This window comes from Vipera berus, assembly GCF_964194415.1.
Source record: "Vipera berus genome assembly, chromosome: 1".
Taxonomy (NCBI): Eukaryota; Metazoa; Chordata; class Lepidosauria; order Squamata; family Viperidae; genus Vipera; species Vipera berus.
This window is the reverse complement of record NC_138202.1, coordinates 229,763,620-229,885,515: the sequence shown is the minus strand read 5'-3', so window position 1 is coordinate 229,885,515 and position 121,896 is coordinate 229,763,620. Positions and strand designations below refer to the sequence as shown.

Below are 121,896 nucleotides of genomic sequence, written 5' to 3'. Positions count from 1 at the left end.
GGGGCGATCTGGAGGGAGGCTGGGTTTCTTTTTTAACACCCCCCCTCGCTCCCCCAGCTGTAGCTTTTGAGCTGCCAAGGGAGATTCGCGTGCCAGTTGTTGGGGAATCTGGAAGAGAACGCTAACCGTGCTCTGCTAACGCTAACACAGTCTGCCCGTTTGAGGTCGTTGGGGCTTATTATTATTATTATTATTTTTTCCCCCCGTGGTCTTTTTTTGCCCATCATCTAGCAGTTTCACAGAGCGTGGATCTAAGAGCAGAGCAAAGTCAATCTGAAGCAGCATTAAGCGGTTTCTTTTGGGGGGCAAACTGCAACAGGTAGGAGACCCACTGAAACTCGCATTTGCAGGATGCAAAATTAAGTGTAATCATCTCTCTCTCTCTCTCTCCACTCTGGCTCTCGCTCTCATTCTCTCTCTCTCACACACACACACTTTTCTTTCCTGTGATTGAGGAGTTGCTAGGTAAGCAGGTGAGTGGGTGAAGAAGAGGAGCAAAGCTGATGGGTTTTGTCTGTATTTTTTTTTCTTGGAATCTTCTTCTTCTTCTTTTTTCTGAGGAAGCACCTGTGTGAGAGATTTGGGGCTGTCGTCCTGTCCATTGAGCCGGGATGTTGATCCAAAGTATCTAATTGTGTTCCTGTTGCCTGAACTGCAAATCTCCTTGAGACTGGCAAGGTTTATTCCAAAGAACCAGGAATATAACGCTTGTTGAATTCGTATTTATTGGCTTTTTTGGAGGTTTTGTATATGGTATGTTAACAATAATGAATTTTCTTTTTTTTTTTTAGTTCAGCATGTTGCTCTTAAGGCTAATGTGAACCAGGAGGGTGATAACAGCATTGGTGGTTCAGCTAGAAAGATTAAAAGCAAAAAGCAACAAGAAAAACAAACAAAAAAACCCTCACCCTGAAATCCGTGCAACTTTGGTGAATTTGGGGGTGGGTGGGTCCTTAATATTTTCTGCTGTGCCTTTATAGTCATTGTGCATCCAGAACCGAAGCTATTGAAAGTAAGGGGATGTTGCATTAAACACAATTTTTATTTTAACTCCTGGAATGTAAAAGGATTCTCCGATGCTTATGGTCACAGACAGGACTTGTGGACAGGCCACTACTGCTTTTATTAAAACTTAATTCAAGCAGGACAGAAGTACCTCTGCTTAATGAAAAGGCAATCCAAGGAGCAAAGGTTCCAGCTTTCTTAAACACTCAGATCCATAGCTTGAATGTACTTCTGGATTCAGCCCTGAAACTGAATGACCAGATTTTGGCAGTGACTATAAGAGCTTTGTCTTAACTAAGGTTAGTTTGGCAGCATTGCCAGCTCTTAGAGATTTCATATTGGGGCTGTAACACCAAATGCCTTTGCTCTATCATTTGGGTTGTTTTAACACACTCCACATGGAAACTTTCTTGGAAAAATCTTCAGAGGCTTCAGCCGGTTCAGCACTCTGACAGTTGGCTGGCTTCAGAGAACAGGCAAATCCATTTCTCCAACATTTGGGAGCTTTCTGTTTCTGCTTGCAAGTTAAGGTGTGGGTTGTGACTGTACAACCTCATGCAACCGTATTGTCCCAACACTGAATGTTCAGGACCTAGACTATACTCTTGTCCTCCAGGAAGAAAGTAGTGGTGGTGTAAGTTGTGTAAAACTCTGCGCATGAAGGCATGACATCTGGGTAGTATAACATCTGTAACTCTGTCCTCTGAAATTTCAAGGGAGAACAAATTATATATACCAGCACCATTCTGACAGGTCCTTGAGAGAAGTTCTTCCCCCAATACATAATTGGTTGGACATATTAAAATAAACTTGGATTTAAATAAATGATGTATCTATTCCTAGTTTCTGGCGCTCTCTTCTAAGTCAAGCCAGATTAGTTCCATCTCTGTTGGCCTTCTGTTAGTAGGGTATTCTGTGTTCATTCAGGCTCACTTTGGGGATTTAATATGCTGTGGTAAAGTAGGAGTAATCTAGTGCTGCTTTATTTCCTAACTAGATTTTAAACTCTGTTTTAATGTTTTATTTATAATATTTGATTGCTTTATTGACATCAGCTTTGGAAATTTCTTTTTCATGAATAATCTGAGATGAATTATTTTCCAGAACCTGCTTCTGAATCAAAAGGAAACATTTGTTCATCTTGCAAGTAAAGAATGCTTTAATATTGTTTATGAATTTGCCTTATACTTCTTGAAATCATCTCACATTTACACCTAATGTTAAATCTTGCAGAGAATTCCATAGCTGGGCCATTACTCTGTGGAGAAATATTATATTTGATCTGTCTTGATAAATAAGTTTCATTGGATTACTTTAGGTTATAGATACATTTGTGCACTGACACACCTATACATCATGCTGTGTATAGCATGTTTTCCTACACCTTATGTAGTATTATAAACAGAGATCCCCTGTCTTATCTTTTCTAAAAGAAAAAAAAATACAAATGCTGTAACCCTGGTCATATGAAATTGTTTTAGGCTCTTAAAACAGTTTGATTGTCCTTTTTTGCATCCTTCTAACTCAGGGGTGTCAAACTCAATTTCATTGAGGGCCGCATCAGCATTGCGGTTGCCCTCAGGGGGCCGGGTGGGTGTGGCCAGGGTGGGCATGGCCTACTGGGTGGGCGTGGCCAGCTCTACATCGTTCACATCAAGGGTCCCTATGGGGGCCTGGGCAGGAGTGGGACAGATCTGAGGGTCTCTGGCAGGAGGAGGGTCTCTGGGCCAGGGCCAAGGCAGTGGGGGCCGTTCCCTCACTGTTTCCAGGATGGCTTCACGGGCCGCATGAAACCACTTCATGGGCCGGATCCGGCCCCCGGGCCTTGTGTTTGACATGTCTGTTCTAACTAAATGGTGACTTCCCAAACAGTCTCTTTTTTCATTATTTATAGGTCCTAAACTACTCAAACCTATATTTGGCTACTCTGTTGGTCTTGAGTGGGTCATCTTGTTCACTGATAATTACAAGAGTGATGCTTATTATAGAACTCAGATAACTCATCAAGCTTAAGTATGTACTTATATAATATCATTGGCATGTGGGCAACCCATACCTAAGAAAAGACTGGCATATTGGACGAATGCATTGGTCACAAATGCATCTTTGTTAACTCAAAGGAGCACAGCCCTGAATTTAACATGATCTCCAATTCTAAAGGATTGGGAAAAAACCCCAGTTTAAACTAAACCAACTGTGGTCTGCTCAGTTTTCATATTTTGCCAACTAAGATAGCTAATTCTAACTAAAATCGATCCTGTAACTTACCCCAATGAAACATATGTGTATATGTGACACACTTTTTATTGTATTTATTTGTACTGTATGTATTAATATTGCAAACCCTTGCCATGGTATATGTGTATGGAGATGATCATCCAAGTCATGGTTGTCCGAAAGGTGCTTTTTTTCCCTCAAAAGGCAACTGGACTTTGCTTTTTCTTTGAAAATGTTTGACTTCTCATCCAAGAAGCTTCTTCAGTTCCTCAGAACTAGGATGAGAAGCAAAATGTTTTCAAAGAAAAACAGCAACAACAAGAAAGTCCAGTTGCCTTTTGAGGGGAAAAAAAAACCCACACACCTTTGGGACACCTTGTCATGGTAGTGATGCTGGGTAGCACACAGAGAATTAAAGCCAACAATTTATTTATTTATTTATTTGGATTTATATACCGCCCCTCTCCCAAGGGACTCGGGGCGGTGTACAGGGCAATTAAAACACTATGAACAACACATAATATACAAAAATTAAAATGAAATTAAACCAAATCACCCTAAACAATAAAACACATTCTAAAATTTACAATTTTTTAAATTTAAGATCTAAAATCCCAGTCCCTCAGTCCAGGCCGGCAAGTTCAAATAGCCAAGTCTTCAGGTCACGGCGAAAAGAGCAAAGGTCGGGAGCCATCCAGAGCTCAACAGGGAGCTGATTCCAGAGGGCAGGCGCGCCCACAGAGAATGCTCTCCCCCTGGGGGCCACCAGTCGACATTCCCTGACCGACGGCACCCTGAGGAGGCCCTCTCTGTGGGAGCGCACAGGACGATGGGAAGTTAACGCCGGCAAAAGGTACTCCCGTAAATACCCGTAAATTATAACAATAGAATCTAAGAAACGATAATACGAAACATATTTGTGAGCCTAAAATTCCACTGTTAATACATACAGACCAACAACGCACCACCAACATGACTGGTTTAACCGACAGGCTCTAATAATAGATGTAGGGACATCTAGGTCTTCAGTGCCTTATGAAAGTCTAGAAGGATTGGGCCCCTGCTGACATCTCAGGATTGCTGTGCCATAGAGCATGTGGATGTCAAAGGATCAGGTTAAAAAAAGTTATATTAGTTGAATGAATTACTAATCCAAGCTCTTTGCCTATAAAGTAAGGCTTCCATTTATAAAATTAAATGAGTCCCCGGTGTGCATATACCTACCATTCATATTTTTTTGTCCCAGATACTTTTTCCTCTTTCCTTCCTCTTTTCACCAGGATGAAGCTGTGGGATAAGGAGATGAGATGGCTGCTGATAAGAGACAGGGAGGAACAAAACCAGTGATGGTGATGAGACTGTTTAAGGAGAAGTAACTGGACAGGGAAGGAGAGATGAGAGAGATGCCCAGCTTAGACAGTACAAAAAGGATTAAAATTCAGCAAGCAGATAGTGCCTTCCAGCCAATGGCTAATCCTCAAAGGGTTTCTGCGCTTTTAAGCAGCATACCTATAGGTATCTATACCAGCATTTTCCACCTGAGCTTGGTTTCAGCAGAATCTTTTATTCTTTGCAAATGTAGAATGAGCCCTTTCCCAATGCTTAAGAAATGATGGTGGGAAGGAGGGAATTCATGCGTTATTTATCTGCGTCGCTTCATGTATTTGTACTAGCCACACTCACTCTTCAGCAACTGGTAATGTTCCTGACTCTTGCTTGGGCGCACCGGTGCTGATATTGGCTACTGAGCTGCTATGAGCTGTTAATTAAAGCTTTCCTCAGTGTCCTGGAATGTCTGATACAGCGTTCTTCCAGTGCAGCATAGGACATTTTTGTTTGAAAGTTTATCTTTGTTCACTCTTGGGGCCAGCTAAAAACCTGCAGCCTGAAGGGGTTGGGAAGAACAAATTTTGGCCCATATAAAAACTCTACTGACCTTTGGTCCTACACCAGAAGCTAATGTGTAATTGTAAAATGCTTCAGTTTGTAGGACTTAAGTTTAGATCTTTGGTAAGTTACTTTGTGTTGGAGTTATGAACTGTTTCACTCCTTGTACTAGCATATGATTGAACTGTGGTTTGTTACATCACAATTGTGTAAATTCATATACCACAGTGTGCTAAAAGGTTCGTGACACTTTCCCGACATCCTCTGGGAACTCTGGGTCCCCCACCTCACTCCATCATCAAAAAGTAATGGCTTTTTAAAATGGGCTGCTACAGAAAACAATTTATAATCCGCCTTGGAGGCTAGTTCAATTATCACTTTAAGGCTAGATTCGTAGATTATTCTGAATCAATCTTATCAAACATGCCGTGATGGACTGGGCTTCCTAACACTTTAAGTCTTAATTTATAGTTTACAATTCATAAAGGATGGCTTTACGCAATATGCTTGGTTAAAACCAGATAAATGCTAGTGTGTGGCATGGCAAAAATGTTTTTGCCAGTAAATTAGCAAAGAGGTGGAACTGGGGGTGAGGAATAACTATATGTATTTTCTACCAATGTTTTTTTTCTTATAAAGTATAACGGTTAGCTGGAAGTAGGAACTGTAGATTCTTGATCAAGATGATCTTCCTAATATTATTACAATAGTATGTTGATTATGATGCTTTGTCTCTTATGGCATTAGAATTGACCTTGTGGCTTTAGCTCTTGGATATTTTAATCTGATATCTAAAGGTTTTAACCACAGCTGTAAAAATATCTTAAATACACAAGACTGGAATAAACTGGAGAGTTAAGTTGGCCCAATAAAATAGTTGTGCAGAATTTGTGCAAACTTAGTTGAGGAGGGGCCCTGCCTACCTATAATATAAGTAAGAAAGCATGAGGAATCCTAGCAAATATATATATATAGTCTCCTAACAACTGAAATAGGACTGAGCAGGATACTTATTGCTATAACACTGAGAGAAAAGTTATTTTGGCACAGTCAGAGGTAAACAATTACTTTTGAAATTATTCCTAGATCTTGGAGTGCCAGATAGTTAAAAGTGGAAAAAAGCAGTCTTAAAGCAATGCTGATTAATGAAAACCTCAGCACTTTATATAATATTAAAATATTATCTACTTTATATTTACTACAGCTAAAGTTTTTACTTTGCAGTAATTTCCAATACCTTTTTCAATCTAGTTGCTGTTGTGATGTGACAATAGAATTGAAATTAATAGCATAAGTTCAGGATAATTACATTTAATTGTTTCCTATTTTTAAATTGAAACCCTATTTTTAAAGCTGTGTTTCGAAGAGCAGTTGCACAACATGCAACCTCACACTTGGGCTGCTCAACTTTCAAATGTCATCTCTCAATATGGCTTCTCCATCCAATTCCCAGTCTAATCAGATCCAAAAGCCAAGGATGCTTTCAAACAAGAAGTTATTGATGCAGCTGCCCGAGGTGATATTGCAGCACTTAAATATGTCAAGTGTTTGAAGTGGCCAGCTCAATACAAATGAACCTCCCAGTTAGAAAAATAGACAACTTACTTACTTACTTACTTACTTACTTACTTACTTATTTATTTATTTATTTATTTATTTATTTATTTATTTATTTATTTATTTATTTATTTATTTGGATTTATATACCGCCCTTCTCCCAAAGGACTCGGGGTGGTGTACAGGGCAGTTAAAACACAATATACAAAGTTAAAAATAAATTAAATTAAATTAGCCCCAACAATTAAATATGCCTCAACATCCCAGAAAAGCTTTTCTGAAAGCTCGATTTGAATAACTGGACTCCATGGTAAGATATGGGAAGTTTCAAGGAGCCAGTTTGGCCTAGTGGTTGAGGTACCACGCTAGAAACTGGGAGATGGTGAGTTCTAGTCTCCCCCCCCCACTTAGCCATAAAAGCCAGATGGGTTTCTCTCTCAGCCCAACCCACTTCAGGGCTGTTGTGAGGAAAATAGGGGGAGAAAGGTGTGTTAGATATGTTCACCACTTTGAATTATTTGTAAAAACAATAAAGGCAGGATATAAATAAATAAAATAATATATTTTTTGTAGGCATCGTTCAATTATAGACTGGAGGTTTGTTGATATTTGGACTTGGTTGAAACATCATGTTTTGTGGTGCTGACCCCAGTGCTTCCAATGGAACTGATATTTATGAAAATAAATTTGGGTTATGATTTTCTCAGTACAAACTTGGCAACTTTAAGATGTGTAGATTTCAACTCCTGTCTGTGGAATTCTGGGAATTGAAGTACACACATCTTAAAGTTGCCAAATTTGAAAAAAGTGGTCTAAGAGATTGCTAACCTGAGGTACTTTTCTCCCCAAGTAGACACTACCCAGCATGTGCTCTTTCATTCTCTTTCTGATAGGCTGAGCTGTCCCTAAATTGTATTTCCTGTAAATAAATCTACTTCATTAGTGTTATCAAACCGGCTCCCCCTAATCATTGCTCAGATCAGATTCCCAGTCTTAGGAACACACAAATGCGGAACACTTCTAGTTCCTGTATTTCCCTTACTGCTAGTTTCTGACAAATGATCATCCTTGGGGTCAGGGTAAATATTTATTGAGATAAGATGTTTAGTGTTGGTTTTGGTTTGAGACAGGGTAGGAGAGAGTGCTTGGCTCCTCTCCATGAAGCCTTTGATAATGATGTTCCGTTGGCAACTTCTGCTCTCCCTTGTTCTTACAGCTTAATTAATATAGAAACCTAGTTAATGCATAAATAAATATTGATGTCACCCTCCCTGTTGCTACACTGATCATCTGCTTCATATTGACACCTTCACAGGAATTCTTGTGAGGTCTTTGTGTACATTCAAATTGGGTGCTAGGGTAGAGAAGATGTTAGGGTCTCTCTACATCCTCCTTGCTATAATACATTCATATGGCTTCATTTTCATTATTTTTATTCTTGCTGTATTTTCATTATTTTCATTTCGTTGTTTTAGGTATTGTTTTACATTTTTTTAGAATTTTACACTCTACTATTGTAAGCCCTCCAGAGTAGCCCCATGGCAAGATGGGCAGCAAATAAATTTAATAATAAATAAATTCTATCCATCTCAACCTTTGGGAGAATTGCAAGTGGCATGATGGGATTCCCTGGCATTCATGTAAATAATATCATGATTATGTGTATTAGAAACAATCTACTGAATATAAAAATGGAACTACGTATTGTGCGGTTCTATTTTGAAGGTGAGTAGAAATTACCTTATTAGTGAATAATTTCATATTGCACAATGCTACAAGTTCTGGCTGCAAAAAAAGAGTTTTCTGTTTCTTCTTGCCATTTAGTGCTTGTCTGGATATTATACATAAGCTCTGGTGTCAGTGTAGATGGTGAGAATGGGGGCAGCATAATTGCAAATGTAACAGTTCTACATCCATTTTCTGTCAAGATTTAGGTTGGATTACTATGGCACGGAAGACAAAGCCAATCAGAATGAGAATATCTGTAGTGGTAAGCAGAATACCAAATTATGCTACTTTTGGACTGTAGGACCAACAAATTCATGAAATGAGTTATTTGGTAGGGGTGGGGAGACAAGCAGAAGAAACATTCCAGATTGATTCATGAATATTATAGAAACAAATCATTATTTTTATCGAGTAAATGATGCATTAGAATAGATTATCATCTGATTGGGCAGGAAGAACCTCTTTGGCAATTGAGGTTAAGTTATAATTTCCCACCTTTAGCAGTTGAATTGGGGCTTTTGGCATATGTATTGTTTTGGCAACAGTTAAAACACCAAGAAAATTTCCCCATGGCCTCTGTATAAAAGCTCTCATAGGACAAACATTGCATTCATTATGATTCTTATTTTGGGGTGTCTAAACACATTACATTTGAATTTAGCTTTAATATTCTAAAGGGCAATTCCCATGTAGATGTTTATTACAAGTGGATCATGAATGACTCACAAATACTTTTAAATACAGGTGGTCCTCAACTTACGACCACAATTGAGCCCAAAATTTCTATTGTTAACTGAGACAGTTGTTAAATGAGTTTTGCCCCATTTTATGACTTTTCTTGCCACAATTGTTAAGTGAATCATTGTAGTTGTTAAAGTAATAACATGGTTGTTAAGTGAATCCAGCTTTCCCATTGACTTTGCTTGTCAGACAGGTGATCACATGACTCAGGGACACTGCAACTATCATAAATATGAGGCAGTTGCCAAGCGTCCAAATTTTGGTCACACGACCATGGGGAGGCTGCAATGGTCATAAGTGTGAAAAACTGCCATATCACTTTTTACAGTGCCCTTGTAACTTTGAAAAGTCATTAAACGAATGGTTGTAAGTCAATGACTACCTTTTGTTGTTAGTTGCGAAGTCGTGTCCAACCCATCGCGACCCCATGGACAATGTTCCTCCAGGCCTTCCTGTCCTCTACCATCTTATGGAGTCCCTTTAAGCTCACGCCTACTGCTTCAGTGACTCCATCAAGCCACCTCATTCTCTGTTGTCCCCTTCTTCTCTTGCTCTCTTGTCTTTCCCAGCATTAGTCCTTCCTTCTCATTCAGTAGTATTTGAGTTTCAACTTCAGGATCTGGCCTTCTAAAGAGCAGCCAGGGTTGATCTCCTCTAGGACTGACCGGTTTGAATGCCTTGCAGTCCAAGGGACTCGCAGGAGTCTTCTCCAGCACCATAGTTCAAAGGTGCTCAGCCTTTCTTATGGTCCAACTTTCACAGCCATACATTGCAACTGGGAAAACCGTGGCCTTGACTATACACACTTTTGTTGGCAGGGTGACGTCTCTGCTTTTTAGTATGCTGTCTAGATTTGCCATAGCTTTCCTCCCCAGGAGCAAGCGTCTTTTAATTTCTTGGCTGCAGTCTCCATCTGCAGTGATCTTGGAGCCCAGGAAAATAATATCTGTCACTACCTCCATTTCTTCCCTATCTATTTGCTAGGAATTGAGTGGGCCGGATGCCAGATGCCATGATCTTGGTCAAGGACTACCTAAAAATATCAATTTTTGTGAGATGGGATGGATCTAAAGGCAAAGGTCTACTGACACAATGAGACTGTTTAGCTCAGTGAAAATATTTTGAGCCATATATATGTCACACACACACACACACACACACACACACACACACACACACACACACACACAGACAACTTCTGTCAGCATGCAGTGTTAGGTCTCTTGGAAGAGCTAAATGCCCTCTTTCCCCTTTATTGATGAGCTTGGCCTGATGGGGGATATGTTGGGGTTTTAATGGGGATTTTTATATTGTTATTGATTGTTTTAGCTGGGCTACTATTTAATTCTTTTTAATTTTTGTATCCTGTATTTTTTATATGTGCCCTGTTCACCGCCCTGAGTCCTTCGGGAGAAGGGCGGTATACAAATATAATAAAATCAAAATCAAATCAAATATGTCTTTCATTTCAGGAAAGTCCTGTAGAATTTCTTAGCATTGGATTAAAAAAAACTTTTTTCATAGATGGTGTAAAATCCTGATTTCCACAAGCCACTGATTTAGCTAGTTCTTATGCTCAGCATTTTAAATGAGCCATTCTGGCATACCCCACAATCCATTTACCCTATCTCCCACATGGTTTCCCACAAATCACGCATATCAAGTCAGAAGTGTTCTGGGCTGTGGTCAAAGCTTCTCCTCACTTGCTTCTTAATGGTTTATTCTTCATGTTATCTGGCATAGCGTAATCTTAAAGTGGGTCAAATTCAGAGTCAGTACAGCTTGCCAGAACAAATTGCATTTAGCGGCACAGTCCTTCTGCCTTGCATCAAATCCTGGAGCACACAACAGGAACTTCCTCCGTTGTAGACAAGGAGTCTATGGGTTCAAGGGCCTCGGTTGAGTCATGACATAATTTGAAATTGAGTCTTTCCCAGCTTTTAAAAAAGTTTATTGTGGTTCTTTTGGCTCCACTAGAGATGTCAGAGAACTTCATTCAGGCTCTATTTTTATGTAAACGATCCTAATTTACACTTTCCAGACTACTGTGTACATTGGAGCATAGCTTTCGTCTGGATTTTGCACTTTGCCAAATTTTGTGATGCAGTTTTCGGCACAACATTTGCAGACCAAATGGAATATATTAGGAAAGTTACAGGGACATGTAAATGTTAAGGAAAACCATCTATGCGAGCAAATATGAAATGTTTTTTTTTTAAAAAAGAAATCACAGAATCACGTAGACATTTGATGAAACAGATGTACGATGGAGTTCATATAAAACTGAAATGAACTGAGTTTCGATGGATCTGTACATTCCTAAGTTCCATCCTTGACAGAATGTTTTCAGTGTTTAATAACTTTATGTGTTTTTCAGTCTGACATGTTATTAGTCATCTATTCTCTTTTTCTTAAAATAATAGAATTTAGCTCTTACATATCCAAAGCAATACATTTGACTTTTTTTGTATTCCTAGAATAAACTTGAAAGTACCCATGAAAATTATTGACAAGGCGCTCTTAGGCTCAGTTCAGATAGTCCATTTTCAAATAGTTTGATTTCAGCAAAGTACAGCAAAGCAAAATTTAGAATCTAGTCAAAAGTTGTGAAAAATATTCGCAAATGCAGGATAGTCAAGATGTAATGAAATACGACAACAATTGAGCCCAAGAGTTGAGTCCAACAATTGAGGCCAACATTTCTGTTGCTAAGCAAGACAGTTTTTACAGTGAGTGCCCCATTTTATGACTTTTCTTGTCATGGTTGTTAAGTGAATCACTGCACTTGTTAGTAACACAGTTGTTAAGTGAATCTGGCTTCCCCATTGACTTTGCTTTTCAGATGGCTGCAAAAGGTGATCACGTGAACCTTGGACACTGCGACCGTCATAAATACATGCCAGTTGCCAAGTGTCTGAATGTTGATCACGTGGCCACGGAGATGCTGAAACAGTTGTAAAGTGTGAAAAATGGACATAAGTTAGTTTTTGAGAATTACTGAAACTTTGAAATGTTACTAAATGAATGGCTGTAAGTTGAGGACTACCTGTATAATTCATACAAAACTAAAATAGCATTCCTGAAATAAACACCAATTAAATTTTCAAGACCCTCCCTGCATATTTTTTTTCAAGTCATTGCTTCTAATCTTGATAAAAGCAAATAAAAAGGAAGCAATCTATATTTTTAAAGCCATGCCATTGAGAAGAATCATTTTAAACAGACTTATTTTTCACAATATGAGACTGGTATACTTGTTCCCTTTCAGGTGTTCACATACAGTGTGATTTATTTTTTATATTTGTCATCTTAAACACATCATGAACCTTCCTTCTTTCCTTTCTACTTCTGGAGTTTTGAATTAAAATTTGGTAAGATTTTATATATAGTGACTTTATAGTAAAAAAAAAAAGTCTGCTCTGGAATTTGAGATTTAACCTCTTCTGGATGGAAATTCAGTTCCTCTGAAATAGCAAGTTTATAGCTTAGGAATGGTCTTTGACCTTCCTTTGGATTTAGGGGTGAGCAGTAGTATCAAAGAGTAAGTTTGCACAGCTATTTCTGCACAGCTATTTCTGTCTTACTTATGCCTCGACTACTTTAGCTCCACTACTGGAGCAGCAGCTGGATTGCTAAGAGGTACATCATACTGGGTGACTATGGTTGCCAGTGGCTGTATGAGAACAATTTAATTTGTTGGCTTGGATCTTCAAAACTTTAAAGTAGGGGTCCCCAACCCCCGGTCTGTGGACTGGTACTGGGCTGTGGCATGCCAACAACCAGTCCACACAAACAAGCAAAGCCCCATCTGTGGGATGCAGGTAGCACACAAAACCATGCCCCCTCTGGTCTGTGGAAAAACCTCTCTCCACGGAACCGGTCCCTGGTGCCCAAAAGGTTGGGGACCTCTGCCTTAAAGGCTTGAACCTAATACATACCTATCTCCATAGGAAGCTTCCTGATTAATTAAGTTCAGGGAAGGAGTACTCTCTTAAAATGCCTTCATCTTCTGGGATCCACTGGACAGACACCTTGTCTTGTGCTGCTCTGGATCTATGAAATGCCTTCTTCCAGAAATTTCACAGTCCTACATTTAGGAAAGGAGTCAAGTCCTTTATTTCTGCTATTTTCCTAGTTTGGCTATGTTGAAGGGTGATTTTAAACATTTTTTATTAGAGGTTAACTGCTTATTTATCTTACTTTTACCCGCCTTCGGTATTCTCTGGTAAAAATGGTTGGTTAACGTGCCAGCCTAGAAAACCAGGAGATTGTGAGATCTAGTCCGCTCTTAGGCATGAAAGCCAGGTGGGTGATCTTGGGCCAGTCATTCTCTCTCAGCCCAACCCATCTTACAGGGTTGCTGTAGTGGGAAAAAGTAGAAAGAAAGAGTGCTTTTCTGCAGGCAATTAGCGTACATCCCTTCATTCTGTGCAAAGAAATAAATGAAGTATTATTGCAAGCTGGTTCTCTAGATCTTTTATGCCTTTTTGATCAACTATCTCAGCGATTTTTTAAAATAGGTTCCCATAAGTCTGCCAAGTGGAATGTAATGGCTCAGTTTTGAAAGCTCTCCACATCACAGTGCAATGTGAGAGAAGTGTTAATGTTCTCTTGGGACGCAGGCTGCTCTGGATGACCTTTAGCTTATTTTCTGGAAGACTGAAAAAAAAGGCTGAAATCATACGGCTTTAATTTTAAAACTAAGAAAGCAGGCTAGCAAAAGGACAGTAAGAATCTCAAACTCAGTACCGTTTTGAGGTTTGCTGATCCACTAAATGCAAATCTTGGGCTGGAAAGCGAGAATTAGCTGGAAAGAGGAAGCTAAGAAGAAAGTGCCATTTGCTACCTGGAGGATTGGCTGTGGGCTGTTTGATTTTGCACTATTTATAATTGAGAAGAATGCTTTGCTTTTGGTTTTGGAGTTATTTGTGGTTTAGGGCATCCATACGAATGACCCTAGAAGTGTCTTCTAAGCTGCAAATAAAGGTGTTGGGCTTTGGGACGAGAGCTGCTTCCAGATCCTTTACATAAATATCCTTTAAGAGTCTTTTCCCATTGACTGAAGCTCTTGCCAGAACGACTTAATGTCACAATCTTGTTGAAATGTGCAATTGAAAGAAATTTGCCATTTCTCTCCTCACTATATGTTCAGTGAGATTTGGCACACGTGCACTTTGTATTCAGGAAACCAACTGACTTCTAGATATATAAGGAGAAAGCCCCATAAGATTAATTGAAGAAATTTCACTGATTACTGCGAACCATACAACCAGATGAACAACTTGTACAGTGAGTATCTGGGCTTGTTTGTCCTCATTATATGTGAAAATATCTTTGGTTCCTGGAGAAAGTTGCCCTCTTGTTGGTTGGAATGGGGGGCGGGGGGGGGAATTGAATTTAATAACTCAATGATTCCCAGGTGACACATGTCATTGACACTGCCTCTTCTGGGCTCCTCAATTTATTTTGACAAAATTAATAAATAGCAAGTGGAGGATTCAGAATTTCTTAACTGCGGTTGACAAATAAGTGTCCTCTGTGGCAAAGGCTTTTGGACTTTATCTAGAATTTTTATGGTGAAGTGGGCTGGGTCCATGGAACTGATTGAATTTCAGAATTTCAGCATTTAAGGTCTTATCCGCTGTTGATAATAATTATTTTTTGTATATGAATTTTGTATATGGGGGGGGGTTTGATTCCTTCATGCTGGGGCTTTAATTATATTCAAGCTAACATTATCTGGGAATAAAGTAGAAAGGCATGTTGCTGAAATAACAGGAAAGCAAAGGGCAGATTTCTTTCGTAATTCATTCTTACTTTCCTCAAGTTGATATAAGAATTAGGGTTTAAATCCTCCCAGATGCCTAAGGATCTACCTGTATGCGAAACTTGCTCAATACTATTTTGATGCCAAATGTTTGCTAGGTTCTGCTGCAGTAGCCCTTAACAGTTCCTATAACCATAACAAGTTTGTTTGCAAGGTTTGATAGACTGCTTTATTAGATTGTCTAAAACTGAACTGGCATGAGTTTTGATTGGGACACTGGCTTATGGGAAAGTTGATGACTGAGTCTTTCTTCTATAAGCATCGCTTAACTAATTCTAGCACTTCATTCTAAATGGTTATCTAAATAGTAAAATAGTACATTGTTCCCTCCCTCCACTCTAGTGTCAATACAAACAAATGATAAAAATAATATTTTCAGTATTGTATATTATTATTAATCAGAAAAACAGCAAGCAAACAGAGCCTGAATATCACCCCTATTATCATTTGCTCGGAGTAAAAAACAGAGGTTCCAGCAGGGACCCAGATTGTTGGGGGCAATTAAGCTGACTTTGTAATAATGCCGCTTGGTGTGTGTGTGTGAAAGCCCTAACAAGCAGGCATATACATAGAATTTAGGCTACTGCTAAGCTTGTAAGCCGCCCTGAGTCTTCGGAGAAGGGCGGGATATAAATGGAATTAAAATAAAAAAAATACTCTAAATAAGAAGAAAAATGTGATAGGTCTTAATGTATGGATCTCCAGTTGGGGGCGGGCAGGGATCATAATAAGGGCAAAAACCTGTCACCCTACAGGAATCTCTGCTCCTTCATCATGTGTATTATGGTCCTTTATTTTAACTTCTGCCTAAAAATTAGTGGCAATGTTTTGTTTGATATCAGAAACTGATGTTCCATTTACACATATAGACCTTAGGTCTGTACTTCCTTATCTTGTAGCAAAGCTTAAAGGTAAAGGTAAAGGTTCCCCCGCACATGCGTGCTAGTCGTTTCCGACTCTAGGGGCCGGTGCTCATTTCCGTTTCAAAGCCGAAGAGCCAGTGCTTGTCTGAGGACGTCTCCGTGGTCATGCATGGCTATTCTATTGTCATCACATGTAGTATGAAACACTGTGCTGCCTAAGTTGTCATCACAGGTGACAGAGGTAAAATCAGATACCTGGATGATGTTAAGAGGCTTCTCCTTCACTTCACAGTGGTGAGGACATTGTCTGAAGAGAGATGCACACCCATTGCTTAAAACGTTAGTCTTAAAGTTAGTCTTGGTTGGACTTTGGGGGGTGTCCACCATTCACTGTTCAGGCCAGGCCTGGAATAGATCACTGTCGGACGGGGCTTGGGCGGGTTGCCTCTGGGCCCCCGGAGCGGGGTGTGGGAATACCTATTCCCACAACATTAGGGAATGGCAGCAGATGCTTGAACAGAGGGCCGTATCAGTACCCAGGAGTGTGTCCACACTGTCTTCAAGCGGTGATGCGCTCCGACCCTCTGGTTTCGTCCCGTGGTCCCGGGAACATGGATGAGCAGCCACCCGAGCTCAGGCTTGTGTATTTCAATGCCAGGTCCGTAGTTAACAAGGCCCCGCTCATCCGTGATCTGGTTGAGGAGGAGCGTGCGGACCTGGCTTGCATCACGGAAACCTGGTTGGGCCCAGAGGGTGGTGTCCCCCTGGTTGATATTTGCCCACCGGGTTTCCGGTGCTGCACCGGCCTCGGGCTCAGGGTAGGGGCGGGGGTGTGGTGGTAGTCGTGAGGGAGACCTTATGTCCGCGGGAGGCCACCATTGTCCAAATAGCCAGGTGTGAGTCTCTCCTCATGAGATGTGGCCCTAGGGCTCAGTTGGGCTTGCTGCTTGTGTACCTTTCGCCTAGTCGCATAGCAGCAGCCCTGCCTGAGCTTCTCAATATCCTCTCAGGGTTGTTGATTGAGTTCCCCAGATTTATAATCTTGGGTGACTTCAATCTGCCATCCCTGGGGGGATCATCTGAGTTAGCTCGGGGGTTCATGGCTTCCATGATGACCATGGACCTGACGCAAGTAATTCAGGGCCCGACTCATGGGGGGGTCACACGCTCGATTTGATTTTTCTATCTGGCCGGTGGTTGGATGATCTGGGTGGGGGCTCTCCAATTGTTATGCCCCTGTCATGGACCGATCATCATCTCCTGCAGCTGGTCTTCCATTTTGCCAACCCCCGTCGTGGGGCTGTTGAACCAACTAGATGGTTCCGCCCCAGGCGCCTAATGGACCCTGAGCGGTTCCAGGCGGCCCTCGGGTCCCCACCTGCCGCCTTAGTTCACAGCTCGGCCGAGGCCCTAGTGGAAGCCTGGGAAAAGGCAGCCACTGAGGCACTCGACCAAGTTGTACCCATGCGGCCCCTGACCCGGTGCAGATCCCAGTGGGCTCCATGGTTCTCCGCGGAGCTCCGGGAGATGAAGCATCGGAGACGGGGCCTAGAGAGCTGTTGGAGGTCTAGCCGGTCTGAATCTGACCGATTGCGACTAAGGTCCTTTACAAGGTCTTACCTCACGGCGATGAGGACAGCAAGGTCAAACTACTTTGCTGCCCTCATCGCGTCCGCAGATAATCGCCCGGCTGCCCTGTTTAGGGTGACTCGCTCCCTCCTGAATCAGGAGGTGAGGGAGGAGCCCTTGCAGGGTTGTGCCGAGGAGTTTAGCCAGCATCTGTCAGACAAAATCGCTCGGATCTGGACCGGTCTGGCCTCCGACTGGGCAGAGTCTGACGGTGAGAACATGGGTGATCTTGTCGATGTCATCTGGGAGGAGTTTGACCCTGTGACTCCGGAAGAGGTGGACAGGATTATGAGGAAGCTGAGCTCCACCACCTGTTTATTGGACCCGTGCCCCTCCTGGCTGGTTTATTCGGCTCGGGAGGGGACACGAGGCTGGCTCCAGGCAGTGATAACTGCTTCTTTGAATGAGGGTAGTTTTCCCGCCGCCTTGAAGGAGGCGGTGGTGAGACCCCTCCTCAAGAAGCCTGCCCTGGACCCAGCTGTTTTAAACAACTTTCGACCAGTCTCCAACCTTCACTTTCTTGCAAAGGTTGTTGAGAGTGTGGTGGCGCAGCAGCTCACTCTGTTCCTGGAGAAAGCTGATTATCTAGACCCGTACCAATCGGGCTTCATTCCCGGGTACAGCACGGAGACGGCATTGGTCGCGCTGGTGAATGATCTCTGGTGGGCTCGGGACAGGGGTTGTTCCTCTGTCCTAGTCCTATTAGACCTCTCAGCGGCTTTTGATACCATCGACCATGGTATCTTACTGCGGTGTCTTCAGGGGTTGGGAGTGGGAGGCACCGTTTTACGGTGCTTCTCCTCCTACCTCCTGGGACGTTCGCAGTCGGTGTTGGCAGGAGGGCAGAGGTCGGCCTCGAGGCCTCTTGTTTGTGGAGTGCCTCAGGGGTCGGTCCTCTCACCTCTCCAGTTCAACATCTATATGAAGCCGCTGGGTGAGATCATTCGTGGTTTTGGGGTTGGGTATCATCAATATGCTGATGATACCCAGCTTTTTATCTCCACCCCAAACCACCCCAGTGATGCCCTCGATGTGATGTCCCGTTGCCTGGAGGCGGTCCGGGTCTGGATGGGGAGGAACAGGCTTCGACTCAACCCTGACAAGACTGAGTGGCTGTGTGTGCCGGCGTCTCGGGAAATTCAGAATATTCCATCGCTAATTATGGGGGGTGAGATATTACCCCCCATAGATAGGGCTCGTAACTTGGGTGTCCTCCTAGATTCACAGCTCTCCTTGGATGATCATATAGGAGCTGTGACTAGGGGGGCCTTCGCTCAGGTTCGCCTGGTGCGTCAGTTGCGGCCCTATCTAGACCGGGATGCCTTGCGCACAGTCACTCATGCACCCGTGACCTCCCGTTTGGACTACTGCAATGCTCTCTACATGGGGCTACCCTTGAGGACTACTCGGAGGCTCCAGCTGGTGCAGAATGCAGCTGCTCGAGTGGTGGTGGGGGCTTCCCGATACTCCCATGTAACACCTCTACTCCGTGAGCTGCATTGGCTTCCGGTTGTCCTCCGGGTAAGATTCAAGGTGCTGGTTACGACCTATAAAGCCCTAAATGGCATGGGTCCGGGTTACTTACGGGAGCATCTGCTGCCGGCATCAACTTCCCTTCGTCCAGTGCGCTCGCACAGAGAGGGCCTCCTTAGGGTGCCGTTGGTCAAAGAGTGTCGACTGGCGGCCCCCAGGGGGAGGGCGTTCTCTGTGGGCGTGCCAGACCTTTGGAACCGTTCACCGGTGGAGCTCCAGATAGCTCCCGACCTTCGCTCCTTCCGACGTGACCTAAAAACATATTTATTTGAACAAGCCGGCCTGGTCTGATGGGTTTAGGGGTATTTTAACATTTTGTATTAATTTATTTAATTGGGCTACTGTATTTAATATTTCTTTTAATTTTTTATATATTGCATTTTATTGTATTGCCCTGTACACCGCCCTGAGTCCTTCGGGAGAAGGGTGGTATAAAAATTAAATTATTATTATTATTATTATTATTATTATTATTATTATTATTATTATTATTATTATTATTATTATTATTATTATTATTATTATTATTATTATTATTATTATTATTGGAGTTGATTTCAGACGGTGTGCATCCTATTTAATATACATCTCCCACTATTACCCAGCCTAGGTCAGGTCTTTGTGCATATGAGGCATCGTCAGGTCCTTCACACTGATGGCATATTCTATAAACTCTGAGAATGTCCCTTCCCAGCAAGACTAAGATGTCAGCATTCATGTCCATTGGTGGAATCTCAGTAGCCAGGTGCCTTAAGTGGGGATGGTGATACACAGTTTCTGGGGTGGGAATCTCTTCTCTGTTGTCTGGTATTTGGTCACACTCAACCAATGATGGCAATAGTATGCCCTTAATTCAGGTCTAAAACGACCAAATCTTTATCAATAGAGAATTTTAAAAATGGGTAACAGTGCTTGGCCATTGGATTGTGATCAGTCAGCATACACTCACTCAATCAATCAATCATTATTATGGTTTTTGGGACAATCCAAGATACAGCATTTCACTGACTTGTGATCATAAACTATAGACATTACAGTATTTTAGTGTAAATATGCAAGTGAAAGACAACAGTGATCATGCCCCCTTGATGCTTAAGATGAAACATATTCCAGCTAAAATTTTGCATATAGCTGGGTTGTTTAAACTCATCAACTGTAGCACATTACAGCTGTTACAGGTAGTCTTTGATTTACAACCACAATTGGGATTGAGATTACCATTGTAAGTCAGTATGGTCATAAAGCAAATCCTCACATGAGCAGATCTGATTTTACCGCTATTTTTTTACCACAGTCATGAAGCAACTCACAGTGGTCATTAAACTGATCATGTGGCTGTTAAGTGAATCCAGCTTCGTGAATTTACTTTGTCAGAAGCCAACTGGGGAGGTCACAAATTGTGATCGCGTGACCACACAATGCTGCAATTGTTGTAAATGCAAGCCGGTTGATGTGACCATGGGGGTACTGACAAGGTTTAGAACCTTCAAGGGCAGGTTATAAAGAACTTTTTCTGAGACCGTTGTAATTTTGAACCTTTGTTAAACAAATGACTGTAAGTCAAGGACTACTTGTATTAAGTATATCTTAATACTTCTTCCATCACTCTCTTTCCTCAATCTTATCCACTCATTATCAAATTCTGAATACTTGGATTGCTGTTTGTGAAATCAAAAGCTTGTGAAAAGTGGCTTTTTTGTTGTGTTATAATCTTTGTTAATATAACATGCACACTCTGCTAGATGATGATATATAACGGCTGATTGCTCTTATCCTTTGTGTTCCCTTGGCTGCTCTTTGTAAAAGAAAGGAAATGACTATTTAGTTACATAGAACTACATCCCTCAGGAAATTTATGTATGCTAGATTAAAATTTGGCATAATGTAAAGTAGGTCTGCACATTTTTATAGTGCTTGAGAAGTTTCGTAACAGGTCATTGGCAGAGTTATTGGTACCAGGTCCTGGATAAATAGTGATACCTTTCCAGAAATATCTTGTGTTACATTTCTGTTTTGTAGATTTGGATAAATGTTTATTTTCTGTATTTAAGTCAAATGCCACAAATATTGAAGAATATTTTGTTGAGCTATTGTTGAACTTGGCACTTTACAGATGGCTATGGGCTTTCATAATATTGATGATGACGAAAGGAAAAAAAATAAGCTTATACAGCTATATTTATTTAGTTAATCTGTCATTGTATAACTATTTTTTAAAATTATATTTTATTAAAATTCTACAAAAAAGGAAAAAACAAAATGATGAAAAAATATAGGAAAGAGAGAAGTGCAAGGGAAAAGGGAAAAAGAAAATTAAAAAAGCGTAATTTTTGATGTTTTTTTAAACAGTTGCAAATACAAAATACATTAACCTTTTGATCTGAATCAAAATTCAGTAATAGACAGTATTTCTGTAATCGTATATAGTGATTTTTTTAGTAGATTCATATAACATGATTCACAAAACTGCAGTTTAGAAGTTGGACCAAGTATAGACTTAAAGGCCCATACACTGCCATTTCAATTGAGCCCTGTGAGGTCTGTGGTGCTCTCTGAGCTTGGCTGTTTGCTTACAGACATTTCATTACTCAACTAAGCAACATCATCAGTGTTGGAAGGGAATGGGGTAACTCTCTGTTGATATACAAGTGGCTTGCCCTATGGTCTTGGTGGTTGTTTGATTGGACTATTGCTTATTGTTTGATTGTTTGTCTGAGTGGTGGTTCCTTAACTGGAGTATTGGTTACTGGTTGATTGTTGACTTAGTATTAATCTTGGTATTAATTTATGCTTATTTGTTGCTGGGGAGGAGGTGTTTTGTTCCTTTTGTTTCCTTTTTGGCATTTTGATTATTGGTTTTGAATGATATCTAGATGTTGTTTATCTCTATGTGCCTGTTGATGGTCAATTTGTCTGAGTGCCAGGCTTGGCTAAATTGAGATCTTTGGCCCTTATGAGAAAATGAGCAGATTAAAGAGTGATATGCCACATGAAGCTGAAGTAGCATCAGTGGTTTTGGAATATCTTTCTAGTATACTAGCATGAGCAATTCACTTAGAGCAGACATGTCAAACACAAGGCCCGGGGGCCAGATCCGGCCCGCGAAGTGGTTTCATGCAGCCCGTGAAGCCATCCTGGAAACAGTGAGGGAACGGCCCCCACTGCCTTGGCCCTGGCCCAGAGACCCTCCTTCTGCCAGAGACCCTCAGATCTGTCTCACTCCTGCCCAGGCCCCCATAGGCACCCTTGATGCGAACGATGTAGAGCTGGCCACGCCCACCCAGTAGACCATACACACTCTAGCCACGCCCACCCAGTAGGCCACACCCACCCAGACCACACCCACCTGGCCCCCTGAGGACAACCACAATGCTCATGCGGCCCTCAATGAAATTGAATTTGACACCCCTGACTTAGAGTATCTTACCCTAGCTCTTGCAGAATCCTGAAGTTAGCACTGATTGGCAAAATAACTAATTCTTTGTAATCTGCTCATGCCCTAAACATAAATTTTAAATTGGCTTAGCATATAGAGCGGGAAAAATGTTTCACAATAGTTGCTGTAGGACAGACATGTCAAACACAAGGCCCGGGGGCCGGATCCGGCCCGCAAAGTGGTTTCATGTGGCGCGCGAAACCATCCTGGAAACAATGGGGGAACGGCCCCCACTGCCTTGGCCCTGGCCCAGAGACCCTCCTTCTGCCAGAGACCCTCAGATCTGTCCCACTCTTGCCGGGGCCCCCATAGGCACCCTTGATGCGAACGATGTAGAGCTGGCCACGTCCACCCAGTAGGCCATACGCACTCTAGCCACACCCACCCAGTAGGCCATACGCACTCTAGCCATGCCCACCCAGTAGGCCACACCCACCCTGGCCATACCCACCCGGCCCCCTGAGGGCAACCGCAATGCTGATGCGGCCCTCAATGAAATTGAGTTTGACACCCCTGCTGTAGGAGAACAGCAGGTAGAGGTGGAGGGTGGAGTAAAATGCATTATCAGTTTTGACTCTTTGCATTGCTATAAGAGATCCAAGTCCAGCACACACATACCCAAATTCTTTTGATCCTTATTTAGCGCCAATTTAGTGCTGACTGTTGGTTGATCTGATTCTTGGGTAGAGGCTTTAATAGTTGTTTATACTGCAGTCTATGCGGATGATCCTGCTTCTTTGCACCTGGCAGCCAGGTATAAATGGAGATATACAAAATGTTTTGAATTCAAAACACTAGTTTCAAATCAGAAATATTTCAAGCTCAAACCATATCATCTTTGAGCATGAAAAGAGCTTTTGAATGGAAAGCAGTTCTAGAACAGTCACAAAAACAATTTCTGATTTCAAAGAATTATTCCTAACTTGAAATGTTTTGCACCCTTCTAGCTGTAAATTGGATTTATAAAGCAGTGTGATTTGCCCTGAAATGTACTATAATTATTTGAACAGATTTATATAATTTTTTGAACTAAGACTGGTTCTAGTGAATTGCAGAAGGCCGTTTTGTATTTTTCACATTCTTTTTGGGACTTTGTTGGATTAGCCTTCCTTACTTATCCCACACTTACATAACAGAACAAAGTTTCTAGAAGGTACCAATTTTTTGAAAGAGTGTCTTAGAGCTCAACCTGTACAGGATTCTTCATATGATTTTATCTCGTATACAAATTTTACTACACAGTAGAATAAAATGTGCACATATTTCTGTATACCCGAGGCAATTTTTGTATTCTGATCTATTTAAAGTTTTGGAATGCAGGCCTTTGTGATACTGATTTCTAATAATAAGTATTCACCACAGGAACAATGTGCGAGAGTTCCTCAACTCCTTGTATATAACCAGGCTTGTATTGCATGCAGTTGGTTGTGTAGTTGATAAATGTCTGATATACCTAGGAATTTTGACAGATAAGGCTCAATCCAAGACACTGATAGAATATCTCAGTATATTATAGATGGAGGTTTTACTGTGTTGAAGTTTTGACTGTTATGACACTTAGTGGTAGAGGACCCTATTAAGACTAGTTTCTTATGATTAAGGCTCTTCAGATTAAAAAAATAGTATTTTAGGGTCTATCTTCAATCCTAACTCACTAAAGATAATTTAGTTATATAATACAACTAGCTGAACCAATCCGTTACACTGATTAGTCTTACAGGAAGCCATAACCATTTATGTACATTGCTTTCACATTTTCTTATATCATTGTTTTAATGTTGTAATATTTTGTATTTTCCCCAGTCTATTTTAGGATTTGAAGGACACAAAATACTGTATACATGGCAAAGAACATAACATTTCTTCAGACAGTTTTAATGTTCTTACTACACGGTTGCATATTGGCTGAAGGCGGTGATACAAGAGCAAGTAAGATTTTTGCTAACGAGAGCTACTTAATAAAATATAGAAACTTTCCTTAGACAGGTCTCCATTCTCTGTTCTGCTTGATATGACCTCTACTTGATATTGTTAACATCACGTTGTACTTTCACATTGCAGTTTTTGCAGTTGTCTGATTGCAATGTTTAAGACAGTCCTAAGTGGAACAGAAACCTCTAGAATTTTATATTTCTGTATGATCTCATCGGTATTTAGATCAAAACTAGAAAACTTTCAAGAGTCTGTTGTGTCTATTTTTCTTTGTTTGACTCACTATGAATATCAGATCTCTTGTTGAAAAAAATATGATTAGGTGAGCTGCAGGAACATACCATATTACTTATCTCTAAGCCAATAGTCTTCCATGTACAGTAAGTTATTCCGTTTGGTTACATAATGTTAAGCTGTAGATGAGTGATATATGTGAATTAAAGCTATAATAAAATATTGCAGTTTGGAAGAAAGCCTAGATTTCATTCCATTTCTATCTTCAGATATATTTCTCTCTCTCAACAATCTATGCCCATTAAGCATTTACAGGCCTCCATGGGCTTGTTTAAGCATTATTATTTAAGCCCCTACCTTTTCCAATAATTTTTCTAAGGAAAGCTTTATGTTTTCAGACCGGGATTTTTCCACAGATGCTGATAGCATCTCCTCATGTATACCGTACATGATTCCATTTTGGCTGCACAATCAGTAGCATTCAGAATTCTTAGATGATGCATATTTATAGCACAGTCAAATGCAAAAATTACTGTACTGGGTTTAGTTGAGGATTCTTTGAATCTTAACCCTAAGCCTAACTCTAACTTGATCGCAAATCTAAATCTCTTGTGTTTTACAGTACGTTATTGAAATACCCCAATAGTCAATTTTTAGCCTCTTCAGCGAAAATTATACAGAATGATGCCTAGGAGAAACAACATGTCAACAACTTGCAATATCTTGAAACTAAACCATACTTTGTTTTATACGTACATTGTAATTGGTTAAACCCAACAATAAAAACTGTCAAATTCTGAGTCGTCTATAAATTATTTTTTGTAGGGCATTCTATATATGCCTGAAGTGACAGTAGATGTTCATTGAAAATATCACAATATTTCTAGAGTAGCTTTGAAGTTAAAGTTATAAAATGCTTTCAAATACAATGAGTAAGGTAATTGAAATGTCAGCAAAACCCATTGTAAACCAGTGCAGGTGTTAACAAGGGGTGCAGTGGCTCAGTGGTTAAAAACATTGAGTTTGTCAATTGGAAAGCTGACAATCTGAGTTCGAGACCTGAGTGCTGTGCAATGGGGTGAGCTCCCGTTCCTTCCCCCAGCTCCTGCCCACCTGGCAGTTTGAAAGCATGCAAATGCGAGTAGATAAATAGGTATCACTTCAATGGGAAGGTTACAGCTTTCTGTGCACCTTGGCATATAGTCATGCTGGTCACATGACCACGGAAATGTTTTCGGATAATGCTGGCTCCCTTGGCTAAGAAACGGAGATGAGCACTGCCCCCTAGGGTTGGAAAAGGGGAAACCTTTACCTTTTTCCTCTACAGATGTTAAAAGCCTGGACACTTTTAAAAAAGTCTTTATCTAGTACTTGGGGAAAATACAAACAAGGTTGCATGGTTGAAAAGGTCCTTTCAACCATGACTTCCTCAAAATTTTCCTATCAAATATTTCAGTCCTAAATATAAAGTTACAGTAAATGTGATTTAAAATTTAAAAGTTATTATGCTATTTGTAATGTCTCAAGGAAACCCTTTTGACTTGGGCATTAAGTTACAGTGGCCCTATGCTCTTTAGATTCCTTTATTTTTTCAAAAGCTCACTCTTGTAATTTGTTTTGGTCATTTAATTTTTAAATTTTATTTTATTTATTTATTTGATTTTTAATCCCATCTTTATAAGTAAATCAAGATGTTGAACATACATAATACTCCTTCCTCTTCCTATTTGCCCCACAATGGCAACCCTGTCACTCACCAGTTTTCATATCGAAGGAGGGACTAGAACTCACAGTCTCCTGATTTCTAGGCCAGCATCTTAACCACTGCACCAAACATGTACCAAGTTTTTAATCATACAAACGATACCACTTAATGCATAGGTTTTCATGTTCATGTGAAAAGTATGGAAATTAATTAGTCTTTTAAAAATAAATTTATATATACTGTTCGATTTGAGATATTTTGTTTGAACGTGTTTTTGACCAGTTTTTCTTGGTTTTGCCCTTGAATTTTCCTTTGAAAGCAAAGTCGTAAACGTAAACATTTTTTAAAATCCTTATGAACCTCTTTCAGAGGTGTCCTTTTTTCAGATTGATCCTTTATTTTTTTTCCATGAAAAAACTTTTCATTCTCAGCCATGTGAATGTGCCTTGTTATACAATTTGGGGAAAAAACGCTCAGGAGAACAAAACCTTTCTCACATGTTGCTTCTTTTATTCAGTCCCATACTCCATTCCTGAAAAGCTTTTAGGTTTCTTTGTGATGTAGATTTGGGCTCCCTTTCAACTTTTGGGTCATTTGGCCCAAAGATCTCCTTGTGAAGTGAGGTGTTTAGACCTCCATCTTAGTCTTTTCTTGTTGTAAGATTGGGAAAAAGAGTAGTTTTGCATTGCAAGATTATTTTCAATGAATATGGGGAATTTGGAAACCTGCACACTTGAATATCATTTGGGAGAAGAATATAACATTTACAATAAATATATGGAGAATCCTGAATTACTGGAAAAGTTTGCTACATAATTCATTTTAAGAGCATCAAATGTGGAGAACCAAGAATTGATATAAGGCTATGAAGGGAATTTCTGGATGTATTGCTCTGGAAAATGTTCTCAGAGGATTAGGTGGGAGTGTTTTACTAAGTGCTTTCTCCCTAATGAAGTATAGATAGTCCTCTACTTACGACCAGTTGTTTAATGGCAAACCATGCCCATTTGGGAGATTGTATGCAGACGTATGACCGCAAGATATGCTTAAAAACTGACATTAAAAATGGTCCAAAAAGTGGGTCGTGTGGTGCCTTGTCTTACAATCGCAATGACTTAACGACTGAAATTCAGGTCACACTTGTGGCAGTAAGTTGAGGACTACCTGTAATAAACCCACAAACTGCTCAGTAGGATTTTAACAGTATTTAGTCATATTGTGCGTAGTGTGTAAAAGTGATGTGTATTGCTATATTTCCATTAGTCAGATGATTAACTAATCTGTTTGAAAGATTTGATATCTGAAGACAAAGCATGATTCTACTAGTTTAGTTAATTAATAAATCTAGGAAAAATACCCATTTTTTTTCCTAAGAGAAAATAAAATATACTTGTGACTGGGCATGTGGCATAGAATATAGCCATAGCTACAGAATCTACCAGTATTGAGCTTTTCCCAAAAAAACTGAACTCATAAACATCCTTTTAAACTGTACTCTTGTATATGAAGTACAAAAATAATGAATTATGAGTGCTTTTCTATTTTTTTTACTGATGTGGAGTTATTGTTCTAATCACATATTTACTGTAAGTTTGTTTAAAAGTTGATTCAATGTACTAAGGCCATTCTGGAATTCTAGCCCTCCAAAACTGAGAATAAAGTACAAGTTTCTGCCATTTTTAATCACATTTTAAGGCTACCTGAATTCCACAATATGGATTGAAATGACTAAGTCTTAAAAGTCAGTTGTGATTAACTAACTTGTTTTTACAGTAGGTTGTAGCTTATCTTGTCTAGACATGAAATTCAGGAAAAAACCCCCAATATATTTTTATCTAGAAATAAGTACAGTTACATTTGATGAGGTTTCCATCCTAGTTTACAGTCTAAAGGATGCTAACTATCTTGGATTATGGTGATAAAGATACAACTAAAATACTTTTCTCTCTGTTTGTTTTAGGTTGCCGAACAGCCCCAGCAGATTTAGTTTTCATCTTGGATGGCTCCTACAGCGTTGGCCCAGAAAACTTTGAAATAATCAAAAGATGGCTGTTCAATATTACAAGTAACTTTAACATAGGACCAAAATTTATTCAGGTTGGAGTAGTACAGTACAGTGATTATCCTGTACTTGAAATTCCTCTGGGTTTTTATGATTCCAATGAAAATCTAATCAGAGAAATGACATATGTACAGTATTTGGGTGGAAATACAAGAACAGGCAAAGCCATTCAATTTGCAATGGACCATCTATTTGGTAAATCAGAAAGATTCCTTACAAGAATTGCAATTGTTCTAACTGATGGTAAGTCCCAAGATGAAGTCAAAGAGATTGCTGCTGAAGCCAGGAGAAATAGGATCACATTGTTTGCCATTGGTGTTGGTTCTGAAACCGAAGAGGATGAACTGAAAGCAATTGCCAATAAACCCGCTTCCACATATGTGTTCCATGTTGCAGATTATATGGCAATATCCAGAATAAGGGAAGTAATAAAGCAGAAACTCTGTGAAGGTAAATATTAATCATTCTTTGTAGAGCACTTCTGTTTTAAATGTATGAGGTGCTGTTGTGTACTAATATAACGTTTTAAGTATTATGCTTAGGTGGGGTGACAGGAGATACCTAATAGGGACTGTTCTCTTAGTTATACTAAAACAACCTGTATTTCAGTGTCATAAATGTTGACTTCCTTGACTTATGACCACAATTGAGCCCACAATTCTGAGATAGTTGTTAAGGGAGTTTTGCCCCATTTTATGACCTTTCTTGTCATAGTTGTTAGGTGAATCACTGTAGTTGTTAAGCTAGTAACACTGTTGTTAAGTGAATCTGGCTTTCCCATTGACTTTGCTTGTCAGAAGGTCACAACAGGTGATCACATGATCCCGGGACACTGCAGCCGTCATAAATATGAGTCAGTTGCCAAGTTGCATTTGAATTTTGATCATGTGACCATGGAGATGCTGCAATTGTCTTAAGAGTGAAAAATAGTCATGTCACTTTTTTCAGTGTCATTTTAACTTCAAATGGTCACTAAACAAACGTTGTAAGTTGAGGATTACTTGTAATCAAAGCTTTGGGTCAACATTTGTCTAACTGTTTAGGCAGCAGCCAAGACTGTTGCCATGTTGAGAGTTGTTGATGTCTTTGATTTGCCAGTGTAAGTATGTGTAAAATTCATCAGATGTTGGCCTGCTCACTGAAGGACTGGGGATGTCACAATAAAAGGAAGAGGGCAAAAGGATATGATTCCCTTTTGATTCTTCCAAAGGAAGGATCCTTACTCCTGAAGGGGAATATAGTGATATCTTCTCTGGAGGACCAATGCTGTGGCATCTCAGTGATATAAGCCGAAGTGATTGTATTCAGTTATCATTTGACAATTATTTTGCTTCTTTAGTAGCTTTGGAAAGAGATGTCAAGGGATTAAACCCAATGGAAGGTAATCGAATTACTTGGCTTGTGATTTTTGCAAAAAATAAATCGCAATTCCCAAATTACATTGTTTGTGTTTTTAAAAATCTAGTTATACAGTCATTTGTATGTCTGCTCTATTGATTACAGGTAGCTTATACCAGGGCTTTTCAACCTTTTCACCCATTGTACCACTTTTAGGATAAGGCAATATCCAAGTACCACCAGTCACCCAGCAAGGTGTCAAAAACTTGACCAAAAAGAAAAAGAAAAAAATGATAAAATACAAGTAGTCCGCGACTTACAACAATTCGCTTAGTGACTGTTTGAAGTTACAATGGCACTGAAAAGTGAATTATGACCATTTTTCACACTTATGACTGTTGCAGCATCCCCAGGGTCATGTGATTTACATTTGGATGCTTGGCAACTGATTCATACTTATAACATTCAGTGTCCCAGGGTCATGTGATCAATGGCCAGGTCATCACTCAGATTGTGGGGTGCCTGTGGGGGGGGATCCGTGGGTCTCTGGTGGAGGGGAGTGGGACTGGGATGGGTGCCTTCCCTCTCTCCCATTGTCCCTTCCTTCCTTCCTTCCTTCCTTCCTTCCTTCCTTCCTTCCTTCCTTCCTTCCTTCCTCCCTCCCTTCCTTCCTTCCCTCCCTCCCTCCCTCCCTCCCTCCCTCCCATTGTCCTGTGCTACGCCGCCCAGATCCCAGCCTGGTTTTGGCAGGTAGCAGCGTATTCTCATCCACACAGAGTGGCCGGGCAAAGTAAAACCACTGATATCACGGCCCTGCCTGTGCACACACAAAGGCAGAGGAGAGTGCATGTGCCTCAGCCTCTGCGCGCACACACAGGCAGGGTGGGGATGTCACTGGTTCACCTTCTGTTTTCAGGCATGTACATTACAAACCGGCTACTTCTCCCAGTCATTTTTCCCCTACCAGAGCCCAGCGTTTGAGCCAGGTTCCCCAATCCTTTCCATGTACATCGTTCTTCCCATAGCTCTCCCCAGCACTGTCAAGAGATACCCATTTCTGGCCGCATTGTTACCGTTCTTAAGTTACATTTGCACCCGCCCGAAGGAAGAGAGCGACGTTGTTATCCCTCCTCCAAAGGAAACAAACCCACATTGCCACCAAGTCACCCTTCCTTTGGGCAAAGTAATCTCTGGACCCAACTTTGAGACTGTTTTAGCCTGAAGCAGAGATTCGGAGAGCTGTGTCACTCTCACCGTTTGGATTCTACTTTTACGCCCTGGGAGCAGCTTGCCTTTCAAACCTCCGATATATAACAGAAGAGGAAACCCGCTGCAAAGGTGCATCTCGCAGAGTCTTTCCCAAGCGACGCCTGTGCTCCACCACTGCAGAAAAAGAAGCGCCACGTTTCCCACCAGTGCAGGCAGCCCGGGTCCTGTGAGAGGCTGAGTGGGAACGAAGCAGCCCTAGGGTTTGTGCTGCGGAAAAGCCGCAAGTGCCGGTGTCGCCTGGGCTCCTGCCCAGCTCACTTGCTTGCGGAAAAGAGGCTGCTTGCTAAATGAGCTGGGCAGCAGCCCGGGATCAGCATTTCTGAGCATGACTTCTGAGTGCGACTCAGCTGATCTTGGGCTCCTGCCCAGCTCACTTAGCAAGCAGCTTATTTTCCGCAAGCGAGCCAGGCAGGAGCCCGGGATTAGCGTATCTAAGCCCGATTTCTGAGCGCGACTCAGCTGTTCCCGGGCTCCTGCCCGGCTCGCTTGTGGAAAAGAGGCTGCTTGCTAAGTGAGCTGAGCAGGAGCCCAGGATCAGCTGAGTCACGCTCAGAAATCGTGCTCAGAAACACTGATCCTGGGCTCCTGCCTGGCTGAGACACCAGATTTGAGCTGCTGACCAGAGGAGAACACCGCTGATCAGCTGGAAGGCTGGGATGCCGCCGGCCAGCTGGAAATCCCAGTGGGCGGCCCTGACGCCACTGAACAGCCGGGAGCATTGGGAACCTTCTCTCGTGGCCGCCAGTCAGCTGGGAGTGCTGGTGCTTTTGAGCAGGAGCGGCTGTCAAGCCCTGGGCTCCCAGCTGACTGGCAGCCCCGAGAGAAAGTTGCCCACGCTCCTGGCTATTCGGCAGCGTCAGGGCCGCCCACCGGGTCTTCCAGCTGGCCGACAGTGTCTGATCCGGAGTCCCAGTCTCCCTGCTTATAAGTTGTGTTCTCCTCTGGTCGGCGGCTCAAATCCGGAGTCTCAGCCTCCCAGCTGATTGGTGGAGCAATGAGCGCCTGGCAGGCCAGGTAGCCAGGTTGCTGCACGGATTCCCCCCCCTCAGTTGATTGTCGAGCCCGGGGCTTGACAGTCGCTCCTGCTCAAAAGGCAGGGTTCGGCGGCCGGCAAGGCGCTCGCACGGGGCTCTCCCGGGGGTGGCGGGCTGAACAGGGACTGGCTTTGCCCTCTCAGCACTAGAGTGGCACCCGTGGAGGTGGCCAAGGGCAAGTACGGCAAGGCTGCTCCTGCTCGAAAGGCAGAGTTTGGCGGCCAGTGAGACACTCGTGTGGGGCTCTCCTGGGGCTGGCAGACAATGGGGGAGGAGCAGGCTGATCGCCTTACAGGTACCTGGGACTCTGATGCGCCTTCCCGGGCATGTGTGCCCCAAAGAAGTGCCGATCAGAAGTCAATCTGGTTGCTGCACAACAAGTCCCTGGGGAGGGTGGGGCCTTGCTCTGTGCCTGCGCACGCCCTCTGTAGGGTTTCTGCAGGCCGCTGCCAAGCAGCATGCTTTCCGGCAGCAATTGAGCTGGGAAAGAGCGGAGCGGGGGGGGAGGAGGAGGCAGGGGGAGGCGGGGGGGGGAGGAAGGCGACACTACGTACCACCAGCCAGGTGCTTGCATACCACCAGTGGTACGCGTACTACTGGTTGAAAAGCCTTGGCTTATACCCCTACAAGAATAAAATTATGCATGAAACCACAGTGATAAGCTGTGGCTAAACAACATCACATTGGGTACACTACTGTAGTCTCAATTAGCTGTTGTCAGCCTTGTGTAACCTCTTTCCAAAGGATCTGCAGAAAAGAATGATCCTAAATGCTATGTTGAATGCCAACAAAAAATGAGTTATCCTAACCTGAGAAGGTGACTGGGAAGGGTTGTGATCTCAGATGATCTTCTGGAGCTGAAAAAATTCTCATAATCTTTCATGCTATACCTCTTGTTTGTTCTTTCTGCTGTAGAGTCCAACCGATGTAAGCATGCTGGCCTCTGGGTTAGAGATATGCAAAATACGATTCACTCTGGGCTCTGTATCCATTCCTGGTGCTGCAGAGACTAATCTCAGTGAATTAAATGATATAGCAATTGTTCTGGATCATTGTGAAATTAAACCTAATTCCTAGCATTCAAAATGTATTCTTTCTTATTTTTTCAAAAACAATACATGCTGGGTGGGACCCAGAGATTCCATTCTGTTGACGAAAGGAACCTGTTTCTGAATTGTAGACGGTATATAAGAAGTCTTTAAAGATTCCCTTGGAAATGTGGCATCTTTTAAAATGATTCTGGAGCAGTGCTATTGGCAAAAAATAATCTCAAATGTACAGAAACAAATGGAAGATATAAAATTCAACCTGGAGGGTGCTCAGTATTTGCAGCTTGTACATTTTTTTAAAAAAAAACATAAATGGAACCATATGACCAGTTTAGATCTTGGTCAAAGCAAGTTCGTTTTTCTCTTATATTATTCCTTAAGACAGGGGTGTCAAACTCAATTTCATTGAGGGCCGCATCAGTATTGCGGTTGCCCTCAGGGGGCTGGGTGGGTATGGCCAGGGTGGGTGTGGCCTACTGGGTGGGCATGGCTAGAGTGCATGGCCTACTGGGTGGGCGTGGCCAGCCCTACATCGTTTGCATCCAGGGTGCCTATGGGGGCCCGGGCAGGAGTGGGACAGATCTTGGGGTCTCTGGCAGGAGGAGGGTCTCTGGGCCAGGGCCAAGGCAGTGGGGGCCGTTCCCTCACTGTTTCCAGAATGGCTTCGCGGGCCACATGAAACCACTTTGCGGGCCGCATCCCTGGTGATAAGTTTTAAGTACGATGTTCTATACTACTAATACAACTGTATCCTTCTTGCCAATACATTTATACTTTTAAGAAACCACAGAGGATGAACCTCTAATTTCTTGGTGGGCTGTAATAATACCTGTTTCGGGCAACTTTTTTTCCTCCAACTCTTTTGTTATGGCTTACATTCCTTTGAAAAGTGATATGGATATAGATGGTATTTAATTATTATTGTTATGGTTTTTCTTGAGAGACAGTCCATATAATAATAACATTTGCCAGTCCTATTCTGTTTGTGTGTAGAAACTGTTTTGAGTTTCCTCCTTAAAAAAAATAAACTTAGCAAAAACAAAATCCTCTTGCTTATTCTATTGTTTTAAAATATGTATATGAACAAAGTCTAATAAAAAAATATTTATATAACAATGAGGCAACATCCTTCACCTTGTCGACATTTGTTATAAAAACAAAGTTTTGATTCTGAGGTTAAAAATCTTTGTATCATACAAGTAACACTGGCATTTGGTTTGTAAGATGTCTTAATATTATAATAAGGCTTTGCACTCACATTTAAGTTTCAGCTAGTATTGGTTTACACATTACAGTATAAGTGATGTTTATGTTTCTTTTAGTTTCAAATTTCCCCCCCTCTTTGCTCTGGATCAGTCTCCAGAAATACCGAGAAAGTTGCCAAATGTGTGCAGTTGTAATTGTTACAAGAAAGAATGAGGTTTGTTAATGAAAATGTTTATTGTTTGATTAATTCCTATCCGGATACCGTTCATTTTTATTTTATTATGTGGTTGTTTCTGTGTTAATTTTTTTTGTTTCATGTGATTGTATTCTATGAGTTTTGATTTTTAATCATAAATAACTGGTAACCGTTATTAGATAGAGAACTCATTTTCCAAGCTAGTTCCAGAAAGTTCATAAAACATAAAACCATAAATGGTAAGGGTTGGAAAGGGCTTTGGTCCACCTCTCTTTCCAGTGTCAGCCTCCACTGGAGATGACCATCCAGATTCTATTTAAACAGCTGCTAGTAAGGAGAGGACACCACCAGCCAAAGCAATTGGCTTTTTTGTTGAATATTTTTTACAGTTAGGGAATTCTTGCTCTTCAATAATATTTCCTATCTTGCAACTGTAAATTCACTGTTTCTTGTTTTCTGGAAGAACACTAAGCAAATCTATTCTGTCATCTACAGCACTTGAGCTTTCTGAAGACATCTATCATGTCTTGCAGTCTTTTCTTCTCCAGATGACATATATCCAGGGTTTCTTACTCATTTTTCTTTCAATCTCCTTGTCTTGGTTCCTTTCCTTGGAATTAGTACTGCTTTGTAAAGCCTTAGTAAAATCACAGTTGGAATACTGCATCCAGTTTTGGTCACCACATTACAAAAAAGATGTTGAGACTTTGGAAAAAGTATAAAGAGAAGCAACTAAGATGATTAAAGGCCTGGACACTAAAACATAAGAAGAATAGTTGCAGGATTTAGGTTTGGCTAATCTAGAGAACAGAAGGACTAGGGGTGACATCATAGCAATATTCCAGTATTTGAGAGGTTGCCACAAAGAGGAGAGGTCAACTTATTTACCAAAACACCTTGTAGGCAGGTCAAGAAACAATGGATGGAAACTAATCAAGGAGAGAAGCAACCTGGAACTAAGGAGAAACAGGACAATTAACCAGTGGAACAGCTTGTTGTCAGAAGTTGTAGGTGCTACATCACTGGAGGTTTTTAAGAAGAAACTGGACAATCACTTGTCTAAAATGGTATAGGGTCTCCTGCTTGAGCAGGGGGTTGGACTAGAAGACCTCTGAGATCCCTTCCAGCCCTATTCTGATTGATTGATTGATTGAATAAACTCCTTTTTGTTAGCCTTTCCAAAGCAATAGTGCCAAAATTAGACACTATATTATAAGTCAATGGCTCTTAAACTGGGGATAATTTGGGCATATCTTGGGGATAATGAAGCTATTTTAATTGCTTGTATGTGAGTCAGGGATCCAGTTGGGATTGCTATTGATGAGGCCTTCAACAGAGACAATTTGTTTTGTGTGGGTGAGTGCGGGGTTAATAACATTATTTGAGTCTGGGAAAATGGGTAATTGGGTTAAACAATTTAAGAGTTCTAGATATTTTAGGGGTACTGCATGTTTTCTGAACAATACAGAAGAGATATAATGTCTTCTTTTTATCTTGATTCTCTTGATATAGACTTGTTCTGCATTTGCTTTTTCTTGTAGCTGCACAACTCTCTTGACTTATATTCATATTGTGTTCCACCAAGACATATAGATTCTTTTTGCCTGTACTGTTGCTGGGATGACCATCCCAATCCTATAGTCAGACCTTTGATTTTTTTGAATCAAATGAAGGACTTTGCATTTGTCCATGCTGAAACTCATGTAAATGGTTTCTGGCTTATAAAATCCTTCTGAGTCATGATATTGTCTTCATTTATCTATGAGCCTTCTACAAATCTAATAAGTGTTTTTGCAAATCTGTATAAATTAGTGCAAATCTGAAAAATATTTTCTAAAACCTCATCCAAATCATTTTCAATTGAACAGCCTTTTGCCTAGAATAGAGCACTGCAGTAAGCCATATGGCACTTTCACCTTGTTGAAAAACACTTGATGTACCATTGTTAGTTGCAATTACTCAAGCAGTTCTTTATCCATCCAATAGTAGCAGAGTCCAGACCATATTTTCCTTTCTTCTTTTTGAAAGCCTTAAAGTCACAGTGTATTTGTCCATCATATTCATACAGTTAACTATATTGATCATGCTGTCAAAAAAAGAACAGGTTGGTTTGAATGACTTATTCTAGATAAACTAATGCTGGTTACTGCTAAGCAATACCTTCCCTTTATTTACAAATGGCTTAATAATCTAATATTGATAACAGGCATTTCCACTTATTTATTACATATATTTTGTTGTTATCCAGGCTGTGCACCGCCCAGAGTCATGTTTTGTGAGATGGGCAACTATATAAATTTGATTGATAAATTTAATTAATAAATACTTTTTATACTACCTAGTCCATACAACCCCTGGTTGCTTACAGTGTAATATTTTTGAAAATTGGAACAACCTTTGCCATTTTATAGCCTTCTACCACTACTCTTGTCCTCCATGATGACTCAAAGAAAGGACCTCTGTGATGATGTTCCTAAGTTCCTTCAAGGTTGTTGGATGTTATTGAACTGGTTCTTAATACTGAAACTCATCTATGGTAGCCCAGAGCTTCTTGACTATTTCCTTACTTGCTTTGAATTGCCATTCCCTCTTTTAAATTATTCTGATTTAACTGTCATTGCCACGATTAGAGGATTTGGATGATGGTTGATACTACAGGATAATTTTTTAAAATTGCTCTTAGGTATGACATACATTACTAAAATTCATTGCATCACAAATAGTGAATGTGCGCTTCTGGCTCTAAGTGATTGCTTCCACTCATTGTGTTTCCACTTGTTGGAGGTCTATATGAATAATGGCAATTGGAACTGACTGCAGAAATTGTCCTTTAATCAGTTCATGTTAGGAAGACATCATAAGAGTTGGTTGATCTGATTTTGCATTCTACTGAATATAATCTCTTGTGTGAATGGTGAAAGTTTATATTCTGTTAAGAAGAGCTGCATAAATTCTGTATCCTATTATATGCATAGATCTGCACAACTAAGAAATTATTGTGCAGCTTTTCCTGTGGAACATCTTTCAGTTTTGATTTGTTTTTTTTAAAAAAGGATCTTTTGAAAACTTAATATTCTGCTGCTGTGTCATCAGGGAGAAATGGTCTCATAATATCCCCCAAATGAGATTTTTCTAAGCTCTACCCTTTGCTTCTCCTATTGAAACAAATTCCTTTCCCCTTCTCTAAGCTAAATGAGCATTTGTTATATATTCATACCAGTAAAACTAAATATGGGCACATTATTTTTTAAAAAACTCTTTAATATTCTGCTTCCATGCCCATTATTGTGCTTTTTTATTATTTTAGTTTTTTGAACAATAGTCTGCCAACTTTGAATATTTTCACAAACACATCATGCTTTTCCAGAATGAAAGTAGTTTCAGGCCCAAAGCACACTCAGGACATACAAAGACGTCAATATCACAGTTCATGTAACGCAGGTGGACTTACTTGCTGGTATTGTAATTTCCTTGTCTTTAAATTTATTGAAGGTCTACATCAGGGGTCTTCAAACCTGGCCCTTTTATGATTTGTGGATTTCAACTCCCAGAATTCCTCAACCAGCGTGGAAGGGACATTTGCAGTTAGAATGGTTTGTTAAGGTTGAAGGAAGACAAGATGATAGTCTGGCTGATAGTTTCTCCTTTCTTTGCATAGGAATACCTCCAGAGAAGGAATGTGCAAACCATGGTAGTATTCAGATGTAAAGATAATCAATGCTTAATTCCTCAGTGATAACTCCAGGCTCATGTCTTCAGCTCTGCTCTCTTTCTATGCAAAGGAAGATCGGAAAACTTCATCTCCTAGTTTTTAACAAACTGTAGCTGATGCCAGTCCTATTTGTCCACTTATGTGAACAAAATAATGGTTTCAGACCAATCAGGACACAGCAGATGGAAAAGAGCACAGAGAAGTTTCATAGTTTCCCTTTTTTGTGTGAATTACAAGATGAAAACAAAGATGCACACAAGCCTAAAACAACAGTTTGGTCATGCAGTTTTTGTGAGGTTTTAGCATCCTGATTACAGTAATCCCACTGCACTTGTAGAGTACGCCTTTCATTGCATAAAAATTAGGCTGATAGCTTGCAGGTTTTGATCTGTATATTAACAACAGGAATGGATTATTCTATTTAGTGCTTTCACTCTTCCAATACAGAAAAATATGGAAGTTGCACCTGATATAATACTTTGTGCAACTTCCTCATACTTTAAGTTAATCTTATGCTTAACACCACTAATGCAAGTAAAATCCAGTGTGCGGAGCTGCTGGGCTAGATTGAAAAATATTTCACATCAAATGGCTGACTTACACACACACACACACACACACACACACACACACGTATACACACACTATGCCCACTTCATTCTACAGTAATTGTGGAACATGTGTCTGCCACTTATATGAAAATTAGATATATTTTGATATATCCTAAAGTGTTGACAGAGCAGAATAGTATCAAGAATTCAAGAAAATTTACCACTAGGAAAAAAAAATGAGAACATGATGATCATTAGTGAACTTTACACAACATGTTTAAAAAGATGTTTCAGGTGCTTTCTCAGCTGTCCAGTCCAAAAAATGCAATTATTTATCCTGATGCAAAGATTTCCTATTTTGTGTTTAATGTTATATACTACTTTATTACTTCATTTGCAAGTGATTTATTCTATGCATTCTTTATAGAATCAGTTTGCCCAACAAGAATTCCTGTGGCATCTCGGGACGAAAAAGGATTTGATATACTTTTAGGCTTAGATGTGAAAAAAAAGGTGAAGAAAAGAATTCAGATTCCAAGTACTAATGTAAAAGCTTATGAAATCACTTCCCGGATTGATTTGTCAGAATTGACAAGGTACTTCTTTTTCCTGAGCTGAAAGTTCTTACGAAAGTTTGCCAGTTTTTTATTAGATAGTATACGTTTTAGAATGTTTGTAATTCTAAAATTATTTTATGTTTTTATTTTTGAAAAAAAAAATGTTTTCCAGAAATGTATTTCCAGAAGGCCTTCCTCCTTCATATGTATTTGTATCTACGCAGCGATTTAAAGTAAAAAAAACATGGGATTTGTGGAGGATCCTAAGCCAAGATGGAACACCACAAATAGCTGTTACTGTAATCGGGGAAAAGAAAACATTATCCTTTACTACAACAAACCTAGTCAATGGCAATCAGGTTGTTACTTTTACTGCACCCCGTGTAAAGGTAAAGAGCATATCATGTGTCAATTGAAAAAATCTACAACTATACGATGTGTTTACGTAAATGCAAGGAGATCCAATATTTCAGATCAAATTCAACCTAGATTTAGGACCAAGTTTGCAATTACATTCTGGAAAGTATTGTGCAATCTAATGGGATCAGATAAAGCATAAGGATATTCTCCGGGAGGCAATATTTTTATTAAAGGCACAGGTGACCTCAGTGACTACCTAACACTTCTCACTGACTGAGAAGAATACTGATGCTGAGGAGATCATTGACACTGCTAAACTCTGCTGAAGATGTTACCTAGCCTGATAACGAAATGTGGGAAACTAAGCTAAGAGAATGAACCTTCATCCTCACTTTTCATTGATTTTGGATTGCTGTTGGCTTATTCAACCTATCTGAAGAGTGCTAGGCTGGTATTCTCGCACTAGTTAAATATGGACTGGTTTTATATTAAAGACTATTCTGAAGGGAAGAGTCTACCTAGAACAGAATGGGACTGACTACAGAAGTGGCAATTTATTATGAATATGTCCCATTTTTTTCAATAGATTTTAAATAGCTCTTTGATATGGTCAGATGGCTAATTCGTAACATCTGTTGTATTGACTGCACTGTTGATTCTCATCTGGAATGTATACAATGTATTGTACGCACCAGCTATTTTCAAAGGGGAATTGGAAATTTTACTTTGTCCAAACTTTACTTTTAGTTTGTCCAAATGTACATTTCTAGACCCAAATCATAACTATTGGTACTGATGTAAAAGCATTGACGGTTCGGGGCTAATGTATATAAATGAATGCTGCCTCCATTTTAGAAGCACACTGTCCATTTTTAGAATGTCTTTATTTATTGGCTAAAATAAAGATAGGTCAGCACCACTTGGGGCATGTTTGACGTGACATAGGTGTCTTCATTCCAAACTTATGTAGCAGTCTTTACCCAGGCATTTTAGTAACATAGTTTAACTTTGGTTTAACTTATTGGACTAGGACCTAGATTCATTTTTCTGTGGGGTAGGTTATAAAAAGGTGGTGTCTTATACAGCTTTCATGCTGCTCAGCTTGAGTTTCCTGTTTGTTTTGGGAAGATGACCTCTGAACGGCCATAGACAGCATGCTCCAGATAGTGCTGGGTCACATTTCCTAGCACGTCTCACTATTGCCTGTCCTGACTTGGAATACTGGGAGGGCTAGTATTGCAACATCTGGAGGGTATCACCCTTATTGCTATTGTAAACTACCCAGGGTAGCCCCATGATGTGATGGATAGCAAATATATTTAATAATAATACATAAATAAACATTCTATGGTTCCCTGAAGGCCTCTAGCAAAGAATGGCAGGCTACTCTTTCAAAACTGAGATACAAACGTTTTCTAAAGAAGATGGATATGTTCTGCTCTGCCTATTCTGCTTTCCACATAGGCACTACTTGACAATATTAAGAATGTATTTTTAGAAAAAAAGATTTTTGAGTCCCTCTGATTGGTTTTTAGCATGAGTAGTGGGCTATATTAAGTTGTTGCAATTAACGATGCTTCAAGGTTATATGAATGACAGTGTAAGTCTCAAAAGCATGTAAATCAGTTGAGTAGGAAAATGACTATTCTCTCCCATTGTTTTTCTAGACGTTGTTTGATCAAGGCTGGCATCAAATTCGTCTCTTAGTAACTGAAGCTGATGTAACATTGTACATAGATGATCAAGAAACTGAAACAAAGCCATTGCAACCTGTTGCAGGAATCTATATTAGTGGAGTGACTCAAATAGGAAAATATACAGGAAAAGAAGAGACTGTGCAGGTATAAACTTATTCAGATTGCAGTGTTTTATGAAACAGAAATAAATCTATGCACATTAGTATAATAACCTGATCTCATAGCTTAAACTTAGGCCAGTTAAATTTAATGGACTTTGCAATGAATGAGCTACATTCATTGGTGGCTTTGATTTAGTGAAGGGCACTTTTATTTAGATTAATAACAGTACATATTAGCTGTGGGGTTTTTTTTACCCATTTAAGACCCTGCTATCTGTGAAAGCTCTTCCTGAGGGCTGGTAGGTCTTCTGATCCAGAATGGGGAGTTGCTGTGCCTAGAGGGACTTACTGGTAACCAGGTGCTTTGGCTAAAGAAATTAGGAGTGACATCTGTGAGCGGAGGGAAACACAGCTCAAGGCCTGTGGGCTCTGTGACTGACCCTCAGTCCCATTTATGGCCTTCTAGCATCCTGGGATCAGACATACAAAATTCAGCAGCAAAAGTCTGGAAGCACCTTTTTAAAATCCTCTTAGAAGAACATTAACTAAATTGCTTCTGCAAAGAATTGGGGGGAAATGGTAGAGGTAGTGGAATGTAGAGATCTACAGAATGGGCCTCTTCAGTAGTTCTCAGGCTGGACACTGTTAATCGGGTTCAGTCAATAGGCTGCTTGTCTCATCAGGTCAACCTCTTTTCAAAGGCATCTTTTAATTTACTGTTAAATGGCATCTTCCACTAAGCATTATTTGGCCAAAACAAATATTGCAACCCTATTGTTTCTAAAAAGGTATGGATGTCTTAGGTTTATTTTCCTCTTCTGTTCAATCATGTGTGATTCTCAGAGACTGCCTGGATAAGTCCCTGCAGTTTTCTTGGCAAAGGTTTTTCAAAAGCGGTTCCCTCCTTCCAAGGGCCGAGAGAGTGGGACAGGTCCAAGGTCATTCAGCTGGCTTAGTGCCTAGGGTGGGACTAGAACTCCCAGTCTCCCAGTTTTTAGTCTGGTGCCTTAATTATTATACCAAACAGACTTCGCTGTAGGACTTTTTTATTTGTTCCCTCCTCTTCCCCTTTATCCAGATTACCTTGTTGGATAGCACTTGGCAAGTGATCACCAGGAATGGGATCACATCACCTCTGTTCATGTCCACATGTCCATATAGCCCACTGAAACCCCAGGAGTGTATTCTGTCACTGTCATGGACCATGGGGGAGGACCAGATAATGGTGACCTTTTTGGCTATATAAAGGCCTGTTATGATGTCATAAAAAAATACTTGTCCAAAGAATGCATAATTTCTGCTTTACAGTTTGATGTCCAAAAGCTAAGGATTTATTGCAGCCCAGAACAAAACAGCCGTGAAACAGCCTGTGAGATACCTGGCGTTGTGAGTATTATAGAAGATTACTAAGAACTGTTGGATATTTCTCAATAAAAAGCTGGGGAAATTGGGAAAAAGAGCTGAGAAAAGAGATTCTGAGAATGGGTTTGTCTTTGGAAGAAAAAAAAGGAGCTTGTGCTAAAATTATGTTAACATAAATAATATTCTAGGAATTTAGGCTGCTCTCCATCAGATAACTTGTCTAAAATTCCACAGGGATGATTTTTTTCCCCTTCCAAAATGTGCTTGATTGCTCCTGACTGAGACGAGTATTTACAGATCTGTTTGCTGAGAGACAATGGTCAGAAATTAGTTTTCTGGTTTTTGGCAGTTTCAAAGGATGAAAAGAAAGGCTTGCTTGTGTGTGCATGTTTTTAAAAAAGTTTTAATTCCGTTATTTTTCCCCCTTTTCATTTCAGAATGGAGAGGTAGGCCAAACAATGTATAATATTCGTACAAATGTAAGGTAACATTTGCTTTTTTACATTTCTAATAAACTTTACTATTAATCAGGTGAGACAGGAATGTATTGTGTATTTGGAATATGGGATAGAAGGAAATGTGGAATTTTATTGTTTGCAAAACATTTTTTTACCTCCATGCTGAGGGATTCTTCTTTAAGTAAATAATTCAGTTGAAAATTTGTTTCAATTTTTATGTTATCTTGAACTAAATTTGGCCTACAGACTATCTTCCATTACTCATTACTAAACTATTTTTATATTACTAGGAGCATTCAATGCTCACATTGATGAAATATGTCTATGTATGTAAAATATACACATGCATACTTAATTCATATTTATATTCTTTGCAACTACATAGATATAAATACATATACAATATGGAAAATGGATATATTCTGTTTTTAAGGCAAATAAGGTGCTAGAAAGTATTCAATTTTTTTGCAGTTATGAGTTAATTCTTGGTGATTTATTTCAGTTATACATCAAAAGAGAAAATATCTAGAATTTGGAACATATAAGGGATGATTCAGTGGAAATTTCTCTAATTACAGGCCAAGGAGAAAATCCTTGATGGATAATCCTTACATTTAAAAAAAGTGTGAACTTGTTACTTTGTTCTTTGCAATAAACAGATAATGCTCGAGCACTTCTATGTGAAACATTCTGAAAGCAGGGCTACTTCCCCCCCCCCAATATAGATGTTACTGTGGGGACTAAAAAGACTTATTTTTATAGACAGTGCAAGCAAGAATTGTTTGTCTCAGAGAAGACCATCCCTTAGCAGTCTGTATGATTTAGTGTTCTTGATACTTTTTTTGTTCCAATCTTAGCAGAATTCTTTGCCAGGTGAACCCAGACTGTTTCTCCATTTGACCCAGGAGTGGGCTGAGAGGGCTACTGTGTAGGTGGGGATGTATTGCACAGGTGGGAAGGATTATGTTTGGGGAGGGTTTTCATTTTAATTGTGATATGCCTGTTTAGTACTTATAGTACAGGAATCAATTACCCCCTTCCACAAGATAAGAAGAAACTACGTCTTCAGATTTCAGCCGTTATGATCCAAGAGGCTTCCACACAGGGTGCACCTAATGCATCCTTGTTCCTGTCAATAGAATCTATGCTGAAGTGCAGCTAATTTTTCTATATCTGATTCATGGATCCTTCAGAATTATCCATCTCCTCCAGAGGGGAGAAGAGTGGCTTACAGCATTCTGTGAACGGCACCTAGGATTTTAAATTATATTTTTTTCCATAGAAAATCTGTAGGAATAATTAAGTTATATCCTAGGAAACAGAAGCTGCCCTCCAATTTCTTCAGCAAATTTTCTGTTGCGATTATGAAATTGCTATTATATCATCAAAGCTGGTTTGATTATCTTTGGGGATTTTAGTGGAACAAGTGTGAAAATTATATTGGAGTTGGTATTTGAAAATATTTGTTTTCTTGAATAGTGCAAGAATGGACCCAGCGATGTAGGATCGACACCACCTCCTTGTATTTGTCCTCCAGGAAAACAAGGACCCCCAGGCCCCAAAGTGAGTGGACTTTAGATCTAATATAGGTGGTATTTTACATATACAGTTGAGATAATAGAAGTATTTGTGGATTAGTGCATCACTGGCTAATCAAGTTGTCAAGAACTGAACTTTTTCAGTACTAGAAACTTTATTCAAAAACCACGTTCCGACTATTTTGCCCTTCATATTGTCCATTCTCCTCAATTTTTTAATATCCATGTCTTCATGGAAGTCTTAATGGCCACTAAGTAGGACTTGAGTTTACAATAGAATTAATCACTCTAGAGATAGTTGAAATAATAGATAGATGCATTGCAGATTTAAGCTTAAATAGTCATTTCAGAATTTAGCAGTCCTCCTTTAGAAGACTAAATTGCACAAAAAATCAGTGAAATGTCAAGATTATGATTTCCCGTGTGAAAAGCTTTGCTGTACTAAAAAAAAAGGAATTATTAATTTTGTGATATATAGTAGGAGGAAAGAATGGAGAAAAGTAAAATAAACAAAACTGTGTTTTATTTTCTCCTCCCTGTCAGTGCCTGCCAACTTAACAGTTCAAAAACATGCAAATGCAAGTAGATAAATAGGTACCACTTCAGTGGGAAGGTAACAATGCTCCGTGACATCATGCTGGCCACATGACCACAGAGAGGACTGGCTAAATGGGCTTGAAATGGAGATGAGCACCACTCCCCCCCAATAGTCAGCTATGACTAGCGGAGTAAAATCCGCAGGGACTTCTTTACATTTACTTTTACTTCACTATTAGACTGAAATTGTAAATGAGCTTTTTAGTGAACTGGTCTGTTGCTATATTATTTGCTAGAACTATAGCAAAGTCCCACAATTTTAATGTTTATTTAGCATGTTTAAGTTTCACTATAGCTTTCCCAGGGCTTGGTTCATATTACTGTTGGTTAAGACATGGAAGCTAAAAAAAATTCTACCATCTTTGATTTGGTGCTGAATGTTCTTCGATAATGTTCTTACAGTCTCATATATATATATATATCAGCATATAAAAAATAATAATCTGGCCAACTCTCTGGGGCCTCAGCCAACTATTATGCCCTTTTAATATAATACAAAAGTTTTTATTTAATTATACATGTTAGGAAAGTTTGTAACAGCTGAAATATCAAGCATAGTATCACCACCTCTTGTGAAAGTAAGAGCAATTGATGAAAATGTTTCCCACAGCAAAATTAAGGGCTGGATTGTAAAGACAAGTCCAGCATAAAATGTCTTTGGTTTACTTCCAAGGTTTTACAGTTTTGAGAATATGTTAGAATGAGGAGAGCTGTTCATTCACAGTCCTCTTATCATATGAGACCCATTCTGATGGTCACTAACTACATCTGAAGCACAACTTCAAGCCAAATGTTGCTTATGTGCATATAATTAATATATTTTTAAAAATGTAAATATAGATAGTGCACGACTTACAACCATTTGTTTAATGACCTTTCGAAGTTACAACAGCACTGAAAAAAGTGACTTAAGGTCATTTTTCACACTTATGACCATTGCAGCATCCCCATGCTCACGTGATCAAAATTTGGTTGCTTGGCAACTGGGATGTATTTATGACTGTTGCCCTATTCTGGCATCATGTGGTCACCAGCTGGCTTCTGATGAGCAAAGTCAACGGGGGAAGCCACATTTACTTAATGACTGCATGATTCACTTAACAACTGCAGTGATTCTCTTAACAGCTGTGGCAAAAAAATGTTGTAAAATGAGGCACAACTCATTTAACAACTGCCTCACTTAGCAATGGAAATTTTGGGCTCAGTTGTGGTCATAAGTCAAAGGCTACTTGTATAACAAGGCCCACATAATGGTAGACCAAGAGTATATAGAAAATGGGAGTTTGATTTTTCTTCCTTACTGTGGTCTTTATAAAATTTACTCTTCCCAAGCTGCCATTGACAGAAAATCCTCTGTTGATTCCAGTGCAAGATATTTTAATTAGGATTATAACAGAATAGAAAGCATTATATATAAAAAATTCCCTGTACAGTTTAGTCCCAAGATTCCTTGGACTTCTCTGAAGCTGCTATTTGAATTTCTTAAAATGTGCATGTTGACTGCATTTATAAAATGAATATTGTATAAATATGGATGTGAGGGAAGAATAATAGTTCATTAAACTTGTATGCCATCTAACTTTCAATGACTTTGGGTGGCGTCAAAGTATCACAACTTTTACATCCTTAAATTAAATTTATTTATTTATTTATTTATTTATTTATTTATTTATTTATTAAATTTTTATACCGCCCTTCTCCCGAAGGACTCAGGGCGGTGTACAGGGCAATAAATATCAAAATATAAATACAAAAGTTAAAAGAAGTTAAAAGAATTAAATAATCGTGCCCAATATAATACAATGCTTAAAACTATGTTAAAATTAGATCCAACCCTAAACCCATCAAACCAGGCCAGATTGTTCAAATAAATAAGTTTTTAAATCGCGCCGGAAGGAGCGAAGGTCGGGGGCCATCCGGAGCTCAACCGGCAAGCGGTTCCATAGGTCTGGCGTGCCCACAGAGAACGCCCTCCCCCTGTCATGCTATAGTGGGATAATTCTGTGAAGACATCCTTGTGTACAAGACAGGTGTGCAACGTCTGAGTACGTAATCTCCTAGCTTTTTTGGTACACAGAGTATATCACAATAACTTCAGTTGGTACAGAAAGGAAGGAGTGAGTGAGATACAGGGCATGGAGTGAAAAAAAAGGACCATCTTCCTTATATTATATTCAAGAGTGACAGATTAAGGAAAAGAGAAAAGAATTCCTTCTCACTTTTTCAGAACTCCCTGCTCAGTATTTAACAAGATAAAGCAATAATAGATAACTGAATTATTTTCATGCTGCTTGAAAAGATATCAGAAAAGGAAAAAAAACCATTTTTCTTGTGTTTTTCTTAAATTTTTCTTAAATTTCTTATTTTTTTTCTTAAATGAGCCCACTCCATATAATAGAGAAACAAAACAGTTTCCTAAATACCTCCAGTGTCAACCATTTTAATAGGATGAGGAGCGAATGTTTTAGGATGAGAGGAAGACACCCCCTCCAAACTCCCCCTCCCCCCAAATTGAACCTTTCCTTTATCCTGTAAGCACTGCAGGATAGTTGCAATTTCAGCTGGCAATGAAGGATCCCTTTTAGAGGCTGGATAAGTGTTTTGTGAGTCCCACCTTATTCTGCACTTTCTCTTATTTCTAGGGTGATTCGGGACAACCTGGGAATCATGGCTTCCCTGGAGAACCTGGTCCAGATGGTAAGCCTGTGAGTACTAAAAACTTAGTCATCTTCAGTAGTTTTTAAGGCAAAACTGATAATAAAATGGATCAGGATGTTATTGTGAATAAACAAATAATTCAGCCTAGAAATACTCCTTAATACAAAGAATTAAGATTCCTACTTTAAAAGGTTTGGTATGCCAAAAAGTAAGTATTAATATTTCCCTTACAATTTAGTTCAGCTTTTTGTATCATTTCCCAAAGTTAATTCTATCTTTTGTAGCCCTTTAATTATACTGCTAGTTATTTTATTTTTATTTTTATTTTAATTCCATTTATATCCCGCCCTTCTCCAAAGACTCAGGGCAGCTTACAAGCTTAGCAGTAGCCTTCATTCTATGTATATGCCTGCTTATTAGGGCTTTCACACCCCCCCCAAGTGGCATTATTACAAAGTCAGCTTAATTGCCCCCAACAATCTGGGTCCTCATTTTACCTACCTCGGAAGGATGGAAGGCTGAGTCAACCTTGAGCCTGGTGGGACTTGAACCTGCACTAATTGCAGGCAGCTGGTGTTACTTAAGGAGGCATTAGCCCACTGCTCCACCAAGGCTCTTAAAGATACTTGCATGTAGCCCACCCCCCGTAAAATGAATTTTGCTCAGCTTGGTGCCCTCGAACTATCTTGGGCATTTTTAAATTATAAAATAAAAAAATATCTCAAAAACATCAAATTACCAAAGGCAGGTATAGAAGCCTTTCACAATGTGAAATTATTTTATATTTGTAAATGGTCAACTTTGCTGCTATAAAAATGTTCTTACAGTTGCAGTGAAAATATTTTGGATGCTATGTTGAATTAATTTAGAAATGCTAGCTTCATAATAGTAGCATTATAAGATAAATTGCAGAACCTTCTACAGGCCAATCCACTTAGCGTGCTTTTGATTAAAGCATATTACAAAAGATATCTAAAAAATTAGGTTAGTTTAAACTCTTTCCTAACAATTAAAGTAAAGGCAAATGAAATACTGAAATGGAATATCTTCAAAGTTCTGATCTTTCTCCAGAATATTCAGTTCTTTTAAATATATTCAATGAAATCAGTCTTAATTAAGTTTCTAGATATTTTTTTTAAAAATTAACAAATAAAACAGCCTGGTCTTTATTATTTTTAATGCTGCTTTGGGTGCACTTTTCTTGCTCACAATATGTTTTCCCCTGAATTAATAATACTTCTATATTTCTACAAGGCTGTTGTCTTTTTTTGGTGGCCAGAGAATGTTTGATTTCTGTATCAGTCCTACATGGAAAATCTGAGATAAATGCTTGTTGGAAACTATATAAATTTTAGGGATATTGCCAATTGCTTGAGGAGCTCCATGTTATAAGTTGTCCAAATTTTCTTATTTTGGTTCCTTAGTTACATTTTGGCCATGCTCATAGGTAGAACAGATGGTTGAAATTATTATGGTGGTTCCCTTTGGATGCTAACACTGTACTGTTATGAATAGCAGTACCAAAAATACACATTTCCATGTATTGAAGATTGTAACGGGAGAGAGTCCAAGAATAAATAAATCCTAGTATAATGTTCAGAGAGGACCAACAGCTAGCAGAATCAAGATCTTTTAAAAAATGGTTGCTTTTTTATGGGGGAGGATTTACTCGAATAGTTCAGTTAATTATAAATCTATGAGTTTGCTCAAATGCTGAACTCTGCAACAAAAAAAGGAAAAGTACTTCATATAAATTGAAAGATATACCGTTTTATTTAGCTCTCGTTCTCTGGAAAGCAACAAGAGGGCACAGGCTGGTGAAGCTTACTGTAAGGAACTGTAGTAGATTACATGACATCATCCCATAATTCATCTTCCCCAGAGTAACCCTTTTGTCAATACTCTCAATAAGCTCTGTGATTAATTAGCAACCTGAGCCTAGATTTTCTCAGACCAATATTCTTCACAATACAGACAGTATACAGGTAGTCCTCAACTTACAACCACAATTTGAGCCCAAAATTACTGTTGCTAAGCAAGACAGATGTTAAATGGGTTTTGCCCAAATTTATGACCTTTCTTGCCACGTTTCTTCAGTAAATCATCGCTGTTGTTATGTTAATAATACGATTGTTAAGTGAATCTGGCTTCCCCATTGAGTTTGCTTGTCAGAAAGCTGCAAAAGGTACAACTGCAACCATCATAAATTCATGCCTGTTTTGATCACATGACCATGGGGGATGCTGCAATGATTGTGAGTGTGAAAAACAGTCACTGTTTTCACTGCCACTGTAACTTTGAATGGTCACTAAACAAATGGTTGTAAGTTGAGGACCACCTGTATTTTGAATAGTTCTGGATAATACTGCAGACAGAGATTGATGCAGAAAAATGAGGGGAACTAAAGACCAGAAATTCTGCATGCACTTTCCCTGAACCTATGATTGGGGCTTTACAACACTGCTATATCTCTCTCTGGCATGTCTGCATATATTGATGAACATGGGAAAGAGCCTTGTAGGGGCATAATGTTTAACAACATGCAATGTGGTCCGTGTTCAGAGTCTTCCTTGTTATCAGGGGAATTCTACCTACATCAGGGGTGTCAAACTCAATTTCATTGAGGGCCGCATCAGCATTGCGGTTGCCCTCAGGGGGCCGGGTGGGTATGGCCTGGGTGGGCATGGCCTACTGGGTGGGCGTGGCTAGAGTGCATATGGCCTACTGGGTGGGGGTGGCCAGCTCTACATCGTTCGCATCAAGGGTGCCTATGGGGGCCTGGGCAGGAGTGGGACAGATCTGAGGGTGAAGGCAGTGGGAGCCATTCCCTCATTGTTTCCAGGATGGCTTCGCGGGCCACATGAAACCACTTTGCGGGCCGGATCCGGCCCCCAGGCCTTGTGTTTGACATGTCTGACCTACATGATATTGTTCCGTGAGTATAGCTGTATGTGGTTAGCAGACATTAGCTGGTTATTTCCAGAAGGGCATCTTGAAAAATTAAACAGTGGCAGTTCATGTTTCCAATCCATGAAATCAAAATAAATTCTATAGCAGTAATGTATTTCCTGTGTTTTTGCATCATAGATCTCCATATGAGTCTCCTCTGCCTAGCAAGCAATCATAGCTGGGATGGACAAATTTTTGTCCATTTGGGGCATGAATTTAATGATGCAGGAGTGTTAGGGCAGCTTTTCCGGTTCCTATCCTTGTCAGGAAGAAAATGTATTTTCCTCGTGCAACACAATAAGGATATGTTTTATTTAGTGGAGATATAATCCACTAAATAAATAATAATGCCTTGGTAAGTCTACACTTGGAATACTGCATGCAGTTTTGATTGCTACAATATAAATAAGATGTTGAGATTCTAGAAAGAATGCAGAGAAGAGCAACAAAGATGATTAAGGGGATAGAGGATAAAACATATGAAGAATGGTTGTAGGAATTGGGTATGGCTAGTCTGATGAAAAGGACTGCAGTGTTCTAATATTTGAGGGGTTACCATAAATAAAAGGGGCGTCAACCTACTCCAAGGCATCTGAAGGCAGGAGAAGAAGCAATGGGTAGAAACTAATCAAGGAGAGAAATAAGGGATAATTTTCTGACAGTGAAAACAATTAATCAGTGGAACATCTTGCTTTGAGAAGTTGTGGGTGCTCCATCACTAGAGGTTTTAAAGAAGAGATTGGACAGCCATTTGTCTGAAAAGATATAGGATCTCCTGTCTGAACAAGCATTTGGACTAAAAGACCTCCAAGATCCCTTCCAACTCTTGTTATTCTGTTATATCCTGAGAGTAGACTTTTTATAACTTTTAGAAGAATCAAATTCATGCCTGAGGAAATAGATGCCATGTACACTTTACTCATAAGAAACACAGAAACTTAATACAAATAATCATAATTTCATGTAAAAGTAGATACCGTATATACTTGAGTATAAGCCGACTCGAGTATAAGCCGAGACCCCCAATTTCACCCCCAAAAACTGGAAAAAGTTGTTGACTCGAGTATAAGCCGATCCGCCGTTCTGCAAGCCTCTGCCGCCAGCAGAGGCTCGATCCGCCATTTTGCAAGCCTGAATACACAGGAATACCCTGTGTGGCCGCGGCTCTCGGGGAAGCCCTGGCTGTCAGCTTCCTCGCTCCACGCTGCCATTCGGGGCCCGCGCGTTCCCCGGGCAAATCGCGGCGCCCAGCAGGCGAGGAAACACGCCCGCTCCTTCCCTCAGGAGACGCGAAGCAAGTGACCGCCCGGAGCTTACCGAGGACTTGCTTCGGTGCTTCCAGGATCGCGCGCACCTCTCCCAAGCCGCCGCCGTCCGGAGACCTGCCGAAGTTTGGGGAGGTTTGGGGAGGTGCGCACGCACCTCCCCAAACCTCCCCAAATGTCGGCAGGTCTCCGGACCTCTGCGCCCTGCCTGCCTGCTTCTTTCCGCAGCGGAAAGAAGCAGGCAGGCAGGGCGCGGAGGAACGGAGACCCGGCGACGTTTGGGGAGGTTTGGGCTGAAAAATTCGGCTTATACTCAAGTATATACGGTACCTTGCTGCTCATAAAGTCTCCATAATGTAGTATAGCCTCGATTAATGATAAAAAGACTTTTTGCTACCAATGGTAAGTGGGAAGTTACACTGCTAGTATTTTTAGAAGTTGAGAGCCACATCCTTGTTGTAGCTTTTATTCTAGCTGTGGACAAAGGTTCTTAGTAATGACATAAATAACATTATAATGAACCATGCAGGAAAAAAACAACAACCATTCTTGTAGATTTATAATCTGGCAGTTCTGCATGTTTTCCTCAGATGAGTCAGTTTTTCAAGTTGAACATTTCTCACAGTATGGAAATTTTTTAAAAAGTTATTTTAGGAATTGAATTAAGAAGGAACATTAAAATCATAATGCTACTCTTGGTCTGCCTAAGTGGCAGTCCTATACAATACTCTCATTGGAACTTATTCCTAATTATTTTTGTTGTCTTTCAGTTAGTAATTGAGCTGTAAATGAAACAGTCTTTGACTATTCCTTAGCCATAATTGGAATTAGTGTAAAATAAAATGTTCTGTAAAGTAATAATACAAAACCTTGCATCCCAAAGTCATATTCTTCTTTTAATGAGAATTTGCTCTGTGGGCAGGTTTATTAAGACACAGAGGCCGTGTCTAATAAAGCTCTAAATATCATGGAATATTTATTTGAGTTAGAGCCATATTCCTTCCATGCATACAAACTCAACTTTCCACAGGCATTCATGATCCTTGTGACACATGAACTGCTAGATGAGTGTAGTCAGCAGTAATTCTGAGACTGTTTATACAGAAAAGATGGGGAATGTTTGCTTGATTTTGAAATAAACCATAATTGGATACGTTTATATACTATTTTTCTAACGAATATTGAATTCTGATATAAGTAGCAGATGGAACATCAGAATGTGTGGTTATTGGCTATCTTATCTATTTATTTATATTCCACTTTTTATTATTTTTGTGAATAAATCAAGGTGGTGAATATACACATTGCTTGTTCTTCCTTCTATTTCTGCACAATAAAACCCTGTGAGGTGGGCTGGGGTGTGAGAGGTCACCAGCTGGCTTTCCTGCCTAAGGTGGGGCTAAAACAGTCTTCTCGTTTCTAGCCTGATGCCTTCACTAATAGACCTAACTGACTCTCAATATCTTGATTTTTGAAAACTCCCTTTTAAAAAGATAAATATTGCCATAGAATGAGGGAACTTTCCTAATCCAAATTTCCATTGAAGTTCTCCTTGGTCCTCTGGGGAAAATGAACAAATATGAAATGTAGCCAAAAAAATGAAACTGAAGAATGTTGATTTAGGATAAAGAATGCCTTAGAATGCCTACTGAAGATTGCTTGGAATGTATTGATAGCTAATAGCCTGAACCACATTGCTTTATTCACAATAAATAGAATTGAAATAGAAAAATACTTTGCTGGAGTAATTGCTATAACATTTAAGCTGCCCAAGTGGGGGAAAGCATTCAGAACAAGGTGTGTGATAGTAAAACCAAGAACCCTGACCTAAAAAACCCCCAATGATATGTGTCAAATGATTCCAATTTAGCCTCCAAATGTATGCAATAAAGATAATAGGTAGATTTCCATGTAGAAGTAGTCTTCGAGTTACAACTACCCATTCAAGCAATCATTCAAAGTTACAATTGTGCTGAATGAAGGAGATTTACAACCAGTCCTTAGAGTTTTGGCTGTCCCCATGTCCCCATGTTCACGTGTTAGCAATCTGGGTACTTCGTGCCTGGCTCACAATTACTACGTCGCAGCAAGTGGCGGGCTCATGATTGCATTTTTTTACTGTTACGAACTTTTTACTATTCCCTGACCGATTCCCACAAGCAAAATCAATGAGGAAGCCAGCAGGAAGTCTGAAGTTATTCTGGCTCCCTCGCTTTTTTGCCCACTCACACTCCATAGTGCCTGCCCATAAAATCTCCTACCTTCCTGCGGCACCCACACACTTGCCTCTGCTCTGGAGCACCTTTCAACAGTATTCCCCACCCTCACGGCATATATATCCTGCACATCCAGCAGCCTGCTGGCCAGGGACTCCCAGCTCTTCCTGCTTACTAACCTGCACAATCCTGGAATTATGATGTGGTTTATAACCACACCACTTAGTAGTGGAAATTGCTGTTGTAACCTGTGGGCCACCTGTAAAGATGAATGGTAGTAGAGGTAGTAGCTTCCTCTATAGCCATATCCACATAGCTGCTTTGCTGAGTATCCTTGCTGACCAAATAACTAGTAGGAAAGCATGCCATCCCAAATCTTGGTCTCCTCACAGCAAATCTTCACTGTGTACCCAAAACGGGTCTGCCTGGGCTACTGTCAATGCAGCTTTAAAGTGCAATATATCAAGGACTGTGATTGGTAGTTTCTTTGGCAGAAATTCCAGCCCTGCAAAGTGCAAAAATTGTTCACCAATTAGCATGACCACAGTCTTGTAATTTTGCACACTGCATTTTTAAAAATCTTTTTCTTTCTCATTATACCACTGGCTAATTGAACTTTCTTCCTCCCCCCCCATTCCTTATAACTGGGTTATCAATTGACCACTAAGTTGAGCCGTGGTGGTGCAGTGGTTAGAATACAGTACTGCAAGCTACTTCTGCTGACTGCCGGCTGCCACCAGTTCGGCAGTTTGATTCTCACCAGCTAAAGGTTGACTGAGCCTTCCTTCCTTCTGAGGTTGGTAAAATGAGGAGCCAGATCGTTGGGGGTAATATGCTGACCCTGTAAGCCACTTAGAGAGGGCTGTAGAGCACTGTCAAGCGGTATATACTGTAAGCCTAAGTGCTATTGCTATTGCTACTGCTATTGCCTTTGCAAGAAAGCTATTTTCTTTTAATCTCTTGGCTGCCATCAAGTTGTCATCCAATATGGGCAGTGGACTGGGATACAGTAACAGTCAAATATTGAAGAGTTGGAGTTTGGGAAGAGGGTATTTTGAAACCAGGAGAGTGTGAGTTCTAGGCCTGCCCTAGTCATGAAAGCTGGTTGGATGTCTTTGGACCACAACTCAGCCATCAAATTTTTACATTCCCTGAATGCCATGCACTTATAGGGATTTTTTTTCCTGGCAGCTCATCTCTTTTCCTGACCTTTTAGTTTTTCTGGCAAAATGCGATTAACTACTATTTGTTATTTATTGCCAACAACTTTTAAATTTGAATTAATTTTTGTGGAATATATTTTATGACTCCATGTGAAAATGAACTTTTTGTCATTCATAATAGTCGGTTTTGTTAATGAAGACAAAGCGGACATTCAACCCATTTCCTCTAGTGAGATACAGAGCCGATTTAAATAGCAACTTAATCATTGTGGACCTTTTTAAATCCGATTTGCATATGTAAGCTGGTATATTCTATGATGTGTCATGTTGTTATTCTATATCTGAGTGTAAAGTAGGATTTAGGCTTGCAGAAGTAACACAGAAAGCCCTACATCTGTTTAGGAACCAGATTTCTGCTCCTCTTATGTCAATCATCCATGGAAAATGTACCAATAAGTGTACATTACGAATGTGTGTGGGAATTCCCCATAGGAGGTTACTTTCTATGTAGTTCTGATTTAAAATGGGGGTAAACTGTGTAAAGTTAAGTCTCTTTATAATCTGAAATTAATGGATGGATACACTTAATTCAATTTATTTGGAAGATAATGAAATTATCCTTAATGACTACTTTACTGTTCTGCTGAAAAGCTGGATATGTGTGTGTGTGTGTGTGTGTGTGTGTGTGTGTGTGTGTGTGTGTGTTTGTGTCTGTGTCTGTGTCTCTGTGTGTGTCTATTGGCACAGCGTTATTCCCAGTTCTGTGCACCTGACAGAAACTCAAGGCTGAGCCATGAAAATGTTATTGTAAATCATTTAAAGCAAAGCGCTCAAACACACAATACTATTACGTTTGGGTTTTTCTTCCTAGGGTTATCAAGGAGTAGCAGGTACTCCAGGATCACCAGGGATTCAAGTAAGCTCACTATGTCTTTTTTTTTTTACACTAGAAAATGCTTCTTTAAGTGCCTACATGTTTTGGGGGGAATTTGCAAAATTTTTAACTGGCATGGCCAAAACTGAGAAAAGCTGTTCTAAGAACCTCTGTGAAGCAACATTTTATATAATGGTTATTGTAATTATAAATAAAATCCATAAAATTCAACAAGGTTACTAATCTTTTTTTTTACAAGGGTCCACGTGGCCTTCCAGGTGTGAAAGGCGAACCTGGGACAGATGGGGCAAAGGTAAGGCTAATTTAATACCTATAATTCATTTTAATCAATAAATGCTGCATCACATACCTAATACTCAAAATATTCAAAAGATAGTTACTAATATATATACATTATCTGTTCAAAATATACTTGACTGGCTGTACAGAGGCATCTTTGTATAGGTAAATCTCTAGTTTATTTACATTAATTTTAAATTGCTTCTGAATACTTCTTGGTTTAGAGACATTTTCTGCCATGGTTTGGTTTTTATTTGCTGTTTTTTCTCCTGCATTTGAAATTTCCCCAATAAGTCTGGATGTCCAACCAATGACACATATAAAAGATGGGTTCATTTCTGTGCATCTGTGCAATTTTGATAGTGCTTAAGTACAATGTATTTGGAAGTTAGACTTCATATATGTTTATAACCCTACTGTATAAGACACTGGGATTTTTGTAAAGTTCACATTAACATGACCTTATATGTGATTGTTTAATAGATTTCAAGTCTTTTTTTGGGAAATCATTCTGCACATTTGTAAAAATACAAGCATTTAGAATTGTATTCAATGTTTTTTATGGGATATAGCATACTTATACTGTATATATCATAGCTTCTTTATAGCCCTCACTCTTATATAATTATGCTGATAATGCATCTTGACCAAATTACTTTGTATTCTGTATAGTATTCAGAAAGCTCTCAGTGAGCAATGATTTTCCATTCTTTATAATATCAGTGTCAGCTGTGATCAAGAATGAATTTGGCAATGACTCCAAGAGTAATAATGAATGATGTGGCTCTTTAATGAGTGTTAATTCTCTAAGGTATGCAAGAAGCATTTGAGCCAGATGTTTAATATGTTCATTTCTTATAAGATTAGTTGTGGTTGTTTATTTTGGTTGTGGATCACCATAAAATTAATAATATAGCAATCACTCTAAAGTAGAAGTAAAAATACAACTTACTAATCTAAAATTGCAAGAGAATCAAAACCTTGATTCCCTATAAAAGACCTGTAAAAATTACAGTTGGAATGCTATATATAATTAATTTAGATAACAGTAGATAAAGACGCGGTGGCTCAGTGGGTTAGGACACTGAGCTTGTCGATCAGAAGGTCGGCAGTTTGGCAGGTCAAATCCCGAGTACCCCGTAACAGAGTGAGCGCCTGTTACTCGTCCCAGCTTCTGCCAACCTAGCAGTTTGAAAGCACATAAAAATGCAAGTAGAAAAATAGGGACCACTACGGTGGGAAGGTAACAGCGTTCCGTGCGCCTTTGTCGTCTAGTCATGCCGGCCACATGACCACGGAGACGTCCTTGGACAAGCGCTGGCTCTTTGGCTTTAAAATGGAGATGAGCACTGGCCCCTAGAGTTGGAAACGACTAGCACGCATATGCGGGGAACCTTTACCTTTACCTTAGACATAAGAAGTGTTAGGATTTATAAAACACTGTGAAAATGTAAAGCTATGCTAACCTCTATTAAACCTAAAACTTGAGGAATACTTACTAGGGATTGTTGAAATTAAGGCAGTTATGATCCAACCCAATTGCAACATGGACATAGCAACACATAACAAAAAAATATAATGCTTGATTTGATTATTGGTTTTATTCCGTTTTATTGTTTTTGTATTGATTTTTTTTTATCTTTGTAAGCCACCTGGAGTCACTGAGTGAGTTGGGCGGCCATATAGATTTTTTGTAAATAAATAAATGGAAAATCGGGTGGGGGAGGAAAGTACAGTAGAAAAGGAGGAAAAGATTATAGAATATACTGAGTTAGAAAACTGGATTAGATGCCATTGTAATTTAGCTCAAAGCTACCTCAAAATGTATATCTGAACTGAAATCTGAGTTAAAGTCCCTTGAGTTCAAGCTGTTTGGGCTTGTCTTTACACAAACTAATGGTTTTGTAAAATGTCAGTTTCAGACATTTAAGAACATTTTCCTACTTCTTCAAAACAAAATTGGCTATTGCTCATCTTCAGTTGTGTGTGGGTAGAGATTATTTTAAAATGTTTCAGAAGTTGTGAATAACCAGGACTTTAATTTATTGTCCAGATGCTGATTTATATGTCCTGGTACAGATGTACTGTTCCACATAGTGGCAATATACTGTTCAGTTGTCTTATTGGAATAGGTTAAGATGAGCTTTCAAATAAATCATTGGTAGTTAAAAATAAAACAGGGAGGAAAACATAACATCTGGCAGGGAAGGAGAACAGTGAAGAATCAAGCCATAAATCAAGTTACCTGCTAAACTAACTTCATGAATAAAGCCATACACATACATATTTACTGAATTCTCTGAAATAATCAAATGTTTTTATTAACCATAATTCTACATAGGAAATATGTTTTTAATGTTTCTATGTGGCGTATCTGCTGTGACAAGATATTTCCCAACAAATATTTTGGTGGGGGTTGGTTCTAGGAAGAACATCATAGATTGTTTGCTTCTATGTTTTGTGCGTTCCAGATAGTTCATTTCTTAATTATTTCAAAATGCAGATGCTTGGAGCTTCTGGCTGATGGCAAATTATTCTCTAGGTTGCTTTTCCTAGCCAAAGCAGTGCCCTTTGCATTTGTTTTTGTACATCATTTCCTCATGTCCTAAGAAAACAGTGGTAAAATTCTCATTTAGAAAGCACAAGCCCAGAGGAATAAATATCTTTGTCTCATTTACAAAGTGATGCCTTTTGATACTTATTTGTTTAGTTACGGTGCTTCACAGAGATTTACTTTTTTTTTTCCTCCTAGGGTGAACGTGGAGTTCCAGGTTTCCCTGGATTACATGGAATGCCAGCATCTAAGGTTCAAACCAAATGCTTCTTGTAACAATGAGTAGGATGTTAAAAAAAATAATCATGGGATTTTCAAAATAATAAAAACTCTGTGCTTTTTATCTCACTCAGAGTAAAAAACAACATAGGACTTATTATTCCATGCTTTCTTTTCTGTCTTTAGGAACACAACTTTTAGTTGGGAAGATTGTCAGATAGGTAGGAGTAGACAACCATATTTCTGGGAGTGATGATATCACGTAGGCTGACTTGTTTATCCAATTTTAAGTAGTTATCCCTTATCTAATAAGGTTGTGATACTAGGGGAACTATTTTTCAATATTATCACCTCCTCTTTTCTGATCATTGAAAGTAGCCTGCTCTGAAGGTCTGGAATGTTTAGTCTGTTTATCACCTTAACATCAGTGCAAAGCTTGTCTTACGTGAAATATTGCTCATCCTTCCATTGATGCTACCTCCAAGTAGATGGATTTGTTTTTGAATTTTTAATTCATTATTTGACAATAGACCTCCTAAAAATATTGAAAATTGAAACTATAATACAGGTAAATTAGAGTTATTACTGTTTCGCATTAAGTTGTTTTTATATGTGTTTATATGTCATTATGTTATTATTATGTTTTCTAGCGCTGTGTAGGTGAAGGAGTGGCAGAGCCTGGGGGTGGAGTCAAAGAGGAATCAGCCTAGTATCTCTTTGTTCCCACAAGCAATCTAAGTCCAACCCATCTTGAAGTCCAACTCTTATCTAGTGCCAAATTGGTGCTAACTATTAGTTGACTAGGGACGCGGTGGCTCAGTGGGTTAGGACGCTGAGCTTGTCGATCAGATGGTCGGCAGTTTGGCGGGTCAAATCCCTTGTGCCGCATAACAGAGTGAGCGCCTGTTACTCGTCCCAGCTTCTGCCAACCTAGCAGTTCGAAAGCACGTAAAAATGCAAGTAGAAAAATAGGAACCACTACGGTAGGAAGGTAACAGCGTTCCGTGCACCTTTGGCATCTAGACATGCCTGCCACGTGACCACGGAGACATCCTCGGACAAGGCTTTGAAATGGAGATGAGCACTGGCCCCTAGAGTTGGAAATGACTAGCACGCATGTGCGGGGGAACCTTTACCTTTACCTATTAGTTGTCTAGATTCCTGTGCATAGACATAAACAATAAATCAGTTTGGTCTGTTGCATCTGCTATACTGGCTGTAAAAACTCATGATAGGTAGGTGGTCTGAATGCACAGTTATGAAGATATTTTATTTCTGGTGTATATATAAGTATTAATTTTAAACCACATGTGGACTATGTTAAAAGGTATGGCCACTATCACCATAGATATTGTGAGCTATGTTTTCATGCTTTATTCTGCACTATTTAATTTGCCTCTTTGCATAAAAAAATAAAGTTTTCTATTTTATTAAGGGGGACAGAGGACCTAAAGGCGATCAAGGCATACCAGGAATTTATGGAAAAAAGGCAAGTTTAAGCTTAATATAAGAACAAATGATTTAGTTCAATAAAAAACATTGTCAGGTGGGCCATTCTTAGAGTAAAGACTGAATATAAATCTAGGCTGTGCCTGAAAACACATTGTGTACTATTTTATAGGCAAGAAATACAAGTTAACGCAAATGGTTAGCTTATCATAATGTACTAGATTTTTCTCAAAGGGATTGTAAAAGAAAATCAAGGGAAGATTTGTCAACAAAAGGATATAGTTGTCAATAATTTTCTTATACACAAATCTCAAAAAGGTTTATAATGGATAAAAGATTTTATGATTTTGAACAATACAAGACTGAGTTTGAAACAAAATTATATACAAACTATGGACATGTTATTGCTAAAATATATAAACTTTTGCTGAAATATTAGAGAGAAGAAGTGAAGGAATGTTTGATAAAATGGGCTAAAATGTTTGGCTACAACATACAAATGGTTCAGTGGGAAAATATGTGGTTGAAAGAATTTAAATTTATATTATTTTCTGTACCTAAAGAAAATTTTTATAAAATGATATGTCTTTGATATTTGTCACCAAAGAAATTGTATAGAATGTATACAGGTACTACAAATTTATGCTGGAAATGTGAATAACATGGATACTTTCTCATGTTATTGTAGATCTGTGAAAAAGCAAAAAAAGGAGGGTGTACAAATAAGTACACTAATTCAGAAGATTTTAAAGACTAATATACTATTGAAACCAGAGACTTTCTTTTGGGACTAATAGATAAGCAACTGAATTACTATATACTGAAAAATAAAAAACACCACCCACTGCAGAGGAAAGTGCTGAAGATTATGGAATTATAGAGATGGTCAAATTGATTTCCTTGATTACAGAAAAGACAATATCTACATTTATGGCCTTTGGAAACCCCGTATAGATTTTTTTTTTTGCACGAAACAGAAAAAAATGCATTTATGAGGTGGTTTTGATGATTAGGGGAAAAATAAATAATAGAAAAAAGTGAGCTTTCTTTTGTAACCATAGAATGAGAGTTAGTTTTATATTCATCCTTATATTTGCTGCAGGGGAAATTGGATGCTTCTTCTTTTTATTTCTTCTTATCTTTTCTCTGTTTTTCTTTCTTTTCACTCAATACTAGTTTATAGAATATAAAAGAATATATAGCAAAACTATTTGTTGTAGTTTTTATGTTCCTTTTTAAAACTTTAATAATAAAATTTATTTAGAGATTTAAAAAAAATCCAATGGGAAGAGTTCCCACAGGTAGCCTTCCTTTGCAATTTTAGTTCAATCCTGGAAAACCTAGGTCAGGGGTAGGCAACCTTGGCTCTTTTATGACTTGTGGACTTCAACTCCCAGAATTCCTGAGCCAGCCATGCTGAGGGGAAAGGGAGAGGTTTCCAAGCTGAGCCGTGAGGGCTCAGGAATTCTGGGAGTTGAAGTCCACGAGTCATAAAAGAGCCAAGGTTGCCTACCCCTGACCTAGGTGGTTGTAAACTGCTGGAGAAATTATTGTAGAAAAATTTCCACAAATCTATTGTCCAACTTGTATCTTAAAACAAGAGCAAGGACGCTACATTTCACCCATAAGAATGTTATCACCTTGAATAAGTACTAAAAGAAAAAAATAATGGAGAATTTTTCTTCACAGTGCTAAGTCCAGGTTTTTCCACAACTGGTCAAATCTATTTAGCACTTTATGAGAAGGACTAATGAGCCAGCTTCAACTCCCCAGGTGTTCTGTCAGCCTTTAGAGGGTGCTGACAGTTTGATTTACTGCTGCTCTTATTTATCTTTCTCCTATTCTTTTACTAGGGCGCAACAGGAGAAAAAGGTTCTGCAGGATTTCCTGGAATACCTGGACGGGTTGTAAGTTTCAGGCAGATTTGGGGAAGTTCTATTTGTTTTTCCTTTTTCCTGCACTATTACAACTGGTGAGTAACTCTAGCTCTCTTTATAAAAACAGGGAGAACCTGGGAGGAATGGAAATGATGGCGTACCTGGAATTCCAGGTTTTAAGGTACCCAATTTATTGATTTTGTGCAAATATTGTATTCTTAACTGGAATTGAAATTAACTTCATGTATATACATGACGTATACAAGTAGTTCTCGACTTAACAACCATTCGTTCAAAGTTGTAGTGGCCCTGAAAAAAACGACTGACGGCCATTTTTCACACTTACAACTGCAGTGATTCACCTAACAACTGTAACAAGCAAGGTTATAAGACGGGGCAAAAGTCACTTAACAGCTGTCTCCCTCGGCAACATAAACTCTGGGCTCAACTGCGGTCGTAAGTCGAGGACCACCTGTATGCATATGCTTCTTTTTACTTTATTAATGGATTTTTATTTTATTAATCTTATTCTTGTATGTTTATATTTCTTTTAAACAAATGTGCTGCTTAAGTGCAGCTACAAATAATTAAATGAGACCCAATGGACTCAATGGACTGGGAATCCATCTGGCAGGGGGAGCAAGGAAACAATTCATTATATAAAAAGGAGGATCAGACAACCGCCTTCCACTTACACTACTCATCTTCTTGACCTTCTAAATAAGATCCTGCAAGGGTTCCAGACATGTGTATGTGCTCTTAAATTTGTTCCGTGGAAGGGAGGACTAACCTAATTAAGACTATTCAGTACATCAAAGCTGATCCATGCTTATTGGCATGCAGATATAGTATAAGAATTGAGACTCTTACAGTCATCAGCTGATGATTTGGCTCTCTTCCTTATGTCATTATTGCATATGGAATTCTTAGGAAGTTTTTGCTAGGACTTTTTCCATCCCTTCCCTTGCAACATACCTTGGAAATTCCCTAATCAATTTAAATTGCTCTTTCTGGCATGTAGCGTTGTCACTCTGGCAGCAATAAACAGGGAGCATAGGAAATTTGAAGAGCAATGCAAGTGCATCGTCTGGATTTCCTTCTTGCTATCTGTTTTTTTTAAATCTAATTTTTAATACATGCTTTTGTTTAAATACGTTGTGTTCTTTCAATCATTCCTTTTTCTTTCTACAGAGCAGAAAGAAGAAGTATAGCATTTATTTCTGAATAGTTTGAAATTATAAAAGCAATGACTACTTGTTTCTGCTAGATTAAAATGCTGCCATTTTGCCTTTTAACATCTGCTGTCTATAAAACATCATTCCACTTGGTTTTTTTGTAATCAAAGTCAGAATATTTTAACAAGAAAAGCATCTTTGAAACTTTCTTCTGGAATCTTCTTCAGTTTCTTCCCAAAAATTCAGAAATAATGTCCCCGCCCCCATGGAAACAGTAAATACTCTGCTACACATCAAAATCATGTGCTCCATAAGTTGGAATCTGTAGACCCATACGTTTGCAAACACTCTGCTATGGAATAATCAAGGTCCCACCCTTCTTTGTGGAAGAGTTTTCTTTGTCTTTGGGACCTCTTTCCGTTGGATGGGAAAACAAATATTTATCAATTTTCCCACTGTTCATAACCCCACTCTTTAAGAAACTCAGAGCATGAGTATTTCAGAGTTAGACTTTCTTCAAAATGTAGGGAATGGAGATTATATAGTTATCATATGCACAGGTTACACTAGCTTTTAAATTCCCAGCCAGAATGGGTCGTAAGAATAAAAGTAGTCCTCAACTTACAACCACAATTGTGCCCAAAATTTCTGTTGCTAAGCAAAATATTTGTTAAGTGAGTTTTGTCCCATTTTACGACTTTTCTTGCCATAGTTGTTAAGTGAATGCAGTTGCTAAGCTAGTAACACAGTTGTTAAGTGAATCTGGGTTCCCCGTTTGACTTCGTTTGTCAGAAAGTATCAGGTGGTGATTACATGACCCCAGGACACTGCAACCGTCATAATATGAAGCAGTAGCCAAACTTCTGAATTTTGCTCATGTGACCGTGGGGATGCTATAATGGTTGTAAGTTTGAAAAATGGTCATAAGTCACTTTTTTCAGTGCCATTGTAACTTTGAACAGTCACCGAACAAACTGTTGTAAGTCAATGACTACTGGTTGACTTACAACCTTTTTGTTTAGTGACTGTTTGAAGTTACAACAGAACTGAAAAAAGTGAGTTACAACTGGTCCTTGCACGTATGACAATTGCAGCATCCCCAGGGTCACATTTTCAAAATTTGGGCTTTGGCAACCAGCACGTACTTACAATGGTTGCTGCATCCTGTGGTCATGTGTTGTGATCTTTCCAGGCAGCTTCCGATAAACAAAGTCAATGGGGGAATCCAGATTTATGTAACAATTGCATGATTCGCTTAACAGTTTCAGTGATTTGCTTAACTCTGGCAAAAAAAGGTTGTAAAATTGAGCGTGCCTCACTTAACAACCACCTTGCTTAGCAATGGAAATTCTGGTCTGAATTGTGATCGTAGGTTGAGGACTTGTGCTGCTGCTGCTGGTGACAGTAGTAGAGAAGTGGTTTGGTATGCTTTTATTTATTCATTTATTGAGTGGCCAACTCCTATACAATTGTGCACAGCTTATAACCAGGAACCTAAACCTGCACGCACACACACACACACACACACACACACACACACACACAAATCATGTAAAAGATAAAACAGACTGGAAGAGTGAAGTAATCAAACTAAAACAAAATTAATTGAAGCTAGGAGAAAAACCAATGCAAAGCAAAACAAAATGAAAAGGGAGCTCCACACGCAATCCCTGAGGCCTGAGAGAACAACTAAGTCTACAGTAATTCGTGGATTACATTGAGACAGTGGTTTCATGTGGATGTTAAATAGACAGGGAGGGAGTGTGGAGCAATTTGACATCCATATGTAAGGGACTGCGAGTGAAACCTCTCCCCATCTGTCAACACTGGTTAAAACTAGCCACAAAGAAAAAGAGAAGATCCACTGATAAATTGTTTTTTTTTTTAAATTGAATTTCTATACCGCCCTTCTCCTGAAGGACTCAGGGCGGTGTACAGGGCAGTAAAAGCTTAACATACAAAAGTTAAAATGAAATTAAATTAATTAAGCCCTAATAATAAATAATTAAAAATACCCCAAACCCTTAAACCAGGCCGGCCTGTTCAAATAAATAGGTTTTCAGATCCCGGCGGAAAGAGCGAAGGTCGGGAGCCATCCGGAGGTCGACCGGTAATTGACGGGTAATTGTGCCTCCCATCCCCAATTCAAAAGCTACAGGCAGATCAAGGAGCACAAAGATGGATATATTACCCATCTCCTGACTCCACCACAGATCATGAATAAGCATGACCAATGCCGTCTCCATACTAAATCTTACATAGCTTACATTTATGGGATTTCTTGTTCATCTCCCATTGAAGTCCAAATTATGAGCTTTGGAAGGGTGAGATCAGTCATGGTTGTTAGCTGCTGCTAGCTATTTTAGGGCAATAATGGCTTGAATCTCTATTTTGAGTGTGCCCAGACATGGATTCTCAGTCTAGAGATGGGAAGGTCTGAAAAAAAACACACAGAAAAATTGGGGGAAAAACAGGGTCCCCCCCCTTCCCCCCAAAAAATGGCTTTGGAGGGAAAAAAAGGAAAATAAACTGTCTTTCCCAATTTTTCTGGGTTTTTTTTCCAGGCCTCCACATGTCTAAATTTTTCACATACACATATCTGGAATGCAAGCAGCATTGAGCAACTCAGAATGATAGCATTGGGAAATTAATATGCTTGGATCCTCTTCTAAAAGTTGTCATTTCAAAATTTCAAACACAGCGACCATTTTTGTACAATTGTGAATTCTGAATTCTCTGATAAAATAGCCAGGCACTTTTTTATATATATTTTCCTGACTAATCCCATGTATGAATCCAGCATGAATCAATACTTGTTCCAGTTGCTGTTAATTTTATTTATTTATTTATTTATTTTATTGGATTTATATACCGCCCTTTCCTGAAGGACTCAGGGCGGTTTACAGGGTATTAAAACAAAGATCGATACAAAAGTTAAAAACAATTAAAAAAGATTAAATCAGTCCCTGAAAAAATAAAAAACCCAATTAAAATTAAAATTCTCAGCCTGGGCCAGAGAGCTCGAAGAGCCAGGTCTTCAGGTCCCGGCGAAATGAACGGAGATCGGGGGCAGTCCTAAGCTCCACGGGCAGCTGGTTCCAGAGGGCAGGCACACCCACTGAGAAGGCCCTCCCCCTGGGTGTTATCTGCCGGCAATCTTTTACCGGCGGCACCCTGAGAAGACCCTCCCTGTGGGAGCGCACTGGACGAAGGGAACTTGATGCTGGCAGCAGGTGTTCCCTCAGATATCCCGGACCCAAGCCATTTAGGGCTTTATAGGTCATCACCAGCACCTGGAAGGCAACCGGGAGCCAATGCAGCTCACGGAGTAGAGGTGTTACATGGGAGTATCGGGAAATCCCCATCACAACTCACGCGGCCGCATTCTGCACCAGCTGAAGCCTCCGAGTGGTCCTCAAGGGCAGCCCCATGTAGAGAGCGTTGCAGTAGTCTAAACGGGAGTGACTGTGCGTAAGGCATCTCGGTCCAGGTAGGGTCGCAACTGTCGCACCAGGCGAACCTAGGCAAAAGCCTCCCTGGTCACAGCTCCTATATGGTCTTCAAAATTGAGCTGTGAATCCAGGAGGACGCCCAAGTTGCGAGCCCTATCAATGCAGATAATAGAGCCATCAATCAGCAAGGTCTACATCACTGGGTCATTGTTAGCTGACAAATGCAGCCAAATCAACTACACCCCTGAATCTTTTGGAAAGGTATCCATATTTTGTTAGCCATGCCCTCTGGAGGCAGAAACCAACAGAGCCGCACACATCAGCACAGTTTTCATGTTCTGCTAAATATAGATGATGGACTCTTGGTCTTTTCCAGAGATTTATTTCACAGGAAACAGGCCTGAATATAGATTTTGCATCATTGGCAAGAGCTGTAACTAAATACAAGTGGAAGAATTAAAAAAAAACACGGCTTAAAGATATAGCTTTGTGTATTTTACTGGCAGATTTTAGATATTTCCCATATATTGGTTGAGTTAAGTTTATGCTGTTACAGTTTCCAGTGTGCTACTGGAAATTTAATAGTTTCATGATTATTTCTTAACATTAAGGGAGAAGTTGGACAACAGGGCTCTCCAGGACCAGAAGGAAGACGGGGGAATCCAGTAGGTTTTTCAATGACTTTTATGTCAAGTTCTTTATCTTTTGAGGTTGTTTTACTGACATTCACTTGTCCTTGTTAAAATCTATTTTTAAAAGTTGAGCATCCAAACAGAACACAACCACATGCCAAATCCTGGCAGCTGATCTTTTAATGTTTCTTTAAGAGATTAGGGAGGATTTTTGTCTTTGTGTCACTACTGTATTTTTCTTTTTGATGAGCAATTACTGACATTCATCAACATGACTATTTCTTCCTTTCCACCTTAGAAAAGTAGTGCTTTCATAGGGAGCCTGTTGACATAATGTTGTATATTGTTTGTTTATTTAAAACAACTTTCTACTGCTTCCATTAAAAGAAGACTCAAAGTGGTTCATGATTAATACTTGGGGGCATTCTGAAGTCAGAATTCTGAGAAATGGAAGCTGGGATTGGTGTCTGCAGGACAACCCCCCCCCCACACTTTACAGATTAAAGTGATGAAAAGAGTTGTCATGCCATCATAATGCAAGTTACAACTCTTTCATACATGCCTATGACATCTTAGCACACATATTGAAGGAGCAGAGCTTGGGTTCCACCCAACCTCACCCTGGGGAGTATCAGTAACTAGCAGTAAGATCTGCATCTCAATCTATCCCCAAAGGTGAGTGGTGAGAGATGGATAGATAAACAGACAGACAGACAGACAGGTAGAACAATAAAGCAATGTCTGTCAGGAACTAAAGAATTTTGATCCAAACATCCTTGTGAGGTACATATTTTTTTACCATAGTTCCAAGTTCTTCAAAATTCTAACTTGCCAGTATTCTTCCTCCTAAACTCTGCCTGCTGAGCCCATGTTACAGAGTTTCCTGGACCCTTCCGTTTTTCTGTTCCACATCTCCATTTTTTTCCTTCTTGGAGGTACTGTCAACATTTTATCAATTACTTTAGTCTCTTGTGATTCTTCTATACCTTTTTAGTCCTCAACCTATAACTGGCTGTTACCATTTGAGAGCATGGTAGACCCCCCAAAATCTACTTACTACCTGGTTTCAGAGTGCCAGTGTTGCCTCCACCATGGTCACATGACCACATTTTGGATGCTCAGCAACTTACCTGCATTGATGGCCATTTGCAGTTGCATGACCTCAATTTACTATGATTTTGCAAGAAACGGGCATTTACTTCCCATTTCTGGCAAAAAAAACGCCCCATAGTGAACAATGGGTTCATTTAATGATTGCAGCATTAGCTTAATGCAGACATGTCAAACTTGTAACGTCACGTGATGTCGCGCAACATATCGGGAGAGTTTTGCCATTGGCAGCAATGGAGTGGGCGTGGCTTCTGGATGATGCATCCGGCCTGCGGGCTGGCAGTTTGACACCCCTGGCTTAATGACTGTAGTGTTTGCTTAATGACTACTGCAAAAAAGGTCATAACGTTGGGTTTAGTGACCCAGTTTGCAACTATCACAACTTATGGTCATATTTGCCAGGCTCAATTACAGTCATAGCCCAGGAAGTACTTGTAGACCTACCCTACACTGCTTTGATTATCGTTTTACCATATAGCAGAAAGCATGTTTTACAGGAAAAAAAATTTCTAGAGCAGGAGAGAGAATTGGATTGCAAATTAAAATTCTTCACTCATATGCCAATGGAGGATATACCCTGTTAATTCCACAAAGGACTTCCCCTACGACTGCCTTTCCTAAAGCCAATGATTCATGAAATGCTCCATACAACTTTTATAACACTCCCAGAGAGTGGCATTTTTCCCATTTGTAAAGCATCCAAACACTCTGTTTCCCTCAGTTATTTAACCATTGTATGGATAATCTGCTTTGAGTTAGTGTTTGATCAGAGACAGACATTTTTTATCGTTTCAGTTAATGTAGTGCTCACAAAAGCTAAACGTTACATGGTACAGATTAAATTGAATAAAGCCAGCAGTTTTAATTGTTTAGAAACATTAAATTGAAACTTATACTTCATGTTTAATTGCCTATCTGTATTTATTGTGCAATTGTTTAATCTATCTTTAATCTATTTTTGGGTTTGACATGTGTCTTCCTTAATTCCTCCACCATTCAGTCAGAGCTGAAGAAGCTTCTTGGATGAGAAGCAAAACATTGTCAAGGAAAAGCAAAGTCCTTCTGGACTTTTGGGACAACCATGACGCAGATGACTGAGAATCTCCATAGACATCTGGGTGGTATATCACAAAGCAGATATACCTTTCCATTCCACAAATTCCTTGAATCTGCTTTAGAACAGTGGAAAAGTTCACTCGAGTTGCAAAATACATTGTTAATTCATTCAGATTAAAAGTTAATTAACTTTTGAAATTAAACAACAGTTTCATAACTATGCTGGAGTATTTTGTTTGCCAGTATTTGACCAAATATCCAGCCTTTGCCAGATGGTTTTAGACAGATTAGAGGAAGAAAATACTACCTACTTTAGAATGATCTTTCTTCCTAGAACTCTATGCCTTTTTTTCTATGTGACTTGCAGAGGATTCTTTGTTTAAAATTTCCTTCTATAATTTTTGCCAAATGCTCTGTGCTCTGGCTGTTCTCCTGGCAGCTTTCTGTGTATCAAGGAATAAATGTTATGTAACAAAGAAATTTAATTTTGAACAGAAAATAAAAGGGTTTGCCTGTTAATAAGATCCACCCAGATGTGGAGTGATTCTTCCCTCTTTAATTTTTGCTCATAAAAATGTAGGTGTCAGCCACAGTGAACTCTCGTGTGGAGATACCATAAGAAGAATCAAAGTGAAGGCTACTTTTGAGCATAGTTTTGGGGAATATATATTATTTTTAAGCTGAAACTGAACATGATTGCTACTAATTTTTCAGCTATTCTGAGGCAGGCTTAAAGAATAGCAGCAACAAGAATTAACTGCCAACTTGAAGTCTAACAAAAACCTATTAGAAATAGAAATAGAATTCTTTATTGGCCAAGTGTGACACACAAAAAGAATTTGTCTCTGGTGCATAAGCTCTCATAGTACATACAAGCAACAAGTGACAATCATAATGATAATCATAAGAATACAATAATAAATCATAGATACAACACTCAATGATAGTCATAGGATACTAAAGCAATCAGCATAAATCATAATAGGATACTAAAAAAAAGCAATCAACATAAATCATGAGATACAACAAGTTATAGTCATAAGAATCTAAGGATATGGTAATAGGACAGATGAGAAGGCTAATAAGTAATACAGCCCTATTAGGTGGTTTGACATCCCAGGGCCTAGACAGTATTGTGGGAATTAGTTGTTTAACTATATATATATGTATATATATATATGTATGTATGCATGTATGCATGCATGCATAACATATATATGTATATGTGTATGTGTGTATATGTATATGTATGTGTGTGTGTATAATTATTAGCAAGGTGCATTCAAAAAGCCTTGACAAATTCTTAACACATATTTCCCTTGCCTTCTAGCTAATAAAAGAGAGAAAGAACCTGTGGCTCAGGAAGTTAAAACAACTGCCTAATATATAATCAGCCCAGGTTCGAATCTCAGATAAAGGGTATGACTGACTGATGAGAACATAAAGAGTTCGAAATGATCATCTCAGCCTCCCAAAATTCTTTATTAGCAATTTGAATAATTTGCACAAATAATGAGCTGTCATAAGTTGACTATATCCTGTGGATAAGCCTTGAGTCAGGCCAAAACAGGAATGAAAGAGTTAATTAGCAAGGTGCATTCAAAAAGCCTTGACAAATACTTAACACACATTTGCCTTGCCTTCTAGCTAATAAAAGAGAGAAAGAACCTGTGGCTCAGGAAGTTAAAACAACTGCCTAATATATAATCAGCCCAGGTTCGAATCTCAGATAAAGGGTATGACTGACTGATGAGAACATAAAGAGTTCGAAATGATCATCTCAGCCTCCCAAAATTCTTTATTAGCAATTTGAATAATTTGCATATATATATATATATATATATATATATATATATATATATATATATATATTATTAATATTTCTATACCGCCCTTCTCCCGAAGGACTCAGGGCGGTGAACAGGGCAAGAATAAAATGCAAAGTTACAAATCTTAAAAGAAAATTAAATAGTTGCCCATTAAAAAACAATTAATACAATACGTTTATAAAAACCCCAAAAATACAGCAATAAAAACCCCAGCAATCCCCCATCAGGCCAGGCCGGCTTGTTCGAATAAAAATGTTTTCAGATTGCGGCGAAAGGAGCGAAGATCGGGCGCCATCCGGAGCTCCACCGGTAACTGATTCCATAGTTCCGGAGCGCCCACAGAGAAGGATCTCCCCCTGGGGGCCACCAATCGACATTCTCTGATCGGTGGCACCCTGAGGAGTCCCTCTCTGTGGGAACGCACAGGGTGCAGGGAAGTTGATGCCGGCAGTAGGTGTTCCCTGAGGTACTCCGGACCCCTGCCATGTAGGGCTTTAAACACCATTACTAGTACCTTGAATCTCACCCGGAAGACAACTGGTAACCAATGCAGCTCACGGAGCAGAGGTGTAACGTGGGAGTATCGGGAGACTCCCAACACAACTCTCGCGGCTGCATTCTGTACCAGTTGTAGCCTCCGGGTGGTCCTCAAGGGCAGCCCCATGTAGAGAATATATATGTTTTCTGAGGTTTTCGCGGGTGTTTGTATGTGGATCTTCGGGTTTTTTCCCGCGTAGAATTGAAGGTATAGGAGCAACGTTTCGACGGAATCCCATCCGTCATCCTCAGGCTGGTGGCTTCAGCTTCAGGAAGCTGAAGCCACCAGCCTGAGGATGACGGATGGGATTCCGTCGAAACGTTGCTCCTACACCTTCAATTCTACGCGGGAAAAAACCCGAATGACCAAAGATCCATATATATATATATATATGTGTATATATATATACTGTATATCAGTCATTAACAGAAAAAATATTACAGGAAATAAACCTAATAGTTTTTCATAAAACTCAGAATGAAAAAAAATCTAAAAGTGCCTTCATGAAAAACAATATTCAGTAGACTGCATGTTTCAGGCTCTGCATAGCTTTTCCTTGTTGTAGTGATAGGTTAGCCAGAAAGTATTTTTTAGATAAACATGATTGCCAGATTACTATCTTGATAGGACTTTTGATTGATGGATTGATTGATCAAGTCTATTTCAATTCTTACAGGCCACATAAATAGATCTTCTAGATAGGATGGGCCATTCAATTCTAATAGTGATCAATTTACATTAGTTTTCTATTCATTTATGTATAAATCAGTCCATTTCGATAAATAAAGAGAAGCCCTCTAGATGTCTTAGGCTTCTACTCATATCACCCCAAGCAAAATGGTTGGAGAAGTCTTGGGACCCCAATATATGAAAAAATGCCCATCAGTCACATTCTTCCCATCTGCGATTTCTGTTACAAATCTAGTTGTTTTCAATGCAGCGCTAATCTCTCCAACAGCAGTCTCATAAGATATCAATATATTTAGCAGTACAGCATTTGAAATCTATGTGCATAAGCAAAAATTACACTAGCTAGTAGGGATATACTATATGGTCTTTGTTCCTGAATGCAATTGCAAATGTAGAAAGTAGGAAATGCCACTTTTAGTATATCCAAGTATACTACACATTTTAATTAAAATAATAAATTCTGTTCTTTTAAAAATATTGCCTTAAGAATTTAATTACTATGTGTTAGACCTTTGGAGGCAAAGTGTGCTTGTAAACTCTGCACACAAATGTATTTCCTCTGCTTCTTATGATCAGCATAATGTGATAGGTGAGGTCTAGGTTGAAAATCCCCTTGTAAAATTCAGCATGTGGCTGTTCTTGGCTCCCTGCAAGTAAATCATATGATATGCTCACCCCTGGCAAGAACTGTTGGGTTTGTTTCATGTGGCTTCCAGTAGCAAAGAAAACTAGCAGCTTCTGTTTGTGGTATGCACGTTGTGTGACAAAGTAACTTCTGCTAAGGTTAAATGATTGTGGGTGCCATGAGCCTTGGTAGTCATTAAATGAGTCACAGCCACTGTGAATGTGGAGAGTTCTGTAGACTCAAACCAGCCCAAGCCAAAAAGCACAACTGCATTTAGATTGTCAGGGTTTTCCAACAGAGACACCAAGTACTTTTCTGAATGTTTTCTTGCCAATGCTTTTTATGGCGTAGGAGGAAAGGGTCATAACCCAAACCTTGCTACAATGAGGATGGAAATTAGATTTTCTTTTTTTTTAATAAAGACCTCATTGTTTTTTGTTAGTTTCCCAGAAAATAACTCTGTCCAAAAATAAAAGCTGTTTTTGAGATGAAACATTTTTTTCTTAATATTTTACAATATCCCTAAAATAAAACAGAAAAAAGGGAAAGCAGAGAAAGTTTCATGCAAAAACTTTCTCTTGAAAGAAAGATTAGTATCTTGCAGACACAAGGAACATTAATCAATTCAAAAATACTTTTGAAGATACGTTATGCATAGGGATTCCATAGGTTTTTTTTAATGAGCTTGAAGCCTAGGATAGAAACAGCTATGTAAGTTTAATGCTCCATAAGAATAATGATGTATGTGGTTAAAGATCCAGATCAAGAATTTTCAGATGCCTCCCTCTGTGCATTGTTGAGTCATGCTCAAGAATCAGTCAAGAATTCTAATTTCCTCTGTTGATTGACAGCTCAAAGGTTATATACCATGCAAAGTGGTATATACAAATATAATAGGTGATACTGCCAACATGCAGCTATTTGTAAGCAATGTTCATGATTGTGTTTCCTCATAATGGATAGTCATTCGCACATAAATATGCACTTACAACTTCTGTTTCAAGTCTGATATCACAGTGGGATATGAATGCGTAATTATTTCCAAGGATAATTAAAGAAGGAATAAAAAGCCTCAAATGAGAAACATAGTGGTGCTTCTGTTTAATATGCTTTAATTTATTTTCCCCAAGGGAATTCCTGGGATCCCTGGAATTCAAGGAATAAAAGGAGATAAGGTATTTATCAGAATGTAGACTTTATATAGAGATATTTCCTGGTTTGTTTGTTTTTTGGCTACTGCTACAGTGTATTCTATAATAAATTAAATAATGTTTTATTTTGTTTTTTAAATTTATCATAGGGTGAAAGTGGGCTGCCAGGACAAGAAGGAACAAAAGGATCGCCAGGGTTACCTGTATGTTTTTGATATTCCATATTTTTTAAGTGGGTATGGCAAAATGCCAAATTTATAGGAATCATGGACCTGAAGAAAATCAGGCTACCCAGTTCTGCATTATACTTTCACAGCAACTGTAAAATCCTGAAGTCAATATGTCTGAATGAAATGAATTGAACACAATGATGAAATGAAGACAAAAATGCTAGTTTTAAAATAGAGAAGAAAAACAGTATAACTTCATTAAAACAAACTAATTATGCTACAGATGCACTGTCTTGAATTAATGCATACTGAATACGACATGGAAATTGAAATTAAATGCTTTTTTGAAAGGGGGAGACTATTCATTGCCTTAAGGATCCTTTCAAATGTTCTGTCATTCACTTATTAGGGAAGTTGAAAATTATTATTCTTTCCATCACATTGAACAGTTTTATAACAAGGAGGCGCCTCTGTTCTGACCTGTTAATAGCTTCCACAAAATGATTCTCTTTCCAGAATGGATGGTACGTTAATTTTGAACAGATGGTGGCTGTCACCAATGTAAATTCAAAGTGATGGGTATTCTTTATGTAGACATAGCTCCATTTTAATAAAGAAGTATTTTGGAAGAGGCTTCATCTTTCAACTGTAGATTTAATCTCAGAAAGTACTATAATAGTTGGGGAATTCAGTCAATGAAGGAGAAAAAGTGCTATTACTAGAGAATGACATGAGGCATACAATAGTTTCACATGGACCCTTTTCCTTTTGCAAAATACTCTTATTACCCCTCTTCTTGATATTTGTGCTGGTATAAGATTATATATACACAGGTCAGGCTTTCTGTTTTATGGTGACCACCATAAAGATAGATTGGTCATCTATTTTAAGATTGCCACTTAAGTTTTTTCTCTGCCATTTCAATAGCAGTTTCCACTTATTCTCTGAACAAAGACTTCTTACTGCAATCCCCATCTTTTCCTGCCTGTTTGAATTTGTATTCTGATCGCTGTGATAGGTTTACCAAATAAGCAATTTTTGCCTTTTGTTAAAAAGGTTCATGAACTCAGTGCATATTTTAAAATCAAATATTTAGCTTTGGGTTTCAGTTTAATTATTGTTACTTACCACTTTAATAATAGCAATCCTCTAGTTTATTGAAGCATAGTGTATATGTTTGCTGTATGAATGTTACAAACAAGTTCTCACATTTGAATTTATATGAGAATGGAAGATGTGAATTAAGGCTGTGGCTGATCCTTGTTTGCTTATTTATATTTATCCTGTGCTTATCATTATCTCTGGAAAGAAAAGGTCCTTTCCTACTCAAACTAAGGGCAGTGCCAGTGCATATATACAATTTGTTATATCTCCATAAATATCATAGGAAGATGATGATTCTTATCATGTTGTAAGCTGCTTAGTGTTGGCTTTCACTGCGAGATGAGCAGCATATATATTTGATAAATAACTAGAGTAAATAAATAAAGAGGAAGAAGAATGTGAGCTTGCAATATAGACCTAAACTTTTATTCTTAGACAGATCACTATTATTAAAGTCCAACCACTGCTCAGGCAGAAAACCCTATACTATTTCAGACAAATGGTTGTCCAGTCTTTTCTTAAAAACTTCCAGTGTTGGAGCATTCACCACTTCTGGAGGCAGGTTGTTCCACTGGTTAATTGTTCTAACTGTCAGAAAGTTTCTCCTTAGCTCTAGGTTGCTTCTCTCCTTGACTAGTTTCCATCCGTTGCTTCTTGTCCTGCTTTCAGATGCTTTGGAGAATAGCTTGACTCCCTCTTCTTTGTGGCAGCCCCTGAGATATTGGAACACTGCTATCATGTCCCCCCTCATCCTTCTCTTCGTTAAACTAGACATACCGAATTCCAGCAACCATTACTTATATGTTTTAGCATCCAGTCCCCTTATCATCTTTGTTGCTCTTCTCTGTACTCTTTCTAGAGTCTCAACATCTTTTTTCCATCGTGGTGACCAAAACTGGATGCAGTATTCCAAGTGTGGCCTTACCAAGGCATTGTAAAGTGGTATTAAGACTTCACATGATCTTGATTCTATCCCTCTGTTAATGCAGCCTAGCACTGCGTTTGCTTTTTTGGCAGCTGCAGCACACTGCTGGCTCATATTTAAGTTATTGTCCACTAGGACTCCAAGATCACTCTCACAGTTACTACTATTGAGCAAGGTACCACCTATACTGTACCTGTATATTTGGTTTTCCTTGCCTAAATGTAGAACCTTACTTTTTTCATCATTGAATTTCATTTTGTTAGATAGCGCTCAGTGTTCAAGATAATACATACATTTCCTAAAATCTTAACATTGGTCAGGCATCCTTTTAGGCTAGGATACATTTTGCATTTTGAAAGTATGTAGTGGGCACATCCACAAAATGGTTGGTATAGGTTGTTGCTTTGCAGCATGGTGGTTATTGTTTCTCCAAGATGGTTTCTGCACGTGCAGGAAGCACCATATTAGTTCAAATAGTACATTTTCCAGATCATTTATTATTATGATTATTTTTCAGTCTCTTCTTCCCATAGGAAGAAGATAGGATCCGTTTATTTTCAAGTGCATGGATTATTTAAATATTTAGAGTGGCTGAAGAGAAATCAGTCAGAATATAAAGTGAAATTTATTTGCTGTTCGTTACAGTAGTTGTTCCAGAAGAGAATGGATGAAAATCTTGTTGACAATTCATATGAAATACCTGAGGGAAATTTCATCAGGAATTTTGTTATTGTTAGTTGCGAAGTCGTGTCCGACCCATCGCGACCCTATGGACAACGTTCCTCCAGGCTTTCTTGTCCTCTACCATCTTCTGGACTCCATTTAAGCTCACGCCTACTGCTTCAGTAACTCCATCCAGCCACCTCATTCTCTGTCGTCCCCTTCTTCTATTGCCCTCAATCTTTCCCAGCATTAGGCTCTTCTCCAGTGAGTCCTTCCTTCTCATTAGGTGGCCAAAGTATTTGAGTTTTAGCTTCAGGATCTGGCCTTCTAAAGAGCAGTCAGGGTTGATCTCCTCTAGGACTGACCGGTTTGATCAGGAATAAGGAATAATTATTCCCATTATAGTTGCCAACGTCAATCATTTATTGTTATATTTGCCATTAGTAACTCCAGTTTTGGAGAAAGAAGCAACAATAATTTGTTATACTGTATTTTAAAAACTTGCTTCATTCTTGTTGCATCATTTTTGGCTACTTTTGTAAAAGTGCTACATCATGAGTGGGGAGCCAGGGGACTTTCAGATGTCGCTGCATTATATCTCCTAGCATCTCTTGTGTTTTGTAGTGCTGGCAGGGGCTCATGGGAGTTGGGATTTAGTAGCATTTGAAAGGGTACAGGCTCTTCATCTCTGTGCTCCAGACTGTATAAGAAAAACCTATTTGCAAAGAATATACCCCCCCCCCAAAAGACTTTCTTTAAACTTTCCTAACTTAAGATATGGGATTGGCCCTTTTGATTTTGAACATGTGGAGATTCTTGTGTTAGTTTTGTGGCTTCTGCAAGGTTTGTTTTTTGGGGGGGTGGGGACGGGGAGGCTTTTTAGTCTAGGTTATTAACAAAACCAACCTTGGAAAATCCCTTCTTCTATCCCTTGTTATAATTCTTTCTCTCTCTTGTTGGCTTTGTCTGTGCCAAATATCAGGCTTTTTAAATGAACAAAAAATTTACCCTAGTGTGGCTTATTTCATTGGCATTGTGACTAGGTCAAAAAAGGTTAAAGCGCCCTATGATTCCAGTGAAAACAGAATTATTTGAGCACCTTGTGCTTGCCGTTAATTTTAAGAATGTAGTTTTGATAGTCTGTTTAGTATTATGTCTGGCTTGAATCTGAGCCATACATAAAGCACCAGTTACATGCACACTTGATCTATTATAAACAGAGGATTTTCACGCAGAGGCTTGAAACAGGCTTGCAAACACTGACTCTTTGAATTCATTGTACTTAATGCTTGGGCAGATATAATGTAAACACTGATGATGGGAAAGGAATAGGAAAGAGAGCAAGGGAAGGGGCGAACGTGTATCCTCTGTGCCAGTTTATCATTTGTATATTTTATAACTGTTGGTAATATTAAATATTTATGTTCTAACCTTCCTTAATTAATGGATCATTGCACTTAAGAGGCACTAACAACTATGTAACTTTAATTGGCCCTTGCAGATGAAGAGAGAGAAAATTAATCATGCCTTAGTGGAGTTAAGCCCAAATTTCTATTGTGATTGCCAAAGTCCAAGCAGGATCCCACTGGTGCTGCTCGTGTTGGAGAAGCCTCTCGGCATTTTTCCTAGTCAAGCACTTCACACAATATATTTTTGGATCACTCTTTGTTGTTTAATTTGGTTTCAGTGTCAGGTTTTAAGTCTAGTATTGATGACAATGCTGTTTACTCAACTAGTCGCTCATCCACCTCTTATTTCTCTTTTCCGTTGTGAGTAAATTTTTCCACTCTATTGAATACATTGAAATTGTATACATATAAGGCAGAATTGATTCAGATGAACATGGGCTGGCGGAGTAGTAAAAATGCCTGATTTGTTTTTTTTAAAGCAAGCATATTAACTCTGAAAGAGCACTTCATCTCTTTTGGAAAGGCTTTTACGAAAAGGGATTATCAGTCTCCAAATAATAAATATGTAAACTTTATATTTATTTGTATTTGAAAGGAATTAATGATAAATGTTCAATTGAAAGTAAAAATATAAGGCAAAAAGAGGTGGAATGCAGCAACACGCTGCAATGTATGCACATTTTCGATCTGTGTTATTCAAATGTAAGAAATGAAAGGGTTCACGTTAGAAGAAATTGTAATATAATCTGTATTGATTATGTTCCAACCTTCTTAGTTTTAAAAATAGATTTTGAGGGTTGTTTGTATATGTCCATTTTTATTTCTATTTCTTAGGGTCTTCCTGGACTTGAAGGATCATCAGGCTTACCTGGAGGGTCAGGTCCTAAGGTACATTTTTTGCTTTGACTTGTAAAAAAGAAAGTCTTAAAAATGTTACCCAAATTTTAAGTAAACAAGAGAAAAATCAAATATACGAAAACTCTTCTGAAGTCTTAACTGAGTGAACTCAATATTTGGGATCGCAGGAAGCTTGATACATGCAAGACTTTTTAAGATGGTTTCATTCTGTCCAAAAGTGATACAGCAGTTCTTTCCTTAAATTGGAAGGGGGAGCAAGAGCTTGCACATCTGAATAGGTGAAGTCTATGTGCTTCTTGTAGAAATCTTGGAACATGAAAGTCTGTGCATTGAAACTTCTATGTCCATGCTCATTGTATGGGATTCTGTAAGTCCCACAAGCCCTGTACTGCAGTCTTTCAATGCATCTCCTTCACGTATGTAAGAAATGAAGAGATGAAGTTGTAAACTGAACTGTAGCCATTCCCCTTTCACTCTCTAATATGTTCCTTTATTCTCTTACACACACACCAGCACACTCAGATACAGTCACAATTCATGATACTGCTCAAAATTACTCTGTGTTCATTACGATAGGGGAATTTCAGAAAAGGAGTAGCTCCAGAGAAGGAAGAGTTGTAGTAGTGTAGCATGGTTTATTCATTTAATTTGCCTCTCTAAATGTTTTGTTCAATTTGTTTTAGCAACTCCATTAACGTCTCACATTTGCAGGGCAACAAGGGTGAACAAGGACCTCAAGGGAAATCAGGAATTCCAGGTATCAAGGTAAATTTGACTAAGTTTCGGTGTGTTGTGAGGCAAGGAATTACATTCTTTGGTTAACATGAAAACTATGCTTGCTTTGTGTTCAGTGTTCATTTCTCTCTTCCTGATATGAACTTGTGATTACTTAAATGCTTTGCTTCTCTTGCTAATTAAAGGACAAACTGCCTGTATTAGCTACTCCTTATTAATAACAAAAAGCATGAACTATGCTTACGGATGGAGTTCCCTTTTGCAGAAGCTCCAGGGATGTATATGTTTTAGGATGGAGCACCAGTATCCATACACAGTTTATTCAGGTCTTGTACCTCCTTTTCCATGTTAATTTTTGTCACTTTTAACCATGGCTCATGTTGACATCCGCAGAAAGTTCAACCAGAGCCCTTTACATCTAACATTTGTGAAAGATAACCTTTGTTGAAAGTACAGATAATCCTTGACTTATGGCGATTTGTTTAGTGACCCGTTTAAAGTTATATTGGTGCTGAAAAAATGACTTATGACCAATTGTTACACTTATGACCGTTGCAGCATCTCTTTGGTCACAGGATCAAAATTTGGGTGCTTGGCAACTCGAATGTATTTATGATGGTTGTAGTATCCCAGGATCCCATAACTGCTGTTTGCAACTTCCCCATCCAACTTCCAATAAGCAGAGTCAACGGGGGGGGGGGGAGAGATTCACTTAAAAACTGTGTGATTAACCTAATGACCCCTGTGATTTCCTTAACAACCACAGCAGAAAAGGCCACAAAATTGGAAAGTTAACAATGCCACACTTAGCAATGGAAAGTTCAGTCCCAATTGTGATTATAAATCGAGGACTATCTGTATCTAGAGCTCCACTGCCAATTTAAACTTGTCTGTCATGGTTCGGTGGGGAACTTGTTGGCTAAATGCTTGTAGCAGTTAGAAATGAGGTGATTTTTAAATTTTTTTTAACACTGCAGCTCTTTTAAATGTTTGCATAAGTTAAGTTCTAAAATAATTTTATCAGGGTTGTGATAAAAGAGCTGTGCTTTTATGTAAATAATTCAGTTTTCTTAATGTTGATGGATATTTTCAGTATTCTGAGCAAAGGCAAGAATAATGAATGTCCTTATGAGTTTTCATCACGCTTCTTACGTTTACAGCTCATTTGATGTCAAAATATCGCAGGGATTTACTCTGTGGTAGAAATATTCAGGAAACAGCCCCCCCCTGCCCGAAAGATATGAGTCTTCTTCTTCTCTAACAAGCGTTGTAAAATAAGGATATGAAAGAAATACTTTGCTGGGGAGGTGGGACAGCTGCATACAGTATGTTCCATGAATAATATAGCGACTTTAATACTATGTAAAGCAGACATGTCAAACACAAGACCCGGGGGCCGGATCCGGCCCGCAAAGTGGTTTCATGTGGCCCGCGAAGCCATCCTGGAAACAGTGAGGGAACGGCCCTCACTGCCTTGGCCCTGGCCCAGAGACCCTCCTTCTGCCAGAGACCCTCAGATCTGTCCCACTCCTGCCCAGGCACCCATAGGCACCCTTGATGCGAATGATGTAGAGCTGGCCACGCCCACCCAGTAGGCCATACGCACTCTAGCCACACCCACCCTGGCCACACCCACCCTGCCCCTTGAGGGCAACCGCAATGCTGATGCGGCCCTCAATGAAATTGAGTTTGACACCCCTGATGTAAAGAGTTTAAAGAGCCATTTCATTCATGCTCCCTCATATTGTGAAGAACCTTTTCTTAAGATTTTTGCATGACTGTAATGCGAAGGCCCAGGAAAAAAAGAAGCCCACAGTCATTACCACCCATATGCTTTTGAATCATATATTGTGTCCACAGCTTCACAAGAACAATGCATTTTCATCGTGTGTAGTTTCCTATTTATGGAATTCTTTTTGGTTACTTAGGGAGAACAAGGAAGACAGGGTGATTCAGGTGAACCAGGCTATCCTGGGATGCCTGGTCCTCCGGGTTTGAAGGTATGCCTGTTGTTTTTATTTATTATTATGGACCTGTATTTCCTTTTGTAACAAAGCCCAAAGAATCAGTGAGCCTTTAGTTGTGAATTACCCTTACAAATTTAATACTTAAGACCAGTGGTGGGATCCAGCCGGTTCGCACCAGTTCGGCAGAACCGGCAGCTATTTTTTTGTTGCCCAGGCCCAGAATGGACTTCCGGAAGCGGCATCCACACAGAGAACCTGTTGTTCACATATCTGAATCCCATCACTGCTTGAGACCATTAGACAAAAAGTTAACTTGTAGTTACATTTCTCCCAATCAGAACCAGAAATTGCAGGACTCTTCTCAGAACATATGGTTGCACTGCTAACTTTTATCAGTGAAAAGTACATCTAATTCAGACAATTCCCTTAACCTCTGATGGTATAGTTTTTAATTTTCAGCTTATCTTTTACAGGTAAATATCCAGCTAGAATCATTTGTTTTGTCCGTATAATATCAGTACAAAGATAGAGATTAGTGGATTAAATTCCATGTTTGGCCTTCCTTAGAAGAGAAGAAACATTAGTTAATATTTATTTGTTTAATTTAGACAGCTTTTGTGCCCATATAATCATCATACTTTGGGAGCTCTCATGTGTGAAAGGCCACAAAATTTAAGAAAAAAAAACAACCAATAATTTTGTGTTTGAAGTTATAATAATGGTACTTAAAGACAGGCCCTTGAAGTTCTAGTCATTCCAGCACCCCTGCAGTTTTGTGATTGTGATCTGGGTGCTAACAACCATCTTGGGCCTTCGATAGTATAGGTGTCCCACATATCTGATCATGTCTATAGAGATTCACAGTCATCCAGGTCATGGTTGTTCCAAAGGTGCTTTTTAATAGGCAACTGGGCTTTCTTTGTTTTTCCTTGAAGACGTTTCACTTCTCATCCAAGAGGCTTCTTTAATTCTTCTTCAGAACTGAAGAAGCTTCTTGGATGAGTAGTGAAACGTCTTCAAGGAAAAACAAAGGAAGTCTAGCTGCCTGTTGAAAAAGCACCTTTGGGACAATAATGTGATCATCATTTGCAATGTTCTTTGTTGGCTTCAGACAAACAAAGTTAATAGGAAAGCTGGCAGGGAAGGTTGGAATTTGCACTCCGGTGTTTTTTCCCCTGAGACTAAGCAATGCTAAGCAATGCAGTCACATAACATCACACTTTATGATTGCATCACTTAACAGCAGAAATTATGGTCCAAATTGCTGTTGTAACCTGAGGTCTACTTAAATATGAGGACAATTATACCCGGGACTGCTTTACATTGGATGGCTAAAGTCACCATTTCTCTTATCTCATCACCATCCTGTAGACCAGAGGTCTTCAAACTCGGCCCTTTTATGACTCATGGACTTCAACTCCCAGAATTTCTCAGCCAGGCATGCTGGCTGAGGAATTCTGGGAGTTGAAGTCCATGAGTCATAAAAGGGCCGAGTTTGAAGACCCCTGCTGTAGACCCTCAAACAATATCTCTGATACTCAGCTCTCCTAAGCAGTTGAGAAGAATACCATGGTTGGTAGTATTGAAGGCCACTGAAAGCTTTGACATAGGAAAATCACACTTGACAGAGTCCCGCTTGCATGGTATAATAACTCGGAGAGAAAGATATGACATGGCTTGTCCTATCAATCTCTCCACGAGGCCACATGATACATGGCCTGTGGGAATACGGATACAAAAAAAAAACACACCAACTGATGGGAGTGGTGGGTGAAATTAGACCTTTCTATTATGAGGTCTAATTTGTATCCCTCCACCACATTTCCCTCATTTGTGTCAGTCCGAAGGCCATGAATATATTATGTATTAATATTGTTTTTATCACTTTTAAACAATTTTCTTCTTAATCATTAATTCAGTATCCCAATAGACACATTTATCCGAAGAACACAAGCTTTACAGTATTCTGAAGTAGCGTTTTAGGATCAACGTATTTTCTTTACAATATTATAAATTTACATTTGGGGAAATAAGTATGTCAAACATAGTATTAAAATTACACATCGCTGGACATCTTTGTTTAAAAGGACTTTTAGTGCCCTTTAGGGCAGGGGTCGGCAACCTCGGCTCTTTTATGACTCGTGGACTTCAACTCCCAGAATTCCTGAGCCACGAGTCATAAAAGAGCCGAGGTTGCCTACCCCTGCTTTAGGGAAACTGGGCAAGATTTACCTGAATGCAACAGTAACATCCTATTTGCAGCTGAAGATGAGTGTCTTCTGAAGATCTTTCAGTATCTGAAGACTTTAAATAAGTGCAATATCCTTCCTTAACATCAGATTTTCTTCTTATATCATGGGCTTTTTAATCAAAGCAGAAAGATAGATTGATACCCTTGTTATTGCATTGAGAACTTTTGTTCAAAATTGTTTAAACAAATAAGTGGGAACCAGAAATGTGGATGCAAAAGAAATTCTAACAGTGATGTGTCCTAATGAACTGGCATGCCAACAGTGACTGGAGATGTGAAATTAAAAACGAAAATTGTGCACTGCCATGTAGTAGCATGGCTCTAAGATGTGCAAACCATTGTTCGAGAGATTGCACATTGCCTTGGGCAAATGTATTGCATGATGTCAGGGAAAAATCCATTCATATGTACAAGATATTTCTACAACTACAACTGCAGATAGTCTTTGACTTACAACTATTCATTTAGTGACCATTTTAAATTACAACGGCATTGAAAAAGTGACTTGTGATCGGTTTTCCCATTGCAGCATCCCCGTGGTCATTTGATCAAAATTTGGTCACTTGGCACTGGCATATATTTGTAACAGTTGCACTGTCCCAGGTTCATGTGATCACCTTTTGTAATCTTCCCAGCTGGCTTGCCACAAGCAGTCAATAGAGGAAGGCAGATTCGCTTAACAACCCCATGATTCACTTAAGAACTGCAGTGATTCACTTAACAATTCCAAAAAAAAGGTTGTAAAATGGGGCAAAACTTGCCTGACAATTGACCTTGCTTAGCAATGGGAATTTTGGGCTCAATTGTGTTTGTAAGTCAAGGACCACCTGTAATAGCTTTTAATTTGCTTTAGTTTAATTTCACCATTACTGTTACAAATAACAGTTTAACAAGAAATTGATTTTTTTATTTTTCAGGGAGAGAAAGGAAATCAGGGTGAAAAAGGCATCCAGGTATGCTGCTTTTTTTTCTTTTTTTCTTTAGTTATGATATAACTAGGAATAATGCTTGCTTGATGTAAAGAACGTAAGCTGTGAAACTGCATAACATGTGAATCTGTGCTTTATTGTTCAGTCAGAGAAGCCATAGATCAGGGGTGTCAAAACTGCCAGCCCGCGGGTCGGACAAGTCATCCAGAAGCCACGTCCACCCCATTGCCGGCAATGGCAAAATTGTCCCGATATGTTGTGTGATGTCATATGATGTCGGGAGTTTGACGTGTCTGCCATAGATTGTTTTAGGTTTCATTCTCTGACCTCTGCTAGAAAGAACAAAACTACCATCCCAGGATCATAAATGTGATCTTGTAGAATTAATTAAGCTGGTCAGCTTGTTAGCTGAGAGTATATAGAGGATCCAATTGGTACAAATTTGTTATTTAAGAAACAATCTAAAGTTAATATGACACATTAGCATTGTACTTTATTGAGGTTTTAACACAATAAAAAATGAACAAGTTACATCCAAGCATGGCAGAGTTACTAATTAAGACCCTTTTGCAGTCTCCCAATCCCCTATTGTTTTTTCAACGAATATATATAAATAATAATAATAATAATAATAATAATAATAATAATAATAATAATAATAATAATAATAATAATAATAAGAATAAGAAGAAGAAGAAGAAGAAGAAGTTGGAAGGGACCTTGGAGGTCATCTAGTCCAACCCCCTGCTCAGGCAGGAAACCCTATACCATTTCAGGCAAATGGCTGTCCAGTCTCTTCTTAAAAACTTCCTTAAAAGACCTATTTGATCTTACACCTGTGGAAACTTTTTTCGATATCTTTTTCTGACATTACTTAAGCTGTTTTTACACCTTTGGCTTAAATATTCCTTAAAATTTAAGATCCGTTTAATTCTGCTGTCATTTCCCATTGTTTTGCTTCAGGTTTATAAATATCTGGTGTGGTGTGTATATTGTTTGAATCAATATAAATGTGATATAAAACAATGTGCTGAAATTTGGACAACATAAATTTCGCAGTTGAAATGCAAATTAGGGAACTTAATAATTCAAGCAATCTGTGAAGTCTACATGTAATCATCCTTAAAGCAGATATATTGAAATAAATGAATAAGTTTGTTAGGATCCCATTTATGTATAGTGTGTGGATATCCCGTTTCACATCAGTAACTATTTTAGGTTTTTTTTTTCTCTAGGGTCATAAGGGCGAAGGAGGCAAAATGGGTACTCCAGGCCATAAGGTAAGAAGGGGAGATTATCAAGTCCCTTCTGAATTTCACAATTTCCTATATCATGTATTTGCTGATAATGTGTTTTTTCCATTCTTTTATCCTTAAACAAAGCTTGTCAGACATTGATTTGGGCAATTCTCATAAGGCTCTGGTTAATTTCTCACACCAGACACTAGAAATATTTTGGGTTGATGGACATATTAGGAATATGCCAGTGGTCCTTGAGTTATAACCACAATTGAGCCCAAACCCTCTGTTGCTAAGTGAGGCACTTGTTAAGTGAGTTTTGCCACATTTTACCACCTTTCTTGCCTCAGTTATTAAATGAATCACTGCAGAAGTTCAGTTCCTTACATGGTTGTTAAGTGAATCTGTCTTCCCTGTCGACTTTGCTTGTGAGAAGGTTGCAAAAGGTGATCCCATGACCCCTGGACAATGCAACCATCATAAATATGAGCCAGTTGCCAAGTGTCCAAATTCTGATCATGTGACCATGGGGATGCTGCAACGGTCGTAAGTGTGAAAAAAAGTTCATAAGTCACTTTTTCCAGTGCCATTGGAAGTTTGAACAGTCACTAAATGAATTGTAAGCCAAGGACTACCTGTGCCAACAGCATGTACTTAGATTCTCATAAATAGCTGCCATGGTGTAAGTGGCCAGTCACAACATGCATGTTTTCATCACAAAACAAACTGATACGCTCCTCTTCTGCAACACTTAGACCACATTCACTCCCTCAGCATGTTCTGTGCCAGACCCAACTTACTTTGGGGGATCCTGAGTGCCTTGGCTTGCTGCCACCTAAACAAAGTTTACCATTTTATCTTTATTTTTAAAACAAAAAATGATGGTGGAGGCCTGCCCTTTTTTCATGGCTCCCCATTCTTTTATTTTTAATTAAAAGATTTTTTTTTAAAGGATGGTAAAGCAGGCAGCCTGACTGGAACAATGGACACATTTTCCATGGTAACTAAATTGGACGCCTCAGTCCCATTCTGGGACCATTCTGGGAGCATCCTTTGTGTGATTCCGGAGAGAAGGAGGATTCAGCTACAATCTCTTGCCTCTCGCTTGCATCCACAAAGGGGAGAATATTTTATTAACGGCATTTTTCTAAGAAGAGTTTTGGATCCAAGTCTATATGTTTAGTTTTAAAAGAGTACATTTTCCCCATCTTAATCTTGCAGAGTGATTCTTTTTCCTTGTTGGAAAAAAATAATAGTTCAAGCTGTTAGATGTCAGAATGCAAAAGATGGGCTTTTTTTCTTTTTAAAAAGTGTGTGTTTTAATGTAAGTAAATTTAACTATGTGTCAGTAGAAATAGTACATTTTCACAATAACTCATTATGTGTTTTACAATTTTGATTCCAAAAGGGATCTATGGGATTAAAAGGAGATAAAGGAGAGGTATGTGCTGTTTTTTAATTTTATACTCATTTCTTTTCTGTTTTTCTGAGTTTTTCTGAGTATTTCAGCTGCTAGTTTTAGCATGGAGTTTACATTGCATTATTGAATATAAATTTGTCAGTTTGATTTTGCTTAATATAACTTAGAGCTCAAATAGAAAAGACTCAAATATCAGTCAATCTCAAGCATTAGTTGTGTGTGTGACTAATGTAATGAAACCTTGAAAGGCTGCAATTACAGTTACAGTTTCCAGTAAGAATGTTGTTCACTGGCTACACTAATTGGGAATTCTAGGGTTGTTGTTGTTAGCTGCGAAGTCATGTCCGACCCATCGCGACCCTATGGACAACGTTCCTCCAGGCCTTCCTGTCCTCTACCATCTTCTGGAGTCCATTTAGGCTCACGCCTACTGCTTCAGTGACTCCATCCAGCCACCTCATTCTCTGTCGTCTCCTTTCTTCTATTGCCCTCAATCTTTCCCAGCATTAGGCTCTTCTCCAGTGAGTCCTTCATTGTAAGAACAACATTCTTACTGGAAACTGTAACTGTAATTGCAGCCTTTCAAGGTTTCATTACATTAGTCTCATTATGTTTGATCTTGACTCCTGATTAGCCTGTAGACACATTTGTGTAATTTTATTGGCTTACAAAGAAGAGATTTAGCTTTGTCTCCTGGGATGCTTTTTCACTTCCTAATTTAGCCTACAGCTTTGGTATTTCCTTGCAAAGACCTATGCAAGAACTAGCCAAGCTTTATTCTGCTTAACTTTCAAGCTTAGAAAAGGCCATCCACCTCCATTAATGATTCTGAAAAAGTGAGAAGAATGCTAAGTAACTTTTTTTTTCAACTACATTGCAAACTTATTTAACAAGCACATTTCTTTTCCTTTGGTTTTATAAAGTATGTCTTTTTGCAGAAAAGATTTGCTATATTCTAATGGTTGTAGTTTTGATATCCTATTTTTCATATATATATATTTTAAATCCCTCTTTACATTTAACTTTAGTTATCATATTTGAGTTTTATTCTTTCTCCCAAGAAGCACAAGGTTTGGATCATCTTTTGTTTCCCCCCTTCTTAGTTTATTCTTCTAACCTAGTTTGGTAGCTTTAAATATTTGAGAAAGATTTGGTAAGTGGAGAAGCAATCTCCTCAGGGCTAGACCAAAGCTACGTGCATACCTTATTAATGAATGCCTCATAGGTATTTTAAATCTACTATTTTAATTTATGAAATTTATACTGTGTAATTATTTTACTTGGTTTCCTTTTTCTTCTTGTAAGCTATATTATATTCTTTGAATAGAAGAGTTTTTCCAATCATAAGATTAGCGTTTTTATCTATTTTAAACTATCTGAGCCAGAAAGTGAAGGTTGGCATTAAAGGTCATGAATAGAAGGTTAGTGGCATTCAGAAGGCTGCTACTCTCCAGTTCTTTTGGAGTGAGTCTTGCCAACTGTCAGACTTTTCTGTTTTTCGAAGTTAGCACTTTGTCAGAATTTCAAAAATTCAAAAAGCTGCTAATAAATCACCAAGAGGAAAGAATGGGCCCAGCCAGAATGTCACAATCTATATTGTAGAAGATTAGCCACCACTCCGATTGTTATTTTAATTTAACATGGTATTATCTAAGATTGGCAGAAGACAAGAGGAGGGAACATCTTATGAGAGAAATGATTTCAATTTCTTAAGGACCATCTCATTTCTGCAGATTTGTCGGTGGCTTTGGATTACTTCATTTTGCAAGGAAGTTAAAACAGGATTAGGATGTGCTACTAATCACCGTCACAACAGTAAAAGAAAACCTGTCTACCCACGTGTTTGTTCCATTGCGGTTGAGGTGGATTTGGCGTTCTATTTAGAAAAAATATATAATTCCTGACTGATTTTCCAGCATAGGCTTAACTGTATTTTGGAGCCATTGAAATAGATGAACTGAAATGCACTCAAGATCTGCATTAGACTGCACTCATAGTGAACTCTTGTAAGAAGTGCTGAGGCTTCAGAATGTTGACTCCTATGTTTGCATATCATTCAGTGCATTCTTCCTCCAAATTCCCAACCAAGTCTCAAACTCCCAAACGTCGAGGAGGAAATGAATAGGGAAAGGCTGATTTAGTAGTTATATAAATTAACTGTCTTGAAACAAAATACAGTTTACTTTGCTTCTCTCTTTTTTATGTCATCCATGACTCTGGAATTTCACATTTTCCAGTTTTAATAACAATCTAAGCAGCATTTCAGCTGTTTATCATGAAAAAGGGAGAAGAAAAAAGGGTTATTCTTGCAATGGACTTTAACTTTTGGTGTAAAGCATTAGACAACATGTGCCTCATTGGGTCATTATTTCAGAAATATTTCCTTACTGAACAGAGAAGCAGAATGATCATGCATGGGCATAAAAGTTGCATGGGAGCGACTTCTGACTTCCTGACATCTTCCCCATTGAGTTTCCCTGGGGGAAGCATCAAAAATTTTCCTTCCTTCCTTCCTTCCTTCCTTCCTTCCTTCCTTCCTTCCTTCCTTCCTTCCTTCCTTCCTTCCTTCCTTCCTTCCCTCCCTCCCTCCCTCCTTCCTTCACTCCTTTCCTTCCTTCCTTCCTTCCTTCCTTCCTTCCTTCCTTCCTTCCTTCCTTCCTTCCTTCCTTCCCTCCCTCCCTCCCTCCTTCCTTCCTTCACTCCTTTCCTTCCTTCCTTCCTTCCTTCCCTCCTTCCCTCCCCTCCCTCCTTCCCTCTCTTCTTTCCTTCCTTCCTTCTTTCTCAGCCAGCTTCACCATTTACTTTGCTTGTGCGAAGCTTGCAGGGAGAAAGTCAGTGGGGAAGCTGGCAGGAAGTTGCAAGCATGCAGCAAGGCCAGCACACAGGTAAGTGACTGCTACTGGGTGGGGGAGGGAGCACAAGGGGTGTGCGAAATCAGGAATGGCACGTAGAGCTGTGCAAGAGGTGCTGTGAAAGTCAGGGAAGGCATGTGCAAAACGGTGTGACTCAGGGAGGATATATAGGGATGCAGAAAAGATGCTGCTCGGGTTGGGGAAAATTCAGAAAGGGTGGTGGGGTATGTAAGAGGTGCTGTGAAGATATGCAGGAAGGAGTAGCAGTTGGGGGAGCACAGGAGTTGGTATGGGCCAGGAAGGGTATGTGAGGGTTCCTTTCTCTCAAATCCTCTTTTTCTTCCTTCCCTTCCCAGCAGGCATATAAGTGGCTGCTGCTGGGTGAGGGAGTAATTGCAAGAATGGCTGAGAAACTGTCACAGAATACTCAAAATGAGCATCATGTGACCACAGCAGCAGACAGGCAGAGCCAAAGCAGCAGCAGCCCAGCAGCACTGGGAGCAGCTACAACCTTCCTAAATTTCATTTCCTCCTGAGTCATGAGTCTCTAAGTTAGGTCATTTGAGGTATCTTAGTTCAAAAAGTGTTGCCCTATGATGCACTGTTTTGCCCAATTAAAGGTTATGGGAAATAGAGTTTTAATACTATAGAGGTAAATATTAACATTAAGTCTGTAGCAGTAAATAGCAAGAGTGACTCATAAAAGTATGTTGTGTTCTTTATTTGTAAAATGGCCACACATGATGCTGAGAATGTTAATAGGCTGATAGCAAACTCCACTGTGGCTTAACGCTATCTTTTTTGTGGATTTCAGATAGGTGAGAAAGGAAATCCTGGCTTCCATGGCATCCATGGCCAGAAGGGGGAACCAGGAGTGAATGGCTTGATGGGTTCTCCAGGATCAAGGGGAATACAAGGAGAGAGGGGTTTTCCAGGAATCCCTGGATCAGATGGAAAACCTGTGCGTATATCAGTTGATGGGTTTTTTTTAAAACTACTGTTCATTTCATGGTAAAATTGTGTGTAAACTTTCTAAAATATCTCTGTTCCATGCAGGGAAGAGGTTTTTCAGAAGAATTTATTCGGCAAGTTTGTGCAGATGTGCTGAGAAGTGAGTCCCCAGTCAATAGAATTGATTTACAGTAGAGGCAGGCAAGGCAGTCTGTTTTGAGATCAAAGGCAGTCTTGGAATTTTAGAAAGTGTCAAGGCACCCTAAAAATGGTTGCCATTGGGCATGGCCATTCATAAGAACAAGATAATCACATAATCAAATGGGTGGTTTGTTCCACACTTTAAAAAAAACAAGCCATGCCCAAATAAAATTAACTACTCTAATATATATTTTTTCTTTCCTGTCTATTGGTATGCAGCCTAATGATATGCATCCTACTCATATCTGAACTGATGAATTATACCCCTAATTGATATATTTTTTAAAGAATAAATAATTACTGATTTAGTGACTTCCTGTTTCTAAATGAATTGTTTCCCCACCTTTGGATAAATTTATTATAGCTACCAATTCACAATCACCTTATTTGTTTTAGTGCCTCACCACTTGAAAGCAAATATCTGAAATAAAGTTTTGAAAGGATGCTATTGTCCCATTGTGCTGGATGCTTAGGGCTGTTATTGAAGTACACTACTTGTGTACAGTGGGTGCTCATTCTCCCAGTTCCCTGATATTTTCTGACTGGTTTCAGTGATAACTTTGCTGCTTCCCCACATTTCTTTTGTTTGCTGCCTTGCTGTAGACAAACATTAGGTGAGATGAAATTCAAAAGATCTAGATGAAACATATTTTAGCCTGCAGGTTGGAAGAAGTGCTGGCCACTCAGTTGAGGATACTTGTGATGGCACAGTTTAGAGGGCAAAATTGATGGGTCAGATTTCAGGTATAGAAGTGCCTAAAGTGTTTCTTACTCCCAGTTCATGGCTTACTAGCCCTACTTTTTCAACAGTGAGAAAAGGATTGTGGAAAATACATTGTGAGGTGAAATCTGCTGTGCATGAAGCTTTCTTGCCAAAGTTGAGTAGCTTTAAATTGTTTAGCTAATCTAGATCTAAATTTAACCCCCCAGATTTGAGGTCAATAGATGTTATGCTTTGATCATGAGATGTTTATGTTTGGTCTAAATATTTGTTGTCTGAATTCTTCTTAGCCCAGTTGCCTACTATACTTAGGGACAGAAGGTTGCAGCATTGCGATCATTGCCAATCTCATGATACCATCTCTGGACCTCCTGGTCCACCAGGCCTGACTGGTCCACAAGGTCCTCGAGGTTTTCCTGGTTTGCCAGGAAATGATGGCACTCCAGGTCTGGCAGGAATTCCTGGGCGTCCTGGATCTCGTGGTACAAAAGGTAATTGAATGCATTACAAACACATTTCTATTTTAATCTGTTTTGAAAAGGAATGGAATGCAAGCAACTTTCTCCAATTCACTGCTTTCTGGATGTATAACTAGACTCTAACAATTAGACTACTACTCCATCCTAATATTTTATAAATGGACGAAGGCTGCCGAATTCCTCCTCACCAAAGTAGAATTATTTGTCCTATGTACCTTTGTGTGTGAATATTTTTTAAAGAATAACTATTTTAATGATCTCTTAAGCAAAGATAATTGCTTCTTCTGAGAGACAGAGCCTGTTGGTAGTTTTAGGCAAGGGATAAATGAAATTACTTATCGTATTTCCTTCTCCTGGATAGGAACTGATCCAAACTCGCATGGAGCTGAAAGATTATTCCAAGTGACATTTTTTACTATTTACAAAGGATTGTGGTAAAGGATCAAAATAGGTTACATGTATGTAAATGAGTGCAAAAGCTAAGATTTGGTTGGGACTTAAAAGTGATATAGATGGATGGATGGATGGATAGAGATAGATAGATAGATAGATAGATAGATAGATAGATAGATAGATAGATAGATAGATAGATACATAGATAGATACATAGATAGATAGAGGGACGGAGGGACGGATGGACAGACGGACAGACGGACAGACAGACAGACAGACAGACAGACAGACAGATAGATAGTGAGAGAGCACTGATCAAATTGTACCACAGCTGAAATCTTACTTGGAAGTTTCTCCTTCCTTTGAATCCTCAAAATAGATTCCAGGCTTGACTCTCTGATTACTTCAGTGATGTGTGGTAGAAAAATGCTGGGCTAAAAAAATAGGGTGATCAAAAATAGCCTATCAGCCCTCCATGTTGCCTCAAAGGGGGTATAAAATAAAATAATGAAGAAGGATTACCTTAGGACAGTGATGGGGAAAAAATTGCACTTGGTGTGTCCAAAATTCAGAAAATGCCTAGCTTGACTCTGCTGGTAGGTCATTCCCCCCTCCCTGAACAAAAGAGAAACAGTTCTCTTCTTCCCCTTTCCTCCATCTAGGCTGCCCTCAACAGTGTCACAGGGTGGCAGTGCTGAGGCTGGACCTGAAGCGGAGGCCTGGGCCTCGACTTCAGCCCTTAGTGCCACTGCTGCCACTCCAAAAGGCCTGGGCCTCGCCTGCTTTGGGGAATGGTGCAATTGCCCCCCCCCCAGCTCAGTACTCCCCGGGATCTGCCAAGCGCTGCTTGCCTTTATGTACCGTATTTATCGGCGTATAACACACACTTTTTCTTCCTGAAAATAGGGGGCAAATGATGTGTGCGTGTTATACGCCGATATAATGTTAATGACCCATAGTAAATACCGCACAGCAGCGCGAAATTTAAGTTTTTTTCCTGAAATTTCCTTTTTAAAATGAGGTGCGTGTTATACGCTGGTGCGTGTTATACGCCGATAAATACGGTAGCTCTCTCTTTCTGTTGACAGGCCCTGCGGCCTACCTGAGGCTGCTCCAGCTTGCCCGAGGCCTTTGTTCGTGAAATGTTTTCAGACAATGCTCTTCTGTTGTACCTAAAATGGGTCCTAGCGTGGCGCCAAAGCCAATAAAGACACGAGGAATGGTATTTTCAGCTTCTTTTATTGGAGTACTCCAGCAAAAGGGTCCCAGCCTCAAAAGAACCGAGACCTTGAACAATTGACAAGCACAATTTTTATACAGTTATGATTAAGGAAGTGTTCTGAACCAGCCAACTACCGGCCTTGTAATAAGGCAAACCCCTGTTCAAGCAGTAGAGACTGGAGAGCGTCTGAGGCTGCAAAGCGTCTGCCAAGTTTAATTCACAAGCAAAACAACAGAACAAGAAACCAAAAGCACAGGAACTTGAATCCTCAAGCGGAAGGGTTGCTTTCAGCAACCAGCCCCTCCCCAAACACTCCTTTTATTTAGAGTTCAGGGCGTGGTCTCCCTGTGCCTCCTCCCGAGGAGTCCCACAGCCTTTCTTTGTTTGTTCCTGCTCGACTGCCTCCTGCGTCGGGCGTCCTTGAACAGGGCCAGCTGTGGGTCATCATCCTCCGCACTATCGGGCTCACGCAGCTGAGAAGAGGGCCCCGGCTGGGAGCTCTGCCAAGCCTGCAAGCCATCATCAGCCGGTTCGTCTTCCACACCCTCCTCCTCCCCCTCATCTGAGTCATCCGATATATCCGAGCCGGCTGCCGGACCCACCGGCTGGCCCTGAGTCACAACAGGAAGTTAACACCCTAAGAATCTCACATTGGTTCCTTGACACAAGTTTCTTTTGATTGGATTCTTCTACTTTACCCTCCTTCTTCATACATCGCATGTTTATGTTAATAAGCTTTCTTATCAAAAGAGGTGTGACTTTTACTATTATAATAAATAAGCTAGGGGTTACCGAAGTTTATATATTCCTTAGCTAGCATCTTTCTATTGTGTTCTTCTAACTTGCAACTTTCTTGTTGCTAGGCAGTAGTGTCGTACCATTTGTTACACTCATCGCAGCTGCAACTTTTTACTTCAGCAATTCCTTTAACAAACTTTCCTAATTCCCACCTGAGACGATCACTTCCATAGCCTGTGTAGCCTCAGAAAGCCACTGAAAAGCATGCTCTGCCCTCACACAATTTTCAGAGGGCCCGGAGGTTGTGCAAGAGCATACGGCATTCGTGTGCGGTCTTCACAGCCTCCAAAAATCTTGTGAGAATGGGCACGCTTTTGAGAATCAGTCAGTTCTTGATGAATGCTGGTGTATCACTCAAACCTTGTGGGTTGTTGTTGGATTCACAAAAATAAATGCAAGATTTTATTTAAGGACCAAGAAGAAGCTAGAAAAAAAAAATCAGGAAAGCTCTTAACTGAGCAAGGAGGGTCCAAGAATGAAGATTTTCTATTGAGAAAGCCTGCCAGAATTTTGAGCTTTTTTGACAAAGAAGAAATGGTTTTTTTTAAAGTATTTTTTTTAAAATTCCATTTATATCCCGCCCTTCTCCGAAGACTCAGGGCGGCTTACAAGCTTAGCAGTAGCCTTCATTCTATGTATATGCCTGCTTATTAGGGCTTTCACACACACCCACCCCCAGCGGCATGTTTTACAAAGTCAGCTTAATTGCCCCCAACAATCTGGGTCCTATTTTGGCAATAGTTTGATGGTACTGTTATTTTATTGGGTTAGGAATATTTATTGTTGATGATTTTAATATTTTTTAGTGCTGTAAGCCACCCAGAGTCAGTTCAAAGCGAGATGGGTGGCAAATAAATTTAATAAATAAATAAAATATATAAATAGGCCACAGCCCTTGTTAGATGGGACTTGGTCAGTCCTAAAGCAATGGCTCTTGTATGCTTTCTTGATTATTGATTCGCAATATCCTTCCCTCAAAATCCCCCTAAGAACCACCCGTCATCTAAATGGTTCACAGACTCAAAGGGTTCAGACCCAATAAAGCTTTTTCTTGCCTTCAGTAGGAAGTTTTCTCCATGATACCCACATCTACAAGCCTGTGCTTTTAAAATTGTTTTTGTATCATTGCTAAAGCCATTGTCCAATCGTACATACTTAATTCTTTGATTAAAGTTATGACAAGTTTATAATGGTAGTTTTCTACAGCAAAATGTAGGCCTGGGGATCAGGTTATTTCTCGAACTCCCTCTTTAAAAAGTGGTTCCTTTGCCTTCTTAAGACATAGAGTGGACATTTGTGTGCTTTAAATTGGGAGGCTGGGAAAATTGCCACTTTTCCTTGAGGGTTGTCCTGAGCCAAGAAAGAGCAATTATGTGGAAAATGTCTGTCATAAATAGAAGGCTAGTACATTGGAAAAAGTGCTTGCAATCTGCACAAAGCTTTTTGAACTTTAGTTGTAATAATTAGCAGAAAAAACTCCCAAACCCTGCAGCAATAAACAGCAAACCAAAATAATAACACACCAGCAATTAATTACTAAAGCAGAGCTATTGGGTTGTTGCCATTTTATTTACAACTATATATACATAGTCCTGAACTTATGACTATTTGTTTAGAGACTGTTCAAAGTTACATGAGTTTCCAAAAGTGCAACATTTGATACAAGAATGGGAGTTGTGGCATTTGCATGATGACATCACTGCATACCTTTAGTCATTTGCCTCTTCATAACAAAACCAGGGCAATTAAAAAATATCTATTTTCATAAGGAAGATAAAAAGTGCCAAAAGTGTCTTCTGAGCATCTTAAAGGACTGACGTTTAATCTTATCATTCCTTATTTAATCCAGGGCTTTTCAACCTTTTCACCCATTGTACCACTTTTAGGATATGGCAACATCTGAGTAACACTAGTCACATAGCAAAGTGTCAAAAACTTGATGACCAAAAAAAAAAGGAAAAAAGTGATGAAATACAGGTAGTCTTTGACTTACAACAGTTCGCTTAGTGACTGTTCGAAGTTACAATGGCACTGAAAAAAGTGCCCCCCAAGCCACAGCCGAGCAAGACACCTGCCTGTCTGCCTGGCGGCGCTCTTCCTCCTGTCTGAAGTTTCCATAGTTGTGAGCATTTCTGTTGAGGATTGGCAGCGGGGGTGGAGTGGGGGTGGGTGTTTGGTTTTTATTCCCCCCGTCTGTTGGGTGGTTGCAGCAGGTTTTGGTCACTTCACATGACCCTGGGACACTGTGACCGTCATAAATATGAATCAGTTGCCAAGCATCTGAATGTAAATCACAAGACCCTGGAGATGCTGCAACATTCCAGCTGATCAGCGCTTCCTCTGGGCTCAGAAGTGCCAGGATCAGTGCCGAGCTCCAGCTGGATCCTGGCGCTGATCCTGGCTCTTCTGTTGAGCCCTGACAATCCTGCAGCTCCAGCCATCTCTCGCTCAGGCTTGTGTGGTGCTGCCACTGGTTCAGCTCATTCCCCTCCCCCTCCACCACTTTTCTAGGATGGTCGCATACCAACTGCCAGGTGCCAATGTACCCGTACCACTGGTTGAAAAGCCCTGATTTAATCAACAGTACTTAAGAGACATTAATATAAGCTGCTATCCATTGGCAACAGTTAAAGCACATCAACCAGCTTTGAGATTGTTGTAATTTTATTTACAACTGTATACAGGTACTACTCAACTTATGACCACAATTGAGCCCAAAATTTCTGTTGCTAAGTGAGACATTTGTTAAATGAATTTTGTCCCATGTTGCGACCTTTCTTGCCACAGTTGTTAAGCGAAACACTGCAATTGTTAACCCAGTAATACTGTTGTTTAAGCAAATCTGGCTTCCCCATTGACTTTGCTTGTCAGAAGATTGCAAAAAGTGACCACATGACCTCAGGACACTGCAACCATGATAAATATGAGTCAATTTCTAAGTGTCTGAATTAGGATTATGTGACCATGGGGATGCTGCAACGGTCATGTGAAAAATGTTCATAAGTTACTTTTTGCAGTGCCATTATAGCTTCACACAGTTACTAAATGAACTGTTATAACTCAGCATTTGGTTAGGGACTGTTCAAAGTTACAATTACACTGAAAAAGTGACCAGTCATTGCACTTACAACTGTTGCAGTCCTTACAATTATGTGATCATAATTGTAAGGGGCAGTTTGTAACCAGTATGTATTTAAGATATTTGGAGTATCGTGCAGTCGTATCTTCCCAGTCAGCTTCCAACAAGCAGAGCCAATGGAGAAAGCTTGATGTGGCCAATGTTCATCTGATTCACTTAATATTTATTTATTTATTATTTATTTATTATTATTATTATTATTATTATTATTATTATTATTATTATTATTATTATTATTATTATTATTATTATTGATTGATTGATTGATTGGACTTATATGCCGCCCTATCTCCCGAAGGACTCAGGGCGGCATATAAGTCCCATAAATAATTAAATCACCCTAGTGATTTGCTTAACAATCACAGTGGGAAAGAGAATCTGAAGAATCTGGCATAACTCTCTTAACCACCACCTCAGTGACAGGTTCCAATTGTGGTCATAAGTGAAGGACTACTTGTATCATTGGAAAAGTGGATCTCCATCTTCCAATTTCAGCTACCTGAACCAAAAACATGTGCAGTAACTCTTTTTGCCTATCTTCTGTTCCATTTCTAGTGTAGGGTTTCCTTTGTGGTGCATGGATTTTTGTGATATAGCCATGAACTATCAGATTATTTGAAGCAAATCAAATACACACAAATTCATCTGTGTAGTCAATAAAAAAACCATGACACTCAGAGTTACTGACGCTGTTTCTTCTTAAGCTGCAGATGAACGAATTGCAAGTGATTAAATATCCATTGTAATATATAGAATTATGTGCTCCATCTGCTAACTTCCAGTAGGAGGTACAGCTAGGACATTGTATAGTAATTTAGCGTAGAAATATGTCTTAATATACACTGTTTGAGAATTAATGATCTATGCTTCCTATCTTGTAGGACTACCAGGAAAAAATGGAGCTAAAGGAAACCAAGGTATTGGAGTCCCTGGGATTCAAGGCCCTCCTGGACTTCCAGGTATTGTTTGGGAAGTCAGACATTTCTGTAGGTTTTTGTAATGAATATAATCATTTATTGACTTCTGCAGGTAGTCCTCCAGTTACAATCCTTTGTTCAGTGAACATTCAAAGCAGCAGTGAAAGAATGGTACTTATGCCTGGTTCCCAATGTTAAGATTATTGCAATGGTCACATGATCAAAATTCAGGCACTTTGCATCAGTCTACACTTATGACCACAGGGCACTTAAAATCCCCCCATCTGTCCCTCTTGTGCCCCCCCATCTCCACTCTTTTGGTTGTTCTGCACAGCGGCACTCCTCAATGGTGATGCTATTGATGAAGTAGAAAGCCGGGGGCTTCAGTAGTCTAAGCTGCCAGCCGTTGCCCAGAGCCTCTACTGAGGAGTGCTGCTTCAGGCCCCATGCTTCAGCTCACAGCCCCATCTGTCCCACCACTCTGTTTTCTGCAGGCCCTGCCATGTCCAGCTGACCTTAGCTGTCTTCCTCCCACTGCTGATAAAGTATGCCCAGCCTGGCCCTGGCTCCACCAGGCCTTCTTCCCAAAGTCACATGCCATTCTCCAAATATGCACCCCATTCTTGTGATGCTTTGGAAGGGCTCAGCAGTTTTCCAAAGGCTTTCTGAAGTATTGTGAGAACAGGATGCACCATTTGGAGAATGGCGGGTCACTGGTCTCTCGATACCTCAGAAGGCCTCAGCAACTTTCAAAAGTCTTTCTGAAGTATTGTGAGAACGGGGTGCATTATTTGGTGAATGGTGGCTGGGGTAGCTCAAGAGGAAGTGGAGGAAGTAGTCGCTTATCTTACTGAGGTTCAGAGCTGGGACAGACCAAGCCGAGAATGGCTCAGGCCAGGCTGAGTCCTCGCCTAATGATTTGGTTAATGATGGCAACAGGGAGCACTGGGGTTGCTGTCACTAGGTGATACAATAATGTGATGTTTCACCTAATAATCACATTGCTTAGTGACAAAAGTTCTGGTTCCAATTACCATCATAACTTGAAGGTTACCTGAAGCTTAATGGGATTAAATAGCATCTTTCTGTAGCAGTTGCCATTGGGAGCATGGTTTGAAAAATTATTTTATTCAGGGAAGACAATTATATTTTTTAAATTGAAAGACTGAAAAGGACAGAATTAGGACATGATCCCCTGAAATTTGACGGCTGAAGAAGGGTATTGTAATGGTATAGTTGTAAGAATGATTTTCCTCATAACTTGCCTCTTTTGCCCTGAAGCTGTAAAGCAGGTCTAAGCAGTAGGAGTAGGTTATCTAGGTGGGATAATTCAGGCTACAACTCTTACCCAACTACAGTATTGTATGGATGCTAACCATTCGTCATCTATATATTCCGTATTTTGTCTAGGTCCTGAAGGCCCACCTGGGATAGGTAAAGATGGACATCCTGGACAACGTGGGGAGCCTGGGAAAGACGGAGAACGTGGTAGTCCTGGAATCCCAGGGCAAACTGGACAGCCTGGAATTTGTGACCCATCTCTATGCTTCAGTGCAATTGTAGGAAGAGATCCATTTAGAAAGGGACCAAATTATTAATCTGAGGTGTATAAGTGGCAGACTAGCCTTGGTACTTGCCCTTGATGATCTTTCAAGACTCAGGAAGAAAACTGGCAATAATTCCAATTCCTAGGAACTGAAGTACCTCTTATGGTGTAAAATAATATAGTAAAAAAATAATAATCCCATATTCAGTGTATGGGATTTGGGGCTCTGATCCAGTTGAATTTAGTTTTCACAGAAAATAGAGACAGCAGTTTCTTCTCCTTACCTTAAATCATGACTGCTTGTCAAACCTGGCTCACTCTCTGTATTCCAGCTCTGTTCTCCAATGAGTTTAGTTTGATCATTATGTTTGCCCAGCAGCACATGCTGGAATCTAGATTGGACTCTCTGCACTTGGTAATCGAGTGTAAATCACTGTGAAGGTTTTTATATTCAGCCAGCATATACAATTTTAATGGAAGATTGCTGGTTGTTATTTCACATGTTGATGTATTTCCCCAATTTCTCTGTCTTTTTATATTGAGAAAGACAAACTTACCTGTTTCTCAATGTTTAATTTATCATTGGGCAATTTGATGCAATGTATTTTTAGCTATGCTGACCTTAATGAATTTATGCAAAATATTCAATTATACGCTTCTATCCACAAGAAAAACATCTCTGGAAGCTTCTAAAATAGATTAAAATGTGCGTTTAAAATTTTGGTCTCTAGGTATAGTCTGGCAAAGGGCTTCTGTGGTTGAAAAGCAAATCTTCACAGAGTAAAGCATAACCTTATTTAATCTGTTCATCCTGATTACTGAAGGTGAGGTTACCATTTTTTTCTATAGAACTGCAAATGTCAAGCCAAAAGTTTACAAGACACCTCTGACGCTTCCTCATAATTACAGTCTGCAATGCTGCTTTTTTTCAGTGTTCATTTTGTAAAGTGAGATGCATTCAAGAAATGTTCTGGCATCGTAATCAACTCAGTTGTACAGTTTCCATCAAAATCTGTGTTAAATATCAATGCAAAGATTTCCAGTAAATTCCATTTACACAAAGCGTAAACTGCATTTGAATAGCTTCGGTTACTGGTTTTTTCTGTCGACATTTGTAATATGCTTGACATTCAAGGTTAAATAAATTTATGTGAAGTTTCTGGTAATAAAAGTGAGTTTATTGGGTCTTATTTCTATTTGATAGAACTGTGGAGGTGGGAGGGCTTTAGAGACATGGAATCCAACCCTTGCTCATTGTTGGATCTATTAGATCATGATGACAATCCAGCCACTGTTCTGAAGACCTCCAAGGAAGCACAACATACCACTTCATATGGCAGCCTCTTCTACTGACTGACAGCTTGTTTTGTGCGCCTGCTCTTTTTGGTTTTAACTCATTGGTTCTTGTAGTGTATGCTGTTAAGCACACACAGTAATGTCAGCACAGCAGGGGGCTGGACAGCTCCAGGCTATAACCGCTTTGGCGGGAAAGCCTGAATAGAGCGAGTCGTTGACAGCCCCAGGGCATGGTCAGCTCTGGCGGGAAGCCAGGGTTTAAATCCATTGGCCACCTGCACTGGCGGGAAGCCCAGGTTTAAATCTATTGGTCACCATTCACCTGGGCAGGTATATGAGACGCCAGGTAAACCCCTTTGCCCCAGCTTCATTCCTGATCCGAATAAAGAAGTACTACCCAGCTCAAGTGTCCGTCTCTCTGTGCGACCACGCGACATTGCAGTTCTGATTTTGCCTTCTGGGGCAATATAGAATAAGCCTACTCCCTCTTCTATGTAACAACACCCCAGTTATTTGTAGCCTACTATCTTATCTCCCCACAGTATTGTAGTCTTTGCTGTGTGCTAAACATACCCATACCCTCTCATTGTTCTTCACAGGGTTTCCTGATCCCTTCTCATTTTGGTAGCTTGCTTCAAGTTGGCACTGGACTTTTTTTTCCCCAGTGGTGCTATTGAGAACTGGATACAATATTTCAGATAACGTCTCACCAGGGCAGATTAGAGTCAAATAATTATTTTGTGTTCTAGACTCTATGCACCTGTTAATGCACATGAAGATAGCATTTGCCTTCTTGGCAGCTGCATCATGCTTCATGTTTAATTTCATGCCAAAGAGAGTATGAAGATCCTTCTCATAGGTACTAATGCCAGGCCAAGTCTGCCCAATACTGTATTCGTGGCTTTCTTTTTTCTAACCCAGATACGGAGTACAGTATAATATTTCTTCTTGTAAAAATCAATACTACAATATTTGTTTTAGCAAACTGCTCAAGCCTTTCTAGGGGTTTTTGAGTTGTTTTTTTTAAAAGATTGGTTACTTTCCCAGTTTTGTAATAATGTCTGATTATCATTATTTTTTATGAAACTTTGAAAGATTGATCACTGATCCAGAAAGGCCTCATCAGTACCTTTTGCCAGTTCATCTGAAATCTCATGGTGGTATCGTTTTTAATTTTCTCTTATTTCTAGCCAAATGTTTTCAGAAGGATTTCTGTGCTCTGTTTCCTGATTTTCAGTACAGGTAATTCCTCACTTAATTACCTTTTATTCAGCCACCTTTCAAAATTATGGCAGCACTGAATGAAGGGACCTGAGACCCATGCCTGAACTTATGGCCGTTGCAATACCTTCACAATCATCTGATTGTGATGTGGGCATTTGACAACTCATTTGCACTTATGGCTTAGATCAGGGTCTCCAACCGTACTGGGCCGCGGCATGCCAACCGGTCTGCACAAACAAGCACACAAAACCACACACCCTCTGGTCCACGTAAAAACCTCTCTCCATGGAACCAGTCCCTGGTGCCCAAAAGGTTGGGGACCTGTGGCTTAGATGATCATGTGATTGCCATGTGTAATCTTCCCTGCCAGCTACCTCAAAAGTCAATCTGCCTGGATTTCTGGGGGAACTTTTTCACCCAGTCTCCTTGAGAACAAAAGTGGGGCTAGCTGGAGACACTGCCCCTTGTGGGGCGAAATCAATCCTTAGGAAGTGCATTTGCTCTCATAGAGGCTGGGTGAAAAGTTCCCTTGGTGAGTGAATGGTAGACCAGGAGCAAAAGAATTGCAAAGCCAAACCCTGTATAGCAAAAGGCTGAATCTCTATGGATTCAAATTGCTTTTTGGTTAGGCTTTTAGTCTATAATTAAATGTGGACTACAGTAAAAAGAAAATTTGTAAAATATAATATTAGAGTCAATGTGGTTTAGTGTTTAAGGCATTTGATTAAGACTTAAGAAGCAAAGGCTTAAAGGTAATAACAGCCATGGTGGATAGCAACTTTAATTTGTAAAATCTTGAGGATCAGTTTAATAAAACTAAATGTTGTTTTATCATCAGGAAATGACACATTTTCCTTTCCCACCCGCACCATACTATGATTGCTGGAAAACGTGCTAGAGATGTCTTCCTTTCCTTAATATGTAATAACCAGCAGATGGCAGCAAAACAAAATACTTTGGCACTAATAATGCTCTCTGAATGAAGCCATCCCTTAATTTTGATAATATACCCTTAGTAGTAATTTAGAAATATGAGTTATGTTATTTACTCCCAGAAACTAGCCACAGCCTGGAATCAGTTTTTTTTAATTTCTTCTCTTATGTTAATAGATGACGAAATGAAATTGAAATTTCATCATTATATATTCACGCTTAACAGACAAGGCACTTAACGACATTTAGTTCTTGAATAGGCAAATGTAATATTTTATTTTTTGCATATGGCTGCTATGGCCAATTTGGTCTAGTGATTCTGGAATCAGGTTAGAAACTGGGGAACTATGAGATCTAGTCATGCCCTGGGCATGAAGCCATCTTGATGTCTTAGGGCCAGTCAATCATAGGGAGAAGAATGCAAGGGAAACCCAATTCTGAAATCTTGCGAAGAAAAGCTCAGTGACTATTCCAGGAAGTCACCAGGAAAGTGACTCAAAGGTCCATGCGTGCAACACACACACATAAACAAAATGTCAATTAGTTACATTCTATGTGTTTTTAAATCTTAGTCTTCAGTAGAACTATCATTATCTGGACTGCATGAATCCTGATGGCCCCTAGAGCAGGGCTTTTCAACCTTTTCACAGATTGTACCAATTTCAGGACATGACAATATTCGAGTACCACCAATGCTTAGCAATGTGTCAAAAACTTGATAACTAAAAAAAAAGGGGGGGGGAATTTTGGGTTTTACTGATTAGATTGATTTGTTGTTATAGAAATGGCTAGTTTATTCTATTATGGAAAAGTAAAAAGCTGAGGTTCGAAGTTAATGCTTCATTCTACTGCAACAGAGGAAGTCGGAAGCCAATGCCTTTTCTTTTCTTTTTCCCTTCTCCACCTCACTTTTCTTTCCCCTTTTCCTCCCCACTGTGTCCTACTATTCGTTCTTGTATTTTTGTATTTTATTCTATAATCTAATAAAATGTTACAAACCATAAAAAAACAAAAGGGGAGGGAGGGAAAGTACTGGTTTCAATTTCTTTGGTGGCTTTTCCTATGCTGAATACTTTTCCCTTTGCACTGACAAATGTATGATGAAGTTATCCATATTTATTAATATGCACCACTACCTTGATGGTCAGCTGGCTGATCTGCCTTTCTTCCTCTCTCTCTCTCTCCTCTCTCTTTTTCTTCACTGCCTGCTGGGTTCTCCTTCCATAGCCTCTTCTCTCTCTCTCTTTTTCCATCCCCTTCTCTTTCCCCATCATCTTTTTTTCCATCTCCCGTCCAAACCTCCTCCTTTTATATCCTCTCCTCTCCTTTTTCTGGGTGTGCTGTGCACTCCGATCCTGGGCTCTCAGCAGAGTTCCAGCAACATTGCACACAGCTCCAGCTGAATCAGCACTGAAGACTGTGCGCAGCTGTCTGCCACCCCCAAGGCCGCTGGAAGCACTGATCAGCTGAAGCTGTGCGCGCAAATCCTGGGCTCTCAGCAGAGCCCCAGCAACTTTGCAGCTCTAGCTGACTCTCCCACAAGCCTGTGCAGCACTGCTGCCACTTCACCTCATCCACTTTTACACTTTTTTACACCTTTTTTTACAGTGCTTTTCAACCCATCATATGCGTACCACCACCTGCCCTGGTCTAGAGGATAGCAAACATATTCCTTCAAATTTTGATCACATTTTTTGCATTCTTGTGGCCATCTGGAATTTTCAGCTCAGACATGATAGGCCTTCCAGAATAATTTATATAAATTCAGGAATAACCTTAAAACTTGAAAGTCCCTGGTTTATTGTTTAAAAGGCATCACATAAAAAGGAAAGATGTAAGATGAAGATGTCAAGCAGGTGTATAATATAACTAGATGCTGTGAGTCTCGTCTCCATTGTTTTCTGGTGTTTTTATGATGAGATTGTCTTTATGGGCAATTGTAATGTCTAAAGAAACATTAGGATGCAAATATGCCTGTAAGGCCCATTAAACCAGCTTACACCTGAGAAAGTTGGTACTGGTTTGAAAGCTGCAATTCTGTCACACTTATTTGGAAATAATTTCCACTGAAATATACTTCAGTGAACTTCCAAATCAACGAATAGGCACAGGCTGCCTAGTTTTCATGTCAAATGGTCAAGGAAAAGACACTACTGGAGCCCAAGTGATTTTCTTGTAATCGGTGAGATCTACTCCCAGTTCAATCTGCTCAGGCCAGGAATTGGTCTAGTAAAGCCAGCTTCCAGTTTCTTCTTGCTAAATCTGAACTCAACTAGCAAAGAAGTTTTAAAAATACCTTAGTGAAAGTGAAAGTCGAATTGGAAGGAAGGGAAGGGAAGGAAGGAAGGAAAGTTGACAGTATAAATATTGTCTTTCTACTCGAAGTGTATGGAATAGCCAGCAAAAATTAAAATAAGAAAAAATATAAACACTAATTAAATTTTACATTAGAATATATGAATTTTATTCATATAGAATATACATTAAATATAAAATGTCAAACTAAAGAAAAATTTGTAACAAATTAACATGAGGCCATATATATTAAATGTTGTGCTCACATTTTAGAAATTTAGAAAACTAAATCCTTTATCATGAATTTACAAATACATACAACTTACTGTATTCCAGTAGATATCACAATATTATTTAACCAAATATCACCATGAGCTAAAGACAGAAAGAACCAAACTAGTAGTCATCTTTGATTGCCTTTAAAAACATCAGAAGAACAAGCCCTCCCAATATACAGTTAACTCCTTTAGGCTTAAGAAAAATGAGAATGAAAGTTGCAACAATATCTGCTCAGATATCTAAGAGTTTATTCTAGATCAGGGGTGTCAAACTGTCAGATGCAGCATGCCAAAACCATGGCCACCCCATTGCTGGCAATGGAAAAAAAGTTGCGATATGTCGCGACACGTCATGCGATGTTGTGAGTTGGACACTCCTGTCCTAGATACTATTGCAGCTACAGCAGCAAAAATTCAGGCAAATTTGACCACAGCTGGGTGCATTTGAAGTACTCAACTACTATTGCACTAATTCAAAGTCAATCAGCAGAGTTTTTTCAGATAATCAAAAACATGACTAGTAAGAGGAGAACAAGAACCATTGTGATAAATCTGCTTGTCGGCCTGTGCACAAAATTGCTTTTATCCGTATCAATTGGATTGCAGTGGTCAATGCAGACTCATTGGCTGTGATATTAACTGTTCTTCTTGGATGTGTGCATTATGTAGTATGCCACAGGATCATTACAGCAAACCAAAGAGAAGAAGCTGCTGTAGGTGAGCCAGGCTTCCTAAAGATTTAACTAAGAGATCTATTGGGTCCTCTGCCATTTTGAATCTTTGTGGTAAGAAAGGACAATCCCTGTTCTTCTTCATCAAGTCTGGAAAAAAATGTTGTTGAGAAAATGGGAGCAAATGGGAGGCAGAAGTTTTAGGTACTGTATGCTCACTGCCTTGAGTTTACCAAAAATAGTTCAGGATTAAAAAAATCTAGTAATAATACTTATAGATATCAGATCTAAACTATGAAATAATAAGACCTCTATATAATAAGACATCTATATGTGAGTCCTCTCATTCATTTTATGCTTTCAAGATACTGAAATTAATAGTTTTTTTTTTTTAAAAAACCTGGGGTGTATAATATGAAGAATATTTTGTTGAATTAATTTGATTTTAAATTCATAAGAAACTTATAATATATTATCCTTTAAGTCCCCTTGACCATTGCTTTATTAATAAAGGGTATTCTAATTAAATCTTATGGCTAGGCAGGATACAAAATAATATTATTAAATAAACAAACATTTCATTCCAGAGCTCATATTATATATTAGTAATTTTAGGCATTCAACTGATAAAAAGGTAAAAGTAAATTATTTACAATAAACTTATTTCAGAAATATCTAGTCAACTATGTAAGAATCCTTTCCCACATTCATTGAAAGCGCTATTATTGGTTTTGATTTCTAAATCAAAATTCATTTAATACTGTAACATTATCGTAAATGTGATGACTTTGTTTTTATAGAACTACATAGTATGGAATGGTTGCTCATACATAACTTTCAAAAGTTGTGTATTACATAAACATTAATTTGTTGTATGTATGTTGAGACAAACCATTAAAATATTGATTTATTGAGTGAAAAGTATTGTATATTTCACTCCGAACGCCTTTAATAGCTTGTTTGTAATTGTTTCAATATGGTTGCAAATAAATTTCCAGAGCTTTTATTTTATTCTCAAAATCTTTGTTTTCTATATATCTTGAATATTCTGTTTTTAAGTGCATGAAGGAAATCAAATTCTCCTTTAGCGCTTATAAAAGCTGTCTATAATTCTGTGTGGACTGTCTTGCAAATACTAAACTGATATGTAATTTTTCTCTCCCAGATTCTCTTCTTTAATTCTTATATTTTTTTTCTTTTTTCATGAAGCATAAATGAAGGTTCGCCTGGTGCGCCAGTTGCGGCCCTATCTAGACCGGGATGCCTTGCGCACGGTCACTCATGCGCTCGTGACCTCTCGTCTTGATTACTGCAACGCTCTCTACATGGGGCTACCCTTGAAGACCACTCGGAGGCTCCAACTGGTACAGAATGCAGCCGCGAGAGTTGTATCGGGGGTCTCCCGATACTCCCGTGTTACACCTTTGCTCTGCGAGCTGCATTGGTTACCAGTTGTCTTCCGGGTGAGGTTCAAGGTATTGGTAATGACCTACAAAGCCCTCCATGGCATGGGTCCAGAATACCTTGGGGAGCACCTGCAGCCGGTGTCATCTTCCCTCCGCCCAGTACGCTCCCACAGAGAGGGCCTCCTCAGGGTGCCGCCAGTCAAAGAATGCCGACTGGTGACCCCCAGGGGGAGAGCGTTCTCTGTGGGTGCACCGGATTTATGGAACCATCTTCCGGTAGAGCTCCGGATGGCGCCCGATCTCCGCTCCTTCCGGCGCAACCTTAAAACCCATCTCTTTAAGGAAGTGGGCCTAGCCTGATGGGACGGGGTGGGATTGTTATTATGACTTTAATTTTAAATTTGTATTATGGGCACTGTTTAATCATGTTTTTAATAATTTTAATTTTTTTGTATCTGTTTTTATGTATTGCCCTGTTACCCGCCCTGAGTCTCTTGAGAGAAGGGCGGTATATAAATTAAATTAATAAATAAATTAATAAATAAATAATAATACGAGCATATATGTAGGGGTGTCCTAAACAACCAATACATTAATAAAAATAAAGATGTGAAATCTTTGCACAAAGTAAAAAATGAACCCTTTCATCAATTGCTGTACCTGATTTATGAAATATATTTTTTAAAAAATTAGATATATTTAAATACTCACAAAGCAGAGTGAAATGACCCTTCCTTGTAGCAATTGATAGTTAAGAGCCTGTTCTGATAAAGGTATAGGATCAGTATTATACAGTACTACATTGTTCTTCCCAGTGCTTTTTTTGTAAAAGAAAAAGGTGCCGGAACTCACACATGTCATACAACCCGCCTTGCCTACCCTACAAGGTTCCATCCAAAAAAGGTGCCGGAACTCCGTTCTGAGCGTTCTATGAGAAAAAAAGCCCTGGTTCTTCCTATTAAACCAATCTAGTAGACAGCTGTAGGTAGACAATAATAGACATATCTATTATTAATATGTGTTACCAAGAAAGGCATAAGTTTTTTTTAAAAAAAGGTAAATCAACAGAACAAGCTACATGATATGTTCATTTTAAGAAGGACACAAAACAAGAAAAGGCCTATCTAGGAAGGGTTGCCAAGAGAGAAAAACTAACTGGACCATCCCTCAGAGTTTACATTCGTATTATTTACTTATTTGTATCCTGCCACCACCACCACTACCATCATCATCATCATCATCATCATCATCATCATCATAAAGTTGGAAGGGAGCTTGAAGGTCATCTAGTCCAACCCCCTGCTCAGGCAGAAAACCCTATACCATTTCAAACAAATGGCTGTCCAATCTCTTCTTAAAAACTTCCAGTGTTGGAGCATCCATCGCTTCTGGAGGCAAGTCGTTCCACTGATTGATTGTTATAACTGACAGGAAATTTCTCCTCAGTTCCAGGTTGCTTCTCTCTCCTTGATTATTTTTATTTATTTATTTTAATTCCATTTATATCCCGCCCTTCTCCGAAGACTCAGGGCGGCTTACAAGCTTAGCAGTAGCCTTCATTCTATGTATATGCCTGCTTATTAGGGCTTTCACACCCCCCACAAGCGGCATTATTACAAAGTCAGCTTAATTGCCCCCAACAATTCATTGCTTATAAACATATCTCACATTCCCTCCTCCTCCTATTTTCCGCACAACAGCCCTGCAAAGTGAGCTGGCCTGAGAGAGAGTGGCTGGCCCATGGTCAGTCAGCTAGCTTTCAGGACTAAGGCAGGACTAGAACTCATAGTCTCCAGCTTTCTAGCCTGGTGCCTTAACCACTAGGCCAAACAGGCTGCTTGTCTCAGTGGAAGATAACAAGAGAAGCTGCAGAGCCAGTGTCTGGACATCAGCCAGTTCAGTGACCTTGGGCCAAGGTCCAGTCTCTTTCACCCTAAGTACAGGAAGCAGGTAGATATTCTTTCTTATGACTCTCATTCCCGTTCCCAAAATTAAACCGGTGTCCACTTTGGAAACTGGGAATGACACCTTTCAGGGCATATAGTCCAAAGATTCTGGAAGGCTGAGGTTTTATTTTGTTTCTCTTAATGCTGCACAAGAATGACTCAAGAAGATGAAGATATTGATAACAATTCTTTAATTTTAAAAATAATTAAAAAAATAGATGTCTTAGCAGTGACAAAAAGTGTTATGTCTAGATTATCTGTTAAGTAGAAAAATATCATCTGCTAACATGCAGGTTCCTTGGCTGCTGCTTCCTGAGAGAGAGGTTGATGGATTAGATGTGTTAGAAATCTTGACAGCTTTGAATCAGCATATGGCTTCTTTTATGCTGCAATGGCTGTTATGCTCACTTGAGAGGATGAACTACTGGACAAATGAGATTTCAGGATAAAACACAAGATTTAAGAGTAAACACTCTATAGAAGCAGTGCTGTCCACACATAGAATAATTTTACAATACTTAATAGACTGGGAAACTTTTTAAAACTGTATGTTTAAATAATGTATCAGGGGATATATATATATATATATACATATACATATACATACACATATACATATACATACACACACACACACACACACACACACACACACACACAAACTTTGAAGAAATTGGCTCTTTTAAGTCAGAAACAAACTCATTTCAGACTATGCTTCTCCTGAGCTGGATCTAAATCCATTTTATTCAATGGAGTTCTCCAGCTGTTTTCCTTCTGTACTCGCTACAAGGCAGCAGCTGAAGCGGATGTGTTTAAAAGGCTTGGTGGGTACAATGTGTTATTTGGCTTTTAGCAGCTTTTGTCATTATCGGTAATAAATGGCCAAAGCAGATTACAGTTTTTCATAAACAGCAAATTATAAGGGGTTTTTTTTATTCTGAGAAAAGACTTATGGAGGCTGGAAGTGGTAATCATATTCTGAAAGAGATCTTGGAAAAACAACAAGATAATTATGTTCACTAGATTATAGCCTAATTGCAAGAGTTACTTTACAAAATGAACACACAAACCAATCTCTTTTCACACTAAGGGCCCTTATGCAGAAAATATATATATAATCTTTTAGTAACTAGCAATCTTGCCTTTCTTATTCAACCATTTCATTAAAGCAAAGCATCCCACATTCTTTTTTAACTTTTGTATCCTGTATTTTATATGTGCCCTGTTCACCGCCCTGAGTCCTTCGGGAGAAGGGTGGTATACAAATAAAATTAACATTAACATTAACATTAACATCTTCACCTACATGAGTTCTGAAAGAGATGGCCATGTTTCAAGACTTCACATACTTCCAGAATGGGAGAGAGCCTCCTCATGTTTTTAGCAATATGTTTTGATTTTTTTTAAAAAGAGTTTTGGGCGAGTGTCTTTGATATTAAGCTGATACTAAAAGAAGTATAAAACACTAGCCAGTAAAGCTGCAATGTAATTTTTTTCCCCATGCGGATAGCAAAATGTGACTTCCAGCTGTATTGTAAGTATGTCAGGTAAAAAAAATACTGAAATGAGAAGGTTGCCAAAAGAAATATTTGAATCCTTTGCAATTTTTGAATGTGTAATGGAATGGCCTTCCATAAAAATACCTAAAGCAAACTTTTGAACAAATTCAAATTACTTTGGGGCTTTGAGGCAGAAGGTGTTGAAAAATTAAAAGGCATTTTACACATTAGTTTCAATATATCTGTAAGAGAAGATGTTTTCAATTGTGAATTGATTAGGGTAGCGGCTCCCAACCTTTTGGGCACCAGGGACCAGTTCCGTGGAGAAAGGTTTTTCTATGGACTGGGGGGGGCCATGGTTTCACATGCTGCCTGCATCCTGTGTTTGGGGCTTTGCTTGTTTGTGCGGCCTGGGTTCTGGCATGTCACAGACCAGTGCTGGTCCATGGATCGGGGACCCCTGGATTAGGGTGTTGTGAAGCAGACTCTACTTAATATAAAGTACCAATGTTATTGCCTTTTCCCCATTTCTCACTGTACTTTTATGAAAAGCAGGAAAAATGTTTGTGCAACAGTTTGAAATTTGCAAAATGCATTTCTACTTACAATTCTTAAAAATTCCATAGATGACATTTGCATCATGTGAAGAGGGTTTGGCTCTGAAGAGAAAATATGAAGAAAGCAAAATCTGCAGACAGTAACAGGATATTGCTAGGTGAGATGACCTTGAAGAGCTCTGCTGAAGTTAATTCCAGCTGAACCAAGAGAGTTGGCATAGCCACCATTGTCCAAGTTGATGAAAATCAGTCCTTACCCTTTCAAGGTCGAAGTGTCATACAGCCAGCAGGTGCATTTTCTACATAAACAATTTGTGCATGGCATTATACAACCTTGCTTAGTTACTTATATATATGAAAATTAATTTAAATGAATGAAATTAAATGAATATGCATACAGGAGTCATACATATTCTCTGCATGTTTTTTCTCAAGTGCCCTTTTCCCTTGTGGATAAATATGATCTTTATTAAAATAACATCAGCTTAACCCTTGCTGGAGTGCTTGATTTTTCCTTGGGAGATATTACTTCATATATTTATTTTATATTCTGCCTTTACTAATTTTTTTTTATGTAAACACTCAAGGCAGCAAACATATCTAATGCTCTTTCTTCTTCCTATTTCCCCCTAAGAACTCTGTGAGGTGAGTTGCGTTGAGAGAGAGTGACTGGCTCAAGGTCGCCCAGCCAGCTTTCATGCCTAAGGCAGAACTAGAACTCATGGTCTCCTAGTTTCTAGTCTGATGCCTTAACCATTAGATCAAACTGGCTTGTTTCCCCAACCTTTGTGATTTTGTGACGTATGTTCTCTTCATACCTATATTGTGACATTACAGAGATACGTAATGGAAAGACATTTGTGTTGCAATGTTGCCACATAGATTATGTCACTTGCTTTCTCTTTCTGCTCCTCTGGGTGCTTATGAACAAGGCAGTTTTAAAGGAAAATGAGATCAGGAAGCAGCAAGCAAAAGAATTTCTCTTTTGTGTGTATCGGATTTGCAAATCAGGTTTTCTTCTTGGACAGAGTAGAGACCATGTCCAATTACAGCTGGAATTCATAACTGGATGTCTAGATAACTTAAAAAAAAGAGAAGGTATATCTCTTGCTAAGCTATGCTATGCTATGATCCCCTTTGATGTGCCTAATGCAAGTAGATAAAATTTTGGCTCCTTGACCTTCAGGCCTAAAATGTGAAGTGGCTTCAGCACCTAGGCTGCTTAAGGCTTTGGCTAGAAAAGATTTATCTAGTGCAATGATGCAAAGGGGAAAAAAATAAATGTATTGCTTAAAGATATTATTTTCAAGTTTTTAAAGAGCAAGGTGGAGGATATTGCTAAATTTTATGCTTGATGTGGACTTGCAGAATACAGAAGATTCCAAGTGTCCTATGAAGGAAATGTTGTTTACTCTTTAGTCAGGAGTAACAATTATTCAAGGAAGAATAAATAGCAGGAACTATCTTTATAGAAGAAAAACAAAAACTGATTCATCATAAAGATGGTTAGTTTTTATTTCCAAACACCATGTGGGCTAATTCATGCTCATTATGCTTCCTTTAGGGACATGAATCTAAATAGGATAGTGTCTTCACTTGAAAATGTTATCATAATTACACTATTTATTATTTATAGCTGTACTAATAGCATCAAGTGTGGAAGCAATTTGCAGGCAATAATTTAGTGATTGTTACCAACCAACCAAATACCACCCCCCACCCATTTTCTCATAGGGAGGGCAGTAAAAAAGAAATTTCTGATGTGGGGGGGAAGGTGGGTATAATTTCTTACTCAGATGTAAAAATCCTCCCTCTGCAGTACAAAGATTAAGAGCAGATCAGAACAAACATAAAGGATTTGAACATACTGAGCCATAGATACTTTTTATAACACAGGCATATTTAGAAATTAGTCCAACAGGTAATCCTCGCTTAACATTCAATTGCTTAACAATTGTTCAAAGTTACAATGGATCCTCTCCAAAAGGTACGTCTGACCCAGTTCTGGATTTCCAATGGCTGCATCTCTTCTACAGTCACATGATCACATTTCATGTGCTTGGAAACCAGCTCATTTTTACAGCCAGTTGCAGCGTTCTACGGTCATGTGACTACGATTTACATTTTTGCTGGTTTCTACTCTTTTCAATGGGTTTCAGTGGGCAAAAAAATCAATAGGGATGAATGAATTCACTTTAGAACTTACACATTCTGGGCTTCATTACCGTCATAAACCAAAGACTCCCCATACTCTGTTCAATGTGGCCTATGTCCACTTAACTATCCCATCCTTGGATAGCTAGTAAAATAAGCTATTGCATTTATTGCTTAGAAAAGTGGAAGCCAGTAACGTATTTATTTTTACTCAGCCATTCAGTATCTGTTGCCTGTATCTGCTCTCCCAGAAATAAAAATGCTGATAGCCTGGGGAAAATCTTGAAAATATCCCTCCATCCTTTGACTAAACAAATGATCTGTTTTTCAGGATTGATCTAGTTGTAACTCTAGCTTTGAGGGCAATGTGGTTTCAATCCACACTGATGGTCCCAAATTATTTCCTAGGGATTTCTTACTTGCTGTCTTCAAGTTTCATTGGGTTGAATTAAAACCATTCTTAGTAAGGGTCCATTTAAATTAAGAAGTTTTGTTGCTCATTTGGATACCAATATTTGATTAAAATGTGACCTAGTTCAGTGTTTGGTGTTAGGAAGAAAGATTTTCACAATGTGCCATCCCTAAATTGTTTGGCCAAGGATCTTGGAGAGGAAGGATCAGTGTGTGTATGTATAGAGACAGGCTGCCTAGTTCTTACTGCCCCTCTTGAGTCTTCTAGATATTTTAGGAGAGGCTGACCATGGATAAGGGATATTATAAATCAATTAAAATCATTAGACTCTGAATTATATTGAACTTTGGCTAACAAAGAGGCCTCCAAATTATGACTAAATATGAATAAAATCCACAGCTTGCTAGACAAAGTACATAAATATTTATTTGTAAACATAATTTTTATGCACAATTATGCTTGAATGATGAGGTTTTGGAACGTATTTTGCCCAGTGTTAAATTTCTCTTTATATTAATTGGGGCCCCAAAAAATCATGTTAACTATAATTGTATTTTTTTAAAATATAAAATTGCAAACATCTTAGTTAACTGTTAAAATCATCATCGTGGGAAAAAAGGGGGGGAACAAACTTGGGAGCTTTGAGTAGCACATTCCAAAAAAATGTATTATTGCAAATAAATATAATAGCTTCTGAATGATTATGAAATATATTTATAATTATATCACATTAAAATTTATTAACCATTATCACACAGGGTGTTCTGTTTACTTGTATTGATGATTTTATAATAGTCATTATATAAGTAGAATTAATGTATACAATATAGTTTTTCTACCCTATTCTTCAGACCAATTCACAAAAATGATTTCAAGATCAAGTAGATAAAGATTCAATACTTTTATAATAAAAAACACATAAGCTTAGAATGACAATGTAGTGAAAATGCTATCAGCACACTTCTTGAAATAGTATAGTAAGTAGGCCTATTATGCAGTTAGACGTTCTAGTGCCTGAGCAGAACCTACCATCATTCTAGCCAAAGTAAGGTTCATAAGAACAACGAGTTGGGATAGCAGGTTTTTGTGCTTTGCTTCTTCATGTATTTGTGTAGGAGATGACTAGGTTGAGCCTGAGGAAGGAGTCAAGCACATCATCAGTCCTGAGTCCCTACAGTATGTGCCCACAAAAGACCTAAGTCAAGCTCACCTTGAATTCCATTGACTCTTATCTACCGCCAATTTGCCTTGACGGTGAGTACTTCACATTCTTGTAGAGAGCATTAACATGCTGTAACCTTTATATTCATTTGGACTCCTGATTTCTTGTGCCTGATTGGCAATAAATTATGATGAAGCAACTATGTATAGCAGAGGGTTATGGATTATATTGAATATGTTACAGGTAATTCTTAATTTTCAGACCCTTCAAAGTTACAAGGGCACTGAAAAATGTGACTTATAAGTACCATTTGTCACATTTACAACCATTGCAGTGGTTGTGTGATCAAAATTTGGACGGTTGGCAACTGGCATGTATTTATGATAGTTGTAGTGTCCTGGAGTCATGGCATCCCCTTTTCAAACTTCCTGACAGGCAAAATCACAGGGAAGCCAGATTCTACTATATTAGTAACTTAACGACTGCAGTGATTCACTTAACAACTGTGGCAAAGGTCGTAAAATGTGGCAAAATTCAATTGTATTGCTTAGCAATGGAAATTTTAGGTTCACTTGTGGACCTAAGTTGAGGGCTGCCTAATTGAAAGCCATACATGAATAAAGTTAAATGACTCGAGATAGCATGGTTCAAGATATGTCAATCCAAGTCAGAGATATTTAGTGTGCTAGTAATACCAATGCTTTATCTCAAGAGAAATAAGGGCACTAGTCTATTAAAATTATTATTCTACTGTTGTGGCACAGTGAAAGTGGATTGGATTTTAACAGAACCAAGCTGCAACATAATTTAGTTAATAGAACAATTGTTAGGAGAATTGAAGAAGACTTTAATTTAAAGTGTGTAAATTATTCTTCTATTGTCCTTTAAGGAACATATATCCAATAAAACACAACATCTCTACAATGTTTGTTTGTGGGGAAAATTCTCTTTTATTTTGTTACACTGTACTAGGACCGTGCCTCCAAAGACCATTGCTTAACTGCGTACTTTCTGATAGAGACTCTTTTTCTCTATTGGCTTTGTGACTCTGCATAAGGGTATGTAGCCCACGTGATTCATGCTTTGCATATGTGTGGGCACTTGGAGCCTCTGAGTCTACTTGCAGATTCCCAGTATAAACCACCCTTTATGAGTGACAAGCAAGGCTCATCAAATCGTGACCAGGAGTTCCTTCAGTGCCAAGGGCCTGAGCCTTGTTAACTGAGTAGGTTATTGGTATATGCCAGGCAGAAAGAAGACTTTGGACAAGATTAAGTTCATGATGTGCAACCGCATGGAGTTCATTCAGACCATAGGCCTCCAAATTTCATGGTAAATTGCCTCTGTGGAATAGTCTGCAAAGTTCTCTTGGATGGGTTTCTTCCCTCTTCAATTTCATTTTGACATATTAACTTTCTCTGTGGTTCCTTTTCTTCCTAATTGTTCAAACATATTGATAAAAAGATGCTTTAGTATATATTGTTCCAGGAATATTAAATTCCAGGAACCATCTCATAGGCTGCCAAATTATTTGCACTAAGGATGGAACCGAAAATAAAAGACTAGCAGCTGAGACAAAGTGAAGCAACTTCTGGGTGCAGTTGTCCTTGAAGGATAACCTGTGTACTGATAGAAGGACCATATGTCTTGGCTAATAAAAGGCATCTTGTCGCTATGGGCCTTACTTTTGAAAACTGACTTTTCTGTTTAATGTTAAAACATGACAGTTTTTGCTATAAACAAAGTAAAATTGGAAACCTCTATGCTAATAAACAATGATTGTAATCTTAGGCTTTATATCAAGGTAAATGTTGGTTGGACTTCAATTAGATAAGACCTCCTGTTAATTAGATAGTATTGTTGCTACAACAGTCAGGTAAGAAAATAATCTGGCAGATGATAGGTAATTTACAGACTTGACTCCTAGGAAATGTTAAGCTCCATGCTTGAATAACGTTATACAGTATGGGTGTTCCCTATAAAGTTCTCAATAAAACTGGAAAGCACAATAATGCTTAGTGTTAAGAGTTCTGTGCTGTGCAGAAAGAAGTAATTGAACCACAAGGATTTTGTTTCTGAGGTTTTGGTGTAACATGCAAAAACACAAAACCTTGAAAACTCAGTTTTAAAAATTTGAATTCTGGCTTCAGAATCATTTTTCATTTGAAAGCGCATTGTGTTGAATGCCTGGACTACAAGAATATTTATTTCTGTTCTATCTTCATTTATCTCTGTAAGAACTATAAACGCCATCTCAGTTTTGCATCGAAATGGATGTACAGTAGTTTAGACTGTAAAACTGCTCAACATCTGGAAAGGAAAAGATAACAAAGGTTTTGAATACAGAAGTGAACATTCATTTTTATTTTACAAGTAGTCTTCAAAGCTATGACCCTATTGGCGCCTAACTGCCTGTGGAGTCCAGCCAGGACTTGAACGCTAAACTGTAGATTGCCTTCTATAAGCAGTCAGGAGGACAGCTAAAGGTTCCATTTTCTGACACAACTTTTAGGATTTAATTTTTTTACTTCAGGGGGGAAAAAATTGCAGAAGGACTTTCTTTCCTTGCTCGCTTCATTCCTCTACTCTTTCAACCTGGAGTCAATGTAAGGTTTTTAAAAGGGATATTGGTTGGAGGCCATAGGGAAAGTTTAGTTTCAGTACCTAATTGGAGCAGGGGGAGGAAAGACCAACAAGTCTGTTCCTCTCAGCCTTTTTTGTTTTTTAAAAAATGAAGAAATGTGGCTTTCTGAGGGAAGGAGGGGGGCGTTAAGGAAGGGAAAGGTTTGGGAAGCTTGTTCTGAAGTTGCCTTTTATGCAAGGGCCCTTTCCTCAAAGCCTAGAGAGGCAGGAGAGCTTTCCAGGGTCCCCGTGGACAGCTGATGGGTGGATAGCTGATTAGTGGAGAAAACTCTGCAAGCAGCCACCATTTTAGCAAAGAATTAGTGGGGTGATGAAAATAGAGGCTGCTCCCAGGAGGCATGGGGAGCAGACCTAAGTGCAGCAGAGGGATGGGGGTGGGTGGGGGAAAGACAGGTAGGCGATGGCATTGCAGCATCCCCTGCAAATGAGTGGGAGCGCTGCATCTGTCATAACTTTGAAATGGGCTCATATGTAATTTTGGGGTGTCAGTTATTGTTTTGAACATCGTTAAATGGCCTGCCATTTCTTAAGGACTACCTGAACTGAGGGAATCATTGAGATGTTTTCTTGGAATTAACCAACTAGGATTGCCTGCCCTTATTTAGATTATATTTTTTCTTCTATTTACAACTAGTTTTATTTATGGAAATGGCTAGTTCAAATCAAATAGCCAATCCTACTGTCTGTATACTGTAGTATTCAGTAGAACACTTTCACAAAGCATTTCTGCTCATATCATGAAAGAATATTCAGCAACATTTCAGTGATATTCCCTTTGTTTTGTTCCTGGGAATCCCAGTAAATTTGAGGACCATATCTGAAGAAGGTACATTTCCAGATGGAGCCAAACCTAACACCCACCATTTCTAATCAGCTGTATCTGGTACAGAAATATCTTTTCGTGACAGGCATCATTTTGGCACATCCTGGAGGATTACACTTATATGTAAAGGGTTCCATAATTTCAGGGAAATCAAAATGTATTATTTATGTCTAAAATTTTAGATTCACTTCTGAATTTTAGGTAAACTGGAACTGGAATGTTTCCTAGATGAATCTGTACTCTGAAGAAGATCTAGTACTAATTTAAATAATTAAACTCTATATTCCTATTTTTCCAGGAGGCATATTTTTAAAGGATCCACAATTCTGTTTTTTAGGAAATGGACAACAGTATAATAATAAGAGTATTTCTGGCATTCTACAGAAAATAATAGATGTTTAATGTCCATGAATGGATGAGTAATGAATAAAAGCAGAAGAGTGCCACAATGGAAAATAAATAGAATATAATGGAAGAGATGGACAAAATGGTTTAACTAAATAGTGCATTTTAATGCATAACAAGAGAGTACCTCATATTTGGAAG

General features: G+C 39.1%; 1 protein-coding gene across 1 annotated transcript; it reads left to right on the top strand.

The window, feature by feature from the left end:
• The first annotated feature begins 295 nt into the window (after positions 1 to 295).
• COL21A1 (collagen type XXI alpha 1 chain) lies at positions 296 to 102,419 on the top strand. Its single transcript, XM_081325700.1, has 30 exons — positions 296 to 319; positions 24,227 to 24,352; positions 28,255 to 28,806; positions 39,139 to 39,307; positions 39,441 to 39,657; positions 41,296 to 41,469; positions 42,735 to 42,812; positions 43,226 to 43,234; positions 44,726 to 44,809; positions 48,024 to 48,086; positions 56,504 to 56,548; positions 56,766 to 56,819; positions 59,559 to 59,612; positions 61,015 to 61,068; positions 62,882 to 62,935; positions 63,033 to 63,086; positions 68,144 to 68,197; positions 75,143 to 75,187; positions 75,313 to 75,366; positions 80,269 to 80,322; positions 81,004 to 81,057; positions 82,956 to 83,027; positions 86,163 to 86,198; positions 87,410 to 87,454; positions 88,821 to 88,853; positions 92,499 to 92,645; positions 92,741 to 92,795; positions 93,848 to 94,048; positions 100,470 to 100,547; positions 101,916 to 102,419. The coding sequence occupies exons 2-30, from the start codon at positions 24,265 to 24,267 to the stop codon at positions 102,101 to 102,103; spliced, it is 2,865 nt and encodes a 954-aa protein (XP_081181826.1). The 5' UTR covers positions 296 to 319; positions 24,227 to 24,264; the 3' UTR covers positions 102,104 to 102,419.
• Positions 102,420 to 121,896: the final 19,477 nt, after the last annotated feature.

Excerpts from the sequence above, each read along its gene's own strand:
- COL21A1 (XM_081325700.1), top strand. The coding sequence starts at position 24,265 with ATGGCAAAGAACATAACATTTCTTCAGACAGTTTTAATGTTCTTACTA. Across the intron at positions 24,353-28,254 it reads AGGCGGTGATACAAGAGCAA|GTTGCCGAACAGCCCCAGCA; the intron begins GTAAGATTTTTG and ends TGTTTGTTTTAG. Across the intron at positions 56,820-59,558 it reads CTGGGACAGATGGGGCAAAG|GGTGAACGTGGAGTTCCAGG; the intron begins GTAAGGCTAATT and ends TTTTCCTCCTAG.